The following is a 144,179-nucleotide window of genomic DNA, read 5'->3' as shown; positions in this document are numbered from 1 at the left end:
AAACTTATATATATGCAGAAATTTAAGTCATTATCAATCCAAACTTAGTTTTTAAACATCATATAACCCATATCAAAGCAATGGTTTGTAGAAATAATTAAAAATAGCTGCTGCCATTTCAAAATTGTTCTAATTTCTTATATAGAATCTGCAGCGAACACACTACCTTACACATTTTCTTATAAAATTTCAGTCTATAGCTCATTCGAAATGATAAAAATTCAAGATTTCCTTCATAAGATATCAAGAACTTTAAGTATATGGCTAATTAGCTACCATCAATCCAAAGAATGCTTAATTTTTCATAAAAATTATAATAGAAGCAATAATCTAACCATTTCTATATAGTAATTTGGTTTATATTCCGGTCAAGGGATCGGAAAAACGTAGCTTCCCTTTCAACTCATCTCTGCATCGCTGCTGGACTAGAAAAGCAGGGAGGACAGCGGCCCGAGAAGATCTGGTGACGAAGTGGGAGGTCTAGTACGGTCGGTCCTTGCCTGGTGTCGCCAGTAAATTCAAGAAAATGCTGAAGGTGAGCTGCATCGATAGGAAAGAAACGAATTGCAGCTCTCTCTCACTCAACATTGCGCTATAGCGAGACCGGAAATGGAAAGAGGGTGGCCGGAGGAGAACTAGTGACGAGGAGGACGTCTGGTCGGCCGGTTATGGGTTGGTATCGCCGGAAAGTAAAAAAGAAAAGGAGAAAGGGGCGGCGGTTTCAAGACCGGGGAAAAAGAAAGAGGGGGTGGGACATAATGGGAATTTTGGGTTTATAGGGCCTTCTAATTGGCTGAAGGTCGGTTTGGGTTTGATTAGGGTCCAGTTTGACCCAAATCATTGATTTTGCTTGGATTGGTCTGTTGATTTTTCAACGGGTTTAATTTAATTTTGAGGTTCGGTTTGCAATTAAAAGTATATTTACATTAAATTTTATTGAACTAATTTATAAGACATTAGTTTATTTATTTTAAATGAGATAATATTCTATAATGTCATTTATTTGAAATTGATATTTAAATTTTTAAATGAAAAATTTTTGAAAATGGGATTTCGAGTCGTTTCACTCCCATTCAAAAGTTTGCATCTACGAATCTCTATTAGAACAAAGATTTGTTCAAATTCTCTATCTGGAAGAGGATCAACTCAAGAAAGCATCTTGAAAATGTAAAATCAATTGATAAAGATGAAGAAAGTCTGTAAAAAGTAAGAAAAAAAAGCTTTCATGGAATGTGGAGGTGTTTGGTATCCGAGAAAATGCAAGAAAATCTTGGTAATTGGGTTTGGAATAGGTGATAAGGGTATTCTAGGAATAAATATTGTATCTCTTTCATTCGACCGTCTCTTTTCTTTGACTTGTACTAAAAAAATGCAATAAATTGGAAGGACAAAACTATATAACGTAACTGTCATGACCTGAAACCATGGGCCGGTCCGGCACTAGGGCCCAAGTAAGCATAATGCCCCCAAGGCCCATAGAAAGCCTAAACTACTAAATTCAACTATATCAATATGTATTTCAAAAACAATCAGCCTATATTATCATACATAACAAGTCTCAAAATTATTTTATACTTTGACCCAAATCCAGCATCTCAAACATTTCACAACTCAGGCTCAATTATGATATACAACATCCATAATACGGGCTAACTATGTCATGCATACACATATATGAACAATTAAAATATCCACATAAGTTTATCGGTATAATCCTATAACTGCGGAGTTCACTAACAAGTAATATAAATAAGTTCTGGCACATATAGCTATATAATTTAAATGACTACTGAAATTAAAGATTACTTTTCTAGCTCCGTGGGTACAAAAAACATAGCTTTAGTCAGGACTGTGAAAAATCTACTCCCTGGAAAAACTAGATAAAAAAGGAGTGAGTTTTATAATGAATAATAACTAATGCATAACATAGGCATTCACACGAAATGCTTCCTAAAATACTAAAATGAACACTCATTCAATCAAATACATGGCACAATATCAGCGGCCATATACAAGTACACATTCACATAATCAAACACGAGGAGATTGGTCTGTGACGTCACCGAAACCCTCGATGAGCCGTCCTGACACACGGCCCATCTTCTCATGACGTGTGCACCAGGGAGCCAATCCCCCATACATGGCCGACCGATATAATTCTCACTTGACCAGCCCTCTCATTGTTTGACTATTCTCTCTTTTCTTTTCCATTACCAATAGGAGGTCACCCTGTGGTTTTTCCATATCATTCATATCATCAAATGCACACGGGGGCGCTGATCTTCTCATACATGGCCGACGGTATCTTAAACCGCCCTCACAAACCCCATGATGACCCATTTCATCTCAAATCCACACAAAGCAAATCAATGTCACAACAAATAATCAAACAAGACAATTAAATGCAAGCATATTAAATAAACAAACATTGTTATGCAAATGTTCAAATATACACATATATATAACTAAGCATAAAAGTAATGAATGTTTATGCTATAAAAATAAATAAGTAATAATTAAACAAATAGGTAACTGTAACGTTATTGAAACGACCCAAAAATTCAATTTCGTAGAATTTTCATTTAAAAACTAAGTTTGTATTCCAACCAATGAAATTCAGCAGAAAATATTTTATTATTACTAAACCAGACCTGTAAACCGGTTTAAATTTTTCAAAAAACAAGTAAAAAACCCGTAAACCAAGCAAAAATCGAGTCAAATCACTGAGTTGGACCAAACCGATTTGAATCGAACTGAAAGAGTTTAGCAGCCTAGATTTTTCTTTCCTCTTCTTCTTCTTCCTTTCTTCTTTCTAGGTCCAACGACAGGCCCGTCGCCGATCTCCTCCTCTCCCTCTTTCTCTTGGTTTTCTTGTCACCGGAGATGAGTGCGACGGAGTTCTTTGCGCCGCCTTCTCTCTGCCGTTGCACCTCAACTCCTCTCTCCCTTTGTTTCCGTTCGACTAAATCACAACAGCGCCACCAGCCTCCAGTCGCTGCTCAACGTTGAGTCCTCTGCTCGCTCGTGACTCCGGCAAGAGCTGCAACGTAGGCGAGCTACAATCTCTTTTGGGCGATCAACGTCGATGTTAACGGTGTCACTTCGCTCTTGTCGAGCCCGCTCCAATCGAATAGAAGGCCGATCTCGCGCAACTAACGCCAAAAAGGGACTCCTGATAGAAAACCGAGCCAGATGGTGTGAACAGCGCTCGATTCCGAGCAGCCACGGTTTTTCGGCCGCCATAGATGGCGGCGACGGTGGCAGTCCGGTGATCGACCGACGAGGCCCCAAAAAGCAGAATCATCTCCTCACGCGGATCGTGGAATCTTCGTCCGATTTTTGATTGGTACTACCTAGTTCCTCATTTTTGGTATAATTCCAAATTTAAAATTATTAGATGATTAAGTTGATTTCGACTAAATAGTTAATCAAATATAATTCTTGTTAGGGAATCACGATAGACATTTAATTATTTAGCTACTATTAATATGAAAATTAACTTGATGGTTATTACTTTGAATCATCGTATTGGAGGAAAAACTATGTGCTAAGTTACTGTTAAGCAAAATTTTTAGAAGAAGTATTTAAATTAATAGGTAAAGCTAAGAATTTCCCATCAAGAGTTTAGCATATAACATAAATTTCCTTCATAATTTATCAAGAACTCAAGCAAATGGTTAAACCAATGGCTGCCATGTCAAAGAATCATTGGATTTTTTATTAAAATCGTACTTTATGTGTTGCTTAACACATTTTCCTATTTAAAAACTTAATTACAACTTCATATACTGGTATTAAAAGCTATAGTTCACGAGATTAATAAAAATACTTGCTGCCATTACAAAATAATTCTCATTTTTGTTCTATTTTGATCATAAGAACCTCTATATTAACAACAAATTATAAAAAACATATTCCTATCATTAATATAGACTTAGTTCAAGCCAAAACTATGATTTTCTTTATCTAGAGGCTACCACTATAGTTCAATACTCATTTCTTGGCTAAAATCCACTTGTTCATGCTAACTTATTGATTAGATTAGTTAATAATTTAAACTAGATTGAAGAATCTAATTTTTCTATAAAAAAATCGCAGGAACAGTAGTAAGTAGAATTTAGACTCTTATAATAGCTAAATTCATGGATTAAATCCTTTATCTTTGATCAAAACTCATAACTATACTAAATAGGATCAAAATTAGCTTACCTAGCTGCAAAACAAGCCAGAAATTGGAAATTTCCGATTACGATGACCGGTAGTAGTTCTAATGCCAAAAACCTGGTTCTGCCGGTGTTAGCCAGGCTGAAGGAGGGAGCAACGACGGGTGGTGAGGAGTTGGTGATGAGGGGAAAGCCAGCTTCGTCGGCTAGTGACTGGTCTCGCCGGAAAAACGAAGGGTAAGGCTGGCGACCTACTGCCCCGATTGGAACGCAACTGCAGCTCCTTACGTTAGCTGTGCTGGCTAAAAACGAAGGGAGAGAGGGATCGGAGCTACGCCATCGACTGGAAGGAAGCTCGAGTCTACTGATCGTGCTGGAGCCGCCGAAAAATCGAAGAGGAAGCTGAAATGCAACTGTCTCGATCGGGATGAAGTGGTTGCTTTGCCTGCGATTTGTGCTCACCAGAAATGGAAACACAGAGAGAGAGAGAGAGAGAGAAAGAGAGAGACCGGAGGAGCGGTGGCAGCGTGAGTGAGTTCTGATCAATGGAGTTTGAGCTCTGGTGAACGGAACGAAAGAGAGAACGGGGAGCGGCTGTCGGCTCTAATGGGAAGAAGAGCAAAGAAATTTTGGACAAAACAGTAATTTTCAGTATTCTTGAGCTTTCTACGGAATGGGTGGTTTGGTTCATGGTTTGATTCAGTCCAAATTACTGTGTTTTACCTGGTTTGTGGTTTGGTTTAACTGTTAAAATATATTCATTATTAAATTTTGTTAAATAATTTCACAAGGTATTTATTTATTTACGTTAAAATACATAATATTCTATAATATCATTTGTCTAGAATTAACCATTAAATTTTTAAATGAAAATTTTTTTGAAAATAAATTTCTGGTTGTTTCAATAACGAAATAATGTAGTATATTTTTTTAATGTATGGATAAATTAATAATTTATGCAAAGCACAGAGATAAAATTATAATTTTTTTATTTTTTATTTTAACTTGAATCTACCTCTTTCCAACTGTGATTCATGCTATGTTTGAAAAGGCGTAAGAAATAAAATAAGGGTAGTAGTAAAATAAAGGTATAAAATACCACAATTCACTTTTCTCACAAAATGGAGTGAAAATCAGATTAGAAATGAGTATACTAAATTTATTCACCTTCCTTGACTTTTATACTCAAACCAAACAAGGGATTTTGAAAATCTCAAGACATTTTCACCGTCTATTTTACATTCATCCATATTTTACACCCATCCAAACAAAGCATTAATACCACTAAGTTTTAGAATTGGGCTTAAGTTAAATTATTCCATTCTTCTCAGAACATAATGGCAATTCATTCTCTTAAATTATAATAACAAAAATAGAAGAAATTTGCTCTTTTATCTCAAAATTAAAAACAAATTATATGGAATATAAACAATCATAAATTTATAAAAAAATATCATTTATTACTCCTTAAAAACTTAAAACGTCTAATAATTGAGAATTTAATTAATTTATATAATTAATTAATTAGTTTTTATTAATAAATTAAAAGAAAGGTATAAAAAAAATGGGTTGCACTTGATTAAAACAAGGGCACTTCTCAAAATGGTTATTGATCTACAGAAAGTAAGAGATCAAAGCAGCCAGTGATGAGACCTATTTCAGTGGATATTTTAGTAACTACCTATAGAATTTATAAAAGGAGCAAGGAAAAATGCAAAAAGCTGCCAAATTTACTGGCGATTCAACAAATCAAAATTAACTCTCCGGGCCAATCAATTTACTTTTACAAGCTTTGTCTTTATGTTTTCAAAGTATTGTTCATTTACTTTTCTTGTAATTGCAAGCTACCTTTTATCACAAAGGACAATTACCACCTTCAAGTGATCTTTCATCCAAACTTGCAATCAGACAGTAAAATTGTTAGGGAAAGGTCAGAATAAGGAGGGTACTGAAAATCAAAACACATACTTGTAACATGATTAGACTCACGGTCCAGGAGACCTCAGTCTAGCTCGCATCTAGACTCATCAAAGTCTCAGCTAAGAGTAAGGCAGCAATATTACCACCTGACTGCATCTGTAGTACCAGCTCTGTAACCTACATCTCTCTTTGAGCATCAGGGGTAGGGAGTAAAAATCCAGCAATGAGGCAAAAGACTGAGGCCCTTAATCTAATTTCTGATGAGTCTGATCCTAAAAATCTTTGAGGTCCACAAACTCAAAGATTAACCCCATCAGATTCACTCGACCATCAACCAACAAACTCTTAGCTTTCTCCTTGCTAAACTCGAGTAGGAGCTGAAAGCTGGAAAAATAACCAGACTTCCTAGATGCCACTACTAGCATGTACTGAATCCTACACCCTAGGATAATGGTAAATTCCTCAAAAGTTGGACACATCTCATAAAGTTCAGCACCAAACCTAAACACATACAGTGATGGGTCCCAAAATCTTAAGCAGGCCCTAAGAAAATCCCAATCAACTTTGAATCCCCTCAAAGTTAACACAGATACAATGCCGAAAGAATCTAAGTTAATTTTTTTCACCTTAGGTAGGTTCTTGATACACAAGTATATCTCATGCATAAAGGCCACACTCACCTTTGCAAAAAAAAATCAAAAAAAAAAAAAAGCGACAAAAATGAAACCGATGAGTTAACAACCTATTTTACGAAGGAAAACCTTTTTGCGCTCGAGTAAAATTGTTGTTAATGTGTAAAAAACCCCATGTTTCTCGTGGATAATGAAGTTTTCTCAATCACATTTGCATGTACCAACACTTTAAAATAATTTTTTTTGCGTAGATGGAAGTGGTCAGCCGGCCTAGGCATAGAGGTTGACCACCGTTGATCAGCAGCCAGGTTTCTTTGGTGCTTGAATTTCGAGTTTTTTCGGAAATTTTCTTAAAAGTTCCAATTTTTTGGAGAAATAAAAATCCATATTTTTCATTCGTTAGTTAAAAATAATAATTAAAACACAGTTTTCTATAGTCTTTTGTAAAATATGAGTTGTCCCTTGTCATACACATGCATTTCATATAATTTGCATTTGAGAAATTAGCACTTGCATTCAAAATTCAGTTTGCATAATTATCATTCATCCATCCATCTATACATACATGCGTACATCCATAGTAAAATTCTGTTCACTAACCAAAATCTGCAGAATCTAAAAAATAAAGCAGCAATGGTTCAGTAGATGAGGCCGCAACACAGGTCCTTAGAAAAAAAGACAAGGAAAATGCAAGTCAAGGGAAACAACCCCTCCTCTGACGGGTATTTCAGCCCGGAGAATAGGTGAAGCATCCTTTTCCTCCATTGAGAGCGGGTTGAGAACCACTGTCAGCATGGCATGCATCCTCAGGCCAGTAATGTAGTTGTGGTGAAAGCAGTCCATGGGTACCTACAAAAAAAAAAAAAAAAAATTCAAACAATAAGTTCACTTAGATGATCCTTTCGGATAAGTGAACAATTTATGTTTAGATGATCCTTTTTATAAGCATAAAGAAACAAACCTCAGTCAAGTCCTCCGATAATGGCCTATAGAAGGACGAAAACTCCATCAGTATGTCCACAGACGTCATGCAGAATCGAGCCCCAGGGTAAGAAATCCTCTCCGGAAGCAAGTAAGCTGAGGCCACTCAAAGCCTGAGAAAGGCCTGCAGAAAAAGCATGAGGAGGTATTGGTGTGCGAGTCTAGCCCCGAGACATGTCAAGAGTCAGGTCAGTCGAATTGCCAGAAGAAGGTCCTCGTGTGAAGCTAGGCGCCAAACCAACCGGAGGAATGGCCTAGGAAATGCGGGTCCGGATAAAGACTGTATAGCTGTCATTAGGCCGAATAAAGCACATCATATCCAAGCAAGAAGTAATCATGAACTCCAAGTTCGCAATCCGGTGGTCCTCTCCCATATCGAAAGGAGGAGAATCAAGAACTGACCAAGGATGGCCCATCATAGCCTTAACTCTCTCTCCAAGATAGTACTAACGACTCGTACCTTAGAGGATAACCTGGTACATGGAAGGTCATTAGGCATCCTTAGACCGAGGAGATAGAAAAGCAAATCTCTTGGACACAGGACACCGCGAAATTTGGAAAAGAAAAGGCTAAGCAAGTGACTTGAATACTGAAATATGAGCAGTCTTTTTCAAACATACCTCATGAAGGGCTAAGCAACTAAAGTGGTCCCTCAGGGTGTCCAAGTCTCTAATGTCGAGCTCTCTGATGTTGTTATGGCTCCACCAACGAGAGGCGGGAAACCAGGTCCCACCCTCGTTAAGTAGAGTAAGCCAGGTTAGTGGTATCTTCTCATAAACCGAGGCTTACACACTGAGAAAACATGAAAATTCCAGCAAAGAAGAATAAATGAAAAAAAAGTCAGAATGAACGGACGTACCGCCCATAGAAAGTAGGTCCCATCGATAAAAGAACCTCCATAGGATATGCTGAATATGTCCTTGAACATGGCACACAAGAATACGCAACCCTAGTCAAACTCAGTAATCTTGTCCAAATGATTAGAGATCTTCAAGATACTGAAGTCCACCGTATCCTTTTGAGTATACCATAAGGTGTAGCTAACTATCAGAAAAGCACTCCAGTCAGTCCTAAAGTAGTCCACGACATGCCCTAACACTGCTATATGCACCTAGGTCTTCAACCAACCATGCTGAACAATAAGACTGTCGCTTGGGGGCACGATGCCAAGCAAGTCCTGAAGCCAATCCAACCTAAGTGCTCTTTAGTCCTCATAGTACTCCAAAGGACGTCCACTACAGACCAATCCGGTTAAGGCCACTAGGTCTAAAGGGTAGCACAGCACCTCAACACACGACATATGGAAGGTGTTGGTGGTATCCACCACGTCTTAGCCATAGCAACTAGGAGCTCCCGGTGGTACTGGGTGCTCGGGTCCATGCTACAAGTCTCGGTAGGCTGAAAGGGTCTAAGAAGTCTGCACTAAGACCCTTAGCAAACAGGTCCATTGGAAGGCGATCCAGATGTGTTCGGCCTCCTCTAAACCTACGAAGCCTGACATTCCTCGTCTGCCACATGGCCACCGATTTTCAAAAATTGTAAATTAAATTCTAGATGGCATCCTTTGTTATTTTAGAATTAGTTTTTACAATTTTCCTTAATTTAGAAGGCATCCTTTGTCATTTTCCAAATTTCCAAAATCTTCAAATTAATTTCTAAAGGGCATCCTTTGTCATTTTAGAATTAATTTTTTGCTTATGGAAGGCTTTTTTTTTATCATTCTAGGATTAATTGTCCCAAATTTCCAAAAAAAAATTCCAATTTTTCAATTGGTCCTAAAAAGCATTTTAGAAGTAATGCCCAATTTTCCAATCAATTCCTAGAAATGACATGATTTGTCAAAATTCTAGAGATTAAATCAGAATCCTATAATCAAGCATCCTTTGTCTAGATTATAAAAAAATATCACCAAATTTCTAAGGGTCATGCAATTTTTTCCTAAAAATATGTTTTCTACTACATACATGGAAAATAAAATTTTTAAGAGAGGAAAAAAGACCTACCTCTTGAAAGCACCAAGTCATCGAGATGTGGGTTTCTAGTTCCAAGTGCAGTTCCTCCGAATCCACACCGGCATGTGAAGGAGAAGCTTCTGAAGAAGATGACATGAAATTTCTCTTTGGAGTGAATTTGGTGGAATGTGAAAGAATGAGATAAGAGGCCTCATTATATAGCCTCCAAAAAGACCTTGCTTCCTTTTTGGGTCCGCATGCATCACTCGTGCCAACCGGTTTGACACTTCTAATGGGGGCCAGGTGTGAACACCTATTTTTCACACCCCGAAAAATTAAGTCTAGCTTTGAAAATCCTTCAAATTGAACCTGAACCAATTGAACTAAAATCAGTGTGAAAAACGCTAGTTATTTGCATTGAATTGAAAATAACTTCTTGCCTGGGCGGGTTTCCCCATAAACTTAACACCAATGGAAAGACACGTAGAGCTTTCCAATGGTACCCCATGGGTCAAAATCGAAGGTTGAATGGGCCTCAAACCGGCTGAATCAGTCAAAAATCAGTTGAACCAAACCTATGCAAAAACCAATATGACCGTCAGGCTAAGGCCAGTCAACCACTAGCGACCGATGATCAATGCCAGTTGATTGCGCTGTATTTTCTTGATTTTCGTACAATCCCATATCGGAAAATGTACTGTCACGACCCAAAACCATGGGCCGAACTGTCATTAGGACCCAGGTAAGCATAAAGCCCTTGAGGCCCGTAGTAAGCCTGAACCATAAATTTGACCACATCAATATGGATCTCAGGAACAGTAAGCCCATATTACTTTACATAATAATCTCATATTCATATCATAACTTGGCCCAATTCCAGTATTCCAAATATTTTATAACTCAGGCCTATTATAACACAAAACTTCCATAATATGGGCTAACTGGTTCATATATGCACTTACATAAATACTTAAAATGTCCATATAAGTTCATTAATTAACATATCCATGCTCATACATAATTAGAGTTATGTTAATCCTGCAACTGCAGAATCTAATAACAAGTAGATGTAGTTAAGTTCTTACATAAAAGTACGCAATTTAAATAGTGATGGAAATCAGGAATTACTTTTCTAGCATCGAGATGAAGGATGCAGAGTAGCCGGAACAAAAGAGAATCTACTTCCTGAAAAAAAATTAAACAAAAGAGAAGTGAGTTTGAATAATAATAAATAATGCATAACACATGCATTCACACGAAATGCTTCATAAATTACTAAAATGAACACTCAATCAGTCAAGCACATGGCACAACATAAGCACCCATATACAAGTACACCTTCATATAATCAAACAAGTGGAGATTGGTCTATGATGTCACCGAAACCCCCGACAAGCCGTCCTCATACATGGCCCGTCCTCTCATGATGTGTGCACCAAGGAGCTGATCCCCCATACAGTTCGATCGGTCTAATCCTCACTTAACTAGCCCTCTCATTATTTTTCCATTCTCTCTTCTCTTTTCCATTACCAACAGTAGGCCACCCTATGGTTCTTTTTTTTTCCATATCATTCATATCATCAAATGCACATGTCATGACCCATTCTCACAGCTGGACCGACACTAAGGCCTGGGCGAGTTTAAAAAGATGGTATTCACGTGAAATGATTCATAAATTGCTAAAACCAACACTCAATCAATTAAGCAAATGGCACAACATAAGCACCCATATACAAGTATACCTTCACATAATCAAACAAATGGAGATTGGTCTATGGTGTCACTGAAACCCCCGATGAGTCGTCCTCACACATGGCCTGTCCTCTCATGACATGTGCACCAGGGAGCTGATCCCCCATACATGATGACCGGTCTAATCCTCACTTGACCAGCCCTCTCATTATTTTTCTATTCTCTCTTTTCTTTTCCATTACCAATAGGAGGCCACCCTATGGTTTTTTTTTTTTTTTTTCATATCATTCATATCATCAGATGCATGTGTCACGACCCGTTTTTAAGGCCAGACTAGCACTAAGGCCTGAGTGGGCTTAAAAAGATGGTATTAGAGCATAAGTTGGGCCTTAGGAATCAATTGCGGAACTTAAGAATTGCATATGAGAATCCTATGTTGGGATCGACCATAACCAACAAAGGAGAGATACCTTGGATTGGATATTGTTTTGGGCAGGTTGACGCACTGTGCACTAAAATAATTATAGATCTAGGAATGCATAGAAGTAAAGAAAATTAAACGGTGAAACTTAAAAACATTATAATAAATAATATTTTAAGATTCCTTCATTGAGCTTCGAAAATACAGGAGAAATTAGAAGGTAGTGTAGTGGCCTGATCAACTGGTACACTCTTTCCAATGAGGACTGTCCCCTTAGCTGACAGATTCTAGAAAAAGGAATAATTTAAGCTAAAGTTTGTCCATGAAATAAATAAAATAAGTATTAATACTGTTGGGTATAAGGAAAGAAAAATATGTATTTGAACATGGGAATTTCCATAAACTATTGAGTATATTTTGAATATCATAATAAATAGTTAGAAGTAAGTACTTAGAAATCATTATGATGACAGAAATGTCCAAGAAATCTAGAATCAATGAATGGACTGTTGTATTGAAGCACCTAGATCTTATCCTATGAACATAAACCTGAAATTCTAGGACAGTTCCCTTTTCTAGCTCATCGGGTTTCTTTAGTTGGATATGGCCTGAATTCCAATTTAAAGGAAATACCACTTTTGAACCATGAATTATTTGATTCAAGGAAAATTTCATGATTGCTTCACATTTTCTTTTGTAACCTTGAATGATATGTGGTTTGATTAATTTCTTTTAGGTTAAACTTAAATGTATTTCCAAATTCTGATAATTAATATTATTGTTATAATATTTGAGTTAAACTCTTTTGGGATTTAATTCTTGAGAGATATTTAATGATTTAAAGTATAAAATAGAAAATTTTGCATTTGTAAATTGATTTTAATCTTTATGATGTAGTGTTATGTCTCAATTTCATTTGTTATTTTGAAACCTAACCTACTTGATTTTAAAATACGCAAGACCAAAATTTCACAAAATATTTGGAAAAAAATTGAGATGCAAAAATGGTTTTAATGCAATTTAAAAAAAATGACAATCATGCAAATAATCTTAAACATTTGACATAAAATTAAACCATGCAAAGAAGGGGGGTTGAGGAGAAAAGAGTATAAACCAATATCCTAATGTACAATCTACCCTTAACCCTCCAAAATTTTCCATTACCCAATTAATATTACAAACAAGCATTTATTAGGAATCTAATTAGGACCCTTTACATTTAGCCAATATACAAACTAAAACCAAAGCAATAGAGAAGCATTCATACAACATAAATATAATCATAAAAGGCATTTACCGAATCACAATCCCATACACAGAATCATAAAACATTCATTCATCCAGCAAATGATTAAATGATGCGTGTTTATGATTAAAGGTTAATGAATAAACGGTTAGTGCAACAATAATCATAATATAATGAACAAAAGGGCATAAATTTAAAGGACAGAATATTAAAAGTGCTTGAAAGTAAAGGACAATAAATTAAAGGCAATAATTTAAATATTAAGACAAGATTAGAGTTCAAGGTCTTGATGTTCATCATGAATGATGAACAAATACACCTGTCACTACTCAAAATCTTGTTTATTGATGTTTTTTGAATCCATTCATGGACAAAAACGAATCCCATACCAATAAAGGCTAGAGCTTTGCCACTGGATGTTCGGATCGGGTCAGACTTATTATTAACATTATGGACTTCTAAAATGAAGTGTGTGGAGCCATAGAGAGAAGTGGCATTCGCCACTTGCGTGGGCGGTTCGCCACTCGTAATGGTGCTAGGCATTTCCCTGATCAAAAAGCCACAGAGAAGAAATAGAGCACAAAGAGGGAGTCTGTGGAGAAGTGGCATGAGCCACTTACTTATGGCGCACGCCACACGTAGTGGCTTGTGCCACTTCGGCAGAGATAGCCTCTTTTGGTTGATCCCGGGTTTCCCTCATAACCAGACTCACATATGGTGATTTAACACCAAAATAGAATGAAAAAGAGGTGGAGAAAAGGATTAAAGGCCCTCAGAAACTACCTTTTTGAAGATTTTCCAAAGCTTAGGTAAGAATGGATAAAAGAAACCCATAAGTTGAGTTATTAATCCAACAATCCGAGTTTGAGATTAAATAAATGTGTTTCTGGATTTTTCAATGATTCCTTAAGGTTTTTTAATCAACAAAGATGTTTAATAACTTTGATCAAAGTAGGAAAACAAGCTCTTCTTTGATTCTTAGTTAAGTTTTGAAAATACAAAAGTTTCCTTAAGGTTTCCAAAAAATTTCCCCTTTTACACAATTCCCAATGCCCTATTTATAAGCAAATGGGAATGTATAGCCCCATTTTAGGGCTTTTGTGGCAAAAATGCCATTGGTGGACCCCAAAATAGGGATGGATCCACTTTTACAGAATCAGACCGGATGGCATGCAAAATAAAGCGATGCACCGAGAAGTGCGCAAGGTGAGCCTAACGCATTTCTCGAGCCCAGTTTTATCGCATAATGCTCGGTGACCCGGAAAAGTAAAAATGGTTAAACACGTGTATTATCTCAGTCACGGACCATTAGTCTAAAAATCGAGACAATCGAGAATCCTGATCCAAACTTATGTAAAAAACGGTTTATCATCATTGAGCCTTTAAGGCAAAATTTGAGCATCTACACTTTGCATTAATGAAGGATTTGGGACCGGCAAGATAGATTCTTATAATGAAGATCTCTCGAGACAGGAAGAATAGAAAGTTGTGGTTGTCTCAAGAGAAGTACATTAAGAAAGTTGTCAATAGATTCAACATGGGTAATGCAAAACTTGTCCGCTCTCCACTTGCAGGCCATTTTAAGTTATGTTCCGGTCAGTGCCCTTCAAATGAGAAAGATAAAGAAGAGATGAAGAAAGTACCTTATACACCTACTGTTGGCAGTTTGATGTATGCCATGGTATTAAGCATGGCCATATTACGGTTCCCAGGACTGGAACCGGTCCGAACCGGAACCGGAGGTATACAGTTCGATTTTGGTTTTAATATTTTGGGAACCGCAAACCGGCGGTTCCAAAAACCGGTCGGAATCGGATGGAACCGGCGGTTCTAGCCGTTACAAACTGTCAACAACCTTTTTTTTTTTAATTTTGTTGTGAAATCTCTTAATTACCCCTCCCAACAACTATAAACGGCTACATAACGGCTAGTTTCAAGGGTCTTTGTGGAAAAATGATTTTTTAGATTTATTATAAATACCTCATTCCATTCCATTTACAATTTCCTCACACAAAAATCTCTACTCTCTCTACACTCTACTACACTCTACTCTATATTATTCTTCTCTATGCTACAATCTCTCTAATTTTCATTCACAATTTATTGTGAATTAATTTGTTCAAATTCCAATCTCTAATTATTCTCTCTAATTTTTTTTATTCAATCTTCCAAATTATATATTATTTTCATATAATGGCAAGTGGAGGAAACTCAAATTCTGCTAAGGGCAAGGGAAAGATTGGAGAAACACAATATTCATGTATCCCTACAAACAACATCTTCGATTTCACTCCCAACCGATTTAATTTTGAGGGATATCCAAATGAAAATTCGGAAATTCCAACTCAAGAATCTGAATTTAATAATGACCAAGTACAACAAGAGGAAGAGGAAGAGGAAGAGGAAGAGTAAGAACAAGAGCAAGGTACACAACTTCTTCGAAGAGCAAGACAAAGTTTCTACATATTCGCCATTCATTTCACGAAAAAATTCAAAGGTGACAAAATGTTCGATGTAATTTGCAATTATTGTGGAAAATCTTATAAATTTAAACAATCGAGCGGCTATGGATCATTTTGGAAGCATTTGGAAACAAGACATCCAACAAAAATCGGAGTTGATCAGTCTCAAACACAAATTTTTGGGTACGCATCTTCTAACATTTCTTTATTTCAATATTTGAAAAAAAACAAAAAGAAGAATTAACAAAAATGATTTCTATGGAACATTTATCTTTTAGTTTTGGTGAAAAAGTAGGTTTTAATCAATATTGTCAAAAAGTTTTAAATCCTTCTGCTAAAAGAGTGCCAAGAAATACTGTAAAACGAACTATTATTTCTTTACATAAAAAAAGGAAAAAAATAGTTAGAGCTTTTATTTTCTGAAATGAAAATTTGTGTTTCAATTTGTTATGATATTTGGAGTGATCATTGGCAAATGCATTCTTATATAGGCATTACATGTCATTGGATTGATAATTATTAGAAAATTCAAAAAAGAATTATTGCATTTTGTTTTTTTGATGATAAACATACTGCAAATAATATTTATAGAATAATTGTTTCAATTTTAGATGAATATAAGTTGACAAAAAAATTTTTTTCAATTTCATTTGATAATACTTCTGCTAACACTATATCAATTATTGAACTTAAAAATATTTGTAAACCAAATATTGGTGGAAAATTTTTTTATATAAGATGTGCTTGCCATATTTTAAATTTATGTGTACAAGATAGTTTAAAAATTCTTGAATCTTATATTTCTCCAATTAGAAAAGCTATTTCATATTTATGGGGACATCCCCAAGTGATGAAAAGTTGGGCTAAATCTTGTAAGGAAAATAATAAAAGACCAAAACGTTTTCCAAGGAATGTCCCAACTCATTGGAATTCAACATATGAATTATTAAACGAGTCTTTTTCATATAAAGAATTATTGTGCATTTTTGTTGCTAATAATATTGAAGAAATTAATTTATATCCACAAAATTTGGATATTTGTGCAAAAATTTTAGATATTTAAAAAATTTTTAATGATACTACCTATAAATTTAGTGGGGTTTATTATCCCACATGTCATTTATTTTTATCTATGTGTATTAATATTGTTAGTGCACTCCAAGAATTTGAAAATGATTTTATATTAAAAGATTGTGTTTTTTCAATGAAAAAAAATGGTTATCTTATTTTAAAAATATACCACCCCTTTAACTCGTTACTATTGTATTTGATGCTAGATGTAAAATTGAAGTTTTATGTGAATATTTGACTATTTATTATGAATTATTAAATCTTGATATAGAAGATAATGTTAATATAAATGTAGTATTGCATGAAGTTAGACAAAATATTATAAAATTATATAGTGAATTTGTTCAATTTTCAAGTTCATCTACTTCTAATTCTTTTCAACTCAATATTCAACAATTTCCAACTCAAAGGGTAAGTAGTGTTGGTGTTGCTGAACGCGTTTTACTACAAAGACAAAAAAGACCAAGGGAACCCGATTCTGTTTCTGAATTTGATAATTATCTAACCATTTCTTTCGAGTTTGGTGATGATTATGCAGATAAAAATTTTCCAATTTTAGATTGGTGCAGTCGTCACGCCAATACATTTCCAATACTTTCTTTAATTGCAAAATGAAACACCCTGAATTTTTATTTTCAAAACTTTTAAATTTTTATTAAATCAAAAATCGCAAATTTTGGCCGCGTGGGTTGCAATTGTAACATAGTCCCAATTCGAGCCCAAATTTTCGAATTGGGCCTAAGCCCAAAACAATTCATTCGGGAATTTTCGATTTGAGGACAGTTAAAAATTTTCGAGAATAACGTGAAACACCAGGATTAATCTATTATATATATATATATATATATGAATTAATTATTCTAAATTAAAAATCATTACTATTAATACTTGTATTATTAAGTAAGTGGAGGAAAGGTTGCAAAACATAATAAAAATAATTAAAATAAATCAAACCGGACCTGGAAATTTAATCGATTTATCGAAAACCACACGAATAATAGGAAAAACACGAAAACCGAACAAATGAGATCAGATCACTAATCGGACCGAACCGGTTCGAATCGAACCGGAATGGCCCAGCCCACTTTCCTTCCTTCCTTTTCTTTTTCCTTTCTTTTCTCTCCTTCTTTTTCCCTTCTTCTTCCTCGCGCGCGCGACAGTCTCTCCTCTCCCTCTCCTTCGCGTTTCCGGCCACCGCTCAACAAGATGAAGGCGGCGATCGGTTCTTCTGGCGATGCTGGTCACGTTTCCAACTTCCCCTCGCTCCGATTGGACCTCCAGCGGCGCGAATCGAGACCATCTCCTCCGACAGTCATACTCTTCGATCTCCGGCGACTTCTCGCCATTTCCGACGGGCTCAAGGTGAACTGAAGGTCTCGATTGACTCCTCTCCTCCACGTGAACAATTCCCCTCCATTGGTACGTGATTTTGCTTGAGTTTTGATGAACCACCATGGATGGCGGCTTGAAGGTGGCTGTGGAGGTCGATCCGGCCAAACGAGCCACTGCCTCATCAAACCGATGGTAGATTTGGACTCCTCGCGAAAATTGGAGTCAGGTGGTGGTGACCTTGCAATTTTCTGGGCGGTTTAGCTTTTCCGGCCACCGTGCACGGCGGCCGGCCGGCGGCGGTCCGGTGACCGGCCGACGGCACTCCGGCGAGGCCCCGAGAGACAGAATCCTCTTCCCTTCGCGCTGATCATGGAATCGTCGCCCGATTCCCAATGGGTACGTTCTAAAACTCAGTTCTCAATTTTTATATATAAAGAATTAATTGAATTATTTAATAGACTAAATTGAATAACAAGAGATTAACTTATTGGATTAACTTGAAAATATATGAACATTTATAGTCTTTTGTAAATAAATTCTCAACCTTTTCTAGTATATTTCATGAATTTTGTGATTTAGTGGGTGATTTGGTGTTATTGAGGTAATTTTTATTTATAGGCTAAGAATTGGATAGATGGCAACAACTTGTGATTAGAGAAATTGTAGTTTTCGGTTTAATTAAGTTCATATATATGAATTTTTAATTACTGTTGAGGCAGCAGCTAGTTTAGTTATTTTGGTTAAATTTTGCTTAATGAGTAGCAAAGGCTATAGTGTATTGAGTTACAAATTCAATTCGTGCTAAGACTTGATTAGCTAGAGTATACCTATTTAGTTATGCTTAATAGATAATTTAAATAGGACGTTTCCTATAATCTTGCTTGGTGAGGATAGTGATTCACGGATTATTAAGTTGTTACATAAGATTCTAGTTAATGTTGGTCAAAGAAATATGAATCATAACTTGTATGATTATTGAAGGTATATATGATTGGATAGTTTAAAGAAGTAGAATGTGGAGATTAAACAAATAACCATTTTCATTTAATTGCGTATTTATTTACTTATTTGTTTAATCTTAGTAAAGCTATGAATATTTTTGTATTAGTAGTAAACTAATTTGTATCGATGTTGAAACCATGGATTAAGTAAAGCTAAGGTTTTGTATAGATGGTTAAATAATTATTTGTTACTTAGTTGGAGGAAGGGAGAATAAATTGATTGATTGCCCGACGGATGGGCTGTGTGCTTTAATTGATAAAGATATAATGATATTGTGATATGTGAGCAGGTAAATAGTCCAATTTTTAGGGGAGGTGCTGCCGAAATTTTGACAGAAATTAAACTAAATTTTAATTAACAACATAATTAATAAGTTTATTTAGATTAGTTCTATAATTTGGTACATAATAAATATAGTGCTCTGGTTGTTTATAATCTTTATTATTCATTTAACTATTTACATATTCATTTATTTATTTTATTATTGTTGTTAATTGCTAATACTATTTATTTATTTATTTATTTGCATTGATTTTGGATGTTTAATTGTGCATTGCATTACGATGTCTAATTGAATAATATGTCTGAATTTGAATGCAATGTTTGATTTATTGTGTTGTGATATTGCTGTGCTTTGTTTGTGTGGAATTGGGATGAAGTGGGTCACCATGGGTTTGTGAGACTGTTTCTGTTATACGGATCCTGATTCTGATTTCTGTTATATGGATCCTGATTCTGTTTCTGTTAGCCGGGTAAATGGGAGATCGGCGCCCCCGTGTGCACCTACTGTTACCGTTACTGTTAACCACAGGTTGGCTTCTTTATTGGGCGCACCGGATAATCTAGATTTGATCGCAGCCCGCAGGGTGGCCTCCTGTTGTGAGCGCCTGATGATCTAGATTTGATGGAGACGACCGGGTTGCCTCCTGTTGGTATGGAAAAGAAAAGAGAGAATGGAAAGAAAAATGAGAGGGCTGGTCAAGTGAGGATTAGACCGGTCGGCCAGTATGGGGGATCGGCTCCCTGGTGCACATGTGAGAGGATGAGCCATGCGGGAGGACGGCTCATCGGGGGTTCGGTGACTTCACTGACTAATTTCCACGTGATGTGATTATATGAAGATGTTAATAATTGTGAGTGCTGGTGATATGCCATTTGTGTGACTGGCTGTGTGAGCATATACCTAGTCGGATGACTAGGTTGATATATTTATACAATGGTGTGAATGCTTGTGTTGTGCAATAATTATTATTCATTAATAAACTCACATCTCTTTTGTTTAAATCTTTCAGGAAGTAGCATTTTCTAAATCCCAGCTATAACTCTGCTCTTCACTATAAAAAAAAGAAATTCGCTAATTTTCGTATTGATCAATTAAATAGATAAATGTCCGAAGACTTATATGTATACATCTGTCAATGAACTCCGCAGTTATAGAATTTGTATACTTTTAAGTTGTGTATTATTATAGATGGAATAATTCTGTGAGCCTGTTTTATTAAATATAGTGAAATTTGTAAATGTTTAAAATTATATTGAGATAGCAAATTTGTAGTGTTTCAGGCTTACTACGGGCCTCGGAGGCCTTAAGCCTACCTGGGCCCTAGTGCCGGTCCGGCCCATGGAAATGGGTCGTGACAAAGTTGGTATCAGAGCTTAGGTTAGGGTTCTAGGACACAACTGCGGAGTATAGGAATTTCTTTATGTTGGGATCGGCCGTAACCAACATAAGGAAGGAAACTTGTGATTTTCCTCTCTAGGGATGGTGGACGCACTAGACCCTATGAGGTGGGAAAATCCACACCTATTGTGTAGATCAATAGACTATAGGGAATAGAGTAATACCTGAAGGTAGTGGATTGGCCTGATCACCCAGTACACTATTTTTCATGTGAACTCTATTCCTGTCAGTGAGTAGAATAGTGTAGAGAATAAATAGGATTTTCATTGGTATGGTAGATTCATGAACAGAAATAATAACTTTGGGGCAATTAGAAATTTGTGTCTAGTTTTCAACACAGCTACTGAATTTCTTTAGAGTTTGTTCAAAAATATAAACTTTTTATTTTTGTTTTTGTTTTCATTTTATCTACCTAAAATTTTAAATTTAAACCCCCATTTTAATTTTGAATTCAAATTGTGTTATGATAAATAAATTGAAATTGATTATTTATTTAGAAAATTATTTTTGGAAGCTGTCTATTTATATTACGGGCCAATGGGATTAGATCATAAAATGAAATGGTTACTAGGATAGTAAAATTTTGAAAGAAGTTTGGAAAAAGAAGAATAAGACTGGTGGAGATAATAATAAGTAAGTAGACAGTTAGATTCAAGTTCAGAACATGAACGCTGGAAATGTTGGGTAGTCGATTTTGGTATAGAAGTTAAGTGGCAATTAGATTTGGAGTATGTGATTGTTTAATGTATAAGTGAGGAAGATAACAATAGAAATGAACTTGGATAGTTTAAGGGTAAGACATAAGAGGTAACAAATTGTAATATATATATTAGGAGTAAGTGGTAGATAAATTTGAAGAACTTATAAATACCTTACTAGACTTGAATAAGGGAAAGATTGATTGACTAAAGATAGATAAAATAGGTAAGTTGAATGTGAAATTGACGTAAGGTAGTGATAAGTAGATGCGAATCTTGAGTTAATAATTCCACGTAGAGAATTGAACCTTTGTTTAATTAAGGTTCTAATTAAAATGTTAGAACCGTGGGTTGTAAATTCTAATCTAGGCCATGAACAGGAAGTGAGAGGTTAGTAGTAAATATAAACAGGACAATGAGGAGTTATTGAGATCAACTTAATGTAATATTTGGATGGTAAGGTAGTATTAGGTTGAGAATTAACAAAATTCAGTTGAAAAATCAGTGTTGATAGATATCAGATAAAGGTGAATATTTAAGATAGGTAATAAATACTAAGTTAAATTATTGGTGATTAGGCAACATTAGTAAAATGAAAGGTTATCAGATGAGATTTAGGTTGAGAACGGAAGTGCGAATTACTAAGAGATATTATTATGAAAGTTAAATTTTCGTGATGAATATTAAGGCGACATAAGGAATAAGCGTTGGAAAGAGAAGTTGGTGATTAAGTGGAAGGAGTGAAAATTCTCACAGGATTCAGATAGCTAAGGGATGCAGTGATTTAGGAGCTGTATAACAGATGAACTAATCTATAGTAAAGATATTATAGAGACAATCGAATTTGCATAAATGAGAAATAAAAACAGTTATTTCGAAGCGGCCTGTGATATAATGGATAGCGGAAATTACAGATGATTTTGCCTATAGTTTTGAAGTAAAGCAACAAGTTTTCAAAAGTTTTAATTACTAAGGGTTTTATTAAATAACACATGTGAATTGAACGAGTTAATTCTTATGATTGTAGGTAAATCATAATTACAATTGTTTGCCTTTGTAAATTATGTTTGGCCTTCACAGAAGAATGTCTAATAAAATTTAAATTTTCAAATGAAGTTACATAATTTTGAGAAAAATCTATGATATATGATATGTACTTTTCTGTTAAACCTGATTTTATTGTCAAATTTTTATTCAAGAAAGATTTTCTAAAGAGTTCAGTAGCTGTCTAAAGATAATGATTGGAGATTTAGGTAATAAACTCAAATTCTTGTGAGTGTTAGCTAGGTGGCACTAAAAATGATGGTTGGCGAGAGAATTACAATTGGAATACTTGACCCTTTTCCTTCCTAGGTTCACATTATGTACTCTCGAGATGTGCCCTTGGTGTTGGAAGTAATTTCTTATGGCTTTGAAATTCTTTGTGTGTTCATTCTTACTCTCTCCTACTAGATTTCAATTCGAGGACGAATTGTCTTAAGGGGGGGAGATTGAAACACCCTGAATTTTTATTTTCAAAACTTTTAAATTTTTATTAAATCAAAAATCGCAAATTTTGGCCGCGTGGGTTGCAATTGTAACATAGTCCCAATTCGAGCCCAAATTTTCGAATTGGGCCTAAGCCCAAAACAATTCATTCGGGAATTTTCGATTTGAGGACAGTTAAAAATTTTCGAGAATAACGTGAAACACCAGGATTAATCTATTATATATATATATATATATGAATTAATTATTCTAAATTAAAAATCATTACTATTAATACTTGTATTATTAAGTAAGTGGAGGAAAGGTTGCAAAACATAATAAAAATAATTAAAATAAATCAAACCGGACCTGGAAATTTAATCGATTTATCGAAAACCACACGAATAATAGGAAAAACACGAAAACCGAACAAATGAGATCAGATCACTAATCGGACCGAACCGGTTCGAATCGAACCGGAATGGCCCAGCCCACTTTCCTTCCTTCCTTTTCTTTTTCCTTTCTTTTCTCTCCTTCTTTTTCCCTTCTTCTTCCTCGCGCGCGCGACAGTCTCTCCTCTCCCTCTCCTTCGCGTTTCCGGCCACCGCTCAACAAGATGAAGGCGGCGATCGGTTCTTCTGGCGATGCTGGTCACGTTTCCAACTTCCCCTCGCTCCGATTGGACCTCCAGCGGCGCGAATCGAGACCATCTCCTCCGACAGTCATACTCTTCGATCTCCGGCGACTTCTCGCCATTTCCGACGGGCTCAAGGTGAACTGAAGGTCTCGATTGACTCCTCTCCTCCACGTGAACAATTCCCCTCCATTGGTACGTGATTTTGCTTGAGTTTTGATGAACCACCATGGATGGCGGCTTGAAGGTGGCTGTGGAGGTCGATCCGGCCAAACGAGCCACTGCCTCATCAAACCGATGGTAGATTTGGACTCCTCGCGAAAATTGGAGTCAGGTGGTGGTGACCTTGCAATTTTCTGGGCGGTTTAGCTTTTCCGGCCACCGTGCACGGCGGCCGGCCGGCGGCGGTCCGGTGACCGGCCGACGGCACTCCGGCGAGGCCCCGAGAGACAGAATCCTCTTCCCTTCGCGCTGATCATGGAATCGTCGCCCGATTCCCAATGGGTACGTTCTAAAACTCAGTTCTCAATTTTTATATATAAAGAATTAATTGAATTATTTAATAGACTAAATTGAATAACAAGAGATTAACTTATTGGATTAACTTGAAAATATATGAACATTTATAGTCTTTTGTAAATAAATTCTCAACCTTTTCTAGTATATTTCATGAATTTTGTGATTTAGTGGGTGATTTGGTGTTATTGAGGTAATTTTTATTTATAGGCTAAGAATTGGATAGATGGCAACAACTTGTGATTAGAGAAATTGTAGTTTTCGGTTTAATTAAGTTCATATATATGAATTTTTAATTACTGTTGAGGCAGCAGCTAGTTTAGTTATTTTGGTTAAATTTTGCTTAATGAGTAGCAAAGGCTATAGTGTATTGAGTTACAAATTCAATTCGTGCTAAGACTTGATTAGCTAGAGTATACCTATTTAGTTATGCTTAATAGATAATTTAAATAGGACGTTTCCTATAATCTTGCTTGGTGAGGATAGTGATTCACGGATTATTAAGTTGTTACATAAGATTCTAGTTAATGTTGGTCAAAGAAATATGAATCATAACTTGTATGATTATTGAAGGTATATATGATTGGATAGTTTAAAGAAGTAGAATGTGGAGATTAAACAAATAACCATTTTCATTTAATTGCGTATTTATTTACTTATTTGTTTAATCTTAGTAAAGCTATGAATATTTTTGTATTAGTAGTAAACTAATTTGTATCGATGTTGAAACCATGGATTAAGTAAAGCTAAGGTTTTGTATAGATGGTTAAATAATTATTTGTTACTTAGTTGGAGGAAGGGAGAATAAATTGATTGATTGCCCGACGGATGGGCTGTGTGCTTTAATTGATAAAGATATAATGATATTGTGATATGTGAGCAGGTAAATAGTCCAATTTTTAGGGGAGGTGCTGCCGAAATTTTGACAGAAATTAAACTAAATTTTAATTAACAACATAATTAATAAGTTTATTTAGATTAGTTCTATAATTTGGTACATAATAAATATAGTGCTCTGGTTGTTTATAATCTTTATTATTCATTTAACTATTTACATATTCATTTATTTATTTTATTATTGTTGTTAATTGCTAATACTATTTATTTATTTATTTATTTGCATTGATTTTGGATGTTTAATTGTGCATTGCATTACGATGTCTAATTGAATAATATGTCTGAATTTGAATGCAATGTTTGATTTATTGTGTTGTGATATTGCTGTGCTTTGTTTGTGTGGAATTGGGATGAAGTGGGTCACCATGGGTTTGTGAGACTGTTTCTGTTATACGGATCCTGATTCTGATTTCTGTTATATGGATCCTGATTCTGTTTCTGTTAGCCGGGTAAATGGGAGATCGGCGCCCCCGTGTGCACCTACTGTTACCGTTACTGTTAACCACAGGTTGGCTTCTTTATTGGGCGCACCGGATAATCTAGATTTGATCGCAGCCCGCAGGGTGGCCTCCTGTTGTGAGCGCCTGATGATCTAGATTTGATGGAGACGACCGGGTTGCCTCCTGTTGGTATGGAAAAGAAAAGAGAGAATGGAAAGAAAAATGAGAGGGCTGGTCAAGTGAGGATTAGACCGGTCGGCCAGTATGGGGGATCGGCTCCCTGGTGCACATGTGAGAGGATGAGCCATGCGGGAGGACGGCTCATCGGGGGTTCGGTGACTTCACTGACTAATTTCCACGTGATGTGATTATATGAAGATGTTAATAATTGTGAGTGCTGGTGATATGCCATTTGTGTGACTGGCTGTGTGAGCATATACCTAGTCGGATGACTAGGTTGATATATTTATACAATGGTGTGAATGCTTGTGTTGTGCAATAATTATTATTCATTAATAAACTCACATCTCTTTTGTTTAAATCTTTCAGGAAGTAGCATTTTCTAAATCCCAGCTATAACTCTGCTCTTCACTATAAAAAAAAGAAATTCGCTAATTTTCGTATTGATCAATTAAATAGATAAATGTCCGAAGACTTATATGTATACATCTGTCAATGAACTCCGCAGTTATAGAATTTGTATACTTTTAAGTTGTGTATTATTATAGATGGAATAATTCTGTGAGCCTGTTTTATTAAATATAGTGAAATTTGTAAATGTTTAAAATTATATTGAGATAGCAAATTTGTAGTGTTTCAGGCTTACTACGGGCCTCGGAGGCCTTAAGCCTACCTGGGCCCTAGTGCCGGTCCGGCCCATGGAAATGGGTCGTGACACAAAACAAGTTTTAGCAGCTCCGGTCTTCACTGTTGCGGTTGAACAAGCTTTTAGTCAATGAGGAAACATACTTGATGAAACACGATCTCGTATGATACTCGATTCACTAGAATCACAATCATGCATGGATGATTGGAGCAAGGCCGAACTAAGAGCACAAGAAAATCTAAAAGAAAATGAAGATTTATATGATTTTTACGATGGGTCATCAACGAGAACATCAACCGGTAGTGGAAATAGCGAATAAGGTAAAAGGGGTGAAATAGGTACAAGGTAAGTAAGAACTACGTGGGCTTTGATTCCTCTAAAACCCAAGAGGATACATAGGCAACTTATTTTTTTTTAAAGCCCTTTTTTTAAAAAAAATTTATGTTCCAACTTTTTTAAACAAAAAATAAATTTAGTTGAAGACTTTTTTTCAAAAAATAATTACGTTCAAGTCTTTTCAAAAAAAAAAATAAATTTAATTGAAGCATTTTTTAATTTTTTAAGTGTATTTTTTTTAGAAATAATTTTCACAAATTTTTAAATTTTGAACCGGTTTTCAAAATTTAAAATTTAAAATTATGCGATTCGCCGAAAAACTGATCGGAGAATCGACCAGAACCATCGGTTTTGGAACCGTTAAGAAACCAAAATCGAAATCGGAACCGAAAATTTTCGGTTTGGTTCCAATTCCAAATTTTTTGGAACGGAAACTGGAACCGCCAGTTCCAAATTTTTTGGTATCAGAACCGGCGGTTCCGGAACCGTGGCCATGCCTACATGGTATGCACAAGGCCAGATATTACTTATGCATGGTGTTGTTTGTCAGTTTCTCTAAAATCCGAGTAAAGAACACTAGAATATGGTGAAATGGATTCTCAGGTATCTCAAAGGCACTCCTAAGGTATGTTTATGCTTTGGTGATGGTACACCTGTGTTGGATGGATACACAAATGCAGACATGGCTGGTGATGTGGATTCTAGAAAAATCACTTTTGGATACTTGATGACTTTTGCATGAGCAGCAGTGTCTTGGCAATCAAAGTTACAGAAATGTGTTGCATTATCTTCCACCGAGGGTGAGTATATTGTTATTACAGAAGCCGACGGGAGCCCTTATGGATGAAGAAATTCCTACAAGAATTGGGCCTTGAACAAGAGTGCATGTGTTATTATATGATAGTCAAACCGCTATTCATCTTAGCAAGAACTCGACTTTTCATTCTAGATTACAGCACATTGATGTGAGATATCACTGGATTTGAGATGCGCTAGAGATGATATCATTTTAGCTTGAGAAAATACACACAAATGATGATGGCTCTAATATGATGACTAAAGCCTTACATATGGAGAAGCTTATTACTTGCAGAAACATAGTAGGCATGGTGAACCTCCTCGCTTGAATGTGAGGGGGAGATTTATTGGTGTGGTCCCATTCAAGTGGATTTCCACCGCTATATATATATATATATATATATATATATATATATATATATATATATATATGTTAATGAATAAACAATATAAAAGTGCACAACTGTGGGCTTTAGGTGCAAGCAAAGAAAGAAAGAAATAAAAAGGAAAAGAAAAACAAAGTGAGTGAGGGTATGTACATGTAACACCGCACAAAGTAGGAGAGAAAAACAAAGTAAGAAAAGAGATAAAGCAAAGAAAAACCAAAGAGAAATTACCTTGATTGAATGGTTGATCTTTACCCGACCTTGATGAAATTTTGATATGTTGCTCTAATTACCAAGCTTTAGAAGATAAATGGATTTGATTCTCAGTTTGGCTCTCTCAACTGGTGAGATCTACCACTTTGTCTCTTGTATTTATTATTGAGATTCCCCATTTCGGTGGCCATTATATTTGTATTAGTCAAGGGTATGCCATGATGATATTTGTGTAGTGTCTAGTTGACCTAGAAAAGAACTCTGTGTAGCCCATTAATTTATTAGTGGAAGATTTTGAAGTGAACTACGGTCCCATGGTTTTTCCCTTTTCCTTGGAGGGTTTTCCATGTCAAAATTGGTGTGTTATGCGTTGATGATTTTCTGCTATTTTGCTTGGCTATTATTATTGCTATTACATGACATATCGGTTTGCCTATTTGATTTACACAAAGAGGGAAAGTATTTGTGCCTAACATATAATATTACTTTTACTTTTAAATTAATTATATCATAATTACTATTTGATTTCATGACAAGGAAACCATGTCATTAATTTGACTTCCACTATTGAAGCCCAAAATTAATTGTTTGCTTAAAAGAAAAAAGAATTTCTTTTGCATATTGAAAACAACAATTTGAACTTTAAATGTAAAATTAATCATATTCACTACAACAAAAATACCAAATTGCTATCGATTATTTTTGGTCACTAACATTATTAAAATAGCGACCGTTTAAAGATCGACTGCGATCAAAATAAATGAAAAAATAAGATAATTATTTAAAATATATCATGACCATTTAGATTCGAGGTAGTGACTATGTTGGAAACCAAATAGAGACCGATTTCATATTGATCGCGAAACTTTGCAGGAATTTTTATTGTGAGAAGTAGCAATCATTTTTACAACTAGTTAGTGATTGAACTGTATAACATTGAATTAAAAAATATTGAAAAAATGTAGCGACCAAACGAATCGATCGCTAAGGTAAATACATAAAACCTTTTCTTGTCGCATTCATGGTCAACCCTCTATCTCAAACACCTCTCTCTCTCTCTCTCTCTCTCTCTCTCTCTCTCCCTCCTAAATATTGCTTTGCTGTTGTCAATTTATCAAACTAGACATATAGTCCTCCCCTGTTAGCCCTACTGGTAGCGCCGGTAGCTTCATCTTCTTCTGACCACAAACAATTAGGTATTTTCGATTGATTTTTTTTCCATAATAAACTCATTACGACTTTTCTTTTAATCAACATTTTTAAGGGTTTTTTTCTTAATGTCATTATGGCTTTTCTTTCCCCTAGCCACTGCTTACAAACGAGTGTAGATTGGGGGACCTTCTTTTGCTTGCTCTATGATTTGCTAAAGTTAAGAATTCTCATTTTGTTCTTAGTTTTTAATTTTTTAGTTTTTGAATACTTCATTTGTTATATGCTTTAATTTTTTTTAGCTTTAAATGCTTAGTTAGGGTTCGATGGTGTTTTTTTGCAATTGCAAATTTATTTGCCTAGCTAATTCTCATTTGGTGGTTTGAAAAATTTATAAAAAAACTGAGAAGGAAATAATGCACAATGTCATTGGACTCTACTTTATGAACAAAATTCATGTTGTGATCCTACTTTTTGAACAAAATGTATATATCTATGTATATAATGTTAGAAATTAATTATTTCTAACGGACTTGTTAATTGTATGTATTTATTATATAAAATAGTTTGGTTAAGTTTAATAGTCTAAAAAGTTTAATTTAAAGCTCATTATTAAAGAGTAATCATTAATAGAATTAATGGGTCAATTAAATATGTTTTGGTTTAAGTGTGGTTAAATCCTAATCTAGATCAGGATTGTATATCCCATTAGGATTATGATGGGAGACCCTAATAGTTTTCTTATATATGTAAACTATGTTCTCTCTTTCTAGTCTATGGCATTAAGATAATAAACATAAAGAGGATGCACTTAGTCATTCCACAGATAATTATGCGTGGTTATTTTAATTTCTTTCTACTTATTGTTAGGAATCAAGATTGCATCTATGGAAGCCAACAAAATAACCTGTGAGTTATTTTTATTATTTTCTGTGATTTTAATTTTTATATGAATACCTTGGGCATTAAAATCTAACATGTGGTATTAAAGTCTACTTATATAAATTGAAATCCTACTATGAATTGCATATTTGGTTTATCCAAATTTTTTGATAATTTATTTTCATAGTAAAATTATTAAGCATGCAATGAAGACCAGTTATTTTTGATTTGTTTACCATATTGACACATGAGAAGAAACAGTGAAGTCTGGTATGGGAGATTTGAGGGATTATGAATTTGTATCTATTATGTAATAATAATAATAATAATATAATAATAATAAATTATTATTATTATTATTATTATTACTTGAAAAATAAATAATTCAACTCATACTCATATTTTATGAGTTATTGTACACGTTAAAAGTAATGGTAAAAATGTCAAAACTAATTTGTTGGCTTTTTTGAGCAGTTTCCAACTTATTAAGCATTTACAACAATGTGCGATTGTTGACCAATATATAAAGCATGGAATTCTAAACAAAATGGTGTGACAGAGAGACGTAATTGCACTCCTTTGGATATGATTAGATCCATACTAGAAGCAATTTGCATGAATACCTTTAGGGTGAAACCCTTAAAATTGCCTTTATATTTTAAATAAAGTACCTCGTTATATGGTTGTTTGTTATTTTAATAATTGATTATATAATGTCCTATTTAAAACTATGAGATGAACTTATGCATGAAATTGATTTTCTTTCATCAAGATTACTGTGAATGAGCATGATGCTTTTATATTAGTATAATTATATATCTACAGTGTTTTTTTTCACTTGTCATAATTTTCCAACATGTACTACTTATTGAATATTTTTTTTTTTTAAAAAAAGGACAATGATAATGATTATCTTTGTCAAATAATTAGTCTGTGAGAGTAATGTTAAATTAATGGTCTGGTGATTGATTATGGTCTTTTGTTAAATGGAATAAAGCTAAAATAATAATATTCTCTATTTCTGTTTCTCGATTTTAAATAAGACGTGATTTTGAATTTTTGTATATGTTCAATATTTATTTATAGACATTTACAATGTTAATTTATATGTTATTAAGTATATAGCATTGAATGCATGCATGTATAATTAAATGTCAATCAAGTAAGTTTTGAGCAATCAATACGGTGTCATAGTTATCTAATTTTATTTGAAATATGGTTAATTTAGCTTGGTGCTATATTATTATTTTGCATATGACACGATAAAAATATATAAAGTCAAGAATTTTCTTAGAATTGTCAGATTATATTAATTGTCTTATAGTACCATACTTATAATACATTATATTTATATATATTGAGTGTGAATCCATGGAGTGGAGTAAATTAGTGGTGCTAATTTACTGTTCTTGACTTTTGAATATTGTTTATTTTTTTAGATGAAATTTAATAATTGATTTCTAAATTATCTCATGAGAAGATAATTTTATTTCTAAATTACATATTTATTTATTTATTAATTATCAAAAGACGTGATATGCAATAGCATATTGCTAGGTATCTATTTCTATCGAAATAATTTTAGTCATTAAAGATAATACTAAGATATTTATTATTATAATACTTGAGTTTACTTTTATGCTTTTTTGGAAAGAGATTTTCAAGTGGAGGTCAAGAACTACTTTCGTTCAATATTCATAAGTCATGATCATGGAAAATTCTAAAATAATCATTATATGATTTTACCTGGAATTTTACGGCGGGAGAAACCTATAAGTTTCTCGTTATTTTTCTAATTGTTGGTAGTGTTCTTATATGTTTATTTCGTACTTATGCATTGATGCTATCGTCAACAACACGCGAAGTGTTATAGTATTAACATAAGTAAACAGTACATTATTTTAGAGTCATAACATTGTTAAATGAGCATAATATGTTGTTGGCTCAAGGGCTTTTACAACCTTAAATTTTAAAGATAAAAAAAATAAAAAATTGAAATAAATTTATTATATAGTATTTTTTAAGTCTTGTGCAGAAATTAATTCAAGTGATTTCATCAAAGTGAAGACTAAGCTTATCCAAATAAAGATCAACAAGGCTACTTAAAGTCTTAAAGGCATTGTAATAAGTAAGTTAGCCTAGTTAGTTAGGTCTAGTTCATCTTGTTGAAATAGAAAGATAAATTATGCCTATTCTAACTAAAATCAAAATTATGCCTATTCTAGCTAAAATCAAAATTATCTTTCTAGCTTTTTGATTAATCTTCTTAAAAATTAATATTTCTTCAAATTTTAATAGGAAAAAATGGATTTCAAATCCCATTTTTCAAAAATTAAAAATACCTTGTCTTTGTTAAAAAGATTTAATGGAAAAAATAAGATCTTAAAATTCCTTGGGCTTTTAAATTTGAAAAGACCCACGTTCTATAAAAAGTACTATAGCTCATATCCTTCCCTCTTTCTAGCTAAAATTCTGCTGCCACTCTATTTCTTCCTTTCCTCCTCTCCAATGTTAACTTTATCTCTCTAACAGAAAGAAAAGTTTTTCTAGGTATAAAAGGATGTAGAATACTTGATCTAGTATGAGAGTGAAAAATTGTTCTTGGGTTTTATTATTCAAATCATCTCATCTTTCTTCTTCTTGATTTCATGATTATTTTCTAAAGAGAAGAGAAAACTGATATTTATGAGAGAAAATTTGTGTTTACTGTTTTAATTTCAAAACTCTCATCATAAGCCTCCATCTCATTCTTCTTCTTTATGCTTCAAATGCATTGTTTCTAAGAGAAGAAGATGAATCATATTTTAAGAGAGATTTTCAAAACTGGATTGAAAAACATTTTAAAATTTCTTTCCTAAGCTTGAATGGGCATAAGTCTCTTTCTATTATAGGTTCTTGTTAATCTAGAATAGAGTAGAGAAAAACAAAAATGAAAAATCTTGTGAGAAAAAAGCTTGTATAAAGCTTGTGTTATTTGGGTAATCAAGCATCTCTCTTTGAGTAAGAGCGAGTCTTGTAAGTTTCCTAGTTCTTATTAAAAACTAGTGTGATTAAGTTTTTATCTAGTTCTTTGCCAAAAACTAGAAAGGATAAGTTTATAAGTTCTTTGAAAAACTTATAGGGAATGGTTAGTTTTAGGTGTTGAACTATTTCCATTGCATTTGGCTTTGCTCTTGCCTTCGAAAAGAGTTTGATAGTGGATGATCTCAAGATGATTTCTTGAGGAGTGGATGTAGGCGTGAGAAGTGCCAAACCACTATAAAATAGATTGTGTTGATTTCTCCTCTTTCTTCTCTTGATTGCTATATTCTCATACACTCACCTGATTATCTGTTTATGCTTGATGAATAAACTCTATTATTTGTGCTGAACTGTGTTTATTTGACTTTTGAGATTGCTTAAATTAGTTACTGTCTTGTAGAATCTTTGCAGACTAATTTCAGGAAGCTATATTTAGTAACTGGTTGAGTTCTATGTTTTAATGTCTATGATAAAATCAAATTGAATATTTAATTGCCTTATACATGGTTATTATCTGATTTGAGTTGATATAAAATGTAGCTTTTGTTGTGATTGTAAAATTCTTAAAAAGGATAAATTTTTTTTAAATACCAATTTAGAGCAATGGCCTTTTTAAATATCCCTCTTGGATATTTGCCTTTTGGGACCTATAATCTAATATCAGAGCAATGGCTTTTAATATAAAAAGTTTAACCACCTTAGAGTGATCCCATGACTTCTTCCTCTAACCTTGGTGTTGTTGGTCCTCTTGAAGGACATTCCATAACTAGACCTCCATTCTTTAATGGTATAAAATATTCTTATTAGAAAACTAGGATGAGAAACTTTGTGCAATCTGTTAATATTGAATGTTGGAAGAATATTATAAAAGGTCCTGAAATTCCTAAGAAAGTTGTTGAGGGTGTCACCTTTGACAAGCTTGAAGAGGAATATACGGATAATGATTGGAAAAGCATTGCCTTAAATGCTATATCTTACTTGTGCTTTAGATGTTAATGAATATAACAAAGTTTCAGGTTGTTCCTCCACTAAGAAAGTATGGGAAAAGCTACAAGTTACATATGAGGGAACCAACCAAGCCAAGGAATCAAAGATAAACCTTTTATGGAGAGATTATGAAATGTTCTCTATGAAAAATGATGGGAACATTGCTGAGATGAATACTAGATTTACATTATTAATTCCTTGAAGGTTCTTGGCAGGAATATCTCAGAAGAAGAACTTACAAAGAAAATTCTTCGATCTCTATCGGATAGATGGGAATAAAAAGTCATCATCTCATTTGAAGGAAAGGATTTCAAGAAATTTACCTATGACGAGTTGATTGGTTCTCTTCTCACACATGAAATGATGATGAATAGAAATGTCGAGAAGGTTGAAGACAAAAGAAGAAAAGGCTTAGCTCTCAAGGTTGCAACAAGTGATGAAAGTTCAAGCGAAGCTAATAGTGATGACATGGCTCTCATAGCAAGAAAATTTAAAAGAATGCTAAAGAAAGGTGGATCAAGATACAAGAAATTTAGCAAGAAAACATATCCACCAAAGGTGGAAAATCAAAAAAAGAAAGAGCCAAATAAAGTCATAAGCTTTGAATGTGACAAGCTTAGCCACATCAAGCCAAATTATCCAAAGCTTAAAAAGAAGTTGAAGAAGAACAAAGCAAAGCAAGCATGATTGCAACCTGGAGTGACAGTGATGACTCAAGCTCAAATGATGAAGAAAGCAATGGCGCTGAACTAGCAAATAATTGCTTGATGGCTATAAGGTGATCCAGAGTCAAACAAAATTAGTAAGCTAATTTCACCTGAGAAAGTTGAGTGCAGCAAAGTAAATGAAAGCGATGTAAGTGATTCTGAACCTATGAGCTACAATGAGCTTGAAAAAGATTTTAAAGAGCTTTACTCAAATTTCAAAGACACTAGCAAAAAATATGGTTGCTTGAGGAAAGATTTCAAAAAGCTTAAACTAGTTGTGATCTTTAAAAAGATGCATTTTTTAAAGAAATTAGTTGCAAAAATCTCTTACAAGAAATTGAAGCTTTAAAAGAAAGTAAATAATTCACACTAAATCTACATGCTAGTGTTAGAAATTGCTTGGAGCAAAAATTGAAATTGGATGATTCAAATGAAAATTGCAATAAGCTTACCCTTTGAAAATGAATCTTTGAAAAAGGAAGTTGAAACTTTAAAAAATGATTCGGCAACTTTCACAAAAGGAAAGAAAACTTTGGATGTTTTGTTAGGAAATCAAAAATTGCCAAAAGAAAAATATTGCATTGGCTATAATGGTTTTATGAGCTACAATTTTGGTCAAAATTTTATCAAAGGTAGTACTTCAACTTCACTACCAATGAGATGCAGCCTTTGTAATGCTAAAGGACATAATGCTAAAACATGGTCTCTAAAATCTGATCCAAAACTTGAGAAAAAGGACTGGAAATTAAAAGAAATCAAATCTGCTTTTACCACTAACCCCCAAGGACCTAATGTTCAATGGGTTCCTAAATCTGGTTAACTGATTTTAGGTCTACCTGAGGAGTGAGCTAAAAATGGAACTGTGGTATATGTATAGCGCTTGCTCAAAGGCACATAACGGATGACAAGAATCAGTTCACCAAGATCGATATGAAGGAAGGAGGATCAGTTAGATTCGAAGATAAAAGCAAAGGAAAAATTATTAGAAAGGGCATAATTGGTGCACATCCATCCATTGAGGATGTATCCTTTAGTAAAAGGTTTAAAATTCAATCTCTTTAGTGTAAGTCAAATGTATGATAAGAATAGAAGAGTCATATTTGAATCATCACATTGTGAAGCCCAAGACATGTAACATCCCTTCCCGGTCCACCCGTTAACCCGAATGAACCGAGCCGAGACGCTACAATCTGGTTGAACTTATATCCTGTCATGCCAATATCATCCTATATGCTAAATATGAATATAAAACACTCCCAATTAAACTTCAGACTTCTAATATCTCCAACTAATCATCATAACACAACAACACTTTATATATATAGTCATAACTGTAGAAATCCTCAATAGCATTTAATATCCAGCAATTAATTGCATTCATGATCTATATCAAGTCTTCAGGACCTAAGCATACCAACTATAGTAAAATATTTCAATCATTTCCTCCAAATACTTACACCACAATAATTACATGCTTCAATTATATTTCCAATCACATAAGCTCTAACAAATGTAATAATTATACATGCCATAAATCTTAATACATGCCATAATTCTTAATGATATTACTCTCGATCTACTACTCCCAAATTCGTCACTTCTGTTTTGATAGTACTCTTCAAGTCTTCAAGTAGCAACCACGATCTTCAACCTACGTGTGATAAAAATCGACGCGCTGAGTATAAAACTCAGTGGTGCTCATAATTCACATACTTAACAAAGTGTGATGGCAACTAACTTAAAATACAAATTTCATAAAGCATTGAAAATCATAGATTCAGTAAATTTCAACATCAATGCATCTTTATAGCAAAGAATAAACTTCTAATTCACACCATAACTAATTTAGTTCTAATTATCTCATAACTCCTTTACATGAACCTTTCATCACACATTATGATACTATCATGATCTTACCTGCTGTTCATTGTGTTGTATGAATGAAATCAATAAACATGTAAGAATACATAACAGTATATGTTCATTGTCTTACTTGCTATTCATTATGCTGTATGACTTATGCACTTTTAGTCACATCATATAAGTTATGATTAATAACATCTCATGACTGTATGGCTCCTGAAAGATTCAATAAATAAACTTGTAAGCATATATAGCAGTATACTTTCATGATCTTACCTGATGTTCTTTATGCTGTATGAACTCTGCAACTTTGATTAAACTCAGTGAATATCACAATGAATAAAGAAACATATAAGCACATACATATGTAGAAATAAACATTTACTCACATATGGAATGTAAGCACACATATCATGATACTTTCATTTTACCTTGATGATCTTTCTTGCTGTTTAGTATACTGTATGATTCATGCAATGTTATGTCAAGATATCTGTATGGCTCCATAAGGTTATAGTGAAACCGAAGTGATAAGAAAAACTGTATGAAACTGGATGAAACTGTATGCTTGGCTGCTATGGCCTATATAATCATATCCACTCAACGGCCTGTAGCCGGAGTACCAAACTGTATGGGGCGCAGATCTGCTATTCTATGTCGCGACATAGCCTTATCTACATGGTTTCTACCTAACCTCAATGGAGCATAATAATGGAATGACAATAGATAAAACAAAAGCATAGTAACTGTGTCATAATTTGCATGCTTGTGTCATGTTAGTTTTCACATGCTTGTGTCATAAAAATTAACTGCTTCATCATTTCATAAAATTTACTGCTTACCTGTATGCTGATAGCCTCGCCAAGCTGGCAACTTGTGTCATGTTAGTTTCACACCATTTGCATGCTTGCATTTTGTGTTTATACATGTGTTCATGTTGTCTTTTGCTTTAAAATGATTGAAGACATACAAGTTGAGAAAAGAAATACAATTGCATAGAATTCATAACTTCATACACCATAGTGTTTACCTCATTTCCAATCATTTGCATGCTTGCATGTTGTTTTGATGCATGTTCTAATGTTGTCTTTTTGTTTTAAAATGATGGGAGGCATACAAGTTGAGCAAAGGAATACAATTGCATTGAAAATGAAGTCCAAAAGAGCATCAGAACACAATTCGCGAGCGCGCCGTGCAAAGTCGCGAGCGCGAGAAGTGCAAAATGAGAGTCAGAGAGTTTCCAGACACAATTCGCGAGCGCGCAAATGAAATTCGCGAGCGCGCGTCGTGTTTTCCAGCCTGCGCAGTCTGTACTATTTTGGTCATTTCTCTCAATTTACAACTCCGATTTGGGTGATTCAAAAACCCATGTAAAGCTAACACATAGAGGAACAAATAACTCTTCTATGATACTTCCTAATTCCATCGTTAAATGGGGTAAAAATCAAGGTGAAGTTACTGGTAACTTTTCCAGCAAAACTTGTTTCAGCAAAAACTCAATATCTACTTCATTTATTCATTTCATTTCATGCTTTTTCACCATTTTCAATCATCTTACTCAACATGAAACAACATATTTTCTCATTATCAACACACCACATAAATTCTCATGCAAGGAAATTAATTAAACTAAAAGAGATAGCACACCTTCACTTAACAAGCTTGAGCTCTTCATTTTAGCTTCCTTTTTCTTCTACCTTTGAGCTCACCTCTCCTATACATGAGAATTCTTATGAATACTCTAAAAATATCACCAAATGATTCAATTATGAAATTCAAGAAGGTTTACTTACTTGGATAGAATAGAAGTTGAATTAATGCTTGAATCCCATCAAAATCTTCACTACCATTAAAAGTGATGGAGAAAGGAAAGTGGAAGAGGAAAGTAGAGGAAGAAGATGAAGATAAGGATGAAGAAATGAAAATGAAATGGAACTCACGGGTAGTCTCTAGAATGTCATTGATTTTTATGTAAAAATTACCAAATGGTACCTCAAGTGTCAAAATGGTACAACTCAATACCTCAACTTTATACTTTAGTGCAATCAAGTCCTAATCCTTATACTTTGATCTTTTTGTTTCCTTCAAGTAAGTCCACTTCTTTTCCTTATTTCAATTACATCCCATTCTAGCCCACTCTAGACTCTAATGGGTCGAACCGGGTTTTGGATCAGCCCGACTCGACTTTAAGCAACGACTCGATTCATTAGAAAAATGGGACGTTACAAGACAAACATGATAGCAAAACATTGTTTATTGTAAAAAGATTTTGAGAATGTTTATTTAGTTTATCTTAATGAATTGCATAACCTTGAAGATATGTGTTTATTGTCTATTGATAACTCTAGATGGTTATGGCACAAAAGATTAGGTCATGCTAGTATGCACTTGATCTCTAAGCTCTCAAAGAAAGACCTAGTTAGAGGTTTGCTATGATTAAGTTTGAAAAAGACCACATTTGTGATGCATGTCAATTAGGTAAATAAACAAAAACCTCTTTCAAGTCTAAAGGCATGATATCAACTTCTAGAGCCTTGGAGCTTTTGTACCTTAATCTATTTGGACCTATTACCCCTTCTAGCCTTGGTGCCAAAAAATATGCCTTTGTAATTATTGATGATTATTCTCGGTTTACATGGACACTGTTACTTAGAACTAATGATGAGCCATTTAACCAATTTGTTCATTTGTGCACGAGGGATTCAAAATGAAAAAAAGGCTACAACATTACATCCATAAGAAGTGATCATGGAAGGGAGTTTGAAAATCAAGACTTTGATTCATATTACAAAGAAATGGGAATATTCCATAATTTTTCAGCTCCTAAAAACACCTCAACAAAACAGAGTTGTTGTAAGAAAGAATCGAACACTATAAGAGATGGTTAGAACAATGATCAATGCACTAAACTTTTAAAGTACTTTTGGGCTGAAGCAATCAATACTTCATGCTACATTCTTAATAGAGCTTTGGTAAGATCTACTCTTAAGAAAACTCCATATGAACTTTGGAAAGGTAAAAAGCCTAATGTAAGTTATTTTCATTTATTTGTTGCAAATGCTTTATTTTGAGTAATAAGAAAAGTAAGTTAGTTAAATTTGATGCTAAAGTGGATGAAAGGTACTTTTCTTGGATATTCAAATAATAGCAAGGCCTTTAGGGTGTTCAATAAAAAGTCTCTGGTAGTAGAAGAGTCCATACATGTTGTATTTGATGAAACTAACTCTACTTCTAGAAATATGGATATTAGTGATGATGTTGTAGATATGACACAAGAAAAGCAAAATGAGCAAGATGAACAACAAATGGAGAACATCAAGACTTACCAAAGGAGTGGAGATTTCATAAATATCATCCACAAGAGGGTATAATTGACAACCCATCTGAGAGGATGATGACTCAGGTGGCTCTAAAGAAATACTTTGGTAATATAGCCTTTATTTCTAAGATTGAATCTAAAAATGTAGTTAAGGCTCAAAATGATGAAAGTTGGATTCTTGCTATACAAAAAGAACTTAATCAATTTGAGAGGAACCAAGTTTGGAAGCTTGTCCCTAGACCCAAAAATGATTCCATTATTGAAACTAAATGGGTATTTAGAAACAAGCTTGATGAACATGGAAATGTAGTTAGAAACAAAGTTAGACTAGTGGCTTAAGGTTACAACTAAGAAGAAGGAATTGATTTTGATGAAACTTTTGCACCGGTTGCAAGACTTGAAGCCATTAGAATGTTATGTGCATTTGCTACCTTTAAAGATTTCATGTTATATCAAATGGATGGCTTTTTAAATGAAGAGGTGTATGTTGAGCAACCACCCGGATTTGAAAATTTTGAAAAATCAAATCATGTGTTTAAACTTTCAAAAGCTTTGTATGGTTTAAAGCAAGCTCCTAAAGCTTGGTATGAAAGACTAAGTAGATTTTTACTTGAAAATGGTTTTTCAAAAGGCAATGTTGATACTACACTTTTTATCAAAAACAATGCACTTGACATCCTTACTGTTCAAATTTATGTAGATGATATAATCTTTGGTGCCACTAATGGTTCTTTATGTAAAGATTTTGCAAAGATTATGCAAGGTGAATTCGAGATGAGCATGATGGGGGAATTAAATTTCTTCCTTGGTTTACAAATTAAACAATGCAAAGATGGAATTTTCATAAACCAAGGCAAGTATGCAAAGGAGCTTCTAAAGAAATTCAACATGGAAAATGCAAAGGTATGCAACACTCCAATGAGCACTTCAACTAAATTTGACAAAGATGAAAAAGGTGAAGATGTTAATATTAGAATGTATAGAGGTATGATAGGTTCTCTTCTTTACTTAACCGCAAGTAGGCCAAATATTCATTTTACTGTATGCCTTTATGCAAGATTTCAATCTTGTCCCAGGGAATCTCACTTAATGGGTGTCAAAAGAATTTTGAGATATTTAGTGGGAACTTTTAATTTTGGTCTTTGGTATCCTAAGCATGCTTCATTTGATCTTGTTGGTTTTAGCAATGCTAATTTTGCAAGGAGTATGATAGAAAAAGCACATCGGGTACTTGCTAATTTCTAGGCCATGCTCTAGTATCATGGTTTAATAAAAAGCAAACCTCAGTTTATTTATCAACGGCCGAAGCCAAATATATTGTAGCCGAAAGTTGTGTAGCACAAATATTATGGATCAAACAACAACTTGTAGATTATAGGTTGAAGGTTGATAGAATTCCCATCAAGTGTGACAACACAAGTGTTATTAATCTCTCAAAGAACCCAATTCAGCATTCAAAAACTAAACACATTTATCTTAGACACCATTTTATAAGAGACCACATGCAAAAAGGAGATATTGTAATGGAGTTCATACCCATGGAAAAACAACTTGCAGACATCTTCATGAAGCCACTCAATGAGAATCAATTTTGCTTCATAAGAAGAGAGCTTGGTATGATTGATCTTAACTATTAATTTGATGATCTTTTTATGCTTTATTTGTTTGGTTATCATGATTATCAATACGCGCTTCATTGAATACTTTGAGAAATTTTTTTTGTGTAAATATACATGTATGAGTAGACATGGCCATATTACGGTTCCCAGAACCGGAACCGGTGGTTCGGAACAGGTCCGAATCGGTGGGAACCAAAATCGGTCCAAACCGGAACCGGATCCGGTTTCGGTTCCAATATTCTGGGAACCGCAAACCGACGGTTCCAAAAATCGATCGGAACCGGATGGAACCACCGGTTTTCCGGCTGGTTCGAACCGGCGGTTCTAGCCGTTACAATCTATCAGCAAGTCACTTTTTTTTTTTTGAAAATTTTGTAGTGAAATCTCTTAATTACCCTTTCCAACAACTATAAACGGCTAGTTTTAAGGGTAGTTGTGGAAAAATGATTCTGTAGATTTATTATAAATACCTCATTCCATTCCATTTACAATTTCCTCACAAAAAAATCTCTACTCTCTCTACACTCTACTACACTCTACTCTATATTATTCTTCTCTACTCTACAATCTCTCTAATTTTCATTCACAATTTATTGTGAATTAATTTATTGAAATTCCAATCTCTAATTATTCTCTAATTTTTTTATTCAATTTTTCAAATTATATATTATTTTCATATAACGGCAAGTGGAGGAAACTCAAATTCTGCTAAGGGCAAGGGAAATGTGGGAGAAACACAATATTCATCTATCCCTACAAACGACATCTTCGATTTCACTCCCAACCGATTTAATTTTGAGGGATATCCAAATGAAAATATGGAAATTCCAACTCAAGAATCGGAATTTAATAATGAGCAATTACAACAAGAGGAAGAGCAAGAGCAAGAGCAAGAGCAAGGTACACAACTTCTTCGAAGAGCAAGACAGAGTTCCGACATATTCGCCATTCATTTCACGAAAAAATTCAAAGGTGAAAAAATGTTCGATATAATTTGCAATTATTGCGGAAAATCTTATAAATTTAAACAATCGGGCGGCTATGGATCATTTGGAAGCATTTGGAGACAAAACATCCAACAAAAATAGGAGTTGATCGGTCTCAAACACAAATTTCCGGGTACGCATCTTCTAACCTTTCTTTATTTCAATATACTGAAAAAAAAACAAAAATAAGAATTAGCAAAAATGATTTCTGTGAAACATTTATCTTTTAGTTTTGGTGAAAAAATAGATTTTAACCAATATTGTCAAAAAGCTTTAAATCTTTCTGCTAAAAGAGTGCCAAGAAATACTGTAAAACGAACTATTATTTCTTTATATAAAAAAGAAAAAAAAGAGTTAGAGCTTTTATTTTCTGAAATGAAAATTCGTGTTTCAATTTGTTGTGATATTTGGAGTGATCATTGGCAAATGCATTCTTATATGGGCATTACATGTCATTGGATTGATAATGATTGGAAAATTCAAAAAAGAATTATTGCATTTCGTGCTTTTAATGATAAACATACTGCAAATAATATTTATAGAATAATTGTTTCAATTTTAGATGAATATAAGTTGACAAAAAAAAATTTTTCAATTTCATTTGATAATGCTTCTGCTAATACTAAATCAATTGTTGAACTTAAAAATATTTGTGAACCAAATATTGGTGGAAAATTTTTTCATATAAGATGTGCTTGCCATGTTTAAAATTTATGTGTACAAGATGGTTTGAAAATTCTTGAATCTTTTATTTCTCCAATTAGAAAAACTATTTCATATTTATGTGGACATCTCCAAGTGATGAAAAATTGGGCTAAATTTTGTAAGGAAAATAATAAAAGACCAAAATATTTTCCAAGGGATGTCCTAACTCGTTGGAATTAAACATATGAATTATTAAACAGAGTCTTTTTCTTATAAAGAATTATTGTGCATTTTTGTTACTAATAATATTGAAGAACTTAATTTATATCCACAAAATTGGGATATTTGTGCAAAAATTTTAGATATTTTAAAAGTTTTTAATGATGCTACCTATAAATTTAGTGGGGTTTATTATCCCACATCTCATTTATTTTTACCTATGTGTATTAATATTGTTAGTGCATTCCAAGAATTTGAAAACGATTTTATATTAAAAGAATGTGTTTTTTCAATGAAAAAAATGGTTATCTTATTTTAAAAATATACCACCCCTTTATCTTGTTGTTATTGTATTTGATCCTAGATGTAAAATTGATGTTTTATGTGAATATTTGACTATTTATTATGAATTATTAAATCTTGATATAGAAGATAGTGTTAATATAAATGTAGTATTGCATGAAGTTAGACAAAATATTATAGAATTATATCATGAATTTGTCGAATTTTCTAGTTCATCTAGATCTAATTCTAATTCTTCTCAATTTAATATTCAACAATTTCCAACTCAAAGGGTAAGTACTAGCAGGGTTGGTGTTGCTGAACGGGTTTTACTACAAAAACAAAAAAGACAAAGGGAACCCGGTTCTTTTTCTGAATTTGATAATTATCTAACCACTTCTTTTGAGTTTGGTGATGATTATGCAAATAATAATTTTCCAATTTTAGATTGGTGGAGTCGTCACGCCAATACATTTCCAATAATTTCTTTAATTGCAAAACAAGTTTTAGCAGCTCCGGTCTCCACTGTTGCGGTTGAACAAGTTTTTAGTCAAGGAGGAAACATACTTGATGAAACACGATTCACTAGAAGCACAATCATGCGTGGAGAATCATGCGTGGATGATTGGAGCAAGGCCGAACTAAGAGCACAAGAAAATCTAAAAGAAAATAAAGATTTATATGATCTTTACGATGGGTCATCAACGGGAACATCAACCGGTGGTGGAAATAGCGAATAAGGTAAAAGGGGTGAAATTGGTACAAGGTAAGTAAGAACTACGTGGGCTTTGATTCCTCTAAACCCCAAGAGAATACGTAGGCAACTTTATTTTTTTTTAAAAAAAAAAAAAAGTTCAAGCCCTTTTTTTTAAAAAAAAAAAGAATTATGTTCCAACTTTTTTAAACAAAAAATAAATTCAGTTGAAGACTTTTTTTAAAAAAATAATTAATTTCAAGTCTTTTGAAAAAAAAAATTTAATTGAAGCATTTTTTTTATTTTTTAAGTGTATTTTTTTTAGAAATAATTTTCACAAATTTTTAAATTTTCAAAACCGGTCTTCAAAATTTAAAATTTAAAATTATTTGATTCGTCGGAAAACCGGTCGGAGAACCAATTGGAGCCGTCCGTTTTGGAACCGTTAAGGAACCGAAACATTTCGGTTGCAAACCGGAATCGGAACAGAAAATTTTCGGTTCGGTTTCGGTTCCAAATTTTTTGAAAATGGAACCGGCGGTTTCGGAACCATGGCCATGACTATGTATGAGTGCTTAATTTTAATTTGTAATTTATGTCTCTATGTTATTTTTTCTTTTGCTAATATGTTTTTTTAACTCTATCTTTTTTTTTTTTTTTTTGGCTACTAGGTCTTTAAGAAGATGCCTAAAAACTCTGCGTTTTGAATATAAAAGAAGACGTCATATATATGTTAAAGATAAACTCAGCCTTCTCTCCTTAAAACGTTGCGTTTTTCTTGATTCTTCTCTAAACATTTTTTTTTTTTTTTGTCAAAACTACCCATGTGTCTTTAAAAGAAATGAATTATTTAAAAGAAGGGCAAAACAATATTTTTGTAGTCTTTTTTAATGAAACGGTGTGTTTCATTCTTATTTAGTAGTGTTTTTGTTAAATTTTTTTTCCATCCTTGTTTAAAATAAATGAAATGTTTTGTATCAGAGGTCAGTTTAGTAATTCATCCTCTAACCCTAACCTTCTAAAATCTTTCCTCCTTGATCGAAACATAAAACCACCTTCCCTCTCTTTTGAAATCAACCTCTACCTTCTCTGAAAATTTTGAAAGCCCTAATTGTCGCGTCAAAAACAGTAACTGCCATCTCTCTTTAAAAGACAACACTCTCAAGCATCGTTCACACATCCTCATTTTAAAGAAATTTTCTCTCCTTCATACAAATGGTGAGAACAAAGGGTGCTGCTGCTCGCAAGCCTTCTTGAAACATTCATTACACAAGAAAAGCAGAGAGCTCCCTTAGTAAGTCTGTCAAAGGGAAGGAAAAAATGGTTGATGAATCAGAAAAGGAGAAAGAAAAGGGAAAATCACAAAAAGCTAAGATACTCCGTAAAATCCATTGCCACAATACCATCATTAGCAATTATTAGATAGGCTGGAGGTAATTATGGTTCATCTAGGTTCCCCACAAAGAGTGGTTCAAATTTCAAGGTTGGAGAAACTTTATGAAATTGCAGTCTGCTTATTATGAGGTCTTAGTCAAGGAATTTTATGGGTCCATTAAGGTGGAAAATGAAGATGCTTTTATAGTAAAACTGAAAGGGAAAACCTATAGAGTTTCTAAAAATGACCTAGCTATGGTTTATAGGATACCAAATGAGGCAACTCTAGTGAGTAAAAGTAGTGAGGTGAATGCTTTGAAAAATTTCAATAAGGTTGGGTACTTGAAAAACATTACTAAGAAAGATGTTAATTCTGTGTGCAAATCAGTTACCCTTCATTCTATGTCTTTTTTTTTCACTTTATTTTTTGAGAATCGGGCATTACTTTATCTCTCACTATATTCTGCCATTTCTTTGGGGATATGATTATGTTAATAGTGTTGAGTTATGCTTGTTGTGGCACTTGAAAAATAAAAAGCAATATAATTTGTGTCACTCGATGTTCAAGTGGATGACTACTGTTACTAAAGAGAAAGGCTTACCATATGGTATGGTTTTAACTACTCTTTTTGAATATTTGAGTATTGATTTGAAAGAAATGGGATAAAGCCAAAGAAATCTCATTGCATCAATCACAGGTTTCTTTAATATTCTATACAAAGGGGTAAAAACAATAAGGAAGTAGAGATAGAGAAAGAAAATGAGAAAGAACAAGAAGAGGGAGATAAAAGTGAGGAATCTGAAACTGAAAGTGAGAAGGGTAGTAGTGAAGATAGTGAGAAAAGTGAAAGCAATGAGGACGAGAGTGAAAAAGATGGAAGAAGTGAGAATGAAGAAGAAAAAGAGGATTTAGAAAGTGAGTATGATGAATCTAAGGAGGAGATGAGAGACAAAGAAAAAGAACCTAGTGAGAAAATAGGAGAGAAAAGAAAAGATTATGAGATCCCTACTTAGATTTCTCTAGGTGGGAGGATTATCCTAGTGAGAGAAGTCATGAAGAAGGTATGGAAAGTGAGCAAGAAGCTTTTCTAGAAGGGTCGATGAGAAACATTCGGCAAGAGGACAAGGAAACTGAGGGGAGAAATAAGCTGATTCAAGCCATGAACAATTTAGCTAATCAGATATCTAGTGCAGCAAAAAATTTTGCTGAGGCAGTCAGTGAGCTAAAATCTCTGAGGCAAGAAGCAATTGCACCTTCTGAAAAATATGCTGAACCAGTTGCTGGAGAAAGAAGATCCTCTCGACCAAGAAAAAGGGTAAAGCATACTACTCCTAAGCCTCCATTTTCCTCAAGAAGGCAGACTCGTAGAGCATTCAAGACCAAACCCACTGAACCCAACAAAGATAGCAGTGTTGAAAAACCTATGGATGTGGAAGATATGGCCTAGACTTACTCTCATGCATTGTGTGTTGTGTCTTTTATTTTCTGTCTATAAATTTCTAAACTATTTTCTGTGTTATTTTTGTGATCTGATCTTGCATTTAGTTTTCCTTTTTCCTTTTTGATGGATGACAAAAAGGGGGAGAAAGAATATCGAGTTGCTTTATGTGTGTTATGTGTGTTGGTGTTCCACTTTAGTTTTTAGTGCTTTATTACTTTATGTTTAGCTTATGTTTATATATATATATATATATATATATATATATATATATATATATATATATATTTTGCTGAGTATGGTGCTTCATATTGTTTCACATAGCCTTAGTATCTTTTTGGCAGGCTATAGATGTAATGAACTCAGATTATATATATTTTGCTTTATATATGATTATCAAGTCTTCTATAGATTCTTTTGAAAGTAACAATCTATTTATGCAAGAAGTTCTCAGCTCAGAAAATAAGTGAGCTAATTTTGCTCAGAACAGCCAGTAAGCTGATTTTGGTACATTCTTTTAATTTTTAGCTCAGTTCTCTATTAACTCACTCTCCTATATAGTCTATTAATATCTTTGTATATACATTCATAAACTCAAGGGGAGTTTTCTACTTTTTGTTCTTTATGCTTTATCATTCATATGATAAAATCTTTTGAGCAAAGAAAAATGATGCGTAGACTTAGGGTGAGTAATCTTTTCTATATATGTGCACTGTGTATTCAATTTATTTATTTTTGTCATCATCAAAAAGGGGAAAATTGTTGGATCAAGGGCTTTTACTACCTTAAATTTTGATGACCAATAAAAATAATAAATTGAAATAAATTTATTATATAGTATTTTTTAAAGTCTTGTGCAGAAATTAATTCAAGTGATTTCATCAAAGTGAAGACTAATGCTTATCCAACTGAAGATCAACAAGGCTACTTGAAGACTTGAAGGCATTGTAATTAGTAAGTTAGCCTAGTTAGTTAGGTTTAGTTCATCTTGCTGAAATAGAAAGATAAATTATGCCTATTCTAGCTAAAATCAAAATTATCTTTCTAGCCTTTTTAATTAATCTAATTAAAGAAGATATTTTGTTAAAATAATATTTCTTGCAATTTTAAGAGGGAAAAATGGATTTCAAATCCCATTTTTCAAAAATTAAAAATAATTTCTCTTCGTTAAAAAGATTTAATGGGAAAAATAAGATCTTAAAATTCCTTGGGCTTTTAAATTTGAAAAGACCCACTTTCTATAAAAAGTACTATAGCTCATATCCTTCCCTCTTTCTAGCTAAAATTCTGCTGCCACTCTATCTCTTCCTTTCCTCCTCTCGAATGTTAACTTTATCTCTCTAACGGGAAGAAAAGTTTTTCTGGGTATAAAAGGATGCAGAATACTTGATCTAGTATGAGAGTGAAAAATTGTTCTTGGGTTTTATTATTCAAATCCTCTCATCTTTCTTCTTCTTGATTTCATGATTATTTTCTAAAGAGAAGAGAAAACTGATATTTATGAGAGAAAATTTGTGTTTACTGTTTTAATTTCAAAACTCTCATCATAAGCCTTCATCTAATTCTTCTTCTTTATGCTTCAAATGCATTGTTTCTAAGAGAAGAAGATGAATCATATTTTAAGAGAGATTTTCAAAACTGAAATGAAAAACATTTTAAAATTTCTTTCCTAAGCTTGAATGGGCATAAGTCTCTTCCTATTATAGGTTCTTGTTAATCTAGAATAGAGTATAGAAAAACAAAAGTGAAAAATCTTGTGAGAAAAAAGCTTGTGTGAAGCTTGTGTTATTTGGGTAATCACGCATCTCTCTTTGAGTAAGAGCGAGTCTTGTAAGTTTCCTAGTTCTTATTAAAAACTAGTGCGATTAAGTTTTTATCTAGTTCTTTGCCAAAAACTAGAAAGGATAAGTTTATAAGTTCTTTGAAAAACTTATAGGGAATGGTTAGTTTTAGGTGTTGAACTATTTCCATTGTATTTGGCTTTGCTCTTGCTTCGAAAAGAGTTTGATAGTGGATGATCTCAAGATGATTTCTTGAGGAGTGGATGTAGGCGTGAGAAGTGCCGAACCACTATAAAATTGATTGTGTTGATTTCTCCTCTTTCTTCTCTTGATTGCTATATTCTCATACACTCATTTGATTATCTGTTTATGCTTGATGAATAAACTCTATTATTTGTGTTGAACTATGTTTATTTGACTTCTAGGATTGCTTAAATTAGTTACTGTCTTGAAGAATCTCTGCAGACTAATTTCAATAAGTTATATTTAGTAACTGGTTGAGCTCTATGTTTTAATGTCTATGTTAAATCAGATTGAATATTTATTTGTCTTATACATGGTTATTATTTGATTTGAGTTGGTATAAAATGTTGCTTTTGCTATGATTGTAAAATTCTCAACAAGGATAATTTTTTTTTTTAAATACCAATTCACCCCCCCCCCCTCTTGGATATTTGCCTTTAGGACCTACATATGTTATTAAAATTTTAATGAAAATGTTTCATGATACTAATATTTGTCTATTTCCAAGAGAGAATATTATATTAGTAATTTATTAAATAGAGGTGATAGGCATTGTGTCTAACAACTTAAAATGAAACCTATTGTATTTAGCAATCTTTGTGATATACTCACTAGGAATGATGTTTTGCGACCAACTGCAAATATGTCTATTAGGGAACAAGTAATGAAATTTTTACAAGTTATACGGCACAATATTGGATTTCATTTTATTGTTAGAACTTTCTATAGATCTGTTGAAATTAGTCATCGTTATTTTAGAATTGTATTTGTTAGAAACAGAAGATGGAAAAGGTCCCATGAAATCTAAACTCCACACATCAAAAATCTCCACTTCAAGAATGTTATTCAATGTTATCTCATGTCTCTTGGAGATATTTCCTAATTTGGGTTAAATCCTAAGGAGGAATATGCATAAAATCAAAAGCAATTCAACTCAAAACAATTTCTTAATCATAACTAAACACATATAAGGGAATAGTGTAGGTGATTATTACTTTTGATGTAATGAAAATCCTAAGATTATGCATTCTTTGTGCTTTTTTTTTGTCTATCCTTATATCTTTTGTCTTTGTTTAGCTAAACTATAACCTTAAAATCCCATTACAATCTTAATTAAAGACCTTTTGATTTTTCTAAATGTGTTGCATTTAGAAAAATTATAGAGAAGTGATAACTAATTTTGCCTAAGAGAATGTTGAATCCATATTCATCATCTATTTTTTAAAGGTTAATAATTTTTGTGAAAAATCATATTCTATTTATCATAATTTGACCAATTATTGGTGTTAAAGTCTTACTAACTCATATTTACATTAAGGAATGTGTTTTGTTAAAAGCTTGAATTTTTGCAAGAATATAATTAGCAAAGGAAACACTTCATGTATTCTCATGTTAATAATTTTTTATATTTTTGAGACTGTGAATAACTGTTCCCAACCATATTAAGCTAGCTTTATTAGTTTGTTTAGTTTATATTTTGCTTTTAATTTTGTTGCTTGGGGACAAGCAATGGTCTAAGTTTGGGAAATGCTAATAGGCATTATTTTTGTAGTTATTTTTAGTAGATTTTAGTTAGGATTTCTTTTTGGATTTTATTTAATTTTTCGTATTTTAGTTAAGTTTACTTTTTTTTTTTTTTCAATAAGGCTTCCTTGAATCGTATTTCACTTGATCTTGAGAAATTTTATAAGATTTTTACAGGAAACCAGAAAAATTGCAAAAAGTGGATTTCAAAGCAAGAAAACAAGCAAGGCTTCCAAAAGTTAGGTGTGCTATTTAACACCCTCATGTTGTTTAGATAACGAATCTCAATGATAGCCAGAGGCTAGCACGCCCATATCGAATCTCAGATTTCATCTTGGGTTGAAAACGTCAGCTCTAGCCCATGCCGCCTACATGGACTTGCATGAGAAGTCTTTTTAACGTGCCTAATCAAGCTTAAATCCTATCTAAATGCTGGGAGAGTCCAAATTGAGAAGAAATACAAGTCTAATCGGTTTTCTATCTTTCAAAAGATTTCTTCCTCATTAGAGATTCTCTTTCCTAAACGAACTCAAAGATTTCCTAAGGAGTCTATATAAAGAGAGAAACTAGATAGATTCGAATTATATCTTGTTCTATTATTCTCTACTCTAATTTAGTTTCTTTCTCTAAGACTTCGAGTATTCAAGTTGATGTCAAAATTCAAGTAAACTACTCAAGCCAATCGTTAACTAGTTTTTATTTCTAAACTCTTTTCTTATTTATTATTCATTGTGGGATTATTTGCAAGTTTAGTTGAGTTTGATTTATTTACTATGTCGAACTAAATCTTTTTACTAGGGATATGATGTAGCTTAAATTCAACTCCAGTTTATAATGTTAGATTTGATTTTCTTAATTGAAGTAAAATTTATTATTGATCTTAATGCTTTCAGGCAGAATTTCTCCCCTAGATTGATTTATTTCATTAATCACTATCGAGAGAAGGGTTTTTGATATGAACATGTTAATAAATTTCATAGGAATAACAACTTGATGCGAGAGCTAGATGGTTTGACTCATGGAAGGTTTCATAAAATTAAAGGCTTTATTTATGGATTCCTGAATGATCACAAGAATTTAATAATTTAATTTATGTTTGGTTGCGCCATTAAGAGAATGGGTAATTGAATTGGGTTAAAATAGCTAATAAAACATTGAGAGAGATTATTAGCGATTTTAGGGTTATATCTCCTTTTTGAATAATTAAAATTGATTATCAAACTAATAGGATAAACTAGATAGAATTAAGTGAAGTCAAAATCTCTAGTAATCTTTAAACTTTGATTTCTTTTTGACAATTACTTGCTTGAGTTTTTTTTATCGCTTATTTTAATTCTTTATTTTTAGAATTATTCCCCTTATTGTCGTTTAAATAATAATAGGTTAACACAATTTTGGTACTTGGTATATAATATTCGTGGGACGATACTCTACTCACTCTTTATTACTTGTTTGAGATTTCATACACTAGCGAAAAAATCTGTCAGTAAGCAATACATATGATTATTAAATCAATAATCACATAAATAAGGACATTATGAGCAAAATACAAAAAAAAAAAAAATATGAGTTTTGAACATTTAATTTCATTCCAATGAGACTCCAAACGTACATTATAAAATCTCCTTTGAGTAAATAATAAAATATAAAAATAGGATTCTCCAGTATTAGAAGCAATACAAAAACATAGATTCACAAGAAAAGAAAATCTATCCCCTTTGGGTAGATAGATTCTCAAACTATGTTTCTACTCTAATACAAAAAATTTATTAATTCAAAATTATTACATCTAATAATTTTCTTTGGGTAAATTACTATACATAATAATTTCGATCATTTCATCTTATATACATCATGTAAATAAGAATTTATAAATCTCTACAAAAGAGTCAATTTGGCAATAATCCTTTGTATTAATTTACAAACTCTCATATGAGATACTACATTAATGCTCATAAAATTTAATAATCACTGAGATTTCTTGCCTTAAGTATTCGTATCACGAAACATTGCCATTAAAATTTTAATAACATATTATATATATTTAACAATATCATGACTATAAAATAGTGTACTATTTATTTATGCTAATACTACAACATTTTGGTTATTATTGGCTATAACATTAATGCATAAGTATGAAATACACATATATGCACACAATCAATAATTAGAAAAATAACGAGAAACTTACATGTTTCTCATGCCGTAAAATTTCATGCAAAACCATATAATTACCATTTTGTGATCCCATGATCTTAACTTTAAACCTTGCATGATTATAGTCATTGACCTGCACTTGAAACTCTCTTTCGAAAAACATAAGAGTAAACTCAAGTATTATAATGATAAATTATGTCCAGAGAAATAAATATCCAATAATATGTTATTGCATATTACATTCTTTGATCATTAATAAATAAATATTTAGATGTATAGTAATGTAATTATCTCCTCATGAGATAATTTATAAATCAATTATTAAATTTCATCTCCAAAATGAAAGAAAAAAGGAAAAACTTAGACAATAATCAAAAGTCAAGAACAGTAAATTAGCACCACTAATTTGCCTATATGAATTAATATTGTTAGTGCACTTCAAGAATTTGAAAATGATGATTTATTATAAAATTGTGTTTTATCAATGAAAAAAATGGTTATCTTATTTTAAAAGTATACCACCCCTTATTCTTGTTGCTTGTGTATTTAATCCTACATGTAAATTTTAAATTTTATTTGAATATTTAACTCTTTATTATGAAATATTAAATCTTAATATAAAAGATAGTGTTAATATAAATGTAGTATTGCATGAAGTTAAAAAAACATAATATAAAATTATATACTGAATTTGTTGAATATTCTAGTTCATCTACGTTTTCTGATTCTTCTCAATTTAATAATCAATCATTCCAACTAAAAAGGTAAGTGTTGGTGTTGTTGAACGTATATTATTACAAAGATAAAAAAGACCTATGCGATCCAATTCTTTTCCGGAACTTGATAATTCTCTTACCACTTCTTTCGAATTTGGTGATAATTTTGTAGATAACAATTTCCCGATTCTAGATTAGTGGAGCCGTCACGCCAATACATTCTCAACCCTTTCACTAATTGCAAAAGAAGTTTTAGCAGCTCCAATCTCCATTGTTGCGGTTGAACAAGCTTTTAATCAAAGAAGAAACATACTTGAAGAAACACGATCTAGTATGACACCTGATTCAGTAAAAGTACAATCATGTGTGGATGATTGGAGCAAGGCTGAACTAAGAGCACAAGAGAATATCAAAGAAAATGAAGATGTATATGATATTTAAGATGGGTCCTCAACGGGAACATCAATCGGTGGTGGAAATAACGACTAAGGTAAAATGAGTGAAATTAGTACAAGGTACATAGGAACTACGTGGGCTTTGATTCCTCTAAACCCTAAGAGGATACGTAGGCAACTTAATTTTTAAAAAAAGAAAATAAGTTCAATCCCTTTTTTTTTAAAAAAAAAAAATAATAAGTTTCCAACTTTTAAAAAAAAAAATTAAGTTGAAGACTTTTTATTTTAAAAAAATAAATTAAGTTCAAGTCTTTTTTTTAAAAAAAAAAATAAATTAAGTTCAAGTTTTTTTAAATTTTTTAAGGGTATTTTTTTTTAGAAATTATTTCACGAATTTTTAAATTTTAAATTTTTTAAAAAAATGTTCTCTACTTTTTTATTTTACAATTATGCAATTCGCTGGAAAATCAATTGGAAAACTAGTCAAAACCGTCAGTTTTAGAACCGTTAAGGAATTGGAACTAGAACCGTAACCGTCTGGTTTCAAATCATAACCGAAACCGTCAATTTCTGATTCAGTTTCGGTTTCAAAACCGGTGGTTCCAAAATCGTGGCCATCCCTATACTAATGTATCTTGCTACTCATACTTGACTTGATATATAATTTTTATAAATTTTATTATTAAGATATAATTTTTCATGAATATGAAGAAATTAAATGGAGTTAAAACATATATTTTGATATCTCCGTGGAAATGATATATATGAGTTATATTATAACTAATATATCAAAATCAGATTTGATTGGCTATAAAAATGCAAGTTATTTATCTAATCCACATTATATATGTCACAAACAAGACATTCATATACATGCAATAGTGAATCTTTCATCTACAGAATCGAAGGAATAAAAGTATATTGTAGATGATGCACAATTCTCTATCATGTCACTCATCTAAAGGTTTGTTTAAAAGCAAGAAGGGAGGTAAAATTATTTTATGGCACTTAAAAAATAAATTATGGCTATTACTTCTTTTAGCTATGAAAATTTTAGCAACTCATGTAGAAAAAAGAGAATATATTTTATTAAGATAAGTATTTCAACATGTTCAAAGTACGTAGTCTACTTGTCCAAAAAGAAATTTCTACAATATTATAAAAGACAATACTTCATATGCACATCAATCTTGAAGGAAATATATGTTAAAGGAGATAAGAAAAATATATTTCATCAAAAATTTTTTCACTCATGATCTCTAAAAAAGAATGGTGGTATTGAAATTCAACTATTCAAGCGACGATATTGTTCATTTGCTCGTCAATGCACTTCCTATTACAAGTTTTCAAATATGAATTTTCTGTGACAAGTTTTGAAGAATTGATGCATAAAATTGGAATGTATAAATCGAAAGATTTCAAGTTGATATCTTCATGAGGGAGAGTATATATGCGCTGCCCTCTTTTTCTCTTTAATCAATGTTTTTTCCCCACGGGATTTTATGATAAAGATTTTTAATGTGGTAGTTTTCAATGCGTATTTAAGAAAAAAATAATGTATTATTTTTAATTCACTAAGATTTTTTCTCACAGGGTTTTTTTCTTAGTATGGTTTTAATAAGGTATATTCTGTGAAGAATGGATATCCAAGGGAGAGTATTATAAAATTAGTGGAAATCCTATATGAGCTAAAAGTTTATATTTTTAATTAGTGTACATGTCTACCTTCCTATTTAGTGTAAACGTCTATTCTCCTAATTAGGGTACCACTTATGTACCTATCTATATACGTGGCTTCTCATCAATAAGAATCACACTCTCATATTCTCTCTTTATTTTCTCTCTATTATCTCTATTGTCTCTTTATTTCTCTCCCTATCTTTCTATTATTTCATAATACCATTTTAATTTTAAATTGCATTTGAATTTTTTGATTATTATATTCCAAATATTTTATTCAATATTAAATTTAAATCGTTTCTTTCTAAAAAAAAATGAGAGAGATAATTAGCATTTATTATTAAGAAAGATAAGAATTTCCTTAAATGCATTTGAAATTTTTCACCTCCTTATCTTCCTTAAATGCGTTTGAATTTAAATAAATTGCATTGATTTATCTATTATTATAATAACATTCACTATTAAAAAAGTTAAGAACTTTAAACCTCTTACGTATTCTTTACCTTCTTACCTTCTTTAAACGCATTAGAATTTTAGCATTTACTGTTAAAAAAGTGAACAATTTCCTTAAATAGAATCAAACAAAAATAATTCTGCTCGCACCAGGTTGGCCCATTAAGAGGGTAAAGTGCTCCCAGCAAATATTTGCTGCATCTATAAGGATTGAATCATTGATCTTATTTAAGGAAAAAGAATGTCGAACGACTCATCCCATTGCTCATTGGTAACACAGTCCACTTTATTCATTACAAATTTTTAACTTTAAATATTACAATTTAATTTCATTGTGCATTCAAATATTAAATCTTTATATGATTTCAATGCAAAATATTTTTCCATTTTAAAAACAAAAGTTTGAAAATAGATAATCAATCCAACGTCTCATTATTTAATAACCATGAATAGAAATTTTAGTATTTCCATTCAATTAAAATCTATTAATCAAATATTCTAATCTGCTATTTAATAATCAAAATGAATAATATATTATTTCAATAAATATATATTACACATCCGCGCGAATCACAAATAACTGCTGGAAAATAAAATAAAATAAGAATCTTATTTAAATAGAAATTAATTAAACTTAAAATGCTAATTAATAGAAAGTAAAACAAAATCTTCAAAGCAGACCCGAATATATTCTCTAGACATTACTGTATGGTTAGGTTATATTATCTTCTTGATTTTTGCGACGCATCAGCTACTGTCGGGTTATGCATGTTTTTTCACTGTAACATTAAATAAGAAGTACTAATACTTTTTAACCCCCCGCGTTAAGAGCATGTCCGACACACTCTGACTTTGAAAAATTGATAGTTAAAAGTAAAAATATTTTTAATATTATTATATATTTAATATGTGAGTCTGATATATTAAAAAAAAAAAGAGATATTATTTATTATACTCTTTATTTTTAGATGGTCTTTTAGATAAAGTGATTTAATTTTTTATTCTGTTATCTCCTATTTATTCATTTTTTCTTATTTTTTAATTTCCTTTGTTTTCTTTTTTATTTACTCTTAAATTTCTTTTTTGCGTTTAAACTGATTTCGTATTCATATATTGTCATTTCTAAAATTTAATATTTATAAAAATATTATTCGGTCACGTTACCATTCATAATTTTATTTATTAAAATATATGAGATACAATTCGAAAAGAGATACCCTACATAAACTTGTCAAAGAATCATTAACAAAAACATTGACGACTAGATAAGCAACTACCCACCATATGCACTATGAATATTCTGGACCCAAAAGATGCCATCCACAGATTTCTAGGTTCAACTGTTCAAAGGTTCACGGAGTTGGACTTTCTATCCATCACTTGCATTGTATGCAATTTGCATACGCCACGTCATTTTGCTGGCGCGCACTTCTAGGCCTGTTTGATTTTAGTTAAATTTTTTTTATAATTTCACCTTTGAATTTTTCTATTTTAATAATTTATCACCCTCAATTTTTATTTTAATAGGTAAGCAATTGAATATATAAAATTATATTTACTAAATATTTTAATTATAAAATTATTTGTAAAATCAAATTAATTAAATGTTTATTAATTAATTAAAAATTAAAAATTATTATTTTCAAAATTATGCTAACTATATATTAAATTACTATTTTAAATAAAAAATTCTAAAAATTATTATTATTAATATGAAAAGATATGTAATATTCTAAATTTTTTGCAAATTTAACTGTATAAGATGTAGTTCACAAAATTCATGATACTACACAATTAAAATTACAAATTTCAAAAGTAAATTTAATTATTCGATCATTTTTTACGGGAGAGATTCATATACTTACATGTATCATTACATTCTCACCATACACATATATAAACTATAATTTCAAGTAAGTTTTAATAATAAGCAGATCTTTATTATTTATTTTTTAGTAAAATTAGCCAAAAATAATATTTTTTTATATTTTTATATTTTTATATCTAAACATAATAAAATGTTTTGTTTTATCTAAACGTAAAATTAATTTAAAAAATTTAATTGCACAATCTATTTTTTTAAAAGGAGATATTATTATATAAATTATTTTTTAAAATTTAAAATTATTATTATTATTATTTAAAATTATTTTTTTTAAATGTTTTAGTTACTGAAGAAGAAGTATTATTTCTTCAAATATTATAGTTATTTCTTTCCACTAAGACATAATATAATAAATAAATAAAAAATAAAGCAATAAAAAAAACAATTCATAAGAAATGAATTTTTAGAGGATTACAAATTTGTTTCAGAATCCGTTTCTATGTACGTCTTCCTTGAACTTTAGATACGTGTAATGTATCCTTTTCTATTCCATTGCTAATTCGTTTATACCTAAGGGGGCCTTCATCTCTGCCAATTTTAGAAACATAATATACATTTCAAAATCCATTTCCAATCCGTTTCTAGTCCATTTCTAAATCCACTATGAGATTTTGAATCATATTCCGTTGGTAATCCATTTCTAATCCATTGTTATTCCGTAATTTTCTTGTGGCAGAATACATAAATTCATACTTAATTTTTGTAACTTTAATTTAATGCAACCTAAATTTATTGAATGAACAATCATACACTTGAATTTGCAATTTTGATAACATTGTGTTCCTTTCTATATGAACAATAATAATTTTTAAGATTTTTAATTTTTATATGTAAGATGTTAACTTGATGTATAGTTAACATAACTTTCGAAACAATATTTTTTACACTTTCAACTATGTATACTCCGTTTAGTACAAATGAGTTCAAATTGTAGAACAACTTTACAAATGAACTCTACATAGAATTTATTTATAAATAAATTCATATGTAAAATAAATCTAAAAATTAAAAATTCATTTGTTTTTATTTCTTAAAATATCATTGACATAATTTTAAAAGGTAATGAGGATAAATAGTTTTGTCATCAAATTTTAGGTTGTTTAAGTTTGTGGAATCTATTTGAAAACTCTATTTTTTACAGTGTTTTGTTTAGTTATATTTGAATTCATCAAATTGATTTCATAGAATTTAACTTTATTTTTTCATACCAAATACAAAAATTTGAATTTGTAAATGAATTATACAAAATTTTATGAATTTATATATCCAAACAACGGATTAACATGTATTTAATTGATCTGATTTTGGAACTTGAAGTTTTTAATAAAATAATTTTGCAAGTTGAAGTGTATACAAGTGTAATTTTATAAGTTAAAATATTTGGAGAATCAAAATAAAAGTTGAGAGTGTCATAATAGTTAAGTACAAAGTTCAAGAGTGAATTTATATATTCAGCTTTAAATAATTGACAACCTAACTTTATGTAGGCTACTAAAAGAGTGAAGTCTCATGAGTTGTTTGAGATTTAATATTAATCATGTTTGGCAACAACTTTTCTGAAACATTCAATATTGTTTGTTTTGGATTAAAGTTTTTATTTTTCATTTTTTTCTTAAAAAATAAATAAAACTTGTTTGTTTAAATTTGTTTAATTTTTTCTTTACTTTTTAGAAAATTATAAATTTTATGTAACTATAAATAGTAATTTACGTAATTATGTTTTTTTTAATTCTACATTTCTCTTTTTTTATTTTTTATAATATTTATGTTCATAAAGAAGAAGTTGTTATTATTATTATTATTTTAATAACTATATAAATCTAATTTCATTTATTTATCCAAAATATACAAGTAGATAGTTTCATTTCTATTAAAATTCTCTGCTTTTTTTTCTATCTCTTCACTATTTAGTATTATTTTATATTTATTATTCTTTAATCTATCTATATAAATCTAATGTCATTTAGTATTATCTGTTTATTATAATACTTAGATATTATATTTCTTATTCAATTTGATTATATACATAATAATCAATAGTTACTATAACTTTGAAATTTAAAAATTAAAGTGTGAAATATTTTTAATTATTTTATCTCAAATTTTGAATTTTTAGAATTTTTATTATTAACTAAAATCTTTAATGGCTAAATAAGAGAGAGATTTAACAATTAAAAGAATTTTTCACATTATGAACTAAAAGAAAAGAAAAAATAATTTTAAGAAAAAAAAAACAGCTTTGAAAAAATAAGTAAGTAAAAACTAAAAATTGCTTCATGTTTCTAATAAATAAAAAACTAAAAACAAGCAAATATAACAAACGGAGCCTAGAGTTTTCTAAGGTCGAAACTCTATTTGTATTATTTATAGATTTGATAATGGTTATGTTGGACAATAACTTTTTAAGTAGTCAAAATGTTAAATGCTATTTTTTTATAGTGTTCGATAATATATAGTGTTTGAATTAATTTTTAGGGGTTAGGACGACATTTTATAAAAACAATTAACTCATGTAATGTTTAGTTTTTTGTGATTTATGAAAAATTACTCAAACAACTAATAATTAAATGCTACTAAAACAATAAATAGTTAATAAAATAGTTAATTTTATCGGAAAAAAATCAATATAAATATTTATATTAATATTTAAAGTTTGAGAGAACGTGCTGTCAAACGTTATTCCTTTTAACTGCAGTTAACATAAAAGCTTACTGCTACTTGAAGCATCTAACAATTATTAGTAAAACTTATTTTATCCAACAATGTCAATAAATAAATAAGTATAACTCAAAGTTAACCCAGACAGATAAATTTAACAATCATTCCTCAGTCCCATTAATTAGAAGTTAGTTACTTTTATTTTGTAGATTAGGATTGTAATTATGGTTAAATAAAGAAAATATTTTCTTTCCTGTATGTCATGAATTCATTCATTCAGAGTGGCAACCATATTTTTTTTTAATTGAAGGAAATATTTTAGATAAATAGATAGAATATTCTGTGAATCTAAACCAGGAAAATTAGCCATGAGATGAGATAACACGTGGGGCCCAACAGTAGTGGATGCGGGTCCACATGAAACAGCTGACAGCCACTGAGCCACGCAGCTATCAATCTATGTAGCCCAAACCCGAAGGCTGAGATCAGGTGGCAAAGAAGAGGCATTGGTCAGCCGCGGTGGCGAATTCAGTTTTGGCAAGCTATCGCGGTTGGCCATAGCGATTTCTCTTGCAACTAAACGCATTTTCATTACAAGAAAACGCTCGCTCATGGCTAACCGGCTGATTTTCTTTCTCGTTATGGTGATTTTCCTCTTATCAACTTGTTATGCTTCTGCTTATACGTTCTCTGGTACGTTTAATAATTAGTTTCTGTTACTTTCAGAATCTGCTATCTTTATTAATCTTGTTTATTTAATTCTGAGATAGATTATATGAATATTTTTTGTTTTTGTTATTGTCAATGATGATTTTTGATGGTTGAATTTTTTGAATAATGAAAATAATAAGATATTGGAAATGAAGATGTTGACAGCAGAAGGAATGATTTGTATCGGGAAATCTTGAGAGACGAGGCAGTTGCAAGGCTCAATGACCTTGGAAAGGTACTCAAGTTTTCTATATCCTCTCTTCAGTTTATGATAATATTGAACTTAGTCCTCAATTCTCATATGGTGTCAGAGCCCAATATGCTCATATATTACAACCATATCATCATTATTTAGTGTTTAACTTTGTATTCAGGTATTTATGTTTTTATATGATTTTATTGAAGATCTGAAGTCCTGTTTTGGTTTTGCTTAGTCCAGTTTCTTTCTGTGTCAATTTCTCTTGCATTATTTAATGAGTTCTATTGTTCCTAAATAATTATATGGGTCCTACGTGATTAGATGTATAAAGAAGAGAATGATGATGCTGATGATTATGAAAATAATAATTAAAAATAAAAAGTAGCAAACTTTTTTTATTCTTTTGATGCCTGCATTACAATTATCACTTTTTTTTTTTTTTTTAATCAAGGCCATCAACTGGTCCGACCCTTCCTCGGAGCTTCATGCACCGGACTGCCTCTTTTTTTCTTTAAGGCCATCAAGCACGGAGATTTGAATGGATTGTAAACTCTGTTAGTTGTATAGCTCCATCACTGGCATATTCCATCCTTCAACTTGTTTTTAAATTTAATTTATGACAAAAACCTTATGATCTTGCTTACATTCAAGTTGCGTCTCAATCATTCCATTTCCTCTAAGGTAGCAAATTGGGTCCTTATGAAGGTTAATAACATTATTGATTGAATCAATAGGTGAGTGATGCTGATGGCTATCTTGAGAGGACATTTATGAGTGCAGCTTCTGTGAAGGCTGGAAATCTTATTCGTAGTTGGATGGAGGATGCTGGTTTGATGACGTTAGCATTCTTCCTTTACCCTGTAATCATGATATCTGAAAAAACTTGACTTATAGACTGATGCATATATTTTTTCCAGGTGGATGGACCACATGGGCAATGTACATGGTCGAGTTGAGGGATCAAATCCAAGTGCTGAGGCTCTCTTGATTGGTTCTCATTTGGTGATGATCTTCATCTTTTTATGTTTGTGCTTATTTTTAATATTGCTTATTATTTTCAATCATTGACAGTAATGTTTCCTTGACAGGATACTGTTGTTGATGCTGGGATATTTGATGGGTCGTTAGGCATAATCTCAGCATTGTCTGCTTTAAAGGTGTTGAAAAGCAAAGGAATGCTGAGCAAACTAAAACGGCCAGTTGAGGTCAGTGAAGTATCTGCTTCAACTAGTACTCTTTGTCAAAATGTTGCTTTGAGTTGTAATCAATTTGATTGAAACAATATATTTCATTTAAACAAAATATATTATTTGGTGGCTTTTTCATGAAAAATTTGAACTTTGTCATACTGTCTCGTCTGGACAATCTATTAACAGTGCAATGGGATGTGTCTATTTATCTATCTATTGACTCGAAATGGCAGTAGGTTTGAAAAAGGATCTTAGAGTGTGTAAGGTGGGGCCAGGAGAGTCTCTTAACGCCTTCTTTTTTCTTCTCATCGGAGTTATTTCAAAAAGACTTTCCATGGTAAGGAAGAAGGGGAGAACATTTTTTTATGGAATTGCTAATATGGACAAGCTACGGTCTAGGGTAGTCTTCAAAGATGAAATTGACTAAAATATTCTATTGTCTTAACCAAAAACTTTGAAATCTTCCTATAGAAAGCTTCACCCTTGTAATTTCTTTGGAAAGTAAATCTTGAACAAATAAACCGTGTTCCTACTTATTTTTCCTTTTCTAGAGAAATATTTTCCACTAATCTAAAGTAAAAGAAGATGAACATATTACTATCCATTGGAGTGGAAGGACGGTGGAGCCAATGTATTCTCAATTCTCTGCAATTATAAAACTGTAAGAGTAGAGAGTGGAATACACAAATGATTATTAATTTAACACTCCTAGAGTGTATAACCATTGGGTATTTCGTGCATGATTTTCTATTTTATCTTATTCAAATGAAACAGTTTTTAGATGTTAGAATCATTTTAATTCCTGATTTTTTAGTTCCTACTGAAATATGCACTATGCATGACTGCAAAACACTTCCAAAAATTTAAATTTAGAATTAAATATGTTCAAGTAGTTCTTAAGCTACATCTTTTGTTGATAGTCTGATGTCAGGTTGTTTCTATCCTCATGAACCATGCAGGTTATTGCATTTAGTGATGAGGAAGGGGTGAGGTTTCAATCTACATTCTTAGGCAGCGCCGCTGTAGCTGGTATTTTACCAGTTACAGCATTACAAATATCTGATAAGAGGTTTATTTGAGTAACTTATAACCCCAATTCCATTATTAGTATCGCTCGTCATGGTCATATTCATCTGTAATCTTTGTTCAGTGGTGTAACAGTGCAAGAAAGTCTTAAGGAGAAATCCATAGGAATTACTGAAGAAAGTCTATTACAACTAAAGTATGATCCACGGTCTGTTTGGGGTTATATTGAGGTATTGAAACAATTTTTTATCCTGATAGGCCAATTCGATTTCTTTATGCACCAAGTTATTTCATTTGTATTTAGGTCTAATGTTTCTCAATTGCAGGTTCATATAGAACAAGGACCTGTGCTAGAATGGGCTGGTTTTCCCCTTGGTGTGGTTAAAGGCATAGCTGGACAGACTCGGCTAAAGGTATGTGACATGTCTTCAACATATGCAAAAGTTTGTTCCCTTAGACAAGGAAGAGTTTGTTGTGAAATTTTATCATGTAACAACATAGTCTAGAATCTAGAAGAACTTATGAACAAAGAAAGTGCTAAAGGACAATGAACTTAAAGTTAACTGGGTTAGCTAATTATGTAAATCTTGACCCTCAGAAACTATGCTTCCTTTTTGTCGAAGGATAGTCCTTTATATTCTCAGGCTTAAGTTCTCATACATCTGATGGTATTGTTAACGAAAAACTATTTTCAACTCTGTTCTCAAAGGACAAAAATAAGATAAATAATCCATATTTGGTGATGATTGAATCATGGTCTATGGATAGTGCGTTGACAGATCACATCAGCTAAAACGGATGGTGGGTAGCCCTCCCTGTTTCTCCCTCTCTTGTTCTAGTCATGAACCTTGGATATGCTGAGTAACAACAATGCTGTAGCATTTCCATCTAGATATGTGTATCTGAAATGGAGACGTTGCTGATTGGTGCTCTGTAGTGATAAAAAAAAAAAACTTTACAAAGAGAGCATGAATATTTAGTACCGATATCTAGCAACCAAGAATTAAGATTTATTATTCAGCTACAGGTGAATTATTATGGAGCTAAAGTAAATGATAAATATTATTAGATTGCACCTAGGTCTTGAATCTCCAAGGAAAATGATACAAATTTGGCCTAAGACACAAATAGGAATGAGATTGTTTTCTCACATGCCAAAGAAATTCAACTATCCACATCCTTGCATTTCTTAGGGAACATTGTTCTTATCCTTTTGTTTGTTCTCTATCTTAGGTCATACAATCAAACAAACACATGTATGATTACTACTTGTTTTTAAAATATTTACCAAAACATAAATTTGTGTTTGATTGAACGACAGAAATATTAACTAAAGATCCGAATTCAAACACTTTGAACCTTAAAAATTGGGTTTATAAACAATGTAGTTTTCATTTTAAAGAAAATGTTGTTTTGGTCTGAACAAAGAGTAAATAGTCAAATTTTATATTAGTTAAGGACCACACAGTTCGATTTTTTAAAATGGGAGGACAATTATGTTTTGGACAAAATTTCAAGGTTATTTTGTATAATTGCCCATTGAATAATGCAGGTTATGGTGAAAGGATCGCAAGGGCATGCTGGCACTGTTCCAATGTCTTTACGCCAAGACCCGATGGCCGCTGCTGCTGAGTTAATAGTATTGTTGGAAAGCCTTTGTAAACACCCTAAGGATTTTCTGTCTTATGATGGTTACTGCAATGATTCCATAGTGGAATCACTTTCCAGTTCCCTTGTTTGTACCGTTGGGGAGATATCTACCTGGCCAAGTGCTAGTAATGTAATTCCAGGCCAGGTAAGAAACTGTATTCTTTGTGCTTCTGATCTCTCTAGCAAGTGCATTGAAAGACATTATATTCTTATACTTCAGCTACAACAGTTAAATCAAATTCCTGGTTGCAGGTAACTTTTACCGTGGATTTACGAGCAATGGATGATATGGGACGTGAAGCTGTTCTTTATGAATTATCAAATCAGATCTATCATATATGCGATCGGCGCTCTGTATCTTGCATCATTGAACGCAAGGTGAAGACCAATGACGACTTCAACTGACCACTAATAATAACGTTAATCACTCTGTATGAAAGAGCTAGGTATAGGTATTGCACACGACAAAAATGGGGCAATGTTTAGATAGCTTGAAAATAGAATTATAGAATGGGAATATAAAATAGATAAAGTTAATCTGAATACAGAAAGTGAACGTAAAAATATAAAAAATGAATGAAAAAATACAAGAAGTGAACCAATATACTTTTGAGACTGTCTACAAGTGAGAAGAACAAAGAACAAGGAAGGATGAACTAGTAACATTCTTTTAGCAATTCTAAAAGGAAATTACTTATAGATATGATATAAATTTGGAAAGTCTAGACAGAAAATTTGGAAGTGTTATTGTAGAATGTAAATGAGCAATACGAAAAAATAAAAATAATCATAAAACAAAACAAGATAATGAGTTCTATTTATTTTCTGTAAAAATTTGCAGTCAAGCAGAGTCTTACTAACAAATATTGGTTTACAATGGAGCGGTACTCTGCAATATAAAGCATTTCTATGACATAACATCATATTATGTATTTCCTATTACAAGTACAGTCAATGATAACCTTTTCTGTTATGACTTGTCGCAGCATGATGCAAAAGCAGTGATCTGTGATTCAGAATTAAGTTTGCAGCTGAAATCTGCAGCCAATGCGGCACTCAAGAGAATGACCGGTGAAATTCAAGATGAAGTTCCTGTACTAATGAGTGGAGCAGGACATGATGCAATGGCCATGTCTCATCTTACCAAGGTTTTTTCTTCGACCTAATGCATAAATTTGATGCTGTACTTTCAGCAATTATCCTTGCGGTCGCTTAAATTTTACAGAAAACTTATATAATCCTACACTTTCATATTTCAATAATAACTATGGCCCTTTCTAAAATAAAATGTGAAAGTGTAGGATCATATGATTGAAACCCTGCAAAGATATTTCAATTTGGTGACGTCATGGTTATCATCGAAATGCGAAAGTATAGGATAATGATTGAAACCTTGCATAATGCAAGGGGCCATAAAGATAATTGGTCAAAGTTCAGAGTCAAATTTATGCATTGACATTTTTTTTTTCTTTCTTCTAAACAATTATACTTTGCTTGCATATGTACACATGATTAAATTTATTGTCCTGTAACCATTACGAGTTTGAACAGGTTGGAATGCTATTTGTCCGCTGCCGCGGAGGCGTAAGTCACTCTCCTGCAGAACATGTGTTGGACGATGATGTCTGGGCTGCTGGTTTGGCAGTCATGGCGTTTCTTGAGACCCAAATGTAAATAGAACAATGAGCATGTGTTGGATGATTATGTTCGTCTGCTGTTTTGTTGTTTCTTGAGATCCAATTGTAAATAAAACTTTCATTGACGTTTTACGTATAGGAAATGAATTTCATTTTTAGTTTAGTTCCTGTTTTATTTCTGTCATCCTAATATATGATAGGAAAAACAGTACGTACTCTGTAAATCTAGCAATAGATATTAAATAAATAAATACAAAATGCAAGAAAAAAAATTAAAACCAATGTAAAATATAGATTAGGGAATAAAAACTAAATCATGTGTGAAATTTGTACTTTTAAGTTATTTATATTAATCAATCAATCAAATATATATATTGAAGTTTATACTTTATTAAATTATGTATTAAGAATTCTAATTGAGAAATTTTGTTGAATTTGAAAGTTTAACTTATTAAATTTTACTTTATTAACGATTAACGATTAAGTTTATTATTATACTTCAAATATATACTTATTAAGGATACGTTTAAAGACTAGTTGCCTTAATATTGTTGATCAATTTTTTTCATATTCTTGAGGCATTAATTTTAATTTTTTGTTTTTTGGTATACCATTTTTTATTTGGCTCTCAAAAATTCTTTTAGTTTCACTATATATTTAAAGTTTGATTTTGATTTCAGTTGATAATATTTTGTTGTTATATATGTGTGAAAACGTGTTTTTACACCCTCGAAGGAGTGAAAAAACTGTGGAAAAAATCAAAACCATTCGATTTTCTGTTTCAGCGGTTTAAAAACTTTCATGATTTCAATTTTTGGTCTTTGGATCACTTATTCTAAAATATTTAATTTTTTTAGTAAAACTGAACCATTTGACCAAGCCGATACCTATCAAACCGAACCGACTAATTGAGTGTGGTTTATAAATTTATTTCGATTTGGTTCGATTTCAAAGAATATCTATTTTCCATTTTTGTGGTTCGATTTGGTTCTAAATCGAACAGCCTGTTTTACACCCCTACACCCTAGGATTGTTTGAAAATAATTGCGAAAGATATGGTTCAAACAGATGTCCAATAAATCGAGAACCGGCTAAAAACCTAAAAACTGAAAGTGATTTTCGCCCACTCTTTTGATCATAACTCGAGCTATCCCTAAATAACGAACTAGATCATCTAAAATCCCCCATTTCCTCCTATTATTGCTTTGGGATAATTATAATTATTGCAGACATCATTACAATTATTGTTGAGATAATTGTTGTTGATTTGGGATGGATTTTATTATTGTTGGGAGAGGTGTAATCAACCTAGAATCTCTACAAAAGAGCTAGAGTTAGACATGGCCACGGTTCCGGAACCGGCGGTTCCGGTTCCGATCCGATTACAAAACCTACGGTTCCGATTGGTTTTCCGGCGAATCGCATAATTTTAAATTTTAAATTTTGGATACCGGTTTAAAAAAAAATTTTATATGAACATAAAAAATTAAAAAATACAGTTAAAAAATTATAAAATATGAAGACCGGTTAAAAAAAAAATTATTTGAACATAAAAAATAAAAAAATACACCTAAAAAATTTTAAATTTTGAAGATCGGTTTAAAAAAAATTATTTGAACATAAAAAATTAAAAAATACACCTAAAAAATTAAAAAATACTTCAATTAAATTTATTTTTTTAAAGACTTGAATTGTTGAGTGTTGAACATAATGATTTTTTTTTTAAAAATTTTGAACTGAATTTTTTTTTTTTTAAGTTTGAACAAAATTAAAAAAAAAAAATGGGCTTGAACTTAATTTTTTTTTTTTGTTTAAAAAAAAATTAAGTTGCCTACGTATCCTCTTGGGGTTTAGAGGAATCAAAGCCCACGTAGTTCTTACTTACCTTATATCAATTTCACCCCTTTTACCTTAATCGCTATTTGCACCACCGGTTGATGTTCCCGTTGAGGACCCATCGTATAAATCAAATAAATCTTCATTTTCTTTTGGATTTTCTTGGGCTCTTAGTTCGGCTTTGGTCCAATCATCCACGCACGCTTGTGCTTCTAATGAATCAGGTGTCATACGAGATCGTGTTTCATCAAGTATGTTACCTCCTTGACTAAAAGCTTGTTCAACCGCAACAGTGGAGACCGGAGCTGCTAAAATTTGTTTTGCAAGTAAAGAAAGAATTGGAAAAGTATTTGCGTGACGACTCCACCAATCTAAAATTGGAAAATCTGCATCTGCATAATTATCACCAAACTCAAAAGAAGTTGTTAGATAATTGTCAAATTCAGAAATAGAACTGGATTCCCTTGTTCTTTTTTGTCTTTGCAATAAAACTTGTTGAGCAACATCAACACCACTTACCCTTTGTGTTGAAAATTGTGGAATATTAGATTGAGAAGAAGTAGAAATAGAAGTAGATGAACTAGAAACTTGAACAAATTCATTATATAATTGCATAATATTTTGTTTAACTTCATGCACTAGTACATTTATATTAACATTATCTTCTACATCAATATTTAATACGTCATAATAAATAGTCAAATAATCACATAAAATATCTATTCTACATCTAGGATCAAATACAATAGCAACAAGATAAAGAGGTGGTATATTTTTAAAATAAGAAAACCATTTTTTTTCATTGAAAAAATACAATCTTTTAATAAATCATCATTTTAAAATTCTTGTAGTGCAGTAACAATATTAATACACATAGGTAAAAATAAATTAGATGTGGGATAATAAACTCCACTAAATTTATAGGTAGCATCATTAAAATTTTTTAAAATATCTAAAATTTTTGCACAAATCTTCCAATTTTGTGGATATAAATTAATATCCTCAATATTATTAGTAACAAAAAAACATAATAATTCTTTATAAGAAAAAGACTCGTTTAGTAATTCATATGTTGAATTCCAACGAGTTGGGACATCCCCTGGAAAACGTTTTGGTCTTTTATTATTTTCTTTACAAAATTTAGCCCAACTTTTCATCAGGATGTGTCCATAAATATAAAATAGCTTTTTTAATTGGAGAAATAAAAGAATCAAGAATTTTCAAACCATCTTGTACACATAAATTTAAAACATGGCATGCACATCTTATATGAAAAAATTTACCACTAATATTTGGTTCACAAATTTTTTTAAGTTTAATAATTGATCTAGTATTTGCAGAAGCATTATCAAATGAAATAGAAAAAATTTTTTTTATCAACCTATATTCATCTAAAATTGAAACAATTACTCTATAAATATTATTTGCAGTATGTTTATCATCAAAAACACGAAAACCAATAATTCTTTTTTGAATTTTCCAATCATCATCAATCCAATGACATGTAATACCCATATAAGAATGCATTTGCCAATGATCACTCCAAACATCACAACAAATTGAAACACGAATTTTCAATTGAGAAAATAAAAGTTCTAACTCTTTTTTTCCTTTGTTATATAAAGAAATAATAGTTCGTTTTACAGTATTTCTTAGTACTCTTTTAGCACAAAGATTTAAAGCTTTTTGACAATAATTATTAAAACCTAATTTTTCACCAAAACTAAAAGATAAATGTTCCATAGAAATCATTTTTGCTAATTCTTCTTTTTGTATTTTATCAGAATATTTAAATAAAGAAAGGTTAGAAGCGTACCCGGAAATTTGTTGTTGAAACCGATCAACTCCTATTTTTGTTGGATGTTTTGCCTCCAAATGCTTCCAAAATGATCCATAGCCGCCCGCTTGTTTAAATTTATAAGATTTTCCACAATAATTGCAAATTACATCGTACATTTTCTCACCTTTGAATTTTTTTGTGAAATGAATGGAGAATATGTCGGAACTTTGTCTTGCTCTTGTAACAATTTTTGCTCGTTGCTCTTGCTCTTGCTCTTCATCTTCTTAAAATTGCTCATTAAATTCGAATTCTTGAGTTAGAATATCGAAATTTTCATTTGGAAAACCTTCAAAATTAAATTGGTCGGGAATCATATCATAGATGTCGTTTGTAGGGATAGATGATTCTCCAATTTTTCCCTTGCCCTTACCCGAATTTGAGTTTCCTCCACTTGCCATTATATGATAATAAAATATAATTTGGAAAATTGAATAAAAAAAATTAGAGAGAATAATTACTTAATAAGAGATATTGTAGAGTAGAGAAGAATAAATGAATAATGTAGAGTAGAGTGTAGTATATTGTAGAGAGAGTAAGTAGAGAGTGTAGTATATTGTAGAGAGAGTAAGTAGAGAGAGTTGAGATTTTTTTTGTAATGAATTTGTAAATAAAATGAGGTATTTATAATAAATCCAAAAATTTATTTTTCCAAAAATACCCTTAAAACTAGCCGTTATATAGCCGTTTATGGCTGTTGGGAGGGGTAATTAAGACATTTCACAACAAATTTAAAAAAAAAAATCAAAAATCTGACAGTTACAACGGCTAGAACCGCCGGTTCGAACCGGCGGTTCCAGTCCGGTTCCGACCGGTTTTCTGGAACCGCCGGTTCTGGTTCCTCATTTGCAGGAACCGGAACCGAACCGGATTTTTCCGATTCCGGTTCTTACCGATTTCGGTTACGGTTCCGGGCCGGTTCGAACCGACGGTTCCGGGAATGCCATGCCTAGCTAGAGTTGGTACTTCTTAGTTATTTTATTTTTATCCCTATTTTATGCTAGAGATAATACTTCATATTTTTATTTTATTTTATTTATTGTTTTATTGAATTAACCAATTTTAATTAAATTTTATAAGAAACATAGATTAGGGGCTTAGAGTTTACTGAATAATAACTGAATTGCAGCTTCATGCTCATTGAGGGGGAGAATTCCGTCTTCAGGGAACCTCACCGGCCAATCACCAAACCACTGCCTCCAGCCGCTGCACACGATGGCCAAAAAGTTGAGCTTGAGGGATAAAGCCATTGAATTGCTCAGATTTTCACCTAGAGTCCTCATCCGACATCGATTTACAGAGAGGGGCAGTCCTATAGCTGAAAATCACCTCGCCAGCCTCCTTACAGTCGTTCATGGCGGAATCGTGAGGTGGAGTCAAACGCTGTAATTAATGGAGGCAAATGATTGTAAGACAATGAGTCGTCGATCGGAAGCCTTCTTGAAGGCTATCTTCACCGGTTGCGGCGGGAATCGCCCAAAAATATACCACCACAGTACTAAAATGGTCTATACCCAATTTCTCTCATATACAATCCAAATCATGTGAATTAAGCTAGAATGATATCCCTTTCGTCAAGTAGATAGGTTTCGAATGCTAAGTTGCTGGAAACAATGGCTATTTGGCTGAAAAACAGAAAGACATTTTTTGTAGGGTATCTTTGCATTTATACTCCGATTTGATCCAACCTAGGCTTGATTTGGTTTAAATCATTTTATATTCGATTTCCTATTATCTTGGGCGGTTTAAGTCTGGTTTTCAACAATTTCAAGCTCGATTTAGGTGATCTTCCATTTATTAAATTAATTTATGATAATATTTTAATATTTAATTGAATATTTGAGAAAGTTTTCGATTCAAGAGTTTCGATAACATATTTTTGGGCTCGAGCCCAACCTTCAGAATTTGGGCTTGGAGTTCAAATGTCCAAATACTTGTGGCCCATATAATCGAAAATCTAAATTTTTAATTTAAATAAAATTTGATAGTTTTGAAAATAAAATTAAAAGTCGTTTCATATTGTCTTTTGACCATAAGGACCAGACTTATGGCAAATAAACCCTAGTGGGAAGGCCATTTAGGGGTGGCCACAGTTCCGGTTCCGATTTCAAAAAATTTGGAATTAAAACCGAACAAAAAATCAACAGTTTTGGTTACAGTTCGAAATCAAACAGTTTCGGTTCTGATTTCGATTTCAATTTTAGTTCTCAACGGATCCAAAATCGACAGTTTTGGCCAATTCTCGGGTGATTTTTCGACCGTTTTTAGACGATTTCGGCTGGTTTCGAACGGCTTCGACCAGAACTAGAACTGTCAGTTCTGACTGAAACTAAAACCGCCGATTCACGGTTCCAAAACTAATGGAACCAAAACTGAACCTGTTCCCGTTCCCACGGGATTCTCGGTTCTCACCGGTTCAAAACCGATGGTTCTAGTTCTGAAAACTGGATTTCAGCCACCCTAGGCCATTTGTTATTGATTAAGTTATTGAAAGTAGAACATATCAATTGGTCGACCCGGAGGGAAAAGTATACGACCAATTCATTGATGGGAAGTATTTTAAAAAGTATGTTCATTCTATTTGGGACGGGTATATCAATTGACATTTATAAAAAGACAAGAATAATTGATCATTTAGAAAACTAGTAATTGGTCAAATACTAAAAGAGAAAAAGAGCAAATAAATATCAAAAGTATCATTTCATTTAGGAAAAGTTCATTACAATAAGTTTAACAATTTACGTCAAGAATATTGTCCTAGTCAGCCGATTTACATCAAGAATCCTATTCTAAAAATGACCATCTCTTTATACTAAAGCGAGTTGCCTTCAAATCTCCAATGAGCATGGTCTAATTAGTCACCATAAGGCCTCCAATCCCCTTGGGGAGTTAGTAGTTGAGCCTAGAGTTACCTGATCGAACATAAAAAGAGCGAGTTGGGATATGTCTCTTTAGGTATGGAAGGGGAACTTTTAATAAACCAAGTTCTAAGCAGTCGAAAGACCAACTAAGTTGGACAATTTCATATAAATCTGAAATTAGGAATTATAAACTGGCCCGCTAATGGATCTTTCTAAACTTGAGGACATTAATGGAGAAGACACGTTAGATCGACAATTTGGAAGTAATTCTCCTTCCAAATAAAGTAGCTGGAATATTATGGGGTTGAATAACCGAAAATGAAAATTTGAATCAACATGATTCAGTTGATCAAATATAAAAGGAGTTTTCGGACGGTTTCCCATAGGGGATTCTCGTGGACAAAAACAAAATTGCTTGGAAGGTATACTTAGTCGACCGTTTGGGATCATTATAAATGGTCAAGAAAAGGAGTGGAGAAGAAGAGTGATGATGGAAAAACTACGAGAATCCTTTTTCTCTCTATAGCCTATCCAAAAGGACGAGGGGTCGGGTAAGCGAAGCGTGAAGATCATTAATTACAAAGACGCATGATTGAACGGATAACAAGCCCGACTCTTCGATTATCCAAAACATGTGGTCAAAAGAAGACTGACTCCTCGGACGCAACGAATGACAGTCGCAGGAAGGGCCTGGCTCTTAACTGCACATGGGCCTCTGAGTGGAAGTCTAGCAAAAGCCCATACGCATGAGGTGTTGTTGATGCCAGCTCATTATGAAGATCCAAGAAGACAAACCCAAACCGCAGAAGCCCAAAGAAGAAAGAACAGAAGACATGTCTTACGAGGGTCACTTGGGCTAGGACCTACTTTTGTAAATATTGTACAAATATAAAGGGTATTTTAGATTTTTTATAGGTTAACAATAGTATATATTTTAGAATATTTCTTACTTCACATGCATTCATTGAATTACTATAATTAAGAAGTGAGTCCATTGTAATTAACATACAAATCTAAATAAATCGAATTGCTTAACCAAATTTAAATCACTTTTAATCCCCTCTCTTTTCCGATCTATGAATTTCTTTATATTTCTGTTATGTTACTCTCACATAGGTCTTTTCTCTCTTCGGAACTCTTTTTATTTTCATTCTCTTATGTTTCAGACTAATAGGCCCGTGGCTTATTAATTCCCTCCAATCCCGAGGCACTCTTAATTGATGCATGCTCAATGGACGCTCACCATAATTTTGGACCGAACAAGTCCATATTTAAAAAATAAAAAAAAAATTGTTTAGTGTCAGTAATACTATTTTCCAGATATAAATACGCACATCTCTTTCCCTGTCATCATACAAACCTAAAACTAAAACTCTTTCCTTTTCTTCAAAATAAACAATGACGATCAAGGACAAGAGATCCTCTTCTTACTCTTGCAAAATTCTAACCATCTTCTCTCTCATTCTCCTCTTTCCCATCTTTATCTCTGCGTCAAACTCCAAATGCAACTGTCAAACACATGAACCTCATCAAGAAGACCATAAACCCATATCAGAAGTACTAACATACAAACTTATTTCAATAGCTTCAATTCTATCTGCAAGTGCATTTGGAGTTTCTCTTCCATTCTTGGTAAAAAACATATCATTTTTAAATCCACAAGGACAAATCTTCACTCTTATAAAGTCTTTTGCAGCTGGTGTGATTTTAGCAACTGGTTTTATTCATATACTTCCTGATGCTACTGAAAGTCTTACAAGTCCTTGTCTTGAAGAAACTCCATGGAGAAAATTTCCATTCACGGGTTTTGTTTCCATGTTATCTGCCATAGGGACTCTAATGATGGAGTCTTTGGCCACAGGGTATCATAAAAGGTCTGAGTTGAGGAAAGCTCTTCCAATCAGTGGTGATGATCATCTTGATCATGATCATAATGGTGGTAATGCCAGCGGGAGTGGTCATCTTCATGGATCTAGTTTTGCTTTGCAGAGAACAAATGCGTCAGAACTTAAACGACATCGTATCGTTTCTCAGGTGAGATATAAAGATAAGTGTTGGTGAATTAATTACGTAGTAGAATATGCTTTTAAGAATAGATGTGGTGGACACAGGCATTATTGATGAATCTTCTCAGTACTCACAGTGGGCTTACCCTTGGATATTATTTATGAAAACTCCAAGTTTCTTGTCGGTACCACTTTTTTGTTTTTGGTTTTGGATTTTTGTTTTTATATTTTTAAAAAATAGGATGCATGTATAAAAAAAAAAATTATAGTTTTATTGTGAATACTTTTTTTCAAAATACTAAATAATAAAATAAACATATTTTAGCAATGTTTTTTACTACCACAATAACAATAACAACAACTATGTCTCAGCCACGTGCAAGCTGGAATCGCGGATATGAATTTTTTGTTTCTAAGGTCAGCTCTAATCAAATTAATAGCAAAACATATGGTAAATAATCTAATTACTCTTCTTGAAAAAGTAAACGAAAAAATTGGTCTTTAAATTATATTCAAATTAACATATGAGAATTTTTATTTTCAAAAATTCAATATGGTTCTTTAGTCTTTTCGTCCAAAATAGAAAGACTAATGTAATAAAAAAAATCCAAAAGGAAGAATTAAAGTGTTAACGAAAATCATAATCCAGAGATCTTTGATTATAATTTGAAATTAATTTCTCAGTCAATTTGATAATTAAAAAATATTATTTTGAATGAAAAGACTTACATGTTAGTAGAATCATATATTATGAACTTTTTAATTAGTTTTTAAAAATAAACTTTTATGTATTAATTTGAATAAATCGATGGAAACAACATTTAAGCTTATCAATGCCGTAAGGTTAAAATACTTACATAGATGTGAAGATTCTCTTCGGGAGAACTCAATAAAATATAATAAAATAAAATAAAAATGAGTCTCTTCTCCTATGCTTAATTTAAAGTTTTCCTTGATAAATTTGACTATGGAATTTTTTTTGTTATTGAATTACAATTATGGGCAGGTACTAGAAATGGGAATTGTGGTTCATTCTGTAATAATTGGGTTATCTTTGGGTGTTTCGACAAATTCAGAAACAATAAAACCTTTAGTAGCAGCATTGAGCTTTCATCAATTTTTTGAAGGAATAGGACTTGGTCAATGCATTTCTCAGGTACTATTTTCAATTCTTTTTATTTTTTTATATCTCGTTTATTATTATTTTTTTCCTTTAATTTTCATCACCCTCCTTTTTTTATGTCGGTTTGAAGCCAATGTTTCAAAACTTGCCCAACCAATTAAGGAAAAAGTGCCAAATCTAAATTTTAATCCTAATTTATAGTATATATAAATGTGGAAATAGTAGAAATAGTGAGGTTATCGATAGCACCTTGATGAATTTAAATATTTTAAAATAATCGATTAAAAATTATATTTTATTAATTGATCGGATATAATTTATTAAATTTATTTTTAAACTAAGAACATAAAGATATGTAGGTATTTTAAAATTTAAGTTTTATCTTTTTAAAATTTATTTTTAATAAAATATATATGATAATGAAATATTTGAAAATTTTGATATTTTATTTTTTAAATTTATTACTTAAATATTTAAATTTATTTTTATTATAATTTAAAATATTTTATTTAGATGAGATAAAAAAAGGATGAAAATATATTTTTTCTAATATTCTTTTTTTTTTTACATTTTTATAATTCGATTGGATATATATTTTTAAAATTAAATTTTTAACTAGTATATATATATAATTAAGCTTTTAAAAAATTTTTAAACTTTTACTTTTTAAAGTTTAATTTAAATAAAATGAACATAAATGTGCATGTGATGACAAACAGTTGAAAATTTTAATTTTAAAAATATATATAGTATTTTAAAAATTTCAAAAATTTTAATTTTAAAACTATATATAGTATTTTATGGTTATATATATATATATATATATATAAAAGACTAAATAATAATTAACCGTTATATTTATATTAATTTCAAATGAAATTTTGTTTTGACTTTATAAAAATCTAAATAATATAAGACTAAAATTATAATCAATATTTAATATAAAAATAAAAATAGAGTATAAACAACAAGTAAGAGTGAATGATGATATAAAAAATAAATAAATAAAAATAATGAGTATAGTCAACGTGCAACACACATCATAAAAAACTAATAATATATAAATATGAAGAAACAAGTAAAGTGAGTCTATTGATTTGGGTTTAGCTATCTTTTATATTAAAATTTTCCTGAATCATATTAATAAAATTAAAATATTTATTTTCCGGTAAAAAAAGAGCGTGTGAATTGATATAAATGACATCGGCGTAATTTAAATTTATAAAAAAATTGGAATTATATTTATAATAATTTTCATTTATATATAATAATTATATTTAATATTTAATGCTCTTTTAGATTGATGCAATAGGATATGAATTGCATAAATTGCACATAATTTAAATAAAACAAAATCTATATATTTAAAGGGTATTTTTTTTAGGGAATTTAAAGGGTATTTTTAGAATAAACTTAATTGGTAAATTGTATCATTAATAAGAAAAAATTATGAAATTAAGAAATTCAACCTATCTTTCAAAATGATAGAATTTAGGTTATTATGAAATTATCAATTCATAAGTTGTAGCTTTTTTTTAATTAAATAAAAGAATCGGACAAATTCACAAAATGTTTAAATTTCATCACTCAAATTCTGTTAATTGAAAAGACCTATTCAATTTATTAAAATGTGTTAATCTAGGATTATACACACATAATCCACATAATTGAAAACATTAGTAATTGGAAAAATTATATATATATATATATATATATATATAAATTAAGACAACTTTTATTGACATGGGATATTATTATGTGTAGATTCAAGTGATCTTTGGTTCAATATGTGGTCCTGATTTTAGATTAAAGTTCCATTCATATCAAGTCAAATCAAATTCCAAAACTTACCTTGGTTTTGGGTTAGATTAAGATCACTTGATAAAGCAACTTTTTATAAAGTCTCTTTATCTTGGATTATTTGCGATAATTTTTAGATTTTTTTGTCAATTTGTAAATTAAAATATGCTCTCCGTCCATAGTTTGATAAAATATGCATATTAAGAATTTAATAAATAAAAATTATTTTGCTCTTTTTTACTCTTAACTCGTTGAGATATTAATAAAAGTCATTCATTTAATGAACAATCATAAAAATTATTATAGAAAAATTAATTATTTATATATCTAAATTTAGAAATTTTACAAATATTTTGGGAAATCTAAAAAAGAAATAACAAATAAATGAAATAGGAAAGGAGTAAATGATTTCAGCCAGTTTTGACAGTCGTTGGTCTTTGCAGTTTTAGCTTTTAAATTTGTGCGTTTTGTCATTTTGTCATCTCTCTGTTTTTTTTTTTTTTTTTTTTTTTTTTTGGCCCCAAATACTGTCATATTTGCCATTCTTTGTAAAAAATTAAGGAAAAAAATATTTATAATTTAAAAGAAAGGGTTAATCACTATATAGGGTCAGTGATTAATTGATATAAATGTGAAGGCCATATATCACACATTATATATTAGTTGGGATATTAATAATTCAGGCTCTTTGTTTATTTTCATTTTTATAAAAAGTTTAAAATTTGAAGTTGATAAATTTTAAGACTTATAAGCAACTCTAGACTTAGGGGTTGTAAATTAGGTTCTAGCATTCTGATAATTAAAACTCTATCTCTATTAATTTTAGAATTCAGTATCATAGCTTTTAAAGGTTAGTAAAGTTTTTTTTTTTTTTATAAAACATTACAACATTATAATGTTTAACTTTTAGCATTTAGCATTTTAAGTCATTTTAAGTTAAACATTCTAGTGTTTTTTCCCCCACATTCAGTTAATTAAACAACTAACGTCCTTTTTTCCATTTTAAATTAAATAGTTATAAAACAATTATTTTTATCAAAAATTTCTAAAACTATTATATAAACAGCTACTAGCTACAAGCTAGTAGAACAGTGAATAATTATTACAATAACTAACACTTCTAATTTAAACAGTTAATACTAAAACAAACACTTCTAATTTAAACAATTATATTGATGAATACAATAGCTGACAATTACTAAATTAATTATTGAATGTTGCCGACAATATTGCCGAACAATAGTTGCCAATTACTAAAATAATTAATATTGCCGAAAAGAGTGGGAGCCCTTGCCCCCACAACCCAAAAGTTTTTAAAATTTTGCTTTATAAAATTATTGAATTTCTTTTTATTTTATCCCTTCTAATTTTAAAAAATTCTTTTTATTGGTCTGAACTTAGAATCTCACTTCGTCAGTTCATATATAACAGTTTTAACATGATTCTTTAATTTGGCTGTGTTTTCTTTTTTTTCTTTTTTATCATGTACCTCCGCATATATGAGTTTTTAAGCAGTCAAATATTGGGATTTATCTTTCGAAAAATAATTACTTTATATTAGGTACACTAGCTCTTCATTCATAAGTTATTATTATTATTATTATTATTATTATTATTGTTTTTGTTGTTGGTTCTTGTTCTTATTCTTGTTGTTCTTATTGTTATTGTTGTTGCTATTATTTTTATTATTTTTATTATTATTATTATTATTATTGTTTTTGTTGTTGGTTCTTGTTCTTATTCTTGTTGTTCTTATTGTTATTGTTGTTGCTATTATTTTTATTATTTTATTATTATTATTATTATTATTATTGTTTTTGTTGTTGGTTCTTGTTCTTATTCTTGTTGTTCTTATTGTTATTGTTGTTGATATTATTATTATTATTATTATTATTGAACTTAAGTTTATCTTATTATTATTTCATGTAAGATTTATTTTCAATACACTCCTTTTAAGTGTAATTGGTTTGTCCTAATCTAACCTTTAAATTTTGACAAAAGAATCTTGTGACATTCTAAATTTTAAAATTGATCTTGCCATATCCTGAACTTTGAAATTGATATCATGACACCGTGAACTCCATTTTTTGTAACGATTTCACACCTTATTACACTAAAAACAATATTTATGGTTTTTGACTTTTATATGCAAAATATTATTTTAATACGTGGTTAATATAATTTTTAGAATAATAAATTTTATATTTTTAATTATTTAATGAGTGTTTGATCAATATATTTTTCCAAGTTGAGGTGTACAATATGTTAAATAAAGTATTTAATAAGTCATATTTTATAAATTGAAGTATTCAATGAGTCAAAGTAAAAATTGAGGGTACTATAAAATGTTTATGAAAAGTACATGAGTAAATTTATGTATTGAGCCTTTTTTTTTTTTAAAAAAAAAAAAGAGATTTTAGAGTTTTTAAGTGGACAACTTTAGGATATATATATATATATATATATATTTACTGACATAATCTGAAAGTATACTGCTTAATAATCACTTGGTTGATATGGTTATGCAGGCCAAATTTAAATCCAAAGCTGTAGCCACTATGGTTATATTCTTTTCTCTAACAACTCCAAGTGGAATAGCAATTGGAATAGGAATATCAAAAGTGTATAATGAAAGCAGCCCAACTGCCCTAATTGTTGAAGGACTTCTTAACTCAGCATCTTCTGGAATCTTGATTTATATGGCACTTGTTGATCTCCTTGCTTCTGACTTCTTGAATTCTAAAATGCTAACCAATTTTAGGCTTCAACTTGGGGCAAGCCTTACTCTTCTTCTAGGAGCAGGAAGCATGTCACTCTTGGCCAAATGGGAAGACCATTAGTTCTTTTTTTTTTTTTTTTTTTTTTTTTTTTTTTTTTTTTCTTGCAACAAATATTGTATTTAATGTCATTATTTCATCACTATTTAGTCTTGGTTATTAAAAATAATTATATAATATAGTGTAAAAGGATGAGGATTTTATCCTTAAAAAAAAAAAAAAAGATGGGGCTTTGCACTGTTAATGATGCCTCTGTCCAGCAAAAATGTGTAATATACTGTTATCTGTATTTATAAGACTGGGTATTGTGTATAGTTCAATTGGTAAAACGGTTGTTCGAATGTATTCACAAAAATAAAGATACTTTGGTGATTAAAGACTTATTAGTTACTGTCTTCAGTATCTTAGGATTAATATTTCAAGGCTCGCGCATTATAAGGATTGTTTAGTTACTATATATTTTACTTTATAGTCTATAATAATTTATAAATTATAAATTATTTTTAATACATTTATATTATTTTATGATCTACATAAATTTGGGAATTAATGTTTTGAATTACAAAAATTTTAGTTATTCACCCCTTTGCTAACCTGTGCATCTACAGTAGTCATTCGGGACACACTTGTTTGTTTGATTAAAAAAAAAAAAATCTAAGATTTTCTAATAATATTTTTATTGTTAAAAAAAATTAAATTTCTCTTTTGACTTTATTGTTTTAGGATTAATTTCTTTTCCTTTTCTTTGTAGATTAAGGTTATACAACATGATGATATTAGGATGAAATTCAGATTCCACTGTTAGATATATATATTGGCAAACTTTCTATCATCTAAAATAGTAAATAACAAGATAAAGCACCACGCATTTCGCGGATTGCTCTATTTGCTGTATATTATAAAAATTTCATTCATAACTTTTCTTTTTTACTTATTAAAAATAATTGAAAGTATTTTAGATAAAAATGATTTGAACTAAACTTGTTTAAATTTTCAAGCCTTTTACGTGTAACTGAATTTTTATATTCCAATAGTATAACAATACCATTTAAAAAATATATTATATATATTTTTCTCATAAGCTTTCGTAATTAAAGAAAAAAATAATGGCTTGCAAAAATAAATTAAATAATAAAATATTAATTTTTAGATAAATTGGCGTAACATATAGTTAGTTTAAGACTTAAAATATTGTCTTCATTAGTATATATACATATATCTAGAAAACTATTATACAATTCTTGAAAACTAAAGATATATTAAAAAAATAAAAAAAGTGTAAATATAGATAAGAGAAAAAATTCAAAATTAATAACAAATAATTATCTTTATATCTATATATTAAAAATAAATGGGTTTGTAGATATATGTAAAAAAAAAAAAAAGTTCATGTACTTAGATTTTAAGTCTTATTTTCCTATTTTATATAGGAACTAATTAAACTGCTTTTAGATTTTTTTTTTTTTTTAAATTTATGAGCACATCCAAATTAAATTACTAAAGCAATTGGCTAGATAAACAACCACTTATATGCAGCAATTTAGTAAAAAGGAACTTACAAATGTGTTATGAGTTACGGTGCCGAAAACTCAGAACACGGAAAGCATCCCGATTAACAATACTAATACAATCTCTAATACAATTAAAATCTTTAATACGATTAATTAAGAAAGAAGAAAGTGGAGTTGCATCAACTAAAAAATACATATTAATTAATGAAGTTCATAAAATCTTTAATATAATTTACAATTATAATTATAATGAATATCTACCTTGAGAAAGATGCATTTTCATAGGAAACTGCAAATATTAAGACTACTATGTAGGATGGATAACCCAATAGTGAAAGTGAAATGTGCCCGCGAATTGCCTAATAGGTCTTTTATGCGCAAGAGCTAGCTTTTGGTTAAATCGAACCAGATGCTAGAGGGAGTCCAAGACAAAGATTAAACCTTTTCTCGTATGCATCTTGCAAGATCAAAGGTAGCAAATGATGTTTTATGAATTTATGTGCTCGAGACAAATATCTACTAAAATTATAAAAAATATAGATATGAACCAATCTCTAGCAAACTAAACAAAATGAATCGAATAACTATCCCTACTACATATAATACATTCTGTGTTGGGATAACAAAATTTTTTCAAAAAAAAAAAAAAAAAAAAAAGAAAAAAAAGAATCAAATAACAAATAACTACACCTACTGCAAATAAATACATTCTCTACCTATACATTCGTTGATGATGGAGTTGCAATCTGTTTTGCATGATGTAATTTATAGATGATAGTAGATAATGATCTAATTGCTAAATTTTAGGTAGAGTTCATAATTCAAATAATAATTTGTTACCGTACATAATCTGATCTATATAGTGATTTTAGAAAATATTAAGACTCAATAAAATCATAGTAAAAAGATAAAAAAACTAAAAAAATTTTAAAAAAAGAAAAATATGAATACTGAATGAAGAGAAAGCGCGTTGAACTTATTTTTTGTTTCAGGACTCTATAAATATATAGAAAATATAGATATAGATGCTAAAAAATGCACAACAAAGTAAGATCTGAAATTTCTATTTAATATCCTTGATCAAATACACTCTATAATAACAATGATCAAATATAGCGGATTCATGCTAACAATTTAAGACACTAATTAAATCATGTCAAGATTATTAATTCAAGCAGCTCTATCGGTAACAATTTCCTTGTGAAGCTATTTGCAAGACCTTTATTTCCTCCTACAATAAATATCAAGAAAGAAGTAAAGAGTAATAACCTAAATACATAGAGAACTAAACATACCCAGTAAATACTTCACTTTAAATTCCCAACAAAATGCCACTCTGTGAAAAATAAAATCAAAAGGACAATAGTTGTTGATGATAAGGGAGATTAAAAATATTAAAGAGGAGAACAGAATAGGTAATTTATAAACTTTTTTTGAATTTTGAAATACCTTGCAACTTGTCTTGAGGGATAGTGTTAGACTCTTTAGTGCCCTATTATGAAGACAATAGCTAAAATTTCTAAGATATTTATATATAGATATAAATAAATAAGATTAAATTTCAAAATTGAATTTGAATTGAATTATTTTAAGATTAGATTTCAAATTGAATAATTTAGATTTCAAAATTGAATTAACTTATTTTCTATCCCCTTCCTAATATTAGATTAGATTAAAATTCCAAAAGAAAAAAGAAAATATTCAAAAAGTTATTAAAAAAATCAGAAAATTTATAGAAAAAAAGATAAAAAGGAAAGCTTAAAATAGAAAGGAAGGATATGTCTAATTAAGCTTATATTTAAATTATCTTTCTTTTTGGTTTTTCAAAAATGGTACTTAAAAGATTTTCTTTGATTAAAAATTTTATTTTGAAAAACTTAGAGGAAAAAATATTTTTCACAAATCCTACTTTTTAAATTTTAAATTATGTCTGTGACCTAAAAAGGTTTCGTAGGAAAATAAAATTTTAAATATTGCTTTGGGTTTTCAAATGCTTGACCCATTACCTCTTTTGTGATAGCAAGCATAAAACTAACTTCCCTCTTACTAAAACTTGCTGCCAATCTCTCTCCTTCCCTCTTTTTATCTAACATTAAAATTGTTCTCTCTAACGGAAGGTTTGAGCTTCTTGCTGCAAAACTCTTGGCTTAAAGTTTAATCTTGACGAGAGATAGTATTTTCTTTTAAGTTTTTAAATTTTAAACTCTCTCATCATTCTCTTTTCTTCTTCTTGCTTCATTGCATAATATCTAAGAAAAGAGAGAAAAAAAAAAATTCTATAAAGAGTGGTTTTCAAAATCAAAATTGATTTAATCATTTAAAATTTCTTTCCTAAGCTTAACTATTGAATATCTTGCTATCTATTGTAGGTTTTATAATCTAGAATGCATATGAGCTTTTAAATCTCGAATCTTATGAGCGAAAGCTTTACACAACTGGTATCTTTCTTTCAATTTGAGATCCTCTTCCTATCGAAGCTTTAATAAATCTGTAAACTCCTTTGCTTTACCAGCTAAGTTATAGATGAACCTTCTTAGGTATTTCATTTATCCTAGGAGCTTTTGTAACTCTTATTTATGAGGAGCCTTTGCTTCCTGTGTTGCTTTGGTTTTTTTCTAATCCACTTTTATTCCTCTCTGATGAACTAGAAACCCAAGAAGTTCCCTGCTTTGATGCCAAAAGCGCACTTTGGTGGATTCATCTTCAACTGGTCCTGTCTCATCCTTAAAAGCCTTACCTTAAGTGCTCTAGAGGATCATCTTCCTTTTTTACTTCACCACTATGTCATTAATGTATATCTCCATAAAATGACCTAGCATATCATGAAACATAGCATTCATTGCATGTTAGTATGTGTCGCTTATGTTTTTCAAGCCAAATGGCATGACTAGCCACTCAAATATCGCAATAAAACCAAGACACTTGAAGGCGGTCTTAGAAATGTTCTTCAGAAAGTGTAGCCAAATTCAAGTCCTTGAAATCAATATAGACACAATTTTCCATTCTTTTCAATAATATGGCAATATTTGATAATCTTGGATATACCTTATAAGACGAATGAAGCTAGCCTTGAGTAGCTTTTCTATCTCCTCCTTGACTTTGAGAATCATCTCTTTCGATATTCTTCTTAAAGACGATGATGTTTAAATATAATTTGATGGGTAACCTGCGCTCTTCCAAACTCCATTTAAGATTTGGCATTCATGATACTCCTAGGAAAAACAATCTTTGAACTTATATAATAAGTCAATAATTTTTTACTTTAATGCTTTTTTTAATAGGTTGCTAACGAACGCAATTCTTGGATTTTCAGGAGTATCTAGGTTTACTTCTTCTAGAGAATCCTAAACATTGGCCAAAATATCATCCAGCTTGGTTGGTGTAAGATTAAGTTCATGAAGTTGGACTATGTATCCTTCTTCTTCAGGTTCCTCACAAATCACCTCATCTCCAACAACTTTCTGAATCCCATTCATAACCATCTTGTCAAAGAGCTACTACACATAAACTTTGGAGATAGCAGCTGTAGCTATTGCTACTTCCTTATCAATATATTTATAGTGCTTAATTATGAAGCTCCTCAATAAGAATCTCCTACATCGGCCTTTGATATGGCACGATGGATAAAGGCCATAGTGAGATGGTTAAATCATTATTGTCTCAGCTAAATTGCTCTCCTTCAGGTCAAACCCATTAACTTCGTCAATAATAATATCTTCTAGTTTATTGTCCTCCGCTCTCAGTGAACTAGATTCTTAAGGTACATTAACTCTGAACCATATCCTTCTTCTAGTGCCCGCATGTCTTCTGATACACTCTTTTTTTCATATATTGAATGGGTTAAAATCCACCTTGGAGCATTAGGCTTCCACAACATTTGTGTCAGAACTGAAAGGCTTAGAATTTGCTTAGACCACCTCCACATCATTTCATTTCAAGAATAATAACGACTGATGCAGAGAAGAAGGAATTCACAAGTTTGAACACGTGTCCTATCTTTTTCCAATGATTCTTGATAGTTGATAGAGGGTCTAATAAGAAACAAATATAGAAATAAAAGTCTTACTCCCAATAATAATCTCCACAGGAAGCACCTCAATACTAGTAAATGTTGTCACGAAAATAGTTGTCTCAATAAGATCATCCTTTGTCTTAATTATGTAATTATTTATGTATTAATTATAAGTTCCACTTGAATAAAATATCTCTTAAAATAGTAAAAAAAAAAAAAAAAATTTACTGTAAAATTTACATTAAATGAATACAACATTTGATTTTTAAATAACTTTACAATTTCAAAATTGTAAGACTTATATTTTTCACTCTTGAATTTTTTTTTTCTTTTTTTTTGCAACTCCATATTGTATTCAATATTATTCACTTCACACTATTGACAGCAGTTACAATAGTTTCAAACTCATCACGAACAGTACAATCCATTATAAAGCCCATTAGCATGCAATTACAGTCCTTCATAAGGGAAGAATACAAATTATACTGAAATGATTACATTATACACAGTTGAACCTAGGACTCAGAAGTCCTAGGCATCATCCATCCAATCTTGAATTTCATCTATTATCAAATACCACCTATTAATTGTATTATTGATAAAGGATAATTTGTATCCAAAAACGAAAAGGAACTTCGAGGGGAATGGTAAAGAAAGTCTATTGTCATTAATTTTCAACTATGAACGTCGATATAGCCTAGGAAAGAGTGAGGTTATGTGGGCCTTATTTGATTGACAGACGACGGCAAGACAGAAATAATAAAAGCAACTCTTCTTTATGATATGTCCAACCAAGGTGGGGGAAATCTCCTTAAATGTGATATGGCAAAATTCCATTATCCAATTGGAGCTTTGATTTGGACCGTTGATGGTGGAGCATTATTGCATGATGAAATTTGATGACATCTTCAATTCCTTGCTTTGAGCCCTTTAACCACGTATCTCACACATTGAATTCAAATCATAATGTCACTATAAACTTTTATTTCAATCTCTGTTAAAGCCTATGTTTAAAACATTCTTTATCATTTCATAGCATACTTTATCTATCTGGTATTTCTGAATGTCGTTTGAACCTGTGCTCCTAATTTTAATTTATATAAATTCCTTGTTTCTTTCTTAGCTGTCACTTCAAGTGGTGCTATTGCAATTTTAGATTATCTTCAAATTTTGAAATCGATATTCCTTCTTGCCTGAAGCATTATATGCTTTATTACCATGTCTTACGAACCATATCTTATCCATTCTTCGAATATTAGAATTTTATAATCATAAAATACAAAGAGAAATTTATATTTTAGATTCGGATTATTTGTATAAGGACACGTTAATGATAGAGTTTGAAGAAAATGGGTCAATTATTTAATTTTGGTATTAGTTTTTGGATAAATTGAAAAAACAAAATGAAATTTGAGTTTTTTATGTGTTGAATTCACATATGGAGATTTGAGTTCTTTAATTATACATTCACTAGTACAGTAACCAAGCCCAAAAGCCCGTTTTTAAGCCATTGGACAGAAGCTTGACTTTATGTATATTTGGACTTCATTTTTTTCCGTAAAATAACTTAAAGGAAAATATTTTTCACAATTTTTCATTATTTAGGTAGTTAAAAAAATGACTTTTTATTTTCAAGAGCGTAAAATATTTTTGAGACTTTGACAAACTTATTATGAACTTATAAATTTATATATATTTTTTAATTTATTAATCATTGATAACTATTACTACCACTTACTGTTCATCACAAGCCAATGTCGGCCACCATCAATTATTGGTGACTTTCATAATTTTTTTGGGCATTATTTTCATATTTAATAATAATAATTTTAAAATACAAAATTATTATTATTATTATTATTATTATTATGGTCTTATGAGTTAAAAATTTTAATATTTTTAACTAATTTTTAATAGTGCAACCAAACAACAGAAAATATGTCATTTGAAAAATATTTTCATGAAATATATTTTTTTTGGAAAATATTTTCTAAAAGTAAGTTATTTTCGCAAAAACAAACTGCCCCGGATTTTAGTCCACTTTCCATTATTCAAAAATTTCGAATAACTAAAACAAGTTTGGTTGAAAAGTTCTAAGGTGCTTTATTAACAGAAGCACCATATACTGTGAACAAGTTAAATTTTCAGGTTCTCGCGTTGGCTTTATTTGTAGTACTTTGACTCAATTTTTCAATTTTATCATATTTGATGGGAGCTAAAGCCTAATAGGTAATCTGTTTGAGTACATTGCCCTTAAGACAATATGTAAGCACTTTATTCATATTTTTTGAGCTTCTTTTTCTTTTATATATCAATATTTAGAAATAAGTATTCTCTTGAATCTCTTACTTTTGACTATTACTTTTCATTGGTATTTGTTATATCATTTCATTCTTTTTCACATTAATCTTTTTAATTAGAGTCATCGAAGTCAAGAATATTCTTCTAGTCACAGTGTTCAAATATTTTGTAACTCCAAATCATGTTTTTGAAAGAATTCTCTTATATAAAATAAAAAACCATGGTTTAATCATGTATAATCTGATTGGTATTTTTATATCTTGTAGAAGATTTGAGAATGGGAGGTCACGAGTTTAACTTTTTTTTTCACTACAATTTGATAATATTATTTAAAAGGGAGGGTTACATCCTGACGTAAAGCCTACATATTCTCTCATAGGTAAAAAGATTATTCTAAATATTATCTAAAAAGTCAAAAGTTTCATGGAACTAGTAGAATATTCTTGGGTTTATAAACTTTAAAATAATCCAATTATAAAAGAATTTCTTCTAAATTTTTTAAGTAAAAGAATTTCTTTCAAATGTCACTCCAAGACATTGCCCCAACAACAATTTCTTTATTCTATTACATTTGAAAATGATTGATTTTGTTTTTTCTTTACATAAAATGCAACATAGGTAAGTTATTGCACATTTACAGCATAAAACATTACATTCAAACAATACAAAGACTGAAAATAAATATCTCTATTTTTTTTTTTTTCTATCAAGCCATTATAATTTGATGGAAAAATATCTCTTTTTTATACAAAATTCATCTTATTAATTATTATATGTTGTCCAAGGTAACTTCAATTGAAGTGGCTGATATGACCCACAACCAAAACAAAAACCTTCCACACGATTTAGTGCAAGTTGAAAAGGTTGAACCAACATCAAGTCAATTGAAATCTAATTAAGCACGGACTAGTAATATAAAAATATTATATTAGATTTGGTCCGTACATTAAATAAGCTATTCTCTCGATTTAGGATTGACGGATTCAAGTTCCATCTTTGTTCCGGCGTTCTTTCGATCAGGCTCAATTTTGATGAGTTATTGAGCTCTTTTCAGTTTATTTTTAATCAATATCAGTTTTTTTTTTAAAAGGAAAAATAGCATGTGCATTAATCAGACCTTTACAAGAGTAAAAAAACATCTGAGATATTATCCCAATACATAGAGCAAGTATAAAATGGGAAGCTTTAGCTAGATTATATGCCCCTACATTAGCATTTATCCTAATCCATCTAACACTCACATGAAGTATACAATTTAAAATCAATTTGCAATAAGAAATAACCATACCAAGTTCCGACCAATTAATTAAGGAAGAATTAAGAGCAAAAATTAAAGATTGGGAATTTGAGTAGACACATCCCAGGGAGAAAATGTTGTTTTCAATCCAGCATAGGCAATTCTTGAGGGCAAGAGCTTCCACCATCAAAGGGCTCTTGTAGTTATCGTGCAAACCGGACAAACCTTTGATAAAATAGCCTTCTGCATCTTCGGTAACTGCACCATACCCTGCCATATGAAGATTGTTGAAAATAGCACCATCCACGAATACCTGCCAATCAAAATTATTATTCGCTTGGACTGACAGTGTAATCGAAATAGTCCCACCATTAGTAGGCCCGGTTTGACGATGGATAAGGTTAGCATCTGTTGTAGTTGACATTCAAACACCATGGACACCACTAGGCATAGACGCTGTATGTGCATGAACAAGATGTAGCATGTGGACATGTTGGCTTGAGTGGTATGAGCTTGAGAACTAAACAAAGAGTGGTCCCTTTAATCTTGAATCTGAGTCCGAATATTATAGAGGAGTTGTTGAGTAGATTGCACCTCGTTGTTCCATAGCAAACTGCTCCTAGCTCGCCATAGATTCCATCCAACGAAAATAATCTCCTCAACTTGATCAGACTTAAGATTATCAATAGCCTGCATCAAAAAATCTTTAAAAGAAAGAGCAATAACAGGAACAATCATACCACAGTGCTCCCAAATATCTACTCCCTTATGGCACTTATAAAGAACATGAGCACAATCCTCCTCCATGGGACAATTAAGGCAACTTCTAACAACATTAACCCCTCTCTCATGTAATTTAACCCTAGTAGGAATAATACCCTTTAAAACCCTCCAAACAAGTTCCTCTCATCTTTGGGGGAATATTAAGGTGCCAAATCTTGTTCCAAATATTACTCGTCTCTTTAACCACCCCTCCCCTAAAATATTAAGGCTAAGAAAGTAACTTGTCTTAACACTTTAAATGCCTTTTTTCTCAAAATGCCATATTAGTCTATCCTCTCTATCCACAAGGCTAAAGGAATGTTAAGGATGGCTTTAATATCTCGAAGGCTAAAAAGTTCTATAACCTTAAGACTATTCGATTCTCTATTGTCTGGTTTAAAAGGTCATAGACTCTCATATTCGAATCAATAAAATGATAACCCTCCTCAACCATGAAACTCTCTTCCTTAGGAATCCATGGGTCCCTTCTAATGAAAATACTTTTCTCATTCCCAATCCTCCATCTAATACCTTGTTTTAACATATCCCTAGCAAACATAATACTCTTCAGAGTAAAATTCGGGTTACGTCCAATGGACGCAATAAAAATTCCCTATCAGAATCGCTTGCACTACAAACTTAAAAGAACCTCAGGTTTTATTATTCCAACTATTACGGTTCCATAACTTATCTTAAAGGAAATTAAAAATCTGTCTTTTGTTTCGGCCAATAAGGAAGGGCAGACCTAAATAATTAACACCACTAAATGGATTGTTCACACCTGGAATATTGGTAACCAACCCCCTATACTCCTCAGTAACATTAGAACTAAATATAATACCTAGTTTTTGGAGGTTAAAAACTTGGCCAGACGCTTCCTTGTAATCTATTAATATATCTCTAACCTTTTGGCTCTCCCTCTTATTAGCTTTAAAGAAGAAAATGGAGTCATCTGCAAAGAGCAGATGTGAAATTCTAGGATTACCCCCTGCCTGCCCTACACCCATGAATCCACCCTCGCTCTGCTGCTTGCTTAAATAGTAAAGATAATCCCTCATTACCAATGATGAATAAATAAAGGGATAAAGGGTCCCCTTGCCTCAAGCCCCTCTCAGGAATAATAGGACCAACAATCTCATCATTGCACAGGACCGAATATTTAACAGAAGTAATACATATCATTATACAATGCACCCATTTACTACTAAACCCCATATGAATAAGCATATTCTTAAGGAAATCCCAATCAACACGATTATAGGCCTTACTAATATTGATCTTAAGTTCCACAATACTCGCATTCCCATTAGTTCTATGCTTCATGCTACGAATAATCTCAAAGGCTAACAGAATATTATCCTGGATAAGCCTACCCAGCGCAAAAGCAGACTAACTCTTAGAAATAATATTGGGTAAAATCCTCTTAAGCCTATTCGCTAGCACTTTAGAAATAATTTTGTAAAGAACATTGCATAACGAAATCGAGCAATAATGCTTAAAAGAAATGGGATTATTATTTTTTGGGATTAAAATTAAAAGTGTATTAGTAAGGGACTCAGGGAACATACCTGTATTGAGCCAACTTACACATCTTGTAAAAATGTTGCCTCCCACTATGCTCCAAAATTTTTGGTAGAAAGCGAGATTTAAACCGTCAAAGCCTTGCGATTTATCCGGATGCATCGTGTAAAACCACTATCTTGAATTTTTCAGGAGAGAAAGGTGCACATAACATCCTATTAAATTTTTGGGGACATCAAATTTATAACTTTTTGGTGATTTGTATTGTCACCTGCAAAAAGATCATTAAAATAATTTTTCTCTAAATTTTTTATCCCTTCAACATCTTTAATAATAATATTGCCTTGTGGGTTCTGCAAACACAAAATTTTGTTAGTGCTTCTCCTTTGACAGTCATTTTTCACAAGTATATGAAAATCGCAATAAGTAATATAGAATGAGTAGAGTATCGTTTCCACAGGGATTGTATACCAAGTACCAAAATTATGTTAACCTATTATTATTTAAATGGCAATAAGGGAAATTATTTTAAGGAATTAAATTAAACAAATAAAAGAAAACAAAAAGAAATCAAGGAACAATATTTGACGAAAAGAAATCAAGGATTTAAAGCTATTAGGGAATTTGACTTTACTTAATTCTATCCAATTTATTTTATTAGTTTGATAATCAATTTTAATTGTTTAAGTAGGGAAAACAACCCTAAAATCACTAACAAGCTCTCCCGATGTATTGTTAGCTATTTTAACTCGGTCTAATTATCTATCTTCTAATAGCGCAATCAAACATGAATTAAATCATTAAGTTTTATGGTTTTTTATGAATTCATAACCTAAGGTCATTAACTTATGAAAACCTCTCATGAGTCAAACCATATAGCTTCCGCATCAAATTATTCTTATGTAATTTATTACCCTATTCATATTAAAAACCCTTCTCTCGATAGTGATTAATGAAATAAATCAATCCAGGGGAGAAATTCTGCCTGAAAGCATTAAGTTCAATAATAAATTATATTATGAACAAGGAAAAGCAAATCTAATATTATAAATTAGAATCAAAATTAAGTTACATCAAATCCTTAGTATGAGAGTTTTAGTTCAACATAGTAATTAAATAAAACTCAATTAAACTTGTAAATATTCTCATAATCAACATGAATATTGAAAATAAAATAAGAAAAGAGTTTAGAAATAAAAACTAGTTAATGATTGGTTTGGGCGGCTTCCTTGAATCTTGGCACAAATCTTGAATACTTGAAGTCTGGGAGAGAGAGAGAAAATAATAGAACAAAAGATTGAATATACAATGAATGGAAGCCTATATCTAAATTTTATTGTTCACCCTTATTAAGCCTAGCCATTAAACCAATTTAAATTCCTATCCTAAATGCAATAATGTATAATTGAAGGATTTGATTTTTATTAAAACATAGCAACAAAAGGGAGACAATTCCATTAATACTAGCAAGTGAAGCAAGTGGAAAAACTCAAAGAAAAACACCCTATAAAGAAGCAATCAATCAAAAATTCAAGTTTGGGGAATTGAAGGAAGGACTATCAATGAATTATGAAGAGACCTTGCTTAAGTATTTATAATTTTGAGCTAGTGAAGAACTTAAGTTAATCTCCCTTTACAAATAAAAAAAAATTTATTTTGATGTGATGATGAAAATCTTGATAATTTGCATTGTTTGCACTTTTTGTCTATCCTTTTATCCTTTTTCTTTGTTTAACTAAAATTATACCTCTAAAGACCCCATTATAACCTAAATAAAGACTTTTTAATCTTTATAAATTGTGTACATTTCAATTGTAGAGAAGAAATTACTAATTTTGCCTATGGGAATGTTGGATTTATATTGTTAAACATCTTATTTAAAGGTTAAATAATTTTTGTGAAAATTTATATTCTATTTGTCATAGGTTGAATAATTATTGTTGTTGAAAATCTTATTAACTTATGTTTAAATTAAGGAATGTGTTTTATCGAGAATTGAATTTTTGCTAGAATATAAATTAGCATAGGAAACACTTGATTTAGTCTCATGTTAATAATTTTTGATATTTTTGAAATTGTGAATAATTATCTCCGACCATATTAAGCTAGCTTTGTTAATTTGTTTAGCTTGTGTTTTTCTTTTGTTTTTAGTTTTGTTGCTTGAGGACAAGCAATGGTTTAAGTTTGGAGAATTTTGATAGGTGTTATTTTTATAGTATTTTTCATATAGTTTTTATTAGGATTTTTAGTATTTTTAATTACTTTAATTAGTTTTTATTTAGTTTTATTTATGTTTTTGTTCAAAACTTCGTTGAATCATATTTTATTTAATCTTAAGGAATTTTGTAGGATTTTTTTATAGAAAACTAGTCAAAAATGTAGAAAAGATTGTACCCAAGCCGTGCCAGATAGCACGCCCGTGCTGAAGATCACATTTTGCATTGGGCCGAGAATGTCAGTTTTAGCCTATACCGCTTGCATGGACCCGCATGAGACGCTTTTCTGATGTACCAATCAAGTTTAAATCCTATTTAGATGCTGTGAGAGTCCTAATTGGGAAGAAATACCAAGCCTAAACAGTTTCCTATTTCCAAAAGATTTCTTACTCAATAAAGATTCACTTTTGTTAAACGAACACGAAGATATTCTAGAAAGTCAATATAAATAAAGAGACTAGTCATAGTCAAAAGGTAGTCATTCAATGTATATTCCTTCTCTTGTTCTATTATTTTCTACATAGTTCTCTCTCTCTCTCTCTCTCTCTCTCTCCAAGACTTCAAGCATTCGAATTGGTGTTAAGATTCAAAGAAGCCGCCCAAGCCTATCGTTGACTAGTTTTTATTTTTAAACTTTCTTTTTGTTTATTATTCTTTATGGGATTATTTACAAGTTTAATTGAGTTTTATTTAGTTATTATGTTGAACTAAAACTCTCGTACTAGGGATTTGATGTAGCTTAATTTTGATTCCAATTTATAATATTAGATTTGCTTTTCCCTATTTATGATATAATTTATTATTGAACTTAGTGCTTCCAGGCAGAATATTTCTCCTGGATTGATTTATTTCATTAATCATTATCAAGAAAAGGGTTTTTGATATGAATAGGGTAATAAATTACATGAGAATAATAGATTGATGCGGAAGTTATATGGTTTGACTCATGGGGTTTTCATAAGTTAATGACCTTAGGTTATAAATTCATAAACAAACTATAAAACTTAATAATTTAATTCATGTTTGATTGCGCTATTGGAAGATAGGTAATTAGACCGGGTTAAAATAGCTAACAATACAATGGGAGAGCTTATTAGTGATTTTAGGGTTGTTTCCCCTACTTGAACAATTAAAATTGATTATCAAACTAATAGAATAAATTGGATAGAATTTAGTGAAGTCAAAATCCCTAGTAGTTTTTAAATCCTTGATTTCTTTTAATCAAAATTTGCCTTGCTTGATTTCTTCTTATTGTCTTTTATTTATTAAAGTTAGTTCTTAAATATAATTCCCTTTATTGCCATCTAAATAATAGTAGATTAATATAATTTTGGTACTTGGTATACAATCCCTATGGAAACGATACTCTACTCATTCTATATTACTTGTTGCGATTTCTTACACTTGCGAAAATTACTGTCAATATCTGTGTGAAAAAAAATTAATTATAATTAATTAGTATGTGACTTGAGTTCTTGAGATTAAAGTTGTGTTGGGCAATAACTTTTTATATAACTTTTCTAAATGCTATTTTTTTAGTATTTGGTGACATAACGTTTGAACAAATTTTTAAAAGTTAAGATAACATTTTATAAAAGGTTAACATTTCTAACGTGTATCTTTTAGCGTTTTATGCAAAACTACTTAAACAGCTACTTGCTACTCAAATAATTAAACGTTACTAAAACAATTAAGAGCTATCAAAACATTAATTTTGTCGAATAGGGCTTAAGTAAAATTCAGTTGTCATGACACATATTTTCAAATATAATTTAATTCAATTCTTATATTTATTCTATGAATAGATAAGTCCTTTTATTAATTTTTACTTTTGTTAATCAAAGTAAAATAAGTCACATTAAGTCATAAAATCAACATATTTATTCTGAAAGTGTTCTCGAGAAAATAAGTTGTCATAAAAAATTTTTTAAAAAAAATCCTTACCAATTTATGTGGAAAAAAATAATAAAAAATAAAAATAAAATTTGATTTTTCCTTTTCTTTTATTGAAATCAATAGCTTTTAATTTTATCATGGCAACTAAATTTTAGCTTTAAGAACTATATTTATAAATTTATCTGACATTTCATATAAACATCGTTCCTGAAATTACTATCCCATTGACCAACGCAAAAGAGACGAACAAAATTTCCTAAAAGACAGCAATATTTGAAGGCCAAAGCTTAACGCATGAGAGATTTTCATTTTCATTTTATTTTTTTAATATATTCACAGATGGTGGAAAACGACTAAAGCTAAACTAAATCAAATTAAATAATATTATAAAATTTGGTATATAAAAATAGCAATTTAATTTGGTTTTGGATAATTTTAAAATAATGAAGAGTCAATTATATTTCAAAATCACTAAATCAAAGATCTAAATTACATCTTTTGATATTTATAATTCAATTTTGTCAGATATATAATGTAAGTAATTAAAAATATAATTTCAGGTAAAAAAATTAATGATATTATTAAGAACTTTTTGAACAAATTAGAGACAATTTTTTATAATTTGATAAATTAAATAATTGGATTTGCAATTTAAACCTAGATAAATAATAAATCAAAATTTCGGCTATAACTTTTAAGTAACGTTTAGTATTTTGAAAACAATTAATAATATTTATAGCAGTATTTAGAGGTTGAGAGAATGTGCAATGAAATATTGCTTCTCTAATATTTACATCCCGTTCGGAACAAATGAATCTGAATGTAGAATTCATTTGTAAATAAATTTATCATGTTTGGTGTGCTACAATTTAAAATATATTTGGAATAATTATTAAATGAAAATTAATTTATCTTTATTTTTTAAAATACCTTGACATAATAATTTAACAAGAACACAATATAAATATATACACTCATATTCCACCCTAATTAATTAATTAATGATTAATTAAATTTTAATGATTAATAAGACTACATTGAGCACCTAAATCCAATTTTTTCCCTTAATTTGCACCAAATGAGCTGTAAATTTATTAAGATTCGCTAGTTTTATAATCTATATACCAAATAGCCCAGAAAAGTAAAGGAACATAATAGGAAAAGAGAAAGAACAAACAAGAAAACCAACAAAATAAGGGACGTGATTTGGATATTTGGGATAAGGACAGGTCGGTCAAGAAAAGTTTCATTGGGTTAATTTGTGGAATTTATTTACAAATTCCAACAATTTTAATAGAATTTCAGTTTAGCTTACCAATTCCATAGAATTTTATTTTATTTTTTTCATTCCAAACATAAAATCTTGAATTTCCAAATTCCAAACTGGTTAGCATTGCCCCACAATTATTTTAACTTTTTTCGATTATTTATATTTAATAGCTAATCAAATAATTATTTTCACTGAAAGCTTCACTATAAACTACTATATAAATAACTAACTACTATACGTAATAAAATAATTTACTGCGACTATAATAGCTAACAATTAATAGAATAACTAGTATTACCTAATAAAGTCTAAGGGGATGTATTGGATTAGGATTGTGTTAGATTTTAAAAGAATTATTGAGTTTGACGGAATTAAAAGATTTCTTAAGATTTCTACATATTCCACTAGAATTCTACATAGAGTTTTATTGAATTGATAAGATTTTTTTTATAGATTTTGATTGACTTTGATGGAATCACAATGATTTTTATATATCCAATCAAAATTAATTTTAGGACCTAATTAAACAAATGAAAAGGTTTTAGAGCCAAATAAAAAACTGAAAAATAATGAGAGACTAAAAAGCAAAATGCATCACCTTCTCAAAAATCATTATTTTATTGGTTAAAAACTTATTGCCACTGACAGTAAAAGCCTGCAAAAGCCAGCATCGTCAGGGGCTATCTCGCTCCCGTTAACCGCTATATTAAATGGGTTCGATAGTGGGTACCCTATCCATTATTGGTAAAAAATATATTTTAAATAAGTTCGAAATTTGGATAGTTAAAGATTCGCAGATACCCCACCGATTTAAGAGGTACTTTCAATGGGTTTTTGAACGGACCCATGTTGTAAATGTTTAAAAAGAGTTTGAATATAGGTACTTAAATAGGTATTTAAATGGGTTTAAAATGGATACGGATAGTAAAATTTTAAACGGATACCTATACAAGTAGTTTAAAATTGGCGGGTATCCGCTCCGCTTTCGTTCTATTAAGAGGTGTATTAGATCAAAAGTCTGTTAAATTTTAAAAAATTTTTGAAATCTTTGGGTTGGGGATAGATTTGTGAATGATGCCTTTTATTCATACATAATACTCTAAAATCTAACGAAATCAATAATTTTATTGAATCCTTCCAAATAAAAAATTTTTGAATATTATCAAATTTGTATGGACTTTAAAAAAGTCATAATTGGATACCATCAGATTTTTATGGATTTTAAAAGAGTTTGAATTGAATACCGTAAAATTTTAATAGACTCTAAAAAGAATCTAGATTAAATACCATTAGAATTTTAAAATCTTTTACAATCTTTTAAAATCTAACGGACTCTTAATCCAATTCCAAATAATCTACTATTTGTTTCCCCATTTATGGTTTGCCAAAAGTAATGTAATGAGAACTTGATAAGCATAAAGGACAATGATCAGTTGGCCTCAAAATTAATCATAGAGGAGCTACTACTGGAATAAATAACAATGGGAAGAATTGAAAACGATGGAGGGGATTTGACATGAAATAGCAATGCATGCACGTGAGAGCAACCCAAATTCAAAAAGCAAGAAAAAGAGCATTCAACACCAACAAAGGTAGAAAATGGATGATAGGAAAGTGGCAACTAAAAGAGAAATTTGCGAAATCACCAATTTATCTAAAATCTAAACTAATTAAATAACATTGTAATTTAACTTTTTTTTCCTTTAAAAAAAAACGGAAGCTAATTAGCTCGTGTTATTAGAATCAAATGCCAAACACCATACAAGAAATAAAGAAGGCATACCCCCATTCGAAATCAACATGTGAAACAGCTGGTCTAGCTATTGTATAAGCAGTCTAATATATTTCTTTGCAAAACTATAAGAAAACGATGAAAGTGTTGAAACAAATGAAGCAAAGAGACAAAGTACACACTCAATAAAAGAATATAAAAATATTACTCTCAAGCTTACTTAAACAGTAGAAGAAATCTCACAATTGAATACTTTATTTGACTATGGGACTGGCTATTTATAGGCTACAGATGCAATGAACTCAAGAATATTCTCCACTTCCTAAGCATAATGTCACGGACAAATTTCGTGACCGTGTTAGGCCCTTATTGAAGAGCGTAACAGGCTGTGTTTCAACCTGCAAGGGTTGGAGCGGCTTAGCAATTAAGGCGTTGTTCTACCCTAGCGGTCCGTTACCCCATGCAAAGTCTGCATGCAGGCGGGGTAATGTGCCGCGGGGCACAACTGGTCAGGAGCTGGGCCGCTCCCCTGATGAGCCCATGGCAGGGCGAAACCAGTGTGGTACGGTATGGCAAGGCTTGCCTCGGAGCCAAAGTACCAGCATGTGAGAAGGCTCTCGGGGCGCCGCACGGGCGCAGTGCTGCGCGAGACTCCGGACCCGTGACAATAAGCTCAACTAACCATAATATCATATCCATTAAGATCATTACTAAGAAATAAGTAACAAACAAAAAGTAATAAATAAATAAATATCTTAACTAAAAGCATAATACTTGGTCAAATGAAATCAATAAGCTGGTGTTGACTTCTTCAATACTCCCCCTCAACATTAGCTTCCACTCTGTTTGCCATGCCAAGTTGATAACATAAACCTTTGAACATGTTGCTGCTCAAATCTTTTGTGAATATATCAGCGACTTGATCACCTGTCTTGACCTATCTTAACTCCACTTTTTCTTTAAGAAAATTTTCCCTGATGAAATGATAATGCACTTCCACATGCTTACTTCTTGCATGAAACACTGGATTCTCTACTAAGATATCGTTGACTGATTGTCACAATACAGTGCAACTGCATACTCTGTTCACTGATGCAAGTCTTTTAACAACTGCATAAGCCAAGTGCTTTCTTGAGCTGCCATAGCTATCACTCAGTAGTTCGCTTCTATTATTGACAAAGAGACAATTTGTTCTCTCTTGCTACACCAAGAAATTACTTTGGACCCTAGCATAAACACATATCCGATAGTAGAACACCGGGTGTCATGGTCACCTACATAGTCAGCATCACAAAAGCCAACTAGCTTGCAATCTCCACCTTTCTTGTACATAATGCCATACCCGAGTGTACTCTTGATATATCTCAAGATCCTTCAAACTGCTTCTAAATAAGGCTTCTTAGTATGTTGCATGTACCAACTCATAACACCAACTACATAAGAAATATCGTGTCTTATTAGAGTTAACACTACAAAAAAAACACGCATTTGCGATCGATTTTTGCGACCGACGTAAATTGGTTGCAAAATTGCGATGATATTGCAACCAATTGCGATGATTGGCAGATTGAATATACAGCGACGGATTTGCGATCAAACGACGACAGAATTTGCGACGGACTTGCGATCGAAGTCTTATCTGTCGCTAATTCTTGCGCTAATAAGAATTTTCAGCCAGTTTGGTATCCATTTTACTGCCCTATTGCGACTAATTTATGACCGTCTTGAATTCCGTCGCAAAATTGCTCGCTCATAAGAATTTGCGATCGATAATGTTGGTCGCAAATCAGTCGCAATTTGCTTGACATCAAAAAGATATCGCAGGAATAAAAATTGCCATTGATTTTTTAATGATTTGCGACCGATACTTCGGTAAAAAAAAATAGGGCTTTATAAGCCCTGGTCGCCTTGCGCGACCGCATTCTCTTCTTCCCTTCTCCTCCTCCGTGTTTCCAGTCGCTTGTAGCGCCATTTCCAGCCGCCAGCCGCCTCCTTCTCCGTTCTGTTGCAGCACCAGTCACCGTAGAAGCCCTTTTCCTGTTCGTTCGCTGTCGGCTGGTCAGGTATGGGTGTCGCCCTCTTTTTTTTGTTTTTATTTTTGTTTTTTTTTTTGTGGATTTTGTTTTTTTAGTTATTATTGTAGTTGCATTTCCAAAAATTAAGGAAAGGTTGTTATTATGTAGTTATTATTGTCGTTTTTTTCTTTATTTTTTTTAGTTATTGTAGTTAAAATAATGAAATGAATTTTCGGACTTTTTTGTTGCAATTTTGTTTTTCTTTGTTTTTTTTTTGTTATTAACGAAATGTTGTTTTTATTTTTTTTGTTTTCTTTGTTGTTATTGTTGTTATTAATGTAGTCACTAAGAATGCGTTTTCTTTGTTACTATTGTTGTTATTATTCTTTTTTTTTTTTTTTGTTATGAAATGAACGATGCGTTTGAGTTGGAGGCCTAGTAGCGGCCAGTTTGCCTTTGGAGAATGTTGGTATGATATAGAAGTGTTATATTAGTGTGTTTTGACTTGAGATTTGATTATGTTATGCTGAAGTGCTGCCGAAATTTTTTAAAAACTGAATATGAGGAATCGGACACTTACTGATGTTACAGTAAGTTTATATATGTTTATATATATATATATATATGGTTAGAAATAATAACGTTATTGAGTTTACATATATATAGTTACCCTTATTATAGAAATAACTTTAGTAAGTTAGAAATGTAAATAGAACATTACTTTTTGCATGTTTTAAGGATGCCTTATGACCAATGCAATTACATATAATTTGCCTTTTATAAATAGAGTGTTAGGTAAAAAAAATGTGGACTAATCGAAATTGGATATACTGGAGGTACGAGGTCGATGGGATATTAAGACAAGAATTCTTGCAAGGATTGTAATCGTTTATCCAGTTTGCAGTTGGTAATCCCAGTTGTATGGATGGTAATAAGTTGAGGTGTCCATGTAATCATAAGAAGTGTCAAAATAGAGCCTTCTTAGATATCGATACAATTAAACTTCATTCTTAAATTTCACTCGTGTCATTACTATTTCCAATAGGCTCGAAGCTCGGGAAGCGATATTGATAACAGATTCATTACTGATCTAGCAAGGGGACCTCTACCGGTTGCTAATGCCTGCTCTGGCTACTTTGTAAATGGTTACAAGTTTCACACCGAGGGTTATGAGACAAGCAGAAAGACAATAAACAGTGGTGTTTGCATAAAAGGATCAAACTATAGTGACATGTCAAATGATTTTTATGGAAGATTGGTTGAGCTTTTGGAGTTAGAATATCCATCCCTACCAATCAAGTGCACAATCTTATTCAAATGTGAATGGTTTGATCCTACGCCAAACGTTGGCATGAAGGTTCATCCTAAGTATAATCTTGTGGATATTAATCAAAGAACAAGATATATGAAGTACGAACCTTTTGTGTTGGCGATGCAAGCTGCATAGGTGTACTATGTCCCCTATCCATCATTGAAACGAGATCGTAGCGATTGGATGGCAATATGTAAAATCAAGCCTAGATCAGTTATTCATGCAGTTGAAACCAAACAATTTGCTTCACTTGCAATATCTAAGCCATTTCAAGAAGTTGCGGTGGATATGCAACCGATGCAAGTTGTTGAAGATTTAACGGATAGATTGGATGATGAAAGCGGAACTTATGTTGAAATAGGAGCATCGGATGATGAAAGTGGAACTTATGTTGAAATAGAAGCATCGGATGATGAAGAGGAAGAAGATCAAATCATCATGGGTACCTTAGAAGACGAATATCAAGAAGAGGAAGAGGAAGAAGAAGAAGAAGAAGAGGAAGCAGATGATAATGAAGACACTTAATACTTCAAACCACATGTATTATGGATAATAAATTAATTGATGTATATATAATATTATTAATGAAGAAGTTTAATGTTATTCACTTTCTTTATACATATTTACCACATGTTCTACAATTTATATAATTGTATACATATATATGTAGGTTCTGTTATATGTAGTACAGATGGCTAGAGGCAGGGCATTTGATTCAGATGCGTCTAGTAGTGTTCCACATGGACTTCGTGGCCGAGGACGCAATACACGAGGATGAGGAGGGACTATCCCTCCTCCTTCTTCTTCAGGTACGTCCGGGGTTTCATCCTCTGCTCAGCCTCCCGTGCCGCCATCACTTCCTTCTGTTCTTTCCTCTTCTACCCGACTTCCTAGACCAATAGAGTCTTCACCAGCTTCACAGTCACATACTGCACTAGGTAATCATAAATGTCATTTACTATCATTTCAGTTATATATTAATTATTTATCTGTATTGATAGCATTTGTTACTTCTTCTGCAGCTTCATCAGAGCCACGTAACAAGCTCAGTTTGGTAGCGGCACAATAAGTACTTATTTACTTTTTCCTTTGCACTTGGTTTTGTTCAGATTTTGATGATTTTGTCTACTTATATTTCACTTATGTTTTTTTCCTCAGCATATATCCATCCTCTCGAGCATTAAAGCAACTTATGAGAATAATCAAGTTACATTTCGATAAAGATGGATACTGTAACACCCACCGCCTAGTCCCGAGAGACCCGACGGCGGATGTCACATTCGGTGCCGGAGGCACCGTCTTAACTTAACATATAAATCAGAAAAATCCTAGTATAAGAAAATATTAAACATACATAGTAATTTTTTCGGACAAAAATAATATGACAAAAATAATATTTATTCTCGGACCGATGATACTATTCACAGATCGGTAACTTACTATTTCAGACACAGAAAAAATGGGGCGTTACAGATACACATGGGATGCCGTACCACAAGAGGTGATAGACTTTTATTGGGAAGAGTTTCAAGTATGATTTGGTTTAATTTATATCTTCATTCAATGTTTACAATTAACCAAGCTACCTCTCTTTATTGAAATTTTATTTTTCATTTTTGCAAAAGCATTTCGTATGGGAAGAGGTTATTACGGCTATGCTAAAAGTGGTCTGGGAGAAATTGTGCGCTCTACGATATGCTAACTTCACCTATAGGATGCGAAAAAGCGGTAAGAAGTAGCAGTGCGTGTCTCAAGAGATATGGGAGAGCTAGCAGAAGGCTTGGGAGGTACCTGCATTCGAGAGAAAGTGTGAGATATTTGCACAAAATAGGCACAGCAAGACTGTCAGTGATGGAGCAGGACCTTCACGACACACAGGCGGATCAATATCTACTATAGAGACATCTCGATTGTTAGTGAGTCAACTAGTCATAGTTACAAAACTAGTGTTTAATGAAATGAAACCATATTAATATATCATGTATAAAAATACATTACAGGCTGAATAATATCGTCGTGAGCCCATACCAATAGAGGTGTTTACTTACACGCACACAAAGGCCCATGATGGAAATACATTTGTCGATAGACGTGCGGTGGGCGTCAACGTAAGTAACAATGAAGAATATTTACATTTACCTTCTAGTCGTCTCTTACATGTACAAGTTCAATATAATAAAGCTTGCAACTGCATTGATTAGTTAATTTGTTATTTTCAGGAGAACTACAGTATAGCTCGCGAGCGTGCTGTTTCTTCTCAGGCTGAATCTGAAGCTGAGTCAAGAATTGATGAGTTAGCACTTTATCTGGAGGATGTAGGGGGCGAAAAGAAAACAAAAGTATATGGCATTGGGTCTCAAGCATCACAGTTTTACTGCGGCTCAGCATCGTATGCTTCTGCAGCCCAGCCGGCTCAGGACCACAGCCCGACCACAGCGCCGAGGAGATTACTGCATTACGGGCTCGTGTTGATGAGTAGGAGAGACAGCTTGCAGAGCTTAGAGCGCATGTCATGCGAATGTCCAGTTAGCATGATGCTGGTACTTCTTCCTCTGATCCTCCACCTGCTACAGATCGAGATGTTTCTACAGCTCTACATTAGCCACTACCGTCTCCTCTTGATCCCGATACTGCAGACGATACCTTGGTCACTCCTGCCGACACTACGACACATCCAGTAGATACTCCTCCTGGCGCTACGACACAAGATCGTGCAAACGACCAATCCCGTAGATTTGATTTTGGACATTTTTAGCTATTTCTGGTTTTTTTCATATTTTGTATAGTATATTACATTAACAATTTCATTTTTAGATTAATGTTATTGTGTTGTGATCTTGATGATGATCCTTCTGATTGTGATATATATATTTATATATGCCAGTTTTTACAAGTGCAAAAAATTATGGTTTTTAATATTATTAAAAAATTTTCTTTTGTAATTATATTTTGCAACGGATATAAGCTTTTTGTAATTATATTAAAAAATTTTACAAGATATAAGCTTCATTACAAATCTTTAAAACTGTTGATAGGCTTTCTCTATATTCTAATTTTAGTCCCACAATGTTTTCAGCCGAAGCAGAGAACTAGGTGGCTTTTTATATGTTCTAGTTTTGGACTAACATATGTGATTATATATTTTTTTTTCTTTTAAAAAATAGAAAATAGGGAGCATATTATTAGACAACGATGAGCCAGAAATCAAAGCGAAGGGGCTAAAAGAATTTTTAAGAGTTATAGGTAGAAAATTATTTTCATTAGCTTATGAAACGACCCAAAAATTTAATTTCGTAGAATTTTCATTTAAAAACTAAATTTTTTTATTTTCAACCAATGTGATTATACCAGCTAGTATTATATTATTGCTAAACTGGACCCATTAACCAATTTGATTTTTCGAAAACCAAGCGAAAAACTCAAAAACCAAGCAAATCGAGCCGAATCATTGAATTAGACCAAACCGGTTCGAATCGAACCGGAATGGTCTAGAAGCCCCAAGATTTTTTTTTCTTTTTTTTCTTTTCTTTTTTTTCTTTCTTTTTCTTTTTCCCTTCTTCTTCCTGGCGCCAGCACCAAGCGCGCGACCTCCTCTCCCCCTTTCCTCTCTTCGTTTCCGGCCACCACGCGAGGAAAGCAAGGCGGCGCTCAACTCCATTCACGCCACCAATCGCGTCTCTCGCTTTTCTTCGCGCCGAACGGCCTTGCAGTGGCGTAGCTCGAAGCTGCCTCCTTCGGCAACTCCCTCTCCTCCGGCCTTCCGGCGACTGCTATCAACAAGGTGAGCCGATCATGACTCCCTAACCTCCTTTCTTGGATTTTCTTGTGTCAATAGATAATTAACTGTGGGATTTAGGGAAATTCCTTGAAGAAATTTTGTTAAGGTGTCAAAAATTAAAATTTGGGATTTCATTAGATAATGGCATGATTTGTGTAAAGTGAAGAGGAATTTGTAATTTTCATGGAAATATTAAGCAAATTAGTGTCGAAATTGCTTGATCCCGGACTGCCGCCTCCCTCGCCACCCTGTACGGTGGCGATGCCGGCGGCCAGCGGTTGTTCCGGTCACCGGAGCATGGGTATGGCAGAATGTTGACCTTTTTATGTAGATTACGAATATACAGTTAGTTTTGCAACCCGAATTCAATTGACCTTCAAATAATTATTCGACGCAAATTTAGAAATTCGGTGTTATAGCTGAAAAAAAAAACTGTAGAAGTTTAGATTTAGTGACCTTAGCAAATTTATGTGGATTAATTATCAAAGTAGGTACAATAAAATAATAAGATTTAAATTATTTAGATAGGATTATATATAAGTAGATTTGATTAAATAACAAGAAATAAGATTATCGGAATAGTCTATATATAAATAGAATATTTTTACTCTTCTATAAATAATTAAATTTGATAGTCTGTGGTATTTGCGGTAGCCGGATATGTTTAATTAATTGGTTTAGAACTTTAGAAAATTTTAAGTGCTAATTAGATATTTACTCTTTGAATAGGAGTCAAGGATTTAATAGTTTTTAAATAATTGGCTGTAATGGGGTGTATGAACTAATTTAGTGTTTAAGCCCAATGAATTACAGTTAAATAGCTTTTTATCGTTGGGATTGATTTAGAAGATAAATATTTATATTGTTGAAGGTTCTTAGAAGCTGGTATACCTGATGAAATTAAAAGGTAGATAATTATACTTGTTGGGGTTGGTATATATGTTTAAGCTGTGTATTGGATTACTTGAGAGATGAGATTACTAAATTGTAACTTAATGGAAACATTGGTTTGTAATGCCTAATCTAGAATTTTAGTAATGATTAAAAAATGGTGGATATATTTTGGGTATTAAATAGAGAATTTTGAATCATAATGTTTGGGATGGGTATTTGAAGTTGTAAATGAAGTTCTTGTAGGGTAGTGAGTTAGCTATTGTGTAAAATATGAAAATTTAATCATGAAGTCTAGACTTTTAGATTTGGCAAGCAATTATTTCAATTTATTTATTTCTGGAAAATTGTAGCCTAGTATAGTACATTGAAGTTATAAATTTGATTTCGATAGGAATAGTTAGTTAATGTTTAATCCCTGATTTGGACTTAGAAAACTTTTATTTCTGCAAGTTGGCATCAACCATTTGAGTTTTTGTGTTGTGTTAGAAGGATGTATATATATATATATATATATATATATATAAACAAGTAATGTATAATGGATAGACAATTTAAATGGTTTGTTAGCTATGACATTGCTATTGAAGGAGGATGGGAATTAAATTGATTGATTGCCCGACGGATGGGCTGTGTGTATTGATTGATAAATATATAATAATACTGTGTTATCTAAACAGGTGGATAGTCCAATTTTTAGGGGAGGTGCTGCCGAAATTTCGATAGAACTTAGACTAGATGTAATTAATAATATAATTAATAAGTTTATTTAGATAAATTCTATAATTTGTTACATAATAAATAAAGTACTCTAATTGTTTAATTATTGTCATTATTATTCATTTAAGCATTCCATTATTCATTTATTTATTTTCATTATTTTGTTCATTATTATTATTATGATTATTATTATTTATTTTATTATTGTTGTTTATTGTCAATACTATTATTTATTTATTTATTTGCATTGATTTTGGATGTTTAATTGTGCATTGCATTACGATGTTTAATTGATTAATATGTTTGCATTTGATTGCAATGTTTGATTAATTGTGTTGTGATAATGCTATGCTTTGTTTGTGTGGAATTGGGATGAAGTGGACCTCCGTGGGTTTGTGAGGATGGTCTGTGATATGGATCCGAATATTATATAATATTTGACCGTCGGCCGGGAAAATGGGAGATCGGCGCCCCCGTGTGCACCTGATGATATGGATTATGTGGAAAACCACAGCATGGCTTCTTGTTGTTGTGCACCTGATAATCTATATTTGATTGTAGCCCGCAGGGTGGCCTTCTATTGTGAGCACTTGATGATCTAGATTGGATGGAGACCACCGGGTTGCCTCCTGTTGGTATGGAAAAGAAAAGAGAGAATGGAAATATAATGAGAGGACTGGTCAGTGAGGATTAGACCAGTTGGCCGTATGGGGGATCGGCTCCCTGGTGCACATGTATGAGAGGGCGAGCCATGTGTGAGGACGGCTCGTTGCGGTTTCAGGTGGCGCCACTGACTAATTTCCACGTGATGTGACTATATGAAGATGTTTATGATTATGAGTACTGGTGATATGCCATTTGTGTGCCTGGCTGCGTGAGCATATAACTAGTCGGATGACTAGATTAATATGTGTACACATTTGTGTGACTGTGTGTGTTGTGCAATAATTATTACTCCTTAGAAAACTCACATGTCTTGTTTGATTTTTCAGGAAGTAGGTTTTTCCTTTAATCCGATTTAGGCTATGTTTCTTCGGCGCAGGGCAATAAAGAATTTTTCCTAGTTCCATAATTATTTTGCTATGTATACTAACAGTTAGTGACTCCGCAGTTATAGGATTTGTATACTTTTAATCGTTTATTATTATAGATGAGATAATTATGTGAACCCATATTATAAATGTGATGCATTGTTAATTAGGCCCGAACTGTGGAATGTTGTAGCCGATAAATTTGGGCCGAGATTTAATAAAATATTGAGGTTATTTTTCATTATCATATGGGCTGAATGTTGAAATTTATACTGAGATAATAGATTCTAGTGTTTCAGGCTTACTACGGGCCTTGGGGGCCTTAAGCTTACCTGGGCTCTAGTGCCGGTCCGGTCCATGGAATCGGGTCGTGACAGTTTATAGGGCAAAATAAATATTAAGCGAGTAATTAACTAACCAAGAAAAGCAAATAATTTGTTAAAATATGATATTTATTTTTACTAATAAAATATAATGAAGACGGATAATGCATCCGTAATAATTTGAAATACTAAATATATCACCTCAAAAGTCCAAATTCTTTAGGTTATGGTCATTACGTATGCGTCAATGCAACTATTTCTCTACTGCGTAAAATTCCAATATTTGGTAATCTTGTCGGATTTGAACTTATATGATCAATTAAGGTGGGTCTAATCTGACAAATACAATAACAACATAGAGGATTTTGCCAAATTATAGATTTGTCTTGCTTATATAGGATGTTTGATTATGACATAGCTAGCTCATCGAGGATGAGGTACGTACACAGGATGAGGTGCCAAATACCATCTTGAGAGGGGTGTTTGAATATTGGACCTACGACTTCGGCGATTTGGGCCATCTTATTTATTTTTAGGAAATTCCGGCAGATATCGCTTTTTGAAACTTATATTTATAAAATGTCAGTTTGACTTTATAATTTAAATTATTGTCAGTTTGAGCTTTCTTTTTACTTTTATGGCCTTTCTTTATTTTGTTAGGCGTTAGTTTGTTAGTAAATCAATGTTTTAATTGCTTAATATTTCCTTCTGTATTAATTTTCTAATTTAATTATCAGTATTTTAGTTGCTTACTGTTTCCTTTTGTATTAATGTCTTATTTTAGTTAGGGAAAAAGATAATCACGTCCCTAAATTATAGCAAAATTAGCACATATGTCCTGCTACTTTTAAGAAGGGACTCTGAAGTCCCTAAATTATGCTTCAATCCTATAAATTAGTCCCTCCGTCTATTTTTATTGCATTTTACTGTTAGACAATTAGAAAAAGAGTAGTCAAATGAAAGATAAATTAATTAAATGACAAGTGTTACCCTTACCAAAGCACAATATAAAAAGTACCATTTTGTGTTCATACACTCTCTAAGATCCAGTGAAACGATTCGTAAATTTCTTTTCAAAAAATTTTCATTTAAAAATTTAAATATTAATTCTGACCGATGATATTAGGACATTATTATATTTAAAAATAATTAAATTGAGGCTTTGTAAAATTATTAAATAAAATTTAATAGTAACAAATACTTTTGTTATTGCCAAATCAAACCTTAAAAATTAAATTAAACCCATAATCAATTAAATATCACTCAAAACAACTGGACCGAATCAAATCCGGTTTAAACCAAACTACTCACTAAAAACATAAAAAGAAAAAAATCCAAATTTCCGCTCTTCTCTCCCGGACTCTGCTGATAGCCCCTACCCCCTTCCCCTTCTGCGGTTTCCGTTCACCGAAACTCAAGCTCCGCCAACTTGACCACCCGCACCTCGCTACTGATCCCTCTGGCCACCATTTTCTATATTTCAATCCGTTGTAGTGTAAACGAGAGAGAAGCAGAGGCTGCATTTCGTTTACAATCGGACAGCTCCACTTTTATTTTGCCTCTCGATTTTCTGGCAACACCTGTCCTTAGCTAACGGTTGTGATCTAGCCTTCTCATTTGCAGCTTCTTCAGCATCGTTTCCCCTTTTTTTCTGATCTGTCATTGCCTCGCTAGCAAGAGCGAGTGCGACCTTGATCGAAGCAACTCGCTCCTCCTTACTGCTCGCTTTTCCGGTAACCCCTGCCACCAACCGGTGAAAGATGAATTCATCATTATAACCTCAATCAGTTTATTTTTATTTTAGGGAAAATTTCTTTCCTATTGTTAGCAGGGGCTATTAGTTTGAACAAGGTTAATTATGTCTTTTCATAATTGACTAATAGCAAAATGCAACGAAAATGGATGGAGAGACCAATTTATAAGATGGAAGCATAATTTAGAGACTTTAGGGTCACTTCTTGAAAGTAGTAGGGCGTAAGTGTTAATTTCGCTATAATTTAGGGAAGTGATTATATTTTTCCCTTTTACTTATCGTTTCCTTTTTCCAGTTTTTTTTTTTCTTTTTGCTACCGTTTTGTTTAGCCAGCTTTCTTTTCCTATTATTCGTTTTTCATTTTTTGCCGACATTCTTCACACCAATATTTTTAGAAGTGAACGATTTCGTTTTTCTCAGTCATAAGGTATATTGATTTTTGGTTTTTATATGTTTCTACATTATAATCTCTTTCCATTTTCATGTGTTTTTTTCTGTTTATATTTTTTTCTCATGAGTTTTATTGATAAAGTGTATATATATACACTGTATTTACTGATACAGTATATTTATATACCGTATATAGTGATACATTATATATATACATTGTATTTACTGATGCAATATATATATATATATATATACACCATATTGAATTTATTTGATCCAATATGTTAATTAATTTATATATATTTATTCTGTATTTAATTGAGTTTATAGTATTTACTGATACAATGTGTGTGTGTATATATATATATATTTATTAATACAGTATATACACCATATATATCATATTTGCCGTCGTTATTATCGTCATCGCCGGTCATCATCCTCATTGTTGAATCACGTAAGATGTATACGAATTTGCTCTTATAGATTTCATTTCCTTGTGATTTTTAGGGTTTCCTTTTTTTTTTTCAGCGTTTCTTTTTTTCAGCGATTTCTTTTTTTCAGTGTTTTGTCATATTTTTAGTGTTTTCTTTTTCAGGGTTACTCACTCCATTTATTTTAACAGTTCAGCATCATGTTGTTTGAGGTTAATTTGGGTATTTTTATTTTATTTTTTGCCAAATCTATTAATTTTTTAATATTTGATATTTTATGACATTTAGTTAAAAGTAAAAGTAGAACCTTGAATCTGAAATTGCCTAAATACCCCTTTATTTTCCACTGCACATAAAGCCCAAACATTTTGCCCGTTAAATTGAATATCCAATGACTGGAATGCCACATAGACAATACGTGGCTTTATTTATATGAAAAAAATATACAAGTCAGCGCTCTTTCTCTCTCTTTTCCGTTTCCTCTCTCTCGTACGACTTGAGAAAACCTCCCTCCATCGACCTCTCTTTTCCTCAACCGCCAAAACCTCGACTGCCTCCACCACCATTGCCTCCTCAACTTTCAAGTAAGCTCACCAGAAGTGGAATCATTCTTGACTTTCTCGATTACTATCTTGTTTTCTTTTACTTGCGAGAAGCGCAGCATAACATAGGCCATATTTTCTTCCGCCGTTGTTTCTGTTCTAAAGTTTTAACCGGTGGCTTTAATCGCTCCTGATGAAGCGATCTCTTTTTTTTTTTTAATTTTTTGAGGAGCGAGATTCAAAATGTGTGACACAATATCCTTGAACCTGAATATCCAATGATAATATTGGTGAAATCAAAGGCTTTGATGATTTTGAGGTGGTTCTTTGATTTGTTCTTGGCTAGGAGCCAAATTTCTATAGTCAGTTGCTTTTACTCATCAATTGAATAGGCCTCAACATCCAGTATGAGCTGGAAAATCAAATTAGTAGGGTTATTTTGACGCGCAGAATATAAATAATCGTTAGCTTTTAGAGGTTGCTGTCGGAAACTTGCTAGATTTGTCAGTCTTACAGTCACTGAAAGTAGAGGATTCATTGTTAACACTCATATTCCCAGAACTCCTTCCTATGTAAGTCGTACAATTTTCTGACTCCATCAAGATAGTATTCTAATTTCACTATATCAAATTTTGAAGCTTTGGAAAATTATTGCTCTAACTTGATTGGAAACATACATTTTGTTAAATGACAACAAAGAAAACAATGTTGCAGAGAGAAAGTTTTTTTACTTTTCTTTCTGATTTGGTTTTATTTTGACTTATATTAGCTGATTAGAATTTTGATTGTTAAGTTTTAAACTTTTGATGGTTCTTGGATTTTGATTTTAAGATTTAATTTTGGTTATAGTGGTAGTTGGTTTTGGATTATTTAGAGACATGGTCAATTGATGATGTCGACAACGATTTTCAAAGAGATAGAATGTAGCTGTAGCTGTGGTTGTGGTTTTTGAGAAGGATAGCTATTTTGGGTTGCTCATGCTAGTGTTCTTTGTACAGAGGATTGATAAGAGAAAAAGGTTTTCCTCGTGTAAAATTGTGTAATATAAATAAAGCCATGTTGTCATCCATGTGGCATTCCAGTTGTTGGAAATAGCAAAGGTATTTTTTTATTGCTCTCATAATAAATGGGTTATTTTTAAATGACAAATTGAAATTTAGGACAATAAAGAGATGAGGCCTGTAGTTGATGAACTATGGGTGACAATAAGCCAATTTTTCATCTTTAGTTTGTTCTGCAAGTAAATTAATTGTTGAGCCTTCATCAAGTAAATTTCAAATTGAATTACTTGAATTTTTTGGAACGTATAAAGGATAATTTATTAATCAATTCATTCATCATGTGGATCATTTAGATGCATTCAAAAGATAGTTACATGATTATTATTAACTTACAATCTGAAATTTGCCAATATTATTATCAACTTGCAACTTGAAGTTGCAAAGATTTTTTATCCAAATAATTTGATTAATAATATAATTTTTAAATTATGCTATCAAGGCAATTTATCTTAAAATTAATGGTGAATTTATATATTAGACCTTTTAATGCCTATGACATGTATTAATTAAAATAATTATACAACAACTTGTTGTTGCTTTCTTATACTAAAAGAAAAAATGTATTAGAATCATTTAAATGATTTCAAGGCAATTACTATGAGAACAAAGGTTCCTATTTTTGAGGGACATGATATTACATGCATTAGCACTTATTAGTATTATGCCAATAAGTTATTATAAGCTCTCTCTTTTGTAATTGGTTTTGGGTTTTTTGCATTTATGAATTTTTGAACTTGTTATATGTTCTAATTGTTCCACCACAACGTACTAAGATGGGTTCTTAAAAAATATTGACAATATATGTCAAGTATAAATTTCTATCTAAGGTATCTCTAGAATTGTTAACAAAGGAGATTTATCTATGACCAAAATTTGCTAATTGTTATTAATCCTGACATTAAAAAGAAAGAATAAAATTAGTTGGAAAATAATTATCATTATTGTATTTTAATCCTAATACAAGGCAGTGTGAACTAAAAAAAAAAGATAATTCATTTGCAAATATTGTAAATTAGTTGTCAAATATATTTACTAATCTAAAATTCTTATTTGGAAATTTCACAATTCTTCACAATTAGAATGTACACTATAATCAAATGTATGCATATAAATGATAGAATGCAAATCGTCGCCTTCATTAAGAATCTCGCAGATATATACAATACAACAAACTTAAACTTAGGCTATAATTAAGGAATTCTATAACTACCTATTATACAATAAATTAGGATAAATACATAATAATATGGTCTATCAAGTAGAAAGATGTAGTCTATCACAGCGAGTGTCCAGACACCTACCCAATCAGCATCCGTATAAGAGACAACAGAATCAAATGGGGAATTGTAGAGATGTAGGCCAAATGTGATAGTGCCCTGAACATACCGTAAAACACGTTTAAGAGCTTCCATATGATCAACCGTCGGCACATGCATATGTAAGCATACTTGCTGAACAACATAAGAAATATCAGGCCGGGTGAAGGTAAGATACTGTAGGGCACCCACAAGCATACGATATTTGGTTGGATTGTCATATAGTTCGCTAGATGCAGCACTGAGTTTGCCTTTGGTGTCGACGGGAGTAGGACATGGTTTGCAATTCAACATGCCAACTCTATTAAGAATTTCCTCAACATATTTCTTTTGTGAAAGAAAAAGACCATTTTGATCTTGAGTTACAACAATGCCCAAAAAATAACGAAGAGGACATAGATCCTTCATGGCGAATTCAGAGCTGAGGCGAGCCATTATGGATAGACAAAGAGCATCTGAAGAAGTTGTAAGGATTATATCATCAACATACAGCAATATATATGCAATGTTATCGCCATACATATAAACAAACAAAGAATGATCAGAAGAACTATGTTTGAAACCAATAGTTGCCACATAATCTGCAAATCGCTAGTACCAAGCACGAGGGGCTTGTTTGAGACCATATAAGGATTTCTTCAATAGGCAAACATAATCAGGAAAAGTAGGATCCTCAAGCCCCATAGGCTGATGCATGTACACTGTTTCACCGAGATTCCCATGCAAAAATGCTTTTTGGACATCTAACTGATGAATGGGCCACGAATTTGACAAAGCGAGACTCAACACTGTCCGAATAGTCACCGGTTTGACAAAAGGGCTAAAAGGCTGATGCATGTACACTGTTTCACCGAGATTCTCATACAAAAATGCATTTTGGACATCTAATTGATGAATGGGCCACGAATTTGACAAAGCAAGACTCAGCACTGTCCAAATAGTCACCAATTTGACAACAGGGCTAAAAGTTTCATCACAATCCACGCTAGCTTTTTAAGACCTGCCATCACCTACAACACGGGCTTTATGCCACTTAAAAGAGCCATCGGATTTCTTTTTATGCTGAAAAATCCACATTGACCGAATTATATTAACATCAGATGGATGGGATATTAATTCCCACATCTTATTCTTAATTAGAGCATTAAATTCATCTAACATGGCTGCCTTCCAATTCAGGTCATGGAGCGCACTCACAGGATTTTGGGGAAGAGGGGAAATGGAAATGGAAGAGGTGGATATGGCATTCAAATTGTGGTATTTTCTGTTAGGCTTGAAAATCTCATGCTGACTGCGTGTGGTCATACAGTGGACAGGGATAGGAGGATTGAAGGGGGGTTGATGTGGCGGGCTATTTGGGATGGGAGAGGTGTGTGGTGAGGGGATGGTATGGTTGGGCGAGCTGGGCCGAGACGGTGGAGTTGGGGTATTAGTGATGGAATTAGTGGATCGAAGGTAATGAAGTAGAGTTGGGGAAAGACCATCGTCCAAGAAATCATAAGAAGAGGGAGTTGGTGGGTGAAGATTAGAGAATGTAAATTCTTGTTCATTAAATATCACATGACGGGAAATGATTATTTTCCGATTAGAGATATTATAGCACTTATATCCCCTGCGGTTAGAAGGGTAACCCAAAAAGACGCACGGCGTAGAACGTGCTTGCAATTTGGTAATAGTGGTAGAAGGAATAAGAGTATAACACAAACACCCAAAAACTCGGAGGTGTGAATAAGCTGGAATTTTCTAGTAAAGAAGATGAGTAGGAGAGTTGAAACCCAAGATTTTGGATGGTAGGATATTGAGAAGATATGTTGCCATTTGTAAGGCATGATGCCAAAAAGTATGAGGCAAAGAAAAGTGAGCAAGCAAGGTGCGAATAATGTTGTTGATGGTTTTTATTTTGCGTTCTGCTTTACCATTTTGAGGTGATGTATGTGGACAAGAGAAGCAGAAATGCATGCCATGAAGTTCACAGAATTTTCAAAATTGTCTATTATCATATTCACTACCATTGTCACATTGGAAATTTTTAGTATCTCGCTCAAAATGAGTTTTAATGTATGCCCAAAAAGATAGGAAAATAGAACAGACTTGAGATTTGCTGGATATTGGAAAAGTTCATAAGAAATTAGTGTAATTATCTAAAAATAGAACATAATAACAATGGCCAAAAGAACTAGGAATAGGGGAGGTCCATAAATCACTGTGAATAATATCAAATGGCATAGTAGTAAAAGAAACAGAATCATAAAAAGGAACTTAATCTGTTTACCAAGAGGACAGGAATGACAAAAAGAAGGTATGGCCTTATTACATTTAATCAAACAACTACTGCGAAAAGAATCAAGTACAGCATGTCCCGGATGGCCTATGCGAGAATGCCATAAATCACTAGAAATAGCAGACAAAACAGATGGTGAAGAAGAAGATGATGATGTGGCCTGAGAGTTGGGAAAAGGATAAATGTCCCCGGAGCTATTACATCTCATTAGGTGGTTCCCCGTCCGTAAATCCTTCACAGAAAAGCCAAAGGGATCAAAGTCAACAAAAACCATATTGTCAGTAGTGAATTTACGAATGGATATGAGATTTTTAATAAGAGTAGGAACATGAAGACATTATTTAGGGTAAGTGGTGGTGTTGTGTGAGAAAGGGAGAGACGACCACAACCATGAATTGGAATTGTGTTACCATTACGAACAACAATGCCATTATTTGTGCCCAAATAAGAATAAGACGAGAGAGTACCTTGAGAAGGAGTCATGTGGGAGGTTGCTCCGTTGTCCATGTACCAAGTAGCATCTGGTGGATTGAGTTAGAGAGTGTGCACAGCCATGTCAATGTCCGTGGGCGCAAACCCCATGCTAGGTGCAGTGTTGGCATAATTAGCCTGATCCTGGGAAGGACGTGGGCAAAGAAGCCCTTGTTGTCTTGCAGCTGGACGTTGTTGTTGGGGCTGCCATTTTACAGTGGGATAAAGGCAAGGGGGATTGGGCCATTGGGGTGGAGACCAAGTATGCCAAGAATTGTAAGGCCATTGATAATGTTGAAAAGGAACAGAAGGTGGAGACCACTTAGGCTGGGTCACAGAATGACCCTGTTGCGGGTGATGTTGTCCATTGCCGCGGCCACTGCCGCTTCTGATACACTGGTTGTTATGACCACCACGGTCACCGCGGTTGGTGTTGCCACGACCACTGCGGTTGTTGGGTTGGCCAGAAGAAAAGTTATGTGCATTGGACTATGACCTTGATTTGAATGGGCAATATAGACGGATGCAGAATCTGATTTCCAAGCAGCCCTTTCGAGCATGCTTCTTTCCTTTTAAAGAGAGCATTGATCGAGCCTTTGCAAAGGATGGTAGAGGAGTGTGTTGCTAAATGATTGTGACAAAGCTATGATAGGCGTCAGTGAGTCCGCCAATCATTTTAAGAACCTTACGTGCATCAGATACTTTGGCACCAACATTGGCTAATTGATCAAATATATTTTTAATAGTTGACAATAAGCCGCGACATTTGGGAAATCTCGAAGATTAGTATTGGTGAATTCAATTTCAAGATGAACTACCTTAGTGTTCTTGTTCTCCTCAAAGAGTTCTGCCAACCGAGCCAATGCATGATGAGCTTTATCATTTCGATCAATGATGATGTTGAGCAGATCTTGGGAGATGGTGCTGTAGATCCATTGGAGGACCATGGCATCAAGACGATCCCAAAGTGCCCTTGCAACTATTTGCTCATCAGTGACGATCCCCGTGGCGTTATCGGCCGGAGGAGGAGGAAGGAGATGATCACTGACCAAAGTTGCACAGTAATGGATGCGGAAGAGAGTGACCCATGCATTATATTGACTGCCTTCAACATAAAAAATAATGGGTATGGTAGTTTTGATATTCGTCACAACAGAGGCTGGGTGAAATTTTGTATCAACCATTGAAGAAAAGAATGAGAGAAAGAAAAAAAAAAAAAACAGAAGGAGGTTGAAGGCAGTGTGGAAAACCTAAAACTCTAATACCATGATAGATGCAAATCGTCGCTTTCATTAAGAATCTTGCAAATATATACAATATAACAAACTTAAACTTAGGCTATAATTAAGGAATTCTATAACTACCTATTATACAATAAATTACGATAAATACATAATAATAAAGATATAGTCTATCGATAAATATGCTTAAGGTACTAAACTCAATATACCTTTTATTATTATTATTATTATTATTATATGAACACAAAAATCATATTATACTCAAATGCATGCATGTAAACTTATATGAGATACTACTCACAATGTATCCCTTATTTTTATTACATACTAGTACATATAGGTCTAATCATATTTTACAAATTTAATGTACATTAAATGTGTTATCCAATATGAATAAGTTCAATAATTTAATTACATTCAATTAACATATATATTTGCATATATGATAATTAAATAACATTTCACAAATCAAAGTTTATAATTATTACACCACAAACATAAGTAATTTATTTCATATAAGGAAAACAAGGTCTTTCCAAATTATATTATTTTAGTTCACTAATTTTTACCTCATAACAAGAGCACAACTCAAAACCACATCGAGTGTCACCAAACAAAATCAAATACAATATTGATAAAAATAAAAAAATCAAGCTATTATTTTTATACAATACACATATTGGTTATACCCATAAAAAATATTATATTATATCTTAGATGCCACATTAGACGCATTTTAACTTATTTAAATCATATTGATTCACAGGCAATGCATGTCAACATATTCACGAAATACTCATTACCATTAACTCAATTACTTATGTCTCTCATTCTCTCTTTGATCTCCAAATTCCTCTCAAATTTATCTTCATCTCCATCATTGATCTCTCTATGACTCTCTTTGCCTTTCCTTATTTATATTTAACACGCCCTAAAAATCTAGATCTCTCTTTGCTTTCATAATCTCTCTTTGTTTTTCATGATGTATGTCTTTTCAATTCAAGAGAGTCTACTCTCGTTTGTGTATAGATATCTAAAGTTAACTTTGTCCCACGAAATCTATTCAAATCTGTTTTTTTTTTTTATAAATTATGGGGTTTTTTTTTACTAAAATGTAAAAAAAAAATGAGTATTTTGAATTTTTAGCCCAAATTAAAGGGGCAAAAAATGAACCTTTTTCCTAAAATATTCAACCATTAATAACAATAACAAAATACGTAACTCCGCGTTTTACTGAACTGACAATAATCAAAATCAAACCCCTTGATTTTTATTATTATTTATTCAAACGGATTAATGTAACTAAGCCATCATAATTGCTTTATGCTTAAGCAATCGTTTACCCATAAACCAAAGGAAACACAAGGTTGTCACCCTGTAAACAATCATCAATTCGGTCTTTTGGTTTGATTTCTTGATCAAAATCAGATATTAATTGGATTCCAAATTCATGCACAAACCAGACTCTAACACCACATATAAGAAAATTAACGAATTTAATACACGAATTTAGAGTGCTAACTATTAATATAATACAGAACCGATTTGCGTACTCGATTTGTAATTTAAAGTAAAGCTCACAATTCCTTTTTGACGATTAATGGCAGTCACATGCTCAAACACAAAATCAGCGACTAGATCTTTCTTTCTATTTCCTTATTCACAAGGCGGCTTTTCAATGAGACTAGCTAATATTATGATTAAGGAAAGGGAGAGAATCTAGCCTATTTATATGGAATCCTATAAACCTTTCCCTCACAAGTCCTTATAGAATTAAGTATACATTTTTAAACGTCTTACCAAATTGATCCATTAGAGGTGCATAAGCCTATTACACTAATGATCACATAAACACAAATTGGGTTCAATACACATTATTAAACTGTATTTATTTGGTTCGTTTTTGCGAACTAAAATAGCTCACAATTAATAGCAGCCCACATTAAAATTTCTAACTTTGCAAAGATCAACTATAGATTGTTCTTATTTGGGTTTATTATTTTTGATGGCTTAATATATTGTTTCACTCTTAACTTTAGGTTTTGTTGCAATATCACTCCGATTTTACCTTTATGCCAATTTCACTCTGAACTTTAACCTTTTGTTGTAATTTCACTCCAATTTTACCTTTATACCAATTTCACCATGAACCTGGACAATTTGTTGTAGTAGCACCCAAAATTATAATTAGGACTTAAATTGTAATAAAAAATAAGTTCACTCTTGACCTTGAGCTTGGATTAACTTTAATATATTTGTGTGAGTGAAGGAGTTTGGGTTAATAGTAAGAACCATCTCTATTATTATTTTTAATATTTTTAAATTGTTTCTTTAATTGATAATAAATAATATTTAAAAAATTAATTTTTTGATACATAAATGCTCTTTTTAAAAAAAATTAAAATATAATTATATCAATTTCTAATAGTTTATGAGTCAAATAAATTTATAGTAGCTTTGTTTTAGATTTTGTAATTATTTTAAAATTTATATTAAAATCAAACCATAATAACAATTATATTCTAATTTTTTTAAAAAAAAATGAGTTCATGTATCAAATAATTAATTTCAACTTTAGCTTCCTCCCCTTTTGGCCTGGTCCACTGAACACCCCCAATATTTAAATATTACTTATTTTCAATAAAAGAAAAAATTTAAACATATTAAAAATGATAATAGAGATTGTCTTTTTTATTAATCTAAACTCCCTCATTCACACAAATATATTAAGTTAATCTAAGCTCAAGGTTAAGAGTGAACCTACTTTTTATTTACAATTTAAGTGCTAATTATAATTTAAGGTGCTAGTGCAACAAAATGTCAAAGTTCTGGGTGAAATTGATATAAAGGTCAAATTAGAGTAAAATTGCAATGAAATGTTAACATTCATGATGAAATTGGCATAAATGTCAAAATCAGTGTGAAATTACAATAAAACTTAAAGTTGAGGGTAAAACAATATATTAAGCCATTTTTTATTATCAAACTCTAGAGAGTTTCATCGTCAGTTTTTTACTTTTGTTCGAAAATCAGCGAATCAACTTTTGGTTCTATGTCTAGTTTAGCGGAGTGGATAGTAAACCCTCCATCTTTTATTTTTGATATAATGCTTCTTGATTCTAATAATATATGAGGCATTTGCATTTTCAAAAAAAAAAAAAAATTCTCAATTAGGCTTTGTATTAAAATTTTCACTTTGTTAAATTTGTACTTATTTTATACACTATTAAACATTTCTTATTTTCTTTAATAGTTTCTTACTTTATTTTTTACTCAGTGAAATGTAAGTTTAAATAGGTAACCAAACTAATAAAGTTAAATTATTTATTTTTCTAACCAATAAAATAAAAATCTTTAAAGATATTTTTATCAAATCATAAATTTAATAAGACGACTTACTTATGGCGAATCTAATGTTCTTATTCTCATTTCCACTTTTATGTATCTATAAATAGATACATTATAAATACATTTAAATTATAGATTATAGACTATTTTATCATAAATATCGGATATGTTGTAAATCTATCAAATAATAATTAAGGTAGATAGACTTTAATATTTCTTATTATAGTAATTGTATATTAGATTTAAATAGAAGATTAATTTACCAATGGAATTAAATTTAAACAGACATTAATATAACAATCATTTTTTTTTTCAATGGTCCAATGCATAAATTCATCCCTGTATTTTACGTGAAAAACCTTGTGGCACCCTCAACTTTTACTTTGATGTATTGAACACTTCAATTTATAAAATTGTATCAATTAAATACTTTAATTTGCAAAAATTATTCTATTGAATACTCAAAGTTCTAAAGTTGGATCAATTAAACACTTATTAGATAGTTGAAAAATACGAAATTTATTATTCCAAAGATTATACTGACCACACGTTAAGTGAATATTTTGCACATAAATAGCAAAACATCAAAAATTATTATTATTAGTATATAGAGGGATACGATATTAGCAAAAATTATAATTTTAGGGGCATAATAGGTCACTAGCAAAATTTAGAGTGGCATAAGATTTTTTCCGTAAAGTAGAAGGGTATGCATTTGGCCTTTTTTCAACCAATAAAATTAAAATATTTAAAGATATTTTTATCAATATATAAATTTAATAGAGGCATTTCACTTTTGCATTAGCCCAGAATTTTTGTCCTACTATTTTTTTTTCATCGGTCCCAAATTGTTATCATGTTTCCTTCTTTAGAAATTAATAATGTTTGAAGTTTACTATTTTGCTGTTATCTAGTATCCTTCTTTGTTCAACAAATATAATAGTCAAATTACTACATTATTATTAAATAAAATATTGATATAAATAAAATTAAAATATCAATGTGTAACCCTCCAAAAAAAACTATGTAATCAAATATTTGACTATAATTTAATTAATTTTTAAAAATAATTTAATATGAATTATTTAATTTTAATGCTATTAACATAAGAGTATATTAGGAAAAAATATAACTACTTTGGTGGGTCATGCATAAGAGTATATTAATATAAGGATTATTTATTGGTAGATTATACTTTGTTGGATCATGCATTAGTTACATATAATCTTATTGTTTTCATATATCTAAATTGCAGAAATTGATATTTTATATGTTATATTTTATATTATCAAATAAATGAACACTTTTTGCCAGTTATAAAATTTTTTTTATTATGTTATATATTATATATTATAATTAAAATAATTATTAAATGATTTTAATAGTTTTCAAACTGCAAACCGAACTGCACCAAACCGTTTTTTGTGGTTTGATTTAATTTGATTTTATTTATTATACAGTTTGGTTTGGATCGGAAAATTTACAGTAATTTATAGTTTGGTTTGAAAATTTTTCTAAGTAGCTCTAAATCAAACCGTGCTCACTCTTAGGTACAGGAGTATATATTATAGATATTTATTATTTTATTATCCATAATTATTATCATAACTGAATATTAATATCATCCAATCAAAAGATAAAAAAATAAAGAATAAAAAATTCAAAAGTTCTTAGAAACAATAAAATATTCAACAAAGTGATAGTTTCGAACCTTCCCTTATTTTAGTTTACATATATACCCAGTTAGATTTCCTTCTCTCAATATATATATAATTCTTCTATCGAAAAAAAAAAAAAAAAAATCTACTTTGTTTGTAGTTGATAGTTGATGCCATTAAATTAATAAAATTTAAAAGGCAGATTAGATGCTCAAAAGCTAAGGCCCAAAATGGTCAATACTATTTTTTATGCTTATTTTCCGTCCTACTGCAACTACTACTACAAAAGCAAAATAATTAGAACCCAGCTGCTGAAAAAAAGCTCATTTAACTTTTATTTTCCTCATCAAACTGTACATTAACACATAATGTCGTCATTTGCTTAACACAATTCTACACGTGTCAACTTTAAACCAATCTTTCTTCTCTTGCATGGAATTACATGTCGCCATCTCCAATAAATTCCTGCAACTCCAACTCCATACATACTCCTATTAAAACCCACTTAATACTCTCACTCCGTCTCTATCTCTTTCTCTGTTTTTCTCTTTCTTGTTTGTTTAGAGCCATGAGTAATAAAAATACGTTTCTTTTTCTTGTTTTTCTTCTCTGTTTGCCTCTTTTCGCATTCGCAGGCTGTTCTTGTGATCAAGAAACAGTAGAAATCGATGACAGAACCACAACCCTGAAGTACAAGCTTATTGCGATTTCTTCAATTCTGATTGCAAGTGGAATAGGAGTTACTCTGCCAATTTTTGGCAAGAAAATCCAATCTTTGAACCCAGAAAATAATATTTTCTTTCTGATTAAGGCTTTTGCCGCTGGTGTAATTCTTGCAACAGGGTTTGTTCATATACTGCCCGATGCTTTTGAGAATTTAACTTCTCCTTGCCTTGAAGAAATACCATGGGGAGATTTCCCTTTTGCAGGTTTTGTAGCAATGGTTGCTGCAATTTTGACAATGATGGTTGATTCATTCGCTACCTCTTATTATAAAAGATTGCATTTTAATGACAAGGCTTTGCCTGTTACTGGAGATATTGTGGAGATGCAAGGAGGAAAGCAACACGAAGGACATGTTCATGTTCATACTCATGCTTCTCATGGACATGCTCATGGCTCCTCTGCTGTTATATCAGATGATTCTGTCTTGAAGTCTGATGGTCTTTTCAGGCATAGAGTTGTCTCACAGGTAATAATAATTACTATATGTAAATTTTTTCTTCTCGTTTATTGAGATTGTTCTGTTTCATCAATCCCTGTTTTGCTCTGTTTCTATTTCTCATTTAATGTGTGTTGAATTGTTTCTGTTCTATTCTATCCATCCCATGTTTTGCTGTTTTCTTATTAATTATTAAGATTTTGAGTTAATTACAGTGTTAATTATAGTGATTTGTTTGTTATTTTTAGGTATTGGAGTTGGGAATTTTGGTGCATTCAGTAATAATTGGGATTTCATTGGGTGCTTCTGAAAGTACAGACACAATTAAGCCTCTTGTAGCTGCTTTGACTTTCCATCAATTCTTTGAAGGAATGGGTCTTGGTGGCTGTATTTCTCAGGTACCTTTTCTCCTCAATTCTGCCCATACATACCTTCTTTCCCACCAAATGTCCAAATTACAACTAGATAGTACTAAAATTTGATCTTTAAATTGATTTTTTATTAAAGTTATTTTTCCTAATTTGTAATTTCACGCGAAATCAAAAGTTTATATCAGGAGTTCTTTGTTGTTTGAATGTGAGTTGATACATAAATTTGAAAATAAATGTGAGATAAGGTTAATACTTTTTAAAAAAATTTGAAAATAAAAATGGGAAATTAGTATTTGGGTGGTGGGTCCAGCAACATAGTACTGCCACCTTCAGCAGTATAGTACGGTCGGATTAAGTTAACTGTACAATGCAGGTCAAAATTTTCAAATACAAAAATATAATTTTATTTAATCAATTGCGGAATATTGAATTTTATTAATTGCAAAATGCATTCACCATCCGTTTTTTAAAGCACCAAAAGCGAGTTGATTTGACAGTGATTATTCTACAATGACTTTAGCTCTTTGACTAAATCGATTCGATTTGACTATGGTGGTAAGGACTTTCAACAAGTGGTCCGCACCAATATTTAATTTTGCACGGAAACCAATTTAAAAATCAAACCGATTATTATTTTTTTTTTCAAACTGACAATTTTGTTTATAAATGGTCTTATATCCTTAATTTACAATTAATTAATGTAACTTTATTCGTTTTATGTATTGCAGGCGAAATTCAAGTCGGGAACAATCACAATGATGGTTCTTTTTTTCTCATTGACAACCCCAATGGGAATTGCAATTGGGATAGGGATTTCACATAGTTACAGTGACAATACACCAACAGCTCTAATAGTGGAAGGAGTGTTCAATTCTGCTTCAGCTGGAATACTAATTTACATGGCGCTTGTTGACCTACTTGCAGAAGATTTTATGAACCCTAAAATGCAAGCCAATTTTAGGTTACAGATTGGTGCTAATGTTTCACTCTTGTTGGGTATGGGATGTATGTCTGCATTGGCTAAATGGGCTTAGTATTAAAATCTCTCTCTCTCTCTCTCTCTCTCTCTCTCTCTCCTTCTTTTTATACTCTTAGTGTCTTTCTTGATAGTTCCTGAGCAGTGTAGTGTAACTTGACATTTTAAATATAGTTTGTTGAGGTTAGAGAGATATTTAATTGCTATATATTATATAGATAAAAGGGAAATTCACCAATTGGAGGCAATTGATGGTTGATGAAAGTGGATTTAGATTTGGTATTATTGTTAGATGATTGTAAACATACATTATAAATATTTCGGCTGAATAGATAAATTTACCTTTAAATTTTGTTACTTTAATTCTGTGGCTTTGGGCTATTAAATACTTCAATTTATAAAATTACACTTATTAAACACTTTAACTTGTAGAATTATTTTATTAAATACTTCAATTTTTAAAATTAGATCAATTAAACACTTATTACATAGTTGAAAAATGTAAAAATTATTATTTTAAAAATCATGTTAGCTTCGCATCAAATCAATATTTTGCATGTATAAGTCAAAAATCCTAAAAACTTTACTATTAATATAGCAAGGTGTACAATGTTACCAAAATTTGTAAGTTTAAGGCCATATTTAGTATGATGTAATCAATCGTGTAATGGAATGAGGATTACATTACATGACTGATTATATTGTTTGATTAGACTTTTTATAGACAATGTAATGTAATTGAGTCTTCATTATTTAATTTGATGTAATATTCATTACATCAAAAAATATATGTATTGCTTATTACATCAAGCACATGTAATACCAATGCTAAGAATCTTTTAAGATAATCATCTGCGTCTGAAACGTATCTTAATGCACCTCATTTACACGACACGCGGGCCACTATTTTTTTATTACTCTAATAAAAATTTTACCATTCAGGGCTATTTAACACTACCACCTCACCACCACAACCACCAACACTATTCTACCACCACCACCACAGCACCACAACTACCACCATCGCTTAATCACTACTCCACCACTCCTACCACCATCTCCACCACCACCACCACCCTCACCACCACCTCAACCACTACCACCACTATTGCTCCACCACCATTGCTCCACTGTTCCCACCACCGTCACTACCGCTCCACCATCACCACTGCTCCACCACCACCACCACCACCAATCTCATCACCACTGCTACTCCACTACGTCACCATCGCTCCACTACCATTACCATTGCTCCACTACCTCCATATCAACTACCACCACCACGACAACCATCAATCACACCACCATCACCACTACACCACATGCACCACTACTCCATCACCTTAACCACCATTGCTCCACCACCTTAACCACCATTGCTCCACCACCTCAACCACCACCATTGCTCCACCACATCACCACCATCTTAACCACCACCTCAACCACCATCACCACCACCAGCACTCTACCACCGTCATCACCGCTACAACCATCACTTTGTGTTGCTGACACCACCACCTCAATCACTCTACCACAACCACTACAACCACCACTCTACCACCACCACCACATAATAAAAATTATATTTCAGTGTTTAATGTGCAATACAGAATAAAAATTATATTGTATTATTTTATTTTATTATAGAATGGGAAGGATAGAAAGAAAAATCACTAAAAAGATCAAAATACCTAATTTGGTTCGGTGAATAAATTTCACCGTTAAAAGTTCGATATATAAAGAAAATTAAAATTTTGATGATCGGTTAAAAATTAATTTAACCGAATTAATCAAATTAATCTACTCTCAAAACTACGTCGTTTTGGTTAAATAGATAATAAAATTAAAAACTAAAAAGATTTCGGTTTTTTTTATGAAGTAGTAATTAATAAATTTGAGTAATTTTTATTTCAGTTAAAGTTGATTAATCATAAATTTTAGTTAAATTCGATCGGTTAATAAGTTTTTATTTTCTTTAACTTTGGTTCAGTTAAAAAATCAAAATTAATTCAGCTAAAACGGTCAGTTTAATTCGGTTAAGTAAAAAAAGTTTAATTAATTTATTTCCGTTAAAAATTTTACTCAAATTGATTAAAGTGGCGGAATGATCATCCCTAAATTACATTTCTTTCGGCTTACCTTTTTTTTAATTTTTTAGTGCAAATAAATTTATAAATCTAAATGATCTTTAATAGCTGAATATAATGAATAGTTCTTAGTTAAGATATTTCTTTTGTATTAGTAATGACGTAGTGGTGGTGGAGTGGCGTTTGATGTCGTGGTAGTGGTGATTATGGTGATGGTGATAGTGGTGGAATGGTGATGGTGGTGTGATTGGTGGTTGTGGTTGTTAGGCATTAGTTCTGATACCAGTTGTTGGACATCAGCTTTGATACCAGTTGTTGGGCATCAGCTTTGATACCACTTGTTGGGTCCTCACAAAGAATTAAGAGAAAATTGACGTAGCAGAATAATCAAAATATGACACAGAAATTTACGTAGTTACCCTCAAATGTTTAGGGCTACGTCCACAGGACAAACTCCGAATAATTCTTCCACTATTAAAAAATAGTAGGTATACAAAGAGAGTAATACAAAAATAGTGGCACTCAAAGTGTTTCCCAAAAACGCCCCATAATAATTTCCTCACTATTTTTCCCTCCCTAGTTTTAGGAAACCCTTCCTAAAACTAGATAACTCTCTCTCTACATTTTTTTTCTTCTTCGTTCTGCTGTGTTTTGCTTGAGGCTTCGCTACCTCTATTTATAGGAGAGTTTACGAGAGAGCCATGAATAACTCATTCACGGCTCTCCATTTTGTCAAAAGAATTGCATGCCAATTTTGACTTTCCTTTTTCTTCTTCCGCTGCCTTCTTTGACGGCCAAAAAAACGTGTGCTTTTTTTTTCTTTTCAAATGTATGTGGGTCCCACATGTCGGAGGGACCCCATAACAATTCTCCCCCTCCCGATGACATGGTGGGATTCTTCATTCCTGCCGCTTTGACACACAGCTCGAACTTCTCCTTCTGCCTTAGTTGTTGATAGAGCAACACACTTCTATAATCTTGACTGCCACGACACGGCTCCCCCTGCAAATGTGATTGGATATCCTGAAAACCCATTTCACTGTAGTCCAATGTTCCTTTTCAGGATTTGAAAGAAATCATCTCACTAATCCAACTGAGTGAGTAATATCTGGCCGTGTACAAACCATGGCATACATCAAGCTTCCAACTACTGAAACATATGGAATCTTTTCATTTCTTTCTTCTCTCCATCCGTAGAAGGGCACTGTTTAGAACTCAATTTAAAGTGGTTAGTAAGAGGACAACTAACCGCTTTAGCGTTTTCCATTCTAAACCTTTGAAGTGCTCTTTTAATGTACTTCTCCTGTGACAATCATAATTTCTTGGCTCTTTGATTCCTTGTAATCTTCATGCCAAGAATCTGCTTTGCTGGTCCCAAGTCTTTCATAACAAAAGACTTACATAGCTATTTCTTCAAGCTATTAATTCTGACCAACAATCACCATATCAACCATATAGAGCAAAAACAATGTAGGCATCATCAAAGAATTTCTTCATAGAAACATAGTGATCTGAAGTAGTCTTTCTGTAGCCTTGCTCCCCCATAACAGACTCAAACTTCTTGTACCACTGTCTCAGTGCCTGCTTCAAGCCATACAGGCTCTTCTTCAGTTTGCAAACACAATCCTCTTTTTCTACGAAACCCTCTGACTGCTCCATGTATATTTCTTCTTCCAAATCTCCATGTAGGAAGGTAGTCTTTCCATCCATTTGCTCAATTTCCAGATCAAAACTGGCGGCCGTTTCGAGCACTGTCTGAATGGATGTCATTTTCACAACAGGTGAAAAGATCAAAATTAATACCCTTTCTTTGATTGAATCCTTTCACAACCAGTCTAGCTTTGAATCGTGGTTGGGAGCTGTGTTCTTTCTGCTCGATCCTGAACACCCACTTGTTCTTCAAAGCTTTCTTGCCTTTGGGCAACTTCACCAGCTCAAATGTTTCATCCTCATGCAAGGACTTCATTTCATCTTGCATGGCTTCAATCCATTTCCTCTTGTGTTCATTTTCCATAGCTTCTTCAAAGCTTTCAAGTTCTCCCCCGTCAATCGTTAGTACATACTCATTGACCGGATATCTAGTAGATGGTTGTCAGACTCTACTAGGTCTTCTTAATGTTTGAGAACCTTTTGGTGCTAGTGGTTGAACATGAACACCATAATCTTCATCTGGCTCATTCTCATTAGGAACTTCTGGATTTTCTAACTCTGGCACTTGTTCTTATGGAACATTTTCTTCATCTCCAATTTGTCTGCGTTCTATTGGAGGGACTCTCTGTATGTCTGTTGAGTCTTCATTAGATCTATTGGTACTCTGCTTCAATATCTTCAATAGTCTGATCTTCAACAAATACAACATCACGATTTCTTATAATCATCTTCTGGATTGGGTCATAAAACCTATAGCCACGTTGGTCTTAGCTATAGCTAATGAATACACACCGTCTACTCTTGACATCAAGCTTAGACCGTTCATCCTTCGGGATATGCACGAAGGCTTTGCAACCAAACACTCGCAAACGATCATAGGAAACATCCTTTCCTAACCATGCTCTCTCTTGAGTATCATACTGTACAGGGAAACAGAGTGAACGGCGAACTGCTGTGAGTAACGCTTCACCCCAAATCTTTTAGACAACTTTGCATGTGAGAGTAAACATCTGACTCTCTCCATCAAAGTTCTATTCATCCTCTCAGCCAAACTATTCAGTTGTGACGTCTTGGGAGGTGTCGTTTGATGTCCAATGCCATGCTCTTTGCAGAAAGCATCAAATGGCCCAGTGTATTCTCCACCATTATCTGTTCTGATACACTTCAGCTTCTTGCCTGCCTATCTCTCAACCAGGTTTAGAAGACTTCAATGTGTATATCCAGGTTTTCCTAGAATGATCATCGATAAATATCACAAAATATCGATTTCCACCATATGACATCGTCAATGCTCCACACAAATCTGAATGAATTAGATCTAATACATTCTTCATTCTAGAAGGAGGGATAATCTTGAAAGCTACTTTGTTTAGCTTTCCCGCCATACAATTTGAATTTCATCCAATCTAGGTAGTACGTTCTTCTTGCCAGAGTTTTCTTACTCATGTGGCGTAGTCATTTATGCCACAATTCAACTGTACTGTCATTCTCCGCTACACTCAAAGTGTCTTGGGAGAGTTTCGTATGCGTCACGTATAGCTTTCGGTCTTTAGCTACCACAAATGGACCTTTTGTGAGCTTCCACTGACCATTTCTGAAGGTGCTATAGAAACCTTCATCATCAAATCTACCAACCGAGATTTGGACGCATGCTCGAAAGCCCATTCCTCATCAGTCTTCTCTTCCGGTTTAGTTCAACTAAACACAGGCAAATGTATTTTGATTACCATAAGGAGATCTCTCATTTCTCCATATATGGTAATACGCGCCATTCAGACTTATCATTTTGCTTGTCCATTTTGACTTGCGTAGAAAATCATCACCAACATAAATCGTATACGTGAACAGTAGTATACGTAAATAGTGACCGTGAATAGTAACAATATACTCGAATAGTAACTGTATGCATGAATTGTAACTGTATGCGTGAATAGTACTATATGTGAATAGTGCTGGGCTTAATTGCAACGGGCTCAGCAACAGTAACACCAATAGTACTGTTAACCATCAACTTTGAGTTACTATTTTACTATTCATGACTAAGTCAATTCTGCAACGTCTTTCTCAGCGGACAGCACCAATGGACTCGTCGTAATTTTCTCTTCATCGTGGTATATTTATTTTCAAAATATATCCACGGATCCGGTAGCGCTATCTGACCGGCTGGACCTGCCGAAACCTTCGGCTCTAATACCAGTTGTTGGACATCAGCTCTGATACCACTTGTTGGGCCCTCACAAAGAATTAAGAGAAAATTGACGCAACGGAATAATCAAAATATGACACAGAAATTTACGTGGTTCACCCTCAACTGTTTAGGGCTACGTCCACGGGACAAACTTCGAATAATTCTTACACTATTAAACAAATAGTAGGTATACAAAGAGAGTAATACAAAAATAGTGGCACTCAAAGTGTTTCCCAAAAATACCCCATAATAATTTCCTCACTATTTTTTCCTCCCTAGTTTTAGGAAACCCTTCCTAAAACTAGATAACTCTCTCTCTACATTTTTTTTTTCTTCGTTCTGCTGTGTTTTGCTTGAGGCTTCGCTACCTCTATTTAGAGGAGAGTTTACGAGAGAGCCGTGTATAACTCATTCACGGCTGTCTATTTTGTCAAAAGAATTGCATGCCAATTTTGACTTTCCTTTTTCTTCGTCCGCGGCCTTCTTTGACTGCCAAAAAAACGTATGCTTTTTTTTTCTTTTCAAATGTATGTGGGTCCCACATGTCGGAAGGATCCCACAACAGTGGTAGTGGTGGAGTAGTGGTAATGGTGATTGATTGGTGGTGGTGGAGTGGTGATGGTGGTGGTAGTGTTTTAATTACATTACATTACATATTTACAAACAAACATAAAAATGGAACGGTGGTTATATTCCATAAATTTTATTAATTATATTACCAAACATAGTAATGAAATCTTAATTACATTCCATCTATTACATTTTTCATTGCATTATATATTTGATTACATTACATTACATTACATCCAACTAAACATCCACAAAATTAAAATTGTAAGGTTGGAGGTGAATTTACGTATTTAGCCTAAATATTTCTATAATCAAATCCTTGTCGTACGCATGCATGCGTAGAGAACCTCAAAAACAAAACTATCCAATATATGTATACATTGGTGGAGCACGACTTGTTTTAGAATCCTCGGAAATTTTTATTGGAGAATAACACTATTTGATCTTTGAAGTGTGGATTTAATTTCTATTGCTTTCCATTTGTATTTATTTATTTATTTTTGTTAGGAATCCATTGCTTTCATTAAATGATCATTTTATTCTGAATTATATATATATTTTTGGACAAATTATTATAAAGTCTCTGAGATTTCACGGTAATTTATAAAGCGAAAAGATAATAGTCCATAATATGGAATAATATATTTGAGATATTCTTATTCAAATTCTTACAAATACTTCAATTCTATTATTCCAAAAGAATAAGAGGGTATGTCAACACCAATAAAGACAGATGATTAGAGAAGTTTCTTCTTTCGTTTTCTTTTATTAGGTTGCGCAGACAATTATTTCTTTTAGTTTTATCTTCTCTCTATGGTTTTCGAGAGTACCTCTTAAGCATACTTATTAAACTTGACCGGAACATTGACCTAGCTAAAGAATTAAGTGAATGGGTCACTGATTTAATCGGCCGGTCAATGATTCAATTGTAATCCATAAAAACATTAATAATACATATATTATTAAATAATTATAATCTAAAATAATTTCAAATAATTATTATATATAATTATTTAAAAAATCGGCCCAAGCAGTTGAAGTCCGTGTGGACTAGTTCAACCAGGTTTCAGCAGATTGATTTTGATTCTCTTCCTTAAATAGTTAAAAAAGTAAAAGTGATCCAATTTCCTTCATCAATTGCTTTATCGTTATGGTTTATCATATATTCCACTGCTAGAATTACAGTTAAGGTAAAACTGCAACTGGGTGAGGGAACAAGAAATCCGATGAATACTATTGTTTGAGTGCTGCCTCATATATGGTATTGTCTCTTTCATTTGAGTGATGGGAGAAAATAGAATTAAGTGGAAGACATGCTTTCGTATAGAAGAACAAATGCCCTTGATTTGGAGTCCAGCCATGGTGGGGAACCATTTTCACTTCCAGATCTTTTTATACCAACCGTCCAACTTTAAACAATAAAAATGCGCTAATATAGCAAATTGCCAATGCCATTTTGTGCTCAATGCTCATGAATCCATTATATTTAAAATATATATATATATATATATATATATATATATATATATATATATATATATATATATATATTATTTTGTGAAAATATGAATATTTTTAAAATCCAAAAAAGAATGCAATAATGTAAACATAAAGTACAATCTTTGAACTTGTTATTAAAAAAGAAAAATTACAAAGTCTTTTTTCTAATTCAGGTGCAATTTACCAAAAAGCCTTTAAATTTGCCAATTTTTCATTGCATTGCTTGCATAATTTTGGAATTTTTGAGGTAAAAAATTTGCCTAGACCTGATCCATAGCTCCACTTATAAACCAAATAAATGAAATTAAAGATTTTCTAAAAAGTTTTTGATTTTATGCTCTCTTTTTTTTTCAAGTATATGGCTAGAAATACCCTCATTTTGTTTCAATAAAAATCCTTAATTTCATTGATTCATCCATGAGTAGGGTTCGGCCTAGATAAATTGCATGTGAATTACAAATTCGGGCTTTATTTAAATCACAAGATCGATTTTGTAGCTTTTTTTTTTTTTAAATTCCGGGGACAAATTAGACTTTATTACAATAATTTATGGCAACTTTATTTATTTATTTATTTAACTACATATAAATGTGCACAATTGTTCACCTACATAGCCTATCGCCATTTCTATTTTTGCTATTTTTCTTACGAAATTTTAATAATTTCATTCCTTAATCTACTGCAAAAATGGTCTTGCTTTAGTAGTGTTTCGTACAAGTGCATTTAGTGCTGAAATCTCGCGGAAAAGCAATTTGGAAAAATAAGTTGTGTTTATATTTCATTGCTTTAATATTTATTTTTATATTTGTGGTATCCTTGTATATTAAGTGAATGAAAGATATGAAGGTGTCATTTAGTTATCAAAATTCAATATTTCTATAAAGAAACTACAACTCAAGAATAACTCGTATTCTATTACTAAGCATATTCGTCTCTCTTTTTTTTGGTGTTCTTTTAAATTTTATTTTCTAAACCACCGCCGACGGTCTTTTTTAGTTGGTGGGTGGTGGTTTTTTTTTCATGCCTTTCTCTTATTTTTCTTTATTTTATTTAGTTTTCTTTCTAATAATTTTCCAACCTATGATTGTTTGGAATAAAACTTGGATCTAATCTCTCACATCTATAATAGTTGATAGATCTTGAGTGTTTTTTATACCCTCTTAGTAAGGTTATTAATTTCTCTCCTTTTATGGAATTGTTCCTCATTGTTGAGGAGTTTATATGTGGATCTTTTATTTCTCTGATAATTTAAAATACAAGATAGATTGTTGGTTGATTGTGGTTGTAGACTCAGATCCTCAAGTTTGAGTAAATTTTTTTTTACCAATGGAGCTTGGTAGTGCATTTTATTCCTCTATTAAAGTTTGGTCTATTAAATTATTCTGCGGGTGTCAGTTGTGACACGTTTTCGAAAAAATAATATTCGGAACAATTTTTTCTATAATCTTTTGAAGTCCTATTTGAAAATGAATCAGTTTTTATTCGAAAGATTAACCTCTTCTACCAAAATCATATCCGAATAGAAAATTTTAATTTTCTATATTTGTATTTCTTATTCCTATGACAATATTATAATGTATCCAATTTATATTCATTGTTAATTTAAAAAAAAAAAATCAATGTTTCTATTGAAAAGTAAATATAGGAATGTCAAACTATCTTTTGTTGGGTGATAATAACAAGTTTCTAGGAAACTTAACATTTTTGTATTGATTCTATATCTATCTATTTATAATTTATATCTATAATCTATAAAATACCACATATAAATGTGGGAAAAGGGGAAACAATGAAATTTTCGATATTACCTTCAGTGAAATTTAAATTGAAATAACCCGTAATTTTATTTTCAAAACTTTAAAATTTTATTAAATCAAAAATCTGAATTTAAACAGTAAACAATTCTAATTTGAGCCCAAAGTTTCACGAGTTGGGCCCAAGCCCAAATAAAATGTCGAAAAGAAATTTTGAATCGTAAACAGTTAAAATTTTTGAGAAATAATACGAACCCCCGAAATTTAACCTATTATGAATATATATAAATTAATTATTCTAAAATCAAATATCATTACTATTACTATTTTTATTATTATTAAGTAAATGGAGGAAATGTTTTCTAACCTAACTAAATAATTACAATAAAATCGAATTGAACCTAGGAATCAAATCGATTTTTTTTCAGAAACCACATGAATAATCTGAAAACCAAGTGAAAAACCTTCAAACCGAGCAAGAATCGAGCCAAATCGTTGAATCTGATCAAACCGGTTCGAATCTGTCACGACCCGTTTCCGTGGGCCGGACCAGCACTAGGGCCCAGGTAAGCTTAAGGCCCCCGAGGCCCGTAGTAAGCCTGAAACGCTAGAATCTATTATCTCGGTATAAAATTTCAACATTCAGCCCATATGAATATGAAAGATAAACCTCAATATTTTATTAAATCTCGGCCCAAATTTATCGGCTACAACATTCCACAGTTCGGGCCTAATTAACAATGCATCACATTTATAATATGGGTTCACATAATTATCTCATCTATAATAATAAACGATTAAAAGTATACAAATCCTACAACTGCGGAGTCACTAACTGTTAGTATACATAACAAAATAATTATGGAACTAGGAAAAATTCTTTATTGCCCTACGGCGAAGAAACATAGCCTAAATCCGATTAAAGGAAAAACCTACTTCCTGAAAAATCAAACAAGACATGTGAGTTTTCTAAGAAGTAATAATTATTGCACAACACACGCAGTCACACAAATGTGTACATATATTAATCTAGTCATCCGACTAGTTATATGCTCACGCAGCCAGTCACACAAATGGCATATCACCAGCACTCACAATCATAAACATCTTCATACAATCACATCACGTGGAAATTAGTCAGTGGCGCCACCTGAAACCCCAACGAGCCGTCCTCACACATGGCTCGCCCTCTCATACATGTGCACCAGGGAGCCGATCCCCCATACGGCCAACTGGTCTAATCCTCACTGACCAGTCCTCTCATTGTATTTCCATTCTCTCTTTTCTTTTCCATACCAACAGGAGGCAACCCGGTGGTCTCCATCCAATCTAGATCATCAAATACTCACAACAGGAGGCCACCCTGCGGGCTACAATCAAATCTAGATTATCAGGTGCGCAACAACAAGAAGCCATCCTGTGGTTTTCCACATAATCCATTTCATCAGGTGCACACGGGGGCGCCGATCTCCCATTTTCCCGGCCGACGGTCAAATATCATATAATATTCGGATCCATATCACAGACCGTCCTCACAAACCCACGGTGGTGCACTTCATCCCAATTCCACACAAACAAAGCATAGCATTATCACAACACAATTAATCAAACATTGCAATCAAATGCAGACATATTAATCAATTAAACATCGTAATGCAATGCACAATTAAACATCCAAAATCAATGCAAATAAATAAATAAATAGTAATAACAATAATAAAATAAATAAATAAATATGTAAATAATTAAATGAGTAATAAAGATAATAAATAATCAGAGCACTCTATTTATTATGTACCAAGTTATAGAATTAATCTAAATGAACTTATTTAATCATGTCATTCATTAAAACTAGTCTAGGTTCTATTGAAATTTCTGCAGCACCTCCCCTAAAAATTGGACTATCTACCTGCTCAAATATCACAATATTACTATATATTTACCAAATCAATGCACACAGCCCATCCGCCGGGCAATCCATCAATTTAAAATCCCATCCTCCTTCCAAAATAACAATGTCAACACTCAACCATTAATTTACAACTTACAATAACCTCCAATTATGTTCCAACGATAATACCAATCATTCTTTACTTCATATAATTATAACTAGCTTCTATAGCTAATTGCCAAACAAATGAAAGCTTTAATACATATATAATTATAATCGAATAAAACTTGTATCATTAAGTTAATTTCAATTACTTTCATTTGATAGTTTCGTAGTGTCTAACTATTATAGTACTCTTTATCAAACTCTCATTTCTTCATCCTTGCTTAAAGATAACAACCACATATTATACCTTTATTAAATTTTAAATTAGCCACTAAGAACAAATGCTTCAATTAAACTAACATTTAATGGATACATCTATTAAGAAATCCAATTTTACAACTTAAGATATACCAACTAACTAATTCCTAGCAAGAATTAAATCTACTACTATAAAAATTCCATATCAAGCAATAATCTATATAAATGATTGAAAATAACTGCTGCCACTGCCCAAAGTTTCTCAATTCTTATCAAACTTAGTCATTCGAACCTCTACATCCACAAGTTATGAAGAGCGCATTTATTCTAACAATATAAACTTGGTTCAAGCAAAAATCCATGATTTCCTCTAACTAGAAGTTGCCAATATATCAAAGAAATCTTAAGTTATTGATAAAATTCATACATTATATGTTACTTAACCCATTTCCCCTTAAGAACTTAATTTATAACTTCGTTTGCATTATACCACAACAATTATTCAAGCTAAATAGTTAAAATAGCAAGCTGCCATTTCAGGTTTATCAATTCTTTCACCAAAATATGCATTAAACTAAATAACTTATTCACTTGTATAAGGAATTTCAGTTTATAAATCAATTTAAAGAGTAAAATCAAAGCTTCTAATTATTCACACTCAAACAGTAGCAAATTTAGGGATTTAAACTCTACCCAACTTGATTCATGCATCAAATTTATACTCTTGTTCAAACAATTCACTAAATGTATCAAAGAAGGTTGAAATCCGACTTACCCAGCTGAAAAACGCACTAAATACTGAAATTTTCCCGTTAAAGTGACCGGAAGCAGCTCCCTTGCTCAAAAACCATTTATATCGATGCTAGCTCGATTGGAAGTGAAGGGAACAATGGCTGAAGGAGTTGCACACCGGCTAAGGGCAATGTCGTCGGAAAAACGAAAGAACAGGGCTGGTTGAGCTACTGTCCCGATGGGAACGCAAAACCGCAGTTCCTTGCGCACTGTGCCAACCGGAACGGGAAGAGAGCGAGGGCTGCTGCAGTGAGGAGGCGACAACGAGGCCGGCGATGGTCTCAGGTGGTCGGAAAAAGAAAAACAAAAAAAAAGAGAGGGGGAGGGCTGTCGCGCGCCTGGCGCTGGCGCAAGGAAGAAGAAGGAAACGAAAAGAAAAAGAAAAGAAAAAGAAAAGAAAGAAAAAAAAAATCTTGGGGCTTCTAGACCATTCCGGTTCGATTCGAACCGGTTTGGTCTAGTTTAATGATTCGCCTCAATTTTTGCTCGGTTTGCAGTTTTTTTCACTTGGTTTTCAAGCTATTTGTTTGGTTTTCGAAAGATCAATTTGGTTTTAAGGCCCGGTTCGATTTATTTTAATTATTTAGTTTGGTTCCATAATATTTTCTCCATTCACTCAATATAAATAAAATATGAACAATTATGATATTTGATTTTTAGGATAATTAATTTATATATATTCATAACAGATTAAATTGCTTTCATATTATTTCTTGAAAATTTTTAACTGTTCTCAAATCGAAAATTCTGACAATATATTTGGGCTTGGGCCCAACTCACAACACTTTGGACCCAAATTTAAGATTGTTTGGTGTTTAAAGCCCATATAGTCAAAAATCGAAATTTTTGATTTAATAAAAATTTAAAAATTTTGAAAATAAAAATTCGGAGTATTTCAGAATCAAACCGGAATGATCTAGAAACTGACCTACTTTCTTTCTTTCTTTCTTTTTCTCTCCTTTCTTCTTCTTCCAGCAGCGTCGACCTCACCCCTCCCCTCTCCTCCTCTCGTTTTTTTGACAACCAGAGACCCGCGCCGTGCCTCCTCGCCGTCGACTCCTCGCCGCAGCAGTCCGGTCTTCCTTTCCCTTCTCTCCGTTTCCGTTTCTTGTGAGCGCCAAAGTCACAACGAAGCCGCGACTTCAGCTCAATCGAGACAATCGCGTCTTCGTCCTTCTCTCCGAGCAACTCCGGCGACTATCGCCGACAAGGTAAGCCAATTATCCTCCCTCCTCACTCTTTTGCAAATTAGATTGCATAAATTTCAAGATCTTTGTAGTTAGAGTTTTCAGGTACTGTTTATACAAAAAAAAAATTATAGAAATCTTGTATTAAACTACAAACTAAAGTTATGAACTAAGTTTGCTAGATGTTAGTAAGTAGTATAGAGGGTTCATTACACAATTTGTTAGAGGAATTGATAATCCCTTAAAGATGGCAGTAGTTTAATGGTTATTTGCTTGAGTTTTCACTATGATAGGAAGGAAATCTTGAATTTTTATCATTCCAAATGAGCTGCGACTGAAATTTTTAAAAAATGTGTAGGCTAATGTGTTTGCTGCATATTCTATATAATAAATTAGAGTAATTTTAAAATGGCAGCGGCTATTTCTCATTATTTCTATAAACCATTGCTTAATATGGATTATAGGATGTTAAGAATCTAAGTTTTGATGGGAAATGAGTGAAATTTGTGCATATATGTATAAGTCTAAGTTAAGGAGAACCTATTGCATTTGGTGGGGAGTAGCTATTGCAGGTAATCGTTGCCATTTTTATATGAACTAACATAGAAATGGATATATTCTCAATATTTTTGTGATGGATACCATTGGTTAATGCTCAATAGCTTCAATCTTGTTAGGTAACGATTCGATGGTAAACATAATTTACTATAATCTAGATATTGTATTTTCGTGGTAAGATGAAGGAAATTTAGGAAGCTTTAGTTATACGTTCAAGTTGTGAGTTGGGTTACCTAGTAGAAAGATTTATGAAATTGTAATTTAATTGAAGCATTGGTTCTTAGTGGCTAGTTTAGAATTTTAGTAAATGTTTAAAGATGTTGTTTATACCTTAAGCAAGGATGATGAAATAAAGGTTTAATAAGGAGTTTTATAATAGTTAGAAGCTAATTAACTTAACGGTATAACTTATGTTTATATGTATATGTATAAAAGATTTCATTTATTTATCAATTAGCTAAAGAAGCTGATTATATTTATGTGAAGCAAAGAATGTTCAATAATATTATTGGAACATGTTTGAAGGTTATTATGAGTTGTGAATTAATAGTTGAATGTTGATCTTATTATTTGGATGGAGGAAGGGAAATTTAACTGTTTGATCGCCCGACGGATGGGCTGTGTGCATTGATTGATAAATATATAACATTATTGTGATATTTAAACAGGTAGATAGTCCTATTTTTAGGGGAGATGCTGCCGAAATTTCAATAGAACCTAGACTAGTTTTAATTAATAACATAATTAATAAGTTTATTTAGATTAATTCTATAACTTAATACATAATAAATAGAGTGCTCTGATTATTTATTTATTATCTTTATTATTCATTTACTTATCTAATTATTTATTTATTTTCATTGCTACTGTTTATTATTATCATTTATTTTATCGTTATTGTTTATCGTTAATAGTATTTATTTAATTATTTAATTGCATTTGAGAAATGGATGTCTAATTGTGCATTGCATTACGATGTTCAACTGATCAATATATCTGCATCTAATTGCAATGTTTGATTAATTGTGTTGTGATAATGCTATACTTTGTTTGTGTGGAGTTGGGATGAAGTGGGTCACCATGGGTTTGTGAGACCGTTACCGTTAGCCGTGTAAATGGGAGATCGGCGCCCCCGTGTCACCTACCGTTACCGTTACCGTTAACCATAGGATGGCCGCTTGTTGTTGCGTACCTGATAATCTAGATTTGATTGCAGCCCGCAGTGTGGCCTCCTGTTGTGTGCGCTTGATGATCTAGATTGGATGGAGACCACCGAGTTGCCTCCTATTGGTGTATATATATATATATATATATATATATATAAAGAGAGATTGGAAAAACAATGAGAGGGCTGGTCAAGTGAGGATTAGACCGGTTGGCTAGTATGGGGGATCGACTCCCTGGTGCACACGTTATGAGAGGATGGGCCATGTGGCAGGACGGCTCATCGGGGGATTCGGTGACCCCACTGACCAATTTCCACGTGATGTGATTATGTGAAGATGTTAATAATTGTGAGTGCTGGTAATATGTCATTTGTGTGATTGGCTGTGTGAGCATATAACTAGTCGGATGACTAGATTAATATATTTATACATTTGTGTGAATGCGTGTGCTGTGCAATAAGTATTACTTCTTAGAAGGCTCACATATCTTGTTTAATTTTTCAGGAAGTTTCTCTTCAATTCGGTAAAACTATGTTTCTTCGCTGCAGGGCTAAAAAGAAATTTCCCTAGTTCGATAATCATGTTGCTATGTAACTATATGTATAAAAGCTATGTCTTAATTAGGCCCGAACTGTGAAATGTTGTAACTGATAAATTTGGGCCGAGATTTAATAGAATCTTGAGGTTTATATTTCTATAAATATGGGCTGTTTAAAATTCTATTGAGATAGTAAATTTTTATTGTTTCAGGCTTACTACGGGCCTCGGGGGCCTTAAGCTTACTTAGGCCCTAGTGCCGGTCCGGCCCATGGAATCGGGTCGTGACAGAATAATATAAAATAACTTTAGTCATGATCAATTAAAAAAATATATTTTTTTATTCGATATAATCTATTAAAATTATTTTTTAAAAAATAAATATATATAGATAATTAAGCATTTTAAAATTCTAAATTTTGTCTTTTTTAATTTTTCAATAAATTTACATGATAATGAGACATTTAGAAATTTTTTATATTTTATTGGATCAGGTTGGTTAAAGGGTTACTACGAGCCTTAGGGGCCTTAAGTCCATTCATGTTCTAGCGCCGGTCCCCAAAGTAACGTGTGGTGATAGAATCATATAACCAATCAAATTAAATTACTTTTATTTTTTCAATCAATAAAATTAGGGTTAGTCTCTCTCCTTTTTCTCTTTTCTCTCTAGCCTTTTAATCCTAGTTTTGTTTTGAGACTGCTGTTGTTTATCAATGGTAGCCCCTGCCTTCTACTTTTCTTTTCGCTTCACCTCCTTTTGCTTCTAATCTTTTAGTCACTCTAATAAACTCAGATCTGTCAACATATCTATCCTTTTTTTGGATTTGGTATTGTTATTTTGTCTCCATATTTGGAGTTTTTTTTGTCCCTTTGTTGTGAGGGTCTATTACTAATTAAAATAATATGATATTTAACTTTATTTAGTTGGAGACTTTATAACGTGATTTGCAGGTGTGTATATTTGATCAATGGAGCCTAGTAGTGCGACATGTTCCTCCATTGACGCATAGTGGCGTAAACTCATCCGTGGTCGTCATATGTTTCAAATTCTTGAAAAAACAATCCAGGTATAGAAGATCCAGAAGAGTTAGTATTTTGTCATTCAAATCGATTAACGGACTAGTTGTTGCTATGAAAATTTATATCCTTTGCCAATATCAACTTCAAGCGAAAATATATAATATTATATTTTTTTAATTTTAGTTTCATTGTTCGAAAGAATATGAATTCCTTTAATTTGTCAAAAAATCAACGAACTCTATTAGCTGCTAATAGTAGAATTTTATGTCTGGTTTATATGAGTA

At 31.9% G+C, this 144,179-nt stretch overlaps 5 protein-coding genes, 1 long non-coding RNA gene and 1 pseudogene across 24 annotated transcripts in view; 4 read left to right on the top strand and 3 right to left on the bottom strand.

Moving 5' to 3' along the window:
- The window catches only part of EMB1895 (ARM repeat superfamily protein), a 15,218-nt gene extending 10,415 nt beyond the window's left edge, over positions 1-4,803 (bottom strand). For 4 of the 17 annotated variants that reach the window (XM_089726633.1, XM_089726631.1, XM_089726632.1 and 1 more), the window contains exon 1: positions 336-4,189. In XM_089726633.1, coding sequence (XP_089582759.1) covers positions 336-338 — 3 coding nt within the window. In that variant the 5' untranslated portion in view covers positions 339-4,189. The other 13 variants (XR_016322858.1, XR_016322856.1, XR_016322857.1 and 10 more) reach the window with 8 other exon arrangements.
- A 56,104-nt stretch (positions 4,804-60,907) lies between these two features.
- AAH (allantoate amidohydrolase) lies at positions 60,908-67,023 on the top strand. Of its 2 annotated transcripts, none has more exons than XM_012233181.4 (12): positions 60,908-61,140; positions 61,314-61,393; positions 62,092-62,195; positions 62,275-62,359; positions 62,446-62,562; positions 63,507-63,616; positions 63,698-63,803; positions 63,900-63,986; positions 65,126-65,368; positions 65,476-65,601; positions 66,210-66,371; positions 66,775-67,023. In XM_012233181.4, the coding sequence occupies exons 1-12, from the start codon at positions 61,059-61,061 to the stop codon at positions 66,895-66,897; spliced, it is 1,425 nt and encodes a 474-aa protein (XP_012088571.1). In that variant the 5' UTR covers positions 60,908-61,058; the 3' UTR covers positions 66,898-67,023. The 2 variants fall into 2 exon arrangements, with proteins under 2 accessions (XP_012088571.1, XP_012088570.1); XM_012233180.4 differs by having other exon boundaries at positions 61,299-61,393.
- A 1,538-nt stretch (positions 67,024-68,561) lies between these two features.
- Positions 68,562-72,219, bottom strand: LOC149493154 (uncharacterized). The gene is made up of 2 exons (XR_016322919.1): positions 71,642-72,219; positions 68,562-70,759 (listed from the first exon to the last, which is right to left on the bottom strand). It is a non-coding gene; the product is annotated as an uncharacterized LOC149493154 (long non-coding RNA).
- A 2,395-nt stretch (positions 72,220-74,614) lies between these two features.
- Positions 74,615-81,483, top strand: LOC105647183 (zinc transporter 5). 2 transcript variants are annotated; one of them, XM_012233184.4, is made up of 3 exons: positions 74,653-75,428; positions 76,407-76,556; positions 80,852-81,483. In XM_012233184.4, the coding sequence occupies exons 1-3, from the start codon at positions 74,793-74,795 to the stop codon at positions 81,161-81,163; spliced, it is 1,098 nt and encodes a 365-aa protein (XP_012088574.1). In that variant the 5' UTR covers positions 74,653-74,792; the 3' UTR covers positions 81,164-81,483. The 2 variants fall into 2 exon arrangements, with proteins under 2 accessions (XP_020540171.1, XP_012088574.1); XM_020684512.3 differs by lacking the exon at positions 76,407-76,556 and having other exon boundaries at positions 74,615-75,428.
- Positions 81,484-90,701: 9,218 nt separating this feature from the next.
- LOC110010873 (uncharacterized) lies at positions 90,702-92,514 on the bottom strand. Its single transcript, XM_020684514.1, has 4 exons — positions 92,492-92,514; positions 92,023-92,292; positions 91,829-91,955; positions 90,702-90,851 (listed from the first exon to the last, which is right to left on the bottom strand). Exons 1-4 carry the CDS (start codon positions 92,512-92,514, stop codon positions 90,702-90,704), a joined length of 570 nt encoding a protein of 189 aa, XP_020540173.1.
- Positions 92,515-102,133: 9,619 nt separating this feature from the next.
- Positions 102,134-105,364, top strand: LOC149493153 (uncharacterized; annotated as a pseudogene).
- A 19,231-nt stretch (positions 105,365-124,595) lies between these two features.
- Positions 124,596-126,995, top strand: LOC149493152 (zinc transporter 1-like). The gene is made up of 3 exons (XM_089715767.1): positions 124,596-125,315; positions 125,534-125,683; positions 126,385-126,995. The coding sequence occupies exons 1-3, from the start codon at positions 124,692-124,694 to the stop codon at positions 126,688-126,690; spliced, it is 1,080 nt and encodes a 359-aa protein (XP_089571893.1). The 5' UTR covers positions 124,596-124,691; the 3' UTR covers positions 126,691-126,995.
- Positions 126,996-144,179: the final 17,184 nt, after the last annotated feature.

Source organism: Jatropha curcas, chromosome 10, assembly GCF_041381405.1.
Source record: "Jatropha curcas cultivar XTBG-Jc1 chromosome 10, XTBG_Jcur_1.0, whole genome shotgun sequence".
Taxonomy (NCBI): Eukaryota; Viridiplantae; Streptophyta; class Magnoliopsida; order Malpighiales; family Euphorbiaceae; genus Jatropha; species Jatropha curcas.
The sequence above is the reverse complement of the archived record's forward strand: the minus strand, read 5'-3'. Positions and strand labels throughout refer to the sequence as shown.

What these genes read in the sequence shown, in the direction of transcription:
- AAH (XM_012233180.4), top strand. Translation starts at nt 61,059, where the DNA reads ATGGCTAACCGGCTGATTTTCTTTCTCGTTATGGTGATTTTCCTCTTA. An exon ending in GAGGATGCTGGTTTGATGAC is followed by an intron (nt 62,196 to 62,274) that starts GTTAGCATTCTT and finishes TATTTTTTCCAG; the next exon opens with GTGGATGGACCACATGGGCA. An exon ending in CCATGTCTCATCTTACCAAG is followed by an intron (nt 66,372 to 66,774) that starts GTTTTTTCTTCG and finishes GAGTTTGAACAG; the next exon opens with GTTGGAATGCTATTTGTCCG.
- LOC105647183 (XM_012233184.4), top strand. Translation starts at nt 74,793, where the DNA reads ATGACGATCAAGGACAAGAGATCCTCTTCTTACTCTTGCAAAATTCTA. An exon ending in GACATCGTATCGTTTCTCAG is followed by an intron (nt 75,429 to 76,406) that starts GTGAGATATAAA and finishes AATTATGGGCAG; the next exon opens with GTACTAGAAATGGGAATTGT. An exon ending in TTGGTCAATGCATTTCTCAG is followed by an intron (nt 76,557 to 80,851) that starts GTACTATTTTCA and finishes ATGGTTATGCAG; the next exon opens with GCCAAATTTAAATCCAAAGC.
- LOC110010873 (XM_020684514.1), bottom strand. Translation starts at nt 92,514, where the DNA reads ATGTGTAAGTTGGCTCAATACAG. An exon ending in TGTAAGTTGGCTCAATACAG is followed by an intron (nt 92,293 to 92,491) that starts GTATGTTCCCTG and finishes TGCGCTGGGTAG; the next exon opens with GCTTATCCAGGATAATATTC. An exon ending in ATTCCTGAGAGGGGCTTGAG is followed by an intron (nt 91,956 to 92,022) that starts GCAAGGGGACCC and finishes TTACTATTTAAG; the next exon opens with CAAGCAGCAGAGCGAGGGTG.
- LOC149493152 (XM_089715767.1), top strand. Translation starts at nt 124,692, where the DNA reads ATGAGTAATAAAAATACGTTTCTTTTTCTTGTTTTTCTTCTCTGTTTG. An exon ending in GGCATAGAGTTGTCTCACAG is followed by an intron (nt 125,316 to 125,533) that starts GTAATAATAATT and finishes TGTTATTTTTAG; the next exon opens with GTATTGGAGTTGGGAATTTT. An exon ending in TTGGTGGCTGTATTTCTCAG is followed by an intron (nt 125,684 to 126,384) that starts GTACCTTTTCTC and finishes TATGTATTGCAG; the next exon opens with GCGAAATTCAAGTCGGGAAC.